This window comes from Aplidium turbinatum, chromosome 6 (genome assembly GCF_918807975.1).
Source record: "Aplidium turbinatum chromosome 6, kaAplTurb1.1, whole genome shotgun sequence".
NCBI classification, from domain to species: Eukaryota; Metazoa; Chordata; class Ascidiacea; order Aplousobranchia; family Polyclinidae; genus Aplidium; species Aplidium turbinatum.
Window position 1 is genome coordinate 22075311 of NC_137477.1, and position 121651 is coordinate 22196961.

The following is a 121651-nucleotide window of genomic DNA, read 5'->3' on the forward strand; positions in this document are numbered from 1 at the left end:
CCCATAAGCAACGTGGAATTACTTATGCCTCATGTCAGCGTATATGTAATCTGCAGGCTTTGGTATCGTGCACGTTATAACGTCCGCGTTTTGTCGCTTCTACCTTTTATAGATCTGTGCTAAGTTTGTCGTGTAGGCTATTGTTTTTTCGTTGTGATGGTCAGAAATAAAAACAAACTAAACTGATAATATTGTGAGCGTTCTCGAAACATTACCCATATAAACAAATTAAGCGAAGATTTCACGAGCGCTTGCGTGGCTGAGTGGTTAAGGCAAAGGCTATTGAATTTGGTGACACGGGTTTGATTCCCACCCTTGCCATTATTCTTTTTTTTCTTTAATTATCAAGTTTAAAGCAAGAATTAAGTCTCTAGCTGAGTGCGAGAACGATTGCTATGCTGCAGTCACCTGGTTCATAGGGAAAATTGTCCAATGTTAAGGTGTTTTATCGGACAAAACACTCCATCTGCTGCAGCAAACTGCAGGCGGGAAGGCAACGAAGCCAATCTTCGTGTCCACCTTTAGGCATGCCTTCAAGTGTCCTGCTCTTGAGCGGTGTCGAACTATATTTTGGAACGCCCAGCCCGTGCTCCTCACCACTCGGCTATGCAGCCGACTACTAGGCTTCTAGACGGCTATAGACTACACTATACAGGCTTATGGGTAATTCGACGTTACTTCTAGGTAATTCAATGCTACTTATGGTGCCTATGGGTAATTCGACGCGACTTATGGGGCTTATGGGTAATTCGACGCGACTTACGGGGCTTATGGGTAATTCGACGCGACTTATGGGGCTTATGGGTAATTCGACGCGACTTATGGGGCTTATGGGTAATTCGACGCGACTTATGGGGCTTATGGGTAATTCGACGCGACTTATGGGGCTTATGGGTACTTATGGTGCTTATGGGTAATTCGTGGGACCGTCGGGAATCAGCACTCAATCCCTTAGAGTCTTAGACCATGGTTGAGTGAGTTCGGATGCAACCTAGTTCGTACCCTGAACAGTTTGGACCGTCAGTTCGTACCTTAAAAAGATCGAGAAAAAAAATAAAAAAGCCAAAGTCGCTGATGGCAGTTTCCGCCATCATTTTAAAATTTTCCCCCTGAAAAGATCGAGAGAAAAAATAGCTCAAAACCGAAGTCCGCTGATGGCAGTTTCCGCAAACATTTTTCCGCAGTTTCCGCTAACTCTAACCATTGAGTAATCTATGCTCTAACCCTAACCCTCGCTGATCGCAGTTTCCGCAAAATTTTTTTTTGCAGTTTCCGTTAACCCTTACCCTAATTCTAACCATAGAGTAATCTATGCTCTAACCCTTACCCTCGCTGATCGCACTTTCCGCAAACATTTTTCTGCAGTTTCCACAAACATTTTTTCGCAGTTTCCGCTAACCTTTACCCTAACCATAGAGTAATCTATGCTCTAACCCTTGCTAATCGCAGTTTCCGCAAACACTTTTCCGCAGTTTCCGCTTACCCTAACTCTAACCATAGAGTAATCTATGCTCTAACCCTAACCCTTGCTGATCGCAGTTTATGCAAACATTTTTTCGCAGTTTCCGCTAACCGCAGTTTTCCTTCATCATCATTATCAGCCATTGTTGTTCCACTGCAGGATGAAGGCCTTCCCCATATCTTTATAATTTTGTCTGTCTTTGCAAGTTTGTGTCCAGTGTTTGTCGAATTGGTAGAGTTTGTCTCGCCATCTTGTTTTCTGTTTCCCTCTTTTGCGTTTATTGTCAAGCGGTATCCAGTTTTCGCTTACCCTAACTCTAACCATAGAGTAATCTATACTCTAACCATAGGCGCCTAAGCCGTGGGCCCCCACGCATATTTCATGCTGCATTGATACATAAAACATGGATGAACTAGCGATCGGCAGCAGGAAAACATTTTTAAATGCGAACCGCAACAGCTTCGCGATAAATAATCACTAGAACAAGTAGCGATGCTACAATCCCACCCCAGACAAAAAAATCTGTCATTTTTACATTGATTTAACGTCTGCAGACGGAGATGCAGACGTCTGCGTCTTAGGCAGCAATGATTTTGCTGCCTTAGACATAGCAAAAATCTACCATTTTGCGTCGATTCAATGTCATCAGATGTTGAATGCACCCAAAAACAACATAATTTGCTACGTTGACGCAGTGTGCGTTTAGCTTAATGCGCTTGCAAACAGACTCGATGTCGCTTTCGAAAGTCGAAACCTCTGCAGAGAGTTGTCGCGGCAGTGAATCGCTTGCTGTGAAAATAAACTTATCTTTTGTTTCATCTGCAACACGAAAATGGGCGTATTACAGCGAATTGAAACTTGAAAGCAGGTAAGCGATAAGTTCCGATATTGTAGTGAAAAGGGAGCAATGTCAAGTCGAAAACTTAATCAAACGTCTCTCCGTGACTATTTTTCAAGGGCTGTTTACGGATGTCAGCAACTTTTAAATTTATTCAAAGGTGACGTGCTGTCTGGTTTTTTTTTTCGCTCATTTATCGGTCATTGACCGATTTTTTAGCAAAATGTCCGAAAAAAATATAGTCAATTCGGTCAAAATGTCCGAAAAAATTGTACGCGCTCAAATCGATTTCAGTGATTGCAAAGAAGCTTCTTGCGCCACTGTACGATTTTTTGTCAATCGGAAATACAAGACGTAGACTTAGTGAACGTTGATCCAATGTCTTATTATATGTGATAACGCAAATACACAAAAGTCAGTCTTCGAAATTAGCGGGGGCAATCGGCACTTGCCGAGGGGATTGCCAACGCAGATGCGTGAATGGCGCATTAGCGTTGGCAATAAAAATGCTGAGGCCACAGGAGCGCTTGTAAGGACCAAAAGATTAAAAAAAAAAATTTTCTTGGACTACACCAGACTCTTACTATTGCTGGATGTTTTATTTGGGTTACTTCCTACTTCGCCGGCACTTAGACACGTGCCCAGCTAGGAGAATTGAATCTTTTATAAAAATATCACCCTATTTGCATTGATTCAATGATAGTAGACGCCAAATTAGTCTAAGCATCTACTTCTTATCGCGTCTCGCGACTTTGTGTTGCTCGCAGTATCCCGATTATGCCGAAATTATGTTAGTGTAAACGTAAATCAAGGCAATTTTTTCGCGGGGAGCTATTAATTTGTTACCGGTACCTGGTTGAGCAATTAACGTTATTTTATGATAATTCAACGTCACTAGATGTCGAATTAATGTAAAACAAACGTAAATTTCTTATTGGGTAGGCCTACTGTTGTTACGCAATATAACCCGCCGGGAAAATTAAATCGATTTGTGTTGCCTAGAACATTAAATCAACCCAAAATTAACTTACTGTAACAGCGTGCGTATCGCGTTGCTCGCTTTATCGCTAGTTTTGGTATTGTATTACATCACAACAAATCAAACAGTGAGGTCGTGATAGACTACTCTAGTATATTTTTCGCTTCTCGCTTTACATGTTTTGGTACAACTTTTTTATAATAAACGTTCACATGCAATTGCCGAGGCAATTTCAACTTTTACCGTTTGGCCACGACAATGTTTTTGCAAAAGTAAAAATATGCTAATTTCAAAGACTAGAAGTAACGTTTGTCTGTTCTAACTTTTCTCAGATAAAACACGACAAAGTTTCTCAGCGAAACTTAATGTTGTAGCTAGTCAGAAAGTGCAAATTTTGGTTTGTATCAGCTACTTGAAAGGAAATATTTTCATCAGAAAACATGACCGAAATAAATAAAAAATGACCGAATTTTTTCAAGTCATTTCGGACGAATGACCGAAAAGTCTCAACGAAAAAAAAAAACCCAGCGTGCTGTTGAATTGATGTAAACATGAATGATTTTGCTTTCAACAGGTATATTTTCAAGCGTATGATCAAGTTAGTATTTTCATTCCATTTACAGTATACCTTTTAGTAAACCTTTTTGTCTCTTGTTTCATGCTAATAAATCTATTTCGTTAAGTCTGGTTCGTTCGTTACTTTAATTAAATCTAGTTCGTTGCTAAACTTTATGTTGTGCTTAGTTTGAAGAGTCGCAGTCCACCAACCGCTAGCCAACGCAGACGCATAGCATGTGTTTTGGTCGAGTTTTGTTTATAATAATTAACGGTAGGTCGAACGTAGCGATAACTCCGAGTGTGGCAATAAAAGCAATCCTAGTGTGACGACATGATTACGTCATCCATCTGCGTGACATTTCGCTGAATTTACGTTGCTGCTGATGAAACACGCTTTCGCCCCCGCGGCCAAAAAAATAGTTAGGCGCCTATGGCTCTAACCCTAACCCTCGCTGATTGCAGTTTCCGCTAACACTAACCCTCGAGTTTGTTTCAAATTGTTTGGGGAAACTCCGATCAGCGACTTCGGCTTTGTGCTATTAAACTGCGATCAGCGACTTCAGCTTTTTTTAATTTTTTTCTTGATCTTTTTAGGGTACGAACTGACTTTATGAATGGTTCAAGGTTAAAACTACAGGCCTTAAAACTCGTGTTTTTTTCCGGCAGCCATCGTGGCCTACCGAGAGCTCCTTCTCGGCGGCCAAATCTGCGTGCTTGGAGGCCAAAATACAATAACGATAGCACAAGTAAATAGCATTAAACTTGCATTTAAAATGATCACTTAGCGTTGTTGAAGTCTGGGCGACGTCCTGCAATAGAATCGTTGCACCACGCATTAAATGCTTTATTGGGATTGTAATCCGGTATTGCGGGACCATCTAACGACCTTAAATTGTTTTCACTGCTCGCAGCTCAGTAAATTGTTTCAACTGCATACCGCCTTTCATAAAACCTGACCATTTATTCCGTTATGATGTCACCATTGAGGGTGTGAAGTCACTAACCCACAGCGTTCTCAGCTATGAAGACACGTGTTTTACCCACGGATGTCAACTAACCTAGTTCTCCTTTTTAACAACGATTCAATGTCCGACAACATTGAATCGATGTAAAAACGACAATATTGCCAGCCGATGTAAATTAGCACTTCGGATTAACACTTCGTTAAAATAAACATCGGGAATTGCAAACAAGACTTACAGCGCTGGTGATCGCAGCTGTATATATTCAATACAACAGTAGTGACTATGATGCGCTGACCTAATTCTGCGTCACTTTTTGATACTACATATTTTCGTCATTTAATCCACGATCATTCTATTGCGAAATTAAATAATTGGCTAGAAGAAACCGGCGGCCAAACTTGGCCGACGGAGGAGGTAGCACCGGCGTTCATTCAAGTACTACTTAGCGGCCATGGCCGCCGGCTGCTTTAAGGCTTGAAACTAGGTTGCACCCAGTGAGTTCACTAATCACTGGTTCTCTAAAAATCGAGCTGCAAATGATAAATAAAACTTATATACTGAAAATTGAATGAGGCTGTTCACTAGGCATTAAATTAAATAATATGAGATGTTCAGATTGACGAAACGTAGGAATAAAAGCAGATTGTCACTGTATACATCTTGTGATAGTTTAGCTTAAGTTGCACTAGTAGAACATCTCATATTATTTGATAAATAAAACTTACGGTAACTTTTTGCAGGCGACCGTACAGGGCTGCGATTTTTTCTTTCTTGTCAAACGACCAAAAATTCTGCGTTTGTTTGTCGAATAGTGGTGTGACGTCACAAGAGTCAGATTATAAGCGTTTGGCCGCGAATTACTGCGTGATAGAGAATTTTTCCTTTGGCATCTCTTTAACAGATCCCGCACTTCACTCGCTGTTTGCTGAACCTTAACCGCTTCTCGGTAAGACCGACCGAAGCTTTTGCCATCCATGTTGTCGGAGGATTCTTTTGTTTTTTAGTCATTATAGGATACTGAGTACTGACTAACTGAAGACTATCCTATCTGTAGTTGGACAAAGCTATGCTGTTCTTACAACTTGCCTATTGCCTTGCCTTGCCCACTCCCAGTGACTACCTACTATTCTTCTAGAAGCGAACTCTTATATATAGCGACCTTTCTTTTCTGTGTTTCTGATTCTGAACATCTGGTCGGAAACTAGGCCATTTTCTTGATGTAAAAAACTTGCGTAATAAGTAGGCTTCATTGTGTTCTTTTATTGTGTGCTTCTGCGATTATTTTCTCCTGTATCAATCATCTGCTTTAAGTTATATAACGGAAAGGAAATCTTAAATTTGTTTTCGTCATCATGCACTAGCTACATAAATCCATCATTGTTAAATCTTTCAAAGGATGGCATCTCGCCTGGTCACCTGGTGCGAGACAAATTTCCTGCAGATGTCCAGACTTTATTGTGTGCTTTTGTGAATGTGCAAAATCGCCCATTACGTAATCACAGAAACTCTTTTAGTGGAAGGAAGTCGAGTTGCAACCATGTTTATCTGTCTACTATTCTTTATTCACATTGCAAAACATTTCTGCAATCTTGGAACAACAAGTGCATAAGTCAGACATAAATACAAACTTGCAAACACGTTGACAACTAAAAGTAGCCTACTTCGGTTATTTTATCTATAAAAGAAACCCGTTGTGTCGAATAGCACGAAACGTGTGTGGCGAAATGTTTGATGGCAGGCGTTAGAACTTCGATCAAAGCATTTTCCCGCAGTGTTCAAAATGTTCTGGAAGAAAAGTCCTTTCCATAAAAATAGCGGCTTTTTTCATCTGTATTTCTGAACATCTGGTCGGAAACTATGCTGTTTTCTACATGTGAAAAATTTTATAGCAAGTATCCAACAGTCATTTTACCAGAGCAATATTGTTAATTGGCTCAAAACGGCAAAATACAAACTGGCAGTGGCATAGACGTTGACAATTCAACGTAGCCTAGGTTATTTCATCTATAAAAGAAACCCGTTGTGTCGAATAGCAGGAAACGTGTGTGGCGAAATGTTTGATGCCAGGCGTTGGAACTTCAATCAAAGCATTTTCCCGCAGTGTTCAAAATGACCTCGCTAACGCCTTGGGAGTTTCTCGTGTGAAGCGTCGCTTTTAGACCTTGCTTTGAAGTAGGCCTACCTGGCGCAAGAAAGTTTACGTAAGTCAGCACTTTTATGATTGCATCACGTGATGCCCTCCCCCCCCCCGATTGTTCCTCCACCTGACGACGTTTAGTCTTCTTAGTTTTTTTTCCTTTTTATTTTCCTTTTTTACGTTTTTTTTTTCCGTTAAGCACGGCGTTTGTCGAATAGTGATGGCGCGTGTCGAGTGACCTCGTCACCGAAAAAGGCAAAAATCGCAGCCCTGCGACCGTAGTTCCTGGGCTACGGCCGTGTGACACACAACGTAAAAGTTCTCAATGACAAGTTTTTGTGTGTGTTTAGAAAGTAAGGGATATTTTGTGTACGAAGCTGTTTTTTCCAAGAGATTTGGTCATTTGAATTGTGTTTAGAATACCTAGAGGCTTTGGCTCCTTTTTGGGCTACTTGCAAAAAAATTGGCTTGTTTTTGGGATTGGTTTGAAACATGTTTTTGGCTGGGTAATTTTGTAGAGTCTGGCAACTCTGCAAGTAGGCCTCGAAATTCATGGCGGACATGTCCGCCGTCACAGCATGTGATGTCCGCGGGAAGTACTTTCTAGATTGGTCATATTTGTCCGCCGAGAAATAGCGCAGGAACTAGCGATACAAATCGTCATTCATAGCACGAGCACCTGTTGCAAGAATATAATTTGCGCTGGAAATGCAAAATTATCGCATTTCCAGCACGCATCTAGAAAAAGATAATACGTATCCCTCAGCTTCCATTCTTTCAGAAAAACTTTCGATTTTTACGTTGCTTCTACGATTGATGACATTGAATCAGCGTAACAAAGGTGAATTCTTTGCTAAGAATTGATGGGAGTACTGGTACTTCTACACTAATCACGCCCAACTTAGTTCAAGTCTTAGTAACTCACTTAGTAATCACTTAGCTTAGTAATCACTAATGTCACAATGTCTGGCTTTGATCTCCGAGTAATATTGATAAGGCAAGGTTGGTTACAAAGTTAGATAATACGAGTACTCGAGTAGGCTACTACAGCAAGATGCAGCCAAAGTTAAGTTTTGGTATTAGAGTAAGAAAGAAAAGGCCCAGGGAAAATTTTGAAAGTGAGAATGAGGGCGATGAACCTACTGCTAAGAAATTTAGTGGTGATAGACGCATATATTAAAGGAACAACGAATGTAAGGATTAGCTCTGTCAAAGATCACAACACATCGTTACCTCCTATGGCTGCAGCTTCAGCATATCTGGCCGACAATACCCCAAGCCATCAATTTTCGATCATCAAGGCCCTCGACAACATGAGTGACAATGAAAATAATCAAAATTATGAGGTTGTTTGAAATCGCATATTTTTTCACTAAACAAGAGCGCGCATTTACGCTTTTCCATCAATTAGCCATTCTGGAGAGAAGACACGGAGTAAATCTCGGTACTGCGTATCTTAACGACAAGCAATGATCGCGTGGAGATTGGCGCACGTCTTTGAAGATCGATACTATTGAAGCTCTCATGCGCATATGCCTGGATGGCCCTGACTGCGCTGATTATAACCCCGAGCCTGCCGTGATCTCGTGGAATACATGTACTGAGTGATACTATGTTGGAGAGGCGACCGCATCACGGAGAGAGCAAAAAATAACTGAGCTTTTTCTAATGTTTTGTTTATTCTTTTCGTCACTTTCGCTCACATGACACGCAAAAATAAACCTAAAGAAAAAAGCCTAGTGAAGCTTTGCACAGCAGAAAATAGAGTTAGTGTAGAAGTTTTCCGACTCGTGCCCAGAGCATTGTGACGCAAGAAGCCATACGACCTCGGAGGTGGAAGTTAATCAGTTATGCGGTGTATTATTTTTTTATTATTTATTTGCATCAGACGCAAAGTCCATAGAATTCAAAATTTTGACAAACATCATATTATCATCATCATCATCATATTTAGCAGCTAAACGGCGCTTTGACTCTTCAAGCGCACCTCGTTGGTTTGATGAAAGCCTTTCAGAGTGACTTCGCTGAAATTTTAAAAAGCCTAAACCGTAACTATGGTTCTCAAATGGTGAAGACTTATCAAGATAAAGTGATTAAGTATGACGATCGACGTTAAAACTGGTGTGTCCGCCGTGAGACTTAATTTGTCCGTCGAGATAGCTGCTCAGACCGGACACGTTTGTCTGCCGTCAACAAAAACTAATTTCGAGGCCTGTGCAAGGCTTGCTTCTTTAAATGTAGCAACTAGTAAACCTCTCAAATCTTGAGAAAAGTTTCTACAATTTATGGGCGATGAGGTTTTCAACTTTTCATAGTTTGCATAAAATAGATAGGCCTAGACTAGCTAGTCTAAATCTATCTTCTTGAAGTAATGAAAACCTATTGTGGTAGGCTTTCAACTGCAGAAACCTTTCTCAAGCTTAGCGAGGAATGCTGAGTTTGCGACATTTAAAGGCGCCCGCTGAGAAAACCTTATACCGTAACTATCAATTGACAAATGCACAAACCTTCCTCAAAGTCATAGTCTAGCTGGTAGTTACCATCACTAGGTAATTGTACATTGTACAGGGAGCACATCTTTTAGGTGCAGACGGTTAGGCGCCGGTCAAATAGGTGCACACTGCGGCATCAGGATATTTTGGTGCGGAGTGCTGTTGGCTGTGGCGCTCAGTCATTTAGCTGCTTTTCCTAGTAAAGTCTGCAGATTAAATCAGCTTAGGGCAATGCTTTTCACACAAATGGTGTAATCTGGTGGTTATATGCACAAGAAAACGTTTGCGATAAAACGGATAACGTTCATATACACATTTTTCTGTTGGCAAAAAGATGGGTGCGTAATATAGTATATACGCACTGCTTTTAGCAATTCTTTATTATAATATTGGCAACATTATTATGTTGTGCACCGGGAAAACCACCAAGCAAAAGAACATTTCATAAACAAAATTAAAGTAGAAAGGTTGATTTTTTTCTGTAATTAATCCCAACTAGCAACCTAAATGAGGTAAAAGAAAACAAGTGGTTAAGAGTTTGCAATGACTCTGCTGAGAGGAAAGTGAAGCTTGTGACCAATTTTTTACATTCCTCCAAAATTGAAGAAAATCTTCAACATTTTGTCTAGGTTGCAAAAAGGGAGATTCTTAACACCCAAAACGTCTTATCTGATAGAGAAATCTGATAGAGAAAAGTGTATATTTTGTCTGCATGGTTGCTTAAACTGATGAAAGTAAAGTTATGTTATGGAAAAATGGTACAATCAAATACCTAAATTGATACTTCACTGCCCTTTAGTGGCAGTATTTTAATAAGTCAGTGCCAGAAACAGAACCTTATCACCGTAAAAGGGGACTCTGCCAAATTTTGTTCGAATCGGTTGAGTGGTTGAAAGAAACCACCAACTATATTTTTGCTACTATTGGCAGTAGAACAAAAAATGGTTGCCAAGCCTTAAAACTCGTGTTTTTTTTCGGCAGCCATTGTGGCCTACCGAGAGCTCCTTCTCGGCGGTTAAATCTGCGTGCTTGGAGGCCAAAATACAAATAACGATATCACAAGTAAATAGAATTAAACTTGCAACAAGGCCAAAATAATCACTTAGCGTTGTTGAAGTCTGGGCGACGTCCTGTTATTGAATCGTTGTACCACACAATAACTGCTTTATCGGGATTGTAATTTGGTATTGCGGGACCACCTAATGACACTAAATTGTTTCAACTGCTTGCTGCTCAGTAAATTGTTTCAACTGCATTCCGCCTTTCATAAAACCTGACCATTTATACCGTTATGATGTCACCATTGAGGGTGTGAAGTCACTAACCCACAGCGGGAACATTTCTCAACTATGAAGAATTGAAGATGCATGTTTTCCCTTCGGATGTTAACTAACCTACCCAGACAACAAAATCATTTTTACATTGATTCTACATTGCAGTCGTTAAAAGAGTAAAAATGACGAATTTTGTTGTCTGGGTTGTTCTCCTTTTTAACAACCATTTAATGTTGTCCGACAGCATAAAAACGACAATATTGCCAGCGGTTGTACATTAGCACTTCGGATTACTGTAACACTTTGTAATTCCCGACGCTTATTTTAACAAACAAGACTTAGAGCTGGTGATCGCAGCTGGATATTTTCCATACAATAGCAAATGTTTCTGCAATTTGCACAATACAACAGTGGTGATTATGATACTAGATACTCTTTGATACTAGAAATTTTGGACAGTTAATCCAAGATCATTCTATTGTGAAATTAAATAATTAGCTAAAAGAATCTGGCGGCCAAATTGGCCGTCTGAAGAGGTAGCACCGGCGGTCATTCAAGCACTACTTAGCGGCCATGGCCGCCGGCTGCTTCAAGGCTTGGGTTACTAATATGCCCATATCTCTGAACTCAAAAGCCTTATCAAAACAAATTTTTTTGTAAAGTGTGCAGGAAACCGTGGGGCCTGTTTGAAGGTTTCTTTAATTATGTAACTTTAAAACAGCATCATCTAGTGGAAAAAAAATTCTTTTTTACAAAATGGGTCACAAAAACATTGCTGAAATTAAACAAAAAAGTCAAGTAAGTTGAGATTAAAATTTAAGTTTCATGAGGCGTGTGCAACACTCTAGTGGACACGTATGCAGTTAGGCACATCTAGTGGTCAGGTAGATGGCCTTACTGTGATGCTAGACAATTTAGGTGCAGCCACTTAATTTTATTACGATATTTAAATTTTATTTTAAATCAATCCCATTTATTTGGTTATTACTTGTCTGTCATAGCCTATTGTAAATATACTTCTCTCCCCAAGTTACACTAATTATATTTTGCTTTTCTACTTACAACTTGTTTATGAATACATTTTTTGAGTTACAACTTTCTGCTTTCTGAATACTTGTTATCATTTTGATACAAACTTTTACATTGAAAGCATTAACCTACCAAGATGAAAAACAGACAACCCATTACAATAGTTTTAGGCATAACCATGTGATTAGACCTGAATTATATGACAATTACCAAGCACCCCATAAAACACACTTTCCCTGAAATAGCATCTAAATCACCCAACACTACAGTGAGGCAGCACCAACTCCTCCTGAAATTTACTGATTTCTATGAAATTATTTTATTGATATTAGTAGACGTAGCTACTACCACTGGCGCCGACTTACGGGGTTACGGGGTGGCCACGCCACTCCGTAACCGTTGTGGCGGGGTGGCAGCCACCCCGTTTAAGTTACATTACTTACATGTAATTTGAACGGACGTTTAAATCTTTTTTTGATCATTGGTTTTCGCATCAAGTCAACGTAAAGCAAGAGGTGAACCAATACAGTATTGCGAAGAAAATGATTGTTTTTGTCACAAGCATGATACTTGCGTAACATCAGCAAGCTACGTGAAGATTACGCAACACGTGGCTACGAGTTTTTCCCTGGTTGTTGTTGCGATCGTTTTATTTGTTACTTGTCATAAGTCATTGTTACATTTGTTAGGTTTACAATGGGATTTATTAATCAATAAAATACGATCTTTCCATTGCCTCCCTCAAAAATCTTTTTTGAAAAATTTTAAACTGCTCATAATATCGTTATAAATTATGACAGCTATAAAATACTTGGAAATAAAATTATCTCGATGATTGATAGCTTCACCCCCTAAATGAATATCTATTTTCAAATTTCATTAAAAAAATGCAATTTTCGAAACTTTTTGAATTTTATTTAAAAAGTGCACTTAGTAAAGTAACAGTTTTAACGTTCTGCAAATTTACACGTTTACATGATTCTATTCGAGGAAAGCTACATCCCCTGCCAATTCCCAATAATAAAAGCAACCTTTTTCGATTACTCAAGATTTATGAGCAGCAACAGAAAGTGAGGCATCTGCGTTGTTCGACGCATGTAAAAAATCAGGTGTTGATATGGGTTTGCAGTTGCCATCTTTGCCGCGTGGCCGTGGTAGACGTAGCCTACTGCAAGATCTTTCGATGACCAGCAACAGCAATCGTTTTTTCTACCATAGATGCTCACTACCAAAGCATTTATTTAGACATATTTAAACAGTGTTCTTCTTCACTTTTGTCACGTTATTCACAGCAGGACATGAAAACGATCAATGACATGGAAACAATTCTGCTTGCCAAGGATCAAGCATCGGAAGAGAACAGAGCTGCTTTTGAAAATGTCGCTGCCACATATAAAGATGACATAAACCCAACGCTTCTGCGTCTGGAATTGCAACAGCTGGAAAGTTTTCAACAGCTAAAACAAATTTTTGCTTCAACTATGTCGCAACTGCGTGATCTATTTGCAAGCAATGAAACAATTTCATTAATGCTTCCAAACGTGGTCTGCATTGTGAAAATATACTTATCGTTGCCTTCCACCACCTGCGAGGCGGAGCGATCGTTTAGTGCACTCAGGCGCATAAAAATCTACTTGCGATCTACCATGACGCAACAGCGATTGAACCACGTCCTAATTTTAAATGTTTATCAAGCTGAAGCTTCACGGTTACAACTTGACCAGTTGATTAACAGTTGGATTGACAGAGCTGCTGTTCGCAAAAATACTTTTGCCAAATGTTAAGTGTCAGAGCAGCAACGTAACAATAAAATTCACGACATACCTCCTGTGCTTTGTTTTAAAGTTGCTTTGTATGGAGCTACAAATCAGGTGTGAAAATAAAATTGCATCTACGAAACACGCTTAGTAAAAATCAAACAAAAACATGCAGTTTTAAAGTTTTTAGGTTGCCATATTGTGCTATCCGCCACCCCGTGCAAAAATAAAAGTCAGCGCCTATGGCTACTACCGTATTGGGAATTACATACCATATTAACAAAGCAGCAAACTATTTTTTAGAAACTTTCTGGGAATATAATCTTGTATTTTTTAATTGGTTGCAATCTCACTCCATCATGGCATTTGTAAGAAGCAGCAAGTATAGGCACGTGTTTGGAGTTGCCCATAATAAAGAAGGCAATTACACAGGAATCAAAGTAACAAGGAACAGTGGAGATTCAACTTTTTGTGCTGTCAATCCAAAGTTTGTTGCTATTGTTGTTCAAGGTGCAGGAGGAGGACCCTTTCTTGTTCTTCCTTTAGACAAAGTAAGCACAAAAGATTTTAATGTATTAATTTCTGTACATTACCAGCCAACAAAAGTGGCCTTCTGCTGGATGGATAAAGTAAAAATTTACTTGAAAAAATATGACAAACAGGAAGGTATTTTGTTGGGTTTTATTGGTAACAGTATAAAACTGTTCGATTTTATTTGCTAACAATTTTACTCATAGAAAATGAAACTAGGTTTTGAAAACTTTTAATTACATAAATCTTACCTTCCCAAGTTAAAAAATTTGTTTTAACTGTTTATTTATTGCTTAATTAGGTTAGTAGATTAAAAACAGAACAACTACTTACTGACACAGCTGTGCCTAAATGATGCAAGGTTAGAAAAATTCTTACTTGGATCTAAAATTGTATCTTCATATGAGATCAATCTTCAACTTAGTTATTTCTTGTGTTTTTTGTCGAGGTTACTCTGTTTAGAGTTATATTTGTTATAGCGCTACCATGACAAAATTTAACCTCTAACTTTTACCAAAGTTTTATTTATCGATTTGTTTTCAAACCCATTATGAGTCTCTGATCAATACCTTATACAAATCTATTTGATGAATCTATTTTCTGAAATAGAATCTTGATAATGGTGTGAGCTGGCTAGCAGGCTATTGACATTCAATACTCTAAATGTAAGTCTGGCATCTCACAATTAATCCTGTGCGTTGCTAGTCGCTACTTCATGAACAACACAGGAGAGCAGTTATGTATTGCAACAAGTAAAAATACAAATTATTATGAAGTCCAACCAAGGCAATTTATTGTTAAATTTATCTACTAGTGAACATATTAAATTTGATTTTATCCGTTTAGTATGGTTCTCTCCTCCTTTTCCCTACATAATCAACAAAAAATGCCTGGTCTTGTGTACCAAGGGTAACCAACTATCCATGCCTGTAATATATATCTTTAACAATTAAATTAACATTGTTTAATACTTCTTGAACGTTGATAGGCTATAAATAAGTTATTAATTAAGAAAGTAAGATTGAAAACTCAAGATTCATAATGCTGATTGATAAATTGGGTCTTGATAAAAGTTAATTGGATTTTGCTATCCTAACACTCCATGGAATACTACTGAACACTACAACCTCAACTTTAGAATAAAAAAAATAACCAAAAATTTTGTCATTCGTTTTTAAACAAGTGAATATAAGCTTAAGTGTGATTTGGGCATGTTGGCATACAGATCATGTCATTTAGGTTCAAGTCACTTGAACTTGCCATAAAGTTTTCATTTACAGTATTTGTTCACTTTTGAAGAAGTTTGACATAATATGTCAACGTCTCCAATTTTTAATAGGTTGGACGTCTCCACACTGATCAGCCAATGGTCAATGGACATAAACAGCCAGTTTTTGAACTAGCATGGTCACCATTCAATGACAATTTAATTGCCAGTGCTTCAGAAGATTGTACAATCAAGGTAAGATACTCAAGTATAATACCAAACAAGGTCGAATGATTTAACCCTATCTTAATACGAGCTGTTTTCGTACGCAGAAAGCACGTCACGGGCTATCTTAGCCCCGTGATACTTAATCGTTAATAACGGAAGCTATGAAAATCACAGAGCCAAAATATTTTACAAGATAATAGCCATATGGATGTGTATTGTGCTTATACAGTAGAAATTAAATTTTTACACACCAAATTTATTGGAATAAAGTGTTTGAGATGAAAAAACGTCAGAAAGTCGGTTTTTATTCTACATTCCCAAAAATAGCTTCAAAATTGAAATTTTTGAATTTTAACTTAATGTAATGCTAAACTAAACAAAAAATTACTTTTGCTCATAAATATAAGGCATTTTTGGGCGTTTTTACATTTCAAAGTAATTGCATTACATATATATACCGTAATTATAACATTTATATATATAATATCTAGCATTGCACAAAAATGTCTAGCCACCTGAGATGAAATGCCTATTGTGAAGGGCAGGAAGGTAGAAATATTACTAGTGTAGGTTTAGAAAAATCGCAAAGATCAAAAACTAAAAGTCAAGAAATTTCACATTTCTTGCATATTTCCTTGTGTGAAATATTTCACTACTAGAGTGGGGCGTCCTCATAAAGCCCCGTGTCGCTAGATAGGGTTAACCAAAATTGTTGCATAGTTTTGTTAACTTTATTTCTAGTGCGATGGACTTGTATTATAAGTTTGAAAAGGAATTCAAACCTATCCTAAACTACCGTATTTTACGGACCATACGGCGCACCGGGCTATAAGGCGCACTGTCAATAAATTGCTTTGATTAGTTTTTTGTTCATACATAAGGCGCACCGGACTATAAGGCGCACCGGACCATAAGGCGCACCGGACCATATATAATAGTATATCGGTACTGGTTTTGAGTGTAGGCAATAAAGCACTACCGCACTTGATCCATACGTAAGGCGCATCGGACCATAAGGCGCACAATCAATTTATGAGGAAAAAAAAGAATTTAAAGTGCGCCTTATGGTCCGTAAAATACGGTAGGTTTTTTTTTGAAGACTGGGATATCTGTTTTTCATATCTTTCAGTAACAGTGGTTTTATAAAATCATTTTCATCTGCATAAAACATTCTGCATAATTTTCTGCATAAAACAAACAACTGCATAAAACAATAAATGCTATTAATTCTACAAAAAGCAATGCCAAGCAAAGCGAATTACATCAAATTCAGTTGCTACTCACTAACACCTTTTAACAGCCTGTTTCACTTTATTAGGATTATCAGAAACTGCTTATTCAAACAGATTTTTGATTTTTTTTTCTATTTGAATAAGTACCTTCTGATGATCCTGATTATGTGAAACAGTCTGTTAAGGTTTTTACTGAGTATATATATAGTTACTGGATTTGATGTAATTTTAAATTTGGATAATTTGAAAAAGCTGGAGTGAATGATTTTGATAGTATAATATGTACAGTAGTTTCCATCTTTTGTAATCATGAATAAGTTTTTAAGAGGCTAAACTTGTGATGTACATATAATCATAGGCGTCGATTTTTTCTTAGAAGAGAGGAATTCTGGGTGGGCGAGAGTTTTCAAACAGATTTCATTGAATGTGTATGTTTGCAAATTCGCAATGGTTTAGTCTTTAAAATTAGCATATTTTTACTTCGGCAAAAACGTTGCCGAGGCCAAACGGCAAAAGTTGAAATTGCCTCGGCAATTGCTGTGAACATTTAGCCTAATAGGAAAAGATTGTACTAAAACATGTAAAACGAGAAGCGAAAAATATACTAGAGTAGTCTATCACGAACGCATTGTTTGATTTGTTGTGATGTAATAACACCAAAAGTAGTGATAAAGCGAGCAACGCGATACGCACGCTGTTACAGCAACTCACGTTAAAAAACTCACGGGTAGAAGGAAAGTAAGTTAATTTTGGGTTGATTCAACGTTCGAGTCAGCACAAATCGATTAGTTTTCCCGGCGGGTTATATTGTGTAACAACAATGCCCAATAAGAAATTTACGTTTGTTTTACATTAATTCGACATCTAGCGACGTTGAATTATTATAAAATAACGTTAATTGCTCAACCTGGTACAGGTAACATATCAAGATTCAAGAGCTCCCTGCGAGACGATTGCCTCGATTTACGTAAGCTTATAAGCCAACATAATTTTTGCACAATTTGTGACACTGCGAGCAACACAAAGTCTGTTTGATGAACTAGGTAGTCAGAATCGGTATCATCAGATGCTGTATCAGCTGGACGAGATAACGGAAAGCGAGGCGCAACAAGGAGTAGATGTAGATGCTTACAATAATTTGATGTCTACTGGAGTTAAATCAATGCAAATGGGGTGATATTTCTATAAAAGATTCTCCCAGCTGGGCATGTGTCCAAGCGCCGGCGAAGTAGAAAGTAACCCAAATAAAACATCCAGCAATAGTAAGATTGAATCAACATCCTAGTCTGGTGTAGTCCAAGAAAATTAGTTTTTTCTCGTAATCTTGTGGTCCTTACAATCACCTCGGCAATTGCAGACGGTAATTTCGAAGAGTGTGGTTAGTCTTTCTCACAAAGACTGCGTTTAGCGTCGCTGCAGCAATTAGGCTTTAATAGGTTGGATGTTTTCTTTCTTGCACCTTGCGATTTTATGAGTGCTGCTAAACTAAACAAACTTCTTTTATGTTTTCCTTTGTGACCTAAAAAGCGTGTGACTGGTGACCTGTTATCTTTAAAGTGGCGCCTTCGGATTTGCCGCATTTTGATTTGTAAAAGCGATTGTTTCAGTACCGTACGTCTTTAGTTTGTATCGGTTATTTTATTGTCATGTTCATTATGATGTCATATTCACATTCCCTTACGCTGACCGGGAACTGAAGTTTGATTGTGACGTAACGAAAGTGAGCCATTCGGAGAAAAGATCAAACGTGGCTTTCTCTCACCAGGAATTGCCAGCTGTGGCAGTTGCCGTAACAACAATGCATTGAGTACCCCTTTTTTCCACGCAGCGTTGTTGCGGAATTGCTTTGTTCTGTCGGATACTTAGCGAGAGACATAGCATAAATCAAGAAGTTGCGTTGCACTTAGTTGGATAATCCAGCGTTTAAGAAAAACGGAAATAATTGTAACGAACACTTCATAAGTGTCATGAAAACAGGGTGGGCGAAACATATTTTGCCCACCCTCGTTTCACGGCAGGGTGGGCGTCGCCCACCCGGCCCACCCTATTTCGACGCCTATGCATATAATATATTTTACTCAAAAGAAAACAGAAAATTTATCTGTTTTGTCCGGAGCCTAGCTACAGGGTCTTAGTGTTGGACCATGAGTGCTTGACTCGAACCCAACAATATGTCTTTATAAGCTAACTTCAAGAATTGCCTAATTATATCTGAGTCTTTGACAAATGTATGTTGTATATATGTTTTCTGTCAGATTGCCCCTTGTTAATTTGACAATACTGTGTGTTGTTAATGTCTTGCGCTATTATCATCAACCAATTTTGATTGTACACCTCAGGCCATGAATTAAATCTTCATATTGAGCTTGTGGCCTGTTCGTCGGTCAAGGGTGAAGTCTTCCTCTCCACACCTCACATTCACAATCCATTGAGTCCATGTTTAGAGCTGGGTCATTCCAGCCCAACTCAACCAGTGCTTCCATGGGTACCGTCTCAGATTTTGCTCAAAATTGCATCAAATGTACCCCTATAGGAGCAATGAAAAATCCCCAAGTTTCAGATGAAAATTCCAAGCAGCTTAGATTTTACGGCCGTTTAAACTTTAAGGGCCTCATCCCTTTTTCGTAACAGTGGACCGCGGCGTTCATTTTCAGTGGTTTTTGAAGGCACATATCTTCATTTCTATGCATGCAATATGCCTGAAAATTGGTATTATGGGTATTTCTGGGCTGCTCTTTCAGATTCTGCTGTCATAATTGGACTAGGATGTGTAGATAAAAAGTTACAAGCATCTCAAAACTGGATTTTTGTTGGTCAAAATGTAAATTTTTCACATTTTGACCATCAGCTGTGAGTCCCCCTCTTGGCCAACATCATTAAATTTGTGTAATTTAGGCAATAAGCATTGTGTAGAAGCAATAGAAGCAAAATGTCTTGATACAAACATGAAATAATGGTTTTAAAGGCTACTGAAAATGGTCACCACTTAAAAAATACTCGGGCCCCCTCGGGCCCCCTTTTCCGGGGGGGGGGGGGGGGTAGATAACCATGTAGATGGTACCCCAGAGTGATGAAACTTTCACTACTTAAAGATACATGTCTAGGCTATGCCTGATATAAATTAGAAGATCTCAACTTAACTCCTTCTTATATTACTCAGCTATTGAAAAGAAGCAGTTTTCCTGTACTCGGCCTGTACATTTTTAGGGTCATTCCATATCAAAACAGCCAATATGAAGATATCTTGTATTATGAAACCTCTCAGATTTTGCTGAAAAGTTGTCATACTATGCTTTAGGCTACCAAACGAAAGAATCCTAAGTTTTAGATCAATTTGAATTTCGAGCGCTATCCTCACTTTTGACTTGGGGGGGGGGGGGGGGCAGCAAATACCAATTTCAGCCATTTTCAGAGCCCTATAACTTTTATTGTAATTGTGGTAGAAGACTAAAAATTGCTGTGCTAGTTCATTATAAACTATACTACACAATTAAATAGTAGAAAACAACATCTCTTGATGCATAAGTGTTAGGTGGGTCATCAAAATCCTGCTTTTTTGCCTCGTTTAAGTGCTTTTTAAAATTTTCAAATGCTTGTGCTACCCAAACCAATCAAAATATTTCTCTAAAACCTAATTGTTTGTAATATTAAGAAACTTTTCTTCTGCCAACTTGAATTTGGGAGTTGTGGTGCCATTAACAGAGATGTTATGGGGGTTTGAAAACCCTATCAGGCAGAAATGGCCCTTTTTACCCCTATGTTTAGAGCCCCAAATGACCACGTGGGCATTTTATGTACATGCTGAAAGTTATACCAGACAAACACATACATTTATTCTTTCATTTCATGAAATAAAATCTTTGGTTACCAAACTCCTTCACTATAAATTTTATGTCTTTAAAATGTAACATTTTGGTAATTTTTGGCAAATAATCTCAAGTCCGTAATGTAGGTCAGAGAAAATTCAACAATAATTTATCATGAAGACAGTGAAAATAATTAGGTACTATGCTTACTGATCATAAACATTGGAATGCTGACATTGTTTACCATTAAATTATGTTCAAAATGATGCTTTCACCCCTTCTCACCCAAGAAAAAGTACCTACCTGCTATCAATAAGCTATCATGTAGAGATAAAATTTAGATAAAATTAGATTAGATAAATTTAGATAAAATTTAGAAAAATTACAATAAAAGTTATAGGGCTCTGAAAATGGCTGAAATTGGTATTTGCTGCCCCCCCCCCCCCCCCAAGTCAAAAGTGAGGATAGCGCTCGAAATTCAAATTGATCTAAAACTTAGGATTCTTTCGTTTGGTAGCCTAAAGCATAGTATGACAACTTTTCAGCAAAATCTGAGAGGTTTCATAATACAAGATATCTTCATATTGGCTGTTTTGATATGGAATGACCCTAAAAATGTACAGGCCGAGTACAGGAAAACTGCTTCTTTTCAATAGCTGAGTAATATAAGAAGGAGTTAAGTTGAGATCTTCTAATTTATATCAGGCATAGCCTAGACATGTATCTTTAAGTAGTGAAAGTTTCATCACTCTGGGGTACCATCTACATGGTTATCTACCCCCCCCCCCGGAAAAGGGGGCCCGAGTATTTTTTAAGTGGTGACCATTTTCAGTAGCCTTTAAAACCATTATTTCATGTTTGTATCAAGACATTTTGCTTCTATTGCTTCTACACAATGCTTATTGCCTAAATTACACAAATTTAATGATGTTGGCCAAGAGGGGGACTCACAGCTGATGGTCAAAATGTGAAAAATTTACATTTTGACCAACAAAAATCCAGTTTTGAGATGCCTGTAACTTTTTATCTACACATCCTAGTCCAATAATGACAGCAGATTCTGAAAGAGCAGCCCAGAAATACCCATAATACCAATTTTCAGGAATATTGCATGCACAGAAATGAAGATATGTGCCTTCAAAAACCATTGAAAATAAACGCGGCGGTCCACTGTTACGAAAAAGGGATGAGGCCCTTAAAGTTTAAACGGCCGTAAAATCTAAGCTGCTTGGAATTTTCATCTGAAACTTGGGGAGTTTTCATTGCTCCCATAGAGGTACATTTGGTGCAATTTTAAGCAAAATCTGAGACGGTGCCCATGGAACTTTTATTAATGTTGGTTGAGTTGGGCTGGAATGACCCAGCTACAAGGTCACGCTTAATAGATTCTTCCCAAGAAAGTTCCGCTGTGTTGCAACGTGGACACATCTGACTTGCGAGATCTACATGGTGCTGCACTCAATAATGTCCAAGCCATCTCATTCTACCCAATTGGAGGACCTCACCAATTTTAAACTTAGATAAAATGGTCTTCAAACTGGATGCAGGGGATGGGATGGGATGGAATAGAAAATGGAATGGAATGGCAGGCAGATTTTGGGATGGACGATGGAAAATGTCAAGGATGTAAAGGAATGGAAGATCTTGATGATGGGATGGAAGACAATCTTCCATCATTCCATCCCAATTCCATCATTAACTTTCTAACGCTTCATCTGAAAGACATGCAAAATATTACTTTGCTTGCTGAAATAATTTGAACGGTACGTTCAAACAATAATTCAAACGGTACGTAATCCTTAGGAAAATACTGCTGTTAAATTTCCAGCTTAAATTTAGCCTATGGTTTTTAGGTTTATTTGTGGCATATTCAACGCGGAGGTCACAAAATATGAAGATGGAATGGAAGAGATTTCTGAGATGGAATGGAAGAAAATCTCAGGATGGAAGATGGAGAAAACGTCTTCCATTCCATCCTTTCCGTCATGTTTATCGGCAGCAGTGGCTGAGTGGTTAGCGCGTTGGGCTCGTAGTCGAGAGCCTGCATGTTCGACTCCAGCCATCCGCACTTGCTGTTTCTCTGGGCAAGAAACTTTACGATAATTGCCTCTACCCAGTGATCGATTTCGAGTAATGGGTAGTACCAAATTTAAGTCATAAGTAGAGTAGACAACCGGAAACACACATTGCCGTCTGGTGCAGCGTGGGTCAGGTGTACGTCGGAAGGCGTACAGTACACCGATGCATAGCGCTCAAGTCCGCTTTCCCGCAATGCAGGATAAAGATATGAAAAACAAAACATCCCATACTCTGACTCGATGTTGTCTTCAGGCAGGACCATCTTACCATCGCTCTGTGATTATGTTGTAGGCACTTGATGGTGCTTACTAATGTTGCTCACATTTAGGAGCCAGGATGATACTCCTTACTCAGCTGTAGTACACTTGTCCTCCGATTGCAGCAGGAAGTTGCTTGCATGTGAGGATAGAAAAGAGTTCTCTGAACTTTTTTCAGGTTGACTTGTACTGCGTTATAGCTGTAAGCTCATACCTCCCTCCAGAAGACATGGTATCTCCAAGGGAGCAAAAGTCAGCTACCACGTTGTCGTCAAGTGTGTCACCTTTGGGTGTGCTACTATTCGGGTAGTCCGATTCGGCTAGTCCGATTCGGCTAGTTTCCTATTTGGCTACAGTCCAATTTGGCTAGTCCGATTCGGCTAGTTCCCTATTCGGCTACAGTCTTTTTCGACGGACGACCTGCGAACATATGCAAGCATTTAAATAGTCAACTTCAATGACAACTAAGACATGCAACGCCGAAACCCAGGTTTATTCTAAACTGCCACTTAGGTTTTAACTTTATCTTTTATGTCAAACGCTATTTGGCAACTGTCTTTTTTTCGTTGACACGTTTTCACTTAGACTTTATCTCATTAACCTCTATTGTTAATCGTGAAAAATGTTGTTTTGATGTAAAACACTAATTTTGAACAAACCCAGACAACAAAATTCGTCATTTGTACATTGATTCAATGTCTGCAGACGTTGAATCAATGTAAAAATGACGGATTTTGTTGTCTGGGAACTGGGAAGGCACTCAAAGGTAAACACTGGATAAAATGCAAGAATGCAAAAGAAACGATATTGTGGAATAAAATACAAAATTCTCGAAATAAACAAAAGAATCGGACATATACATGTCTCTGTTATCATTTTTAATGTAAAGATTCCTTTTGTGATCCCTTTATCTGGAACAAATCCAAACTGTGCTGTTGAAATTTCCGATTTTAGTTTTGGTCTCAATCTCATCATCATGATTCGGAGTAAGATCTTTGTTAGATGATTCACAAGGCTAATTGTTCTGTGGAGTGAGCATTCTGTTGCTCCGGTTTTCTTCGGTAAAGTTATGAATATGGAACGTACCATATCACTAGGGATGTTTCCGATGTCATAAATATGATTTAAGATCTCAGTGGTTAGGTTTAAACCCCACTCATCTAAAGCTTCGATAATTTCAACTATAAAGGAAACAATATTGTGGAATAAAATACAAAATTTTCTAAATAAACAGAAGGCGTCGTTGGATTTAGAATTTTGTAATATTTTTGAACTATTAGTTGAAGATTCTAACATATTCTAAGTTTGCATGCAGACGGCAACGCAGGATACATGTCAATTTTATCTGAGCAAACATTAATAGTTCAAAAATAAATTTAATTTGCTTTTTAGTTTTAAGATCTCAGTGGTTAGGTCTAAACCCCACTCATTTAATGCTTCGATAATTTTAACTATAAAAGAAACGATATTGTGGAATAAAATACAAAATACAATTCAAAACTGTAGCCGAATAGATAACTAGCCGAATCAGACTGTAGCCGAATAGGGAACTAGCCGAATCGGACTAGCCGAATCAGACTAGCCGAATCGGACTAGCCGAAACGGGCCATTCCGGCTACCTTCAACCTTACTTACTAGCCTTCGTTTAAGGGTCTTGCTGTGCCCTTACAGCATGGACATAAATATTGTGGGTCCGGTCTGAGCGGGCCTTTTCTTCCACTGCAATTCTTGTGAACCCAGTGAGAGCAATTGGTGCAGAAGGTATCTTCCGGTGCTCTTTGGCATATCGAGCAAGGATGCTTTCCTAATTTTTTCAGGGAGTTCATGTTGAGACCAAATATCATTTTTTGGTTTTTCTGATGTCCACTCTCAGGCCCTTTGCTTCAATTTCCTTTTTGCAGGATATGGTTTTGTCAATTAGTGTCTCTAATGAGGTGTCGGTGATGGTAAGGTCAGTGCACAACAGCTCCCAAGGGCAGACAGTGCGTTTCTAACAGGGCTTCCTGGACGATCATGAAGAGCAGCAGGTTTAATGCAGAACCTTGATGTACACTTGTCCTACTCCCTCCCTGAAAGTGTTACTGTGTCTGTCTCCATACTCCAACACGCACATGATGCCAGTAGTATTTAAGTACATTGATTTCACTATTCGTACCTGCCATTTCTCAACACTCAGCTATGCATGACCCACCAGATCAGTGATCACTTTCCTCGATACACGACAGCGAACACAACTTTACCAACAACTAAATACACTAAGAGTACCCTGTCGAAATTGTGTTTCACCCCAAATACCTTTTCCCACCAACATTCAGCCAGCATGATACTTACCCAGGGTTCCCACGCAGTCGGGAAAGTAGGGAAAAAGTAGGGAATTTGAAAACCCGTTTTCCAGACCGGGAAAAGGTCGGGAATTTTGTGAAACCTCCCTCGTGGTATTGAAAAAGTATGAAAAACCTTGATGACTAAATTGTAGATAAAAAATCCGATGTATTGGTATCGGTGATATTGGCCATTGTTTGAGTATCGGTATCGGCAAAATTTGGCCGATACTAAACGTGTAAAAAAGGCGCTTGCTGCGAATTTTCTACAGAAGCAAAGATATAGATTTTTTAAAGTAGTAACTAACGTCAGATTGATATAGAAAAATAACAACTTGTTAAATTTTTGATATCTCACACTCCCGTGACTTCTTGCGCGCGCATTTTGGCATTGGTTGCTTGCAGTGATTCTTTCACTCAAACAAAATGTTTTATTTCAGCAGTTTTGCCTTGTTTGATTCTTAAGTTGTAAAGGAGACTCAATTTCTCCAATATTTATCATTTGTGTTTCTTTTTTACTCTCAGCAGAGTATAAAACTTGTAAAAGTTTTTCATCCATACTATGTCATGAATGAAATATCTCAAATCGGCGTAATGATGTGACATCATCTAAACATTTTTTCGAATAAGGAATTAACAAATTGGATCGTCACAAATGGTTTGGTTGTGGTAAACAAATACGTTTTGACTTTGAAGTTCAGTGAAACAAAATATCCATTAATCGATATGTAATATATGTAGTCAAATTCCATATCAAGAATAAGTCCATATTTTTTCAGGTTTATGTGTGCTCCAGAGATCAGTAGGCACAACAAGACCTTTTACTGATTGGTTCAGTGAGGATTTGTAGTCCCGTTGCTTTCATATTTAGTGAATACACTCGTTTTCAATTCATTTTTATAAGACATTACGTAATGAAAAAATATGTGATAAGGATAAAAGACATTACGTCGTGTATTTTCAATACAAATTGAAGTTTAAAATTTATTCTTTTGTTCATAGTCGTAATCCTCCTTCAAAGCGGTATTACAAAGAACAATTTTCGATAAGGGGGGCATCAAGAATAAGTCGACATGACTTTTAAGGTTTACGTCAGCTCCGGAGATCAGTAACATATAGTATAAGGTTGTCCTCTTAAATACAAGAAGACCATTGGTTTAGTGAGGATTCGTACTTCGTAGTTCCATTACTTTCATTTTGAGTGATCATACTGATTTTCAATTTATTCCTACAAGACATTACGACTACGTAATGAAAAAATATATGATAACTAAGGATGGAAGACATTACGTCATTTCTTTTTAATTCAAAATGAAGTTTAAAATTTATTCTTTTGTTCATACTCGTAATCCTCCTTCAAAGCGGCATTACAAAGAACAATGTTGTGGCGCAACATGCAGCTTTTCAATAAAGTTTGGGAACTGTTTTTTTCTTGTTCATCTGCGCTTTAAATACCGGTCATTCTACTATACAGACAGTGGTGTAGCTTAACCATGGCGTGACTTATTTAATTGTGGGGCACTCCAGAAGCAGAAATGTTTAACTTGACATGAAAATTTAGCCTCGGGCGATTTTTGTTCTGTAGCCTAACATTCAAAATTTTACTTATTATCGTATATACTCGAGTGCAGTTTGAGATTTTCGCAAGTGGTTTTCACCTCAAGAAGCCAGGTTCGACTTATACACGGGACAAGCTGTTTCCAACTCGGCAGCCTTCAAAATTAACGTATATTTGCTGCGGCAAAATTATTGCCGACCAGACGCTGAGTGTGAAACAGCGTCGGCTGAAGTAAAAGTTTTGAATACGTTTATTTGCCGTGATTCAAACTTCAGTTTCAACTTCAAATTTTAATGATTTCTTGTTAATTCTAAACTTTATACACTTGTTGAGCAATACGCAAAGCTCACGAGACAAAAGAGCTGATTTAAGCACTCGATTTTTTTATTTTTGCGTGTATAATTGTTCTTATTATGTAACATTCCATGATCGTTGAAGTCGATTAGCGGCCGCATAAAACAATGATGTCAGGTTGGCTAGGTGATAATAGCGGTAAGAGACATCGTTAATGCAGGCAATATCTGTGACCAATACCTCAGTCCTCAATCACGGTGGCCATTCATTACTAAAACCTACTATCATGACACAACACAAAAGACAATATCATTCATAAATCCTATTTACTGTACAATGTCTTTGTGATTCAGTGTTCAGAATCACAAAGACAGTGTTCACTGTTCAGTGTTCTTTTCACTCACTTCAGTTTGTCAGTAGTGTGGTTTTTAATTGTTTTGGTTTGGCTTATGGCAGGTTGCCATGTCCGATGGAATGAGGCTTTGAATTGCAGTTTTAGTATTATAAATGTGACAGTTAATTCAAACTGATTTCAGTTCGGGTCTTTTGAAAAAAAAAGAGTTTTTTCTTCAAACAGGAATCTTCTACTGTACATTATTATTATTTTTCATACTGATTCGAATGTAATAGAGTCCGGATATACAATTTTAAACCTGTGCATGATCGTGTTTGGAAATAATACAGCACAGAAATTTTCATTGATTAAACACTGTTAATGCGCAATTTAGATCAAAATCAGGTTGGGAATTTTTTTAATTTAGTGTTGAAAAAGTAGGGAATTTTTAGAATTTCGTATTGAAAAAGTAAGGAATTTGTTTATAAAAAATGTGTGGGGAACCCTGCTTACCATTCATGTGCTCTTGGCATTTCCTGACCAGAGGAACTTGGCTTGAGAGTCCTTTCCATTAATTTTTCTGGTTCCAAACTTCCAACATGCCTCCTTCTGGTTTCCTGAAGGCAGAGTAGGTCTACTTCTCCTAGTCATGGTCTTTATTACTTCATTTGCCTTCCCTTGCATGGTTTCTAAATTATATAAGTCCTACAAGAAAAGGCTTGGGCTGTTCATAGAATTTGCCTCAAAGGCCGGACCCTGCAGACCCATTTACTCGGAGGTCTGCCAAGCTCGAGACATTACCAGTTACATTGTGGCTACTGGGACTGCTTTGCCTATTTCTTCTTTTTTGACTAGCATGTTTTGTTTCTGGCAATTTTACAGCCAGATGCTTTTCCTTGACTAATTTGGTACACTTTTGGCAGACCAAGATCTCTACCGTTCGCAGCTAACTAGGGCAGTGGTGAAAAAATTCCACCTGCATAATGCACTGTCCCAAAAATATATCAGTGACCCGCCAGATATGCTACTTTTAGCTGTATTCCAGAGTATGACAGGATATCTAGAGATAATAATCGCTACATAACCCTGCCGGGGATTGGATTAATTAGTGAGTGTCCGGATGTTTCCGCTTGTCAGTGGGTCCAAGACTTAGACACTGTACCTCTAGGGCTCCAACCTGCTCCAAGATTCTTAGCCAGTTAGTCTGGGACCGCATGGCACGCAGTTTTTGTAGTACACCTCCACGAGATTTGGCTAGAGTTTTGTCAGTAGAGAGGTTATGTACCAGCAGGGTTATGTACAAACATGTTTCATTTTCTAGCTGTGGGAAATTCCTGATGAAGGGATTAAAACTACTATGGAAGATCCATGGCAAACTTTACAAGGACATGAAAAAAGAGTCTCGCTGATTGAATGGCACCCAACTGCTGATAACATACTTGCCAGTGGCAGTGAGTTTTATTTATTAAATATATCAGAGGTGCCCAAAGTTAATAGACGTGCAAGCTGCATGCAGCTTTATGAGCCCCTGAATGTGACTTAATTAAAACTCTGAAATAAAGTTGCTTAGTTCATTTTGTACTTTATTACAGCTAGCGTATTTCATATGTGAAGTTAATTTACTTTACATTGTAGTTATTTTTTAAAACTTTTCCAGCATACCACATCATCATGATGTTAATGCACCACGTCATGATGTCAATGTGATGTTGGCTGCCTCTTTTTTATTTAGCTTATTTACTATTATATATATCACTATTTGTGCAAAAGAAGATTTCAACTAGACTGTTTATGCAATTTCCAATGGCTTTATCACAATACCCGTAATTTCAAATCTAATGGCGCAGTTTTGCCTAAGCAAGTGTTTCGGTACCTACCCTAATTTATATGGTACTACTCTTTCGGCCACAATGTTAGGGAGGTGATCCAGAAAGCACAAATATAACAGTTAAATTTTGCATAGAATTAGTACCTGTAAGGCTGTAAAATAGCCTAGTTTATCGTTGAAAGTGATTTAGACATGACATGACAAAGAAGCTAAGTTTATTAGTTTACGTCTGCAGACGTTGAATCAATGTAAAAATGACAGATTTTGCTGTCAGTGTAGTTTCACTTGATGTATTTGCATAGGATAGTTAGACGATCACCTTTAAGCATCAAGATGTATGAGTAAACAATTATTGTCTATTTAAGTAAGTTTTTCGCCCTCGAAAATTTGAGACTTGAAACATGCGGTTCAAATACGAACTCGAAAATTTTGTTTTGATGCTACTTCTGTTCATTCAGAGATATCGTAGGCATAGTTATGTGAGCGGGTCCCATATTTATGTTGAAACTATGTTACTGTGCGGTGAATGTAAATCAGCTGTTACCTTGCGTGTAATTCCAGCAGTTCGATTGTAGGTTTGGTGTTAGTGAGCATTTCTGTCATTCCCCATTTGTTGGACTGTTAGACCGTACTGGCGCGTTCAAAGTGAGCAACCTAATTGAATGCAGTCGGCACTTATATCATGTTGTTTCAAAGGAAAGACGCCGGATACATGTCATGCCGATTTTTGTTTGAAAGAAAGACTTGTTGCTGTGAAAACAAATGCTGAAGAACAACTGCAAAAACAACAGTTTAGGCTTTCGTTTGAAACTTGTGACAGATGTCACAAAGGAAGTTCTACATGTATATACTAAATTTAGCGTTTTTATTGAATCAAACGACAAGTTTTCTGATACGCTCATCGGCCTCCAACTGTAGGTGGTACTGACCTATGACCTTTAGAAAATAACTCCGCTGGGTGTTTGCTATTATGCTGCTACGATAAAATTTGCCTGATAGGTGTCACACAGATTTTAATTCAAAGAAAAAACGTGTAGTCTAACTTAATATATATATAAAGCTAAAACCTCAATTGCTAAGGTAACAGGGATCAGTTGTCAGTAGATGTTACAGAAAATATATTTCGCACTTATTCAGTGCATCGTCAGTTCTGATAAAGGGCAGTTAAAACCTACAAGTAATGTTTTAAACAACATTACAGTGACGCAATAATGTCAAAACATGAGCGTAAAAAATTGAAAAACCATAAGCGTAAATATTGAAAAAATGCTGAATGAAAACTAAACCAAGCCGGCAGTAAAGTAAATAAAAGGAAAAGGAAAAGTTAGCTACTCAACGATTTATCCAAATATGTTAAAACAATAAAACAAGAAAGATATGTATATTAATATATATATAATATACATATCTTTCTTGTTTTATTGTTTTAACATATTTGGATAAATCGTTGAGTAGTTAACTTTTCCAGGGTGGCAACTGATTAGTAGACCGTATGGTCGTTTCTTTATCTCCTTATAAAAACAAAATATTAAGCATTGTGTGTATTTTTGTTTTATGTCACTTTTGTTTTTTTGATAAATAGATAATTGATTTTCAACTTCTAGTCAACACTCTGTCAAATAGCGTTTTGTTGTGTTCAGAGCCGACGCATGCCGAGTGACATAATTTCTCATTAATTGCCTAAGCTATTTAAGAGTTACTCGCAAGACAACAGCTACTGTACATTCACCGCACTATAGTACGGAATGGCCCGTTTCGGCTAGTCCAATTCGGCTGGTCCGATTCGGCTAGTTTCCTATTCGGGTACAGTCTTTCTCTGCTAGTTCCCTATTTGGCAAATTTTTGAAAATCCAACCATAATCCTTCTGTAATCCAACAAAATCCTTAAGTAAATCCAAAAAAGACTGCAGCCGAATCGGACTAGCCGAATCGGACCAGCCGAATCGGATCAGCCGAATCGGACTAGCCAAATAGTAGCAGACCCCTATAGTATGTAGTATGTACTACAGTTCGAACAGTACCCTCACCTAAACGATTCCTGTGATTTCTGGAAATATACAGAAGCAACTTGAATAAACAGTCCTGAAACATCAAAGTTTTTTTGTTGCCGTCTGTGTAGTAATTCAAAAAATTACCTTAATATATTTCTTAGGTTATGACAACACTGTGATTGTATGGAATGTGCTTACTGGAGAGTCTATATGTAAAATCGAACACCCTGATGCACCTACTTGCATATCTTGGAACTACGATGGCTCCAAGATGGCTACTACTTGCAAAGACAAAATGCTTCGCGTTATGGATCCCAGAAAAGAACATTGTGTTTCCGTGACTGTTAGTTTTGAGTTATTCTTTCTTGTTATGTTTGTTGTGTGTCTAAAACTCAGCATTAGACTTCATGCAGTATCATATCACGGAAATTATGTTTTGTTTTAAAGATAAAGTTTCGGGTCTTTTGCTTTGTTAATTGTGAGGAAAGATTCATTGAAATTTGCATCATGTACATTGTACAATGCAAAAAATATATTTACATTGGACTAATGGTTGCTTCTATGTGCTGCTTATGTTTCACATGTGACCTACCTTTTACATGGGACCTACCCTAGCTTTCTTATCCATTTTCCTTGTTCTCATTTTAAAATCACTCTAGAATTGCTGAAAAGTAACAAGCATCTGTAATCCACTATACGCATTGAAACTCTGGTAAACAAGTGATTGCTACTTCACTAACTCCCATGGTTCAACATTTTCCCACCCCTAGGGATAGGCCTTGCACACCTTAATGGTGAGAGCACCCTCGTTCAAGAGCCCCTGGTTTGGAGAAAAGTATGAAGAAAAATTCTGATTTCTTGCCAGCTATCAAAAATCGTTAATTTTATCATGCATGAGCTTGAATTCAAGTGAAAAGGACAGATTTTGCTACCATGGTTTGAATTATTCAAGAATTACGAGCTTTTAAATCATCTATAAAATTTTGCGTTTAATGCTGTCAAACATAAATTTATATTCTTGGTTGCTTAGTTCTCTGTTTCAAATTCGTTTTTTTTTGCTAAAAATTTGTTAATAAAAACCTTTTTATTTTGTAGGAAAAATCCATTTTTGGTGGATCAAAACCATCGAAGTGTGTCTTCCTGAAAAACAACAAGATATTTTGTGTTGGCTTCTCCAGGATGTCTATCCGATTATACGCCGTGATTGATTCAGTAAGTTTCGTGTTGTATATTTTGTTGCAAGCATCACTTATATTCAAAAGATTTGTCGAATGCACTCACACCTTGTTGGTCTGTCCTATGTTTTATCAAATACCGTTTTGCAAGACATTTGGATAATTACATTGGCATTGAAAGCAAACGGCCAGAAATGCGTATGAATAAATCCGTTTTTGTAGATTCGTGTCGAATACTTGAGAATCTCTCTAGTTAAAATTCTCAGCACCAAATTTTGTGCTTCTTTGCATTGATTTAACGTTTGTAACCGCTAAATCATAAAAAAAAGAATTTTGGCTGCTCTGTTGCAATTTACGAAGACTTTGTGTTTTTTTCATGCTTTGTTTAGATTCTAGAAAATAGAAGCTACTAAATATCTTGTGTAAGATCACATCAACCTTTAATCTGTCTCATACAAAGAACAGGGCTGATCTAATCTCTGAGTGGTTAAAACTTAGGCGGTGTGCGTTTACGATTTGGCATTGCATGAACGTACAACATAGTTGTTAACGGGTTGATATGCCACTGCATTATGAACTCAGGATATCGTCGTTTTAGAAGATAGAAAATGTAATAGTACATTTATTATATTAATGCTGTTGTCGAAAAGCATTATAATACGCTACAGCTTTGACAAAACACCACATTTGTAAAGATAAAATGTTTCATCTTGCTTGTCGGAATGTCGGTGGTTTAAGAAAACCGGTTGTTAATATGGAAGACAGGAGTTGAAAAAACTCTTTGCGCCGTGACTTAAAGAAGTTTTTGAAAAAAAAGAATAGATTTTTTTCAAAGCCATAGCAAATATTGATTGATGCCGTACGAGTCGGTGTAACAAGGATAAGAGTTAAACTGACTGGTAAAGGCGGTGATCGAATACCCTTGTGGCATGAGTGGTGCGATACCGACGAGCCCAGCCTCATGGGTAAAACATTGTGTCTATAGCTGTCTTCTTCTTCTTGCTTATGAGGCAGCAATTCAGGCAACATCTCCCAATTGCTGCAGCCAGTGCAATGTCTTCATATCAGGGTCTATGAGATCCACATGTTCTGCAGGTCGACACACTGGACAGTGATTTATGATGTGCTGTACTGTTTGACGTTCGCCACAAACACAGGCTGATGAGTTACACAAGGTCACAAGCCCCAAGAAAACATGTGTTTGAATCGACACACATCAGTACGGAGGCAATTCAAAGGTGCTTAAATAGTGTCTGGTGTAACTTGGAACTGGTTGGGCCGTGAGATGGTTTCCCAGCAGTTTCTGCATGACTTCATAAGATCGAAGTGATTTTCATGAAGCGCCACAATGTGTCAAGAAAAAGGCCACAGGCGTTTATATGTGAGCTGTTGTGCATCAAGAACTGAAGTGTGGAGAAGATGGCGATCATTGACCTCTACCTTTAATGCGAGCCGTATGGTGGAATTCTCTTTGCGTAATTTTGGTGGGGTGATGTCTGAAAGCACAGGTACCGTAATGAGCCTGTAGGGGTTGGATGCAGGCATCCAGTGATTATGCGCATGGTGTCGTTAAGGGCGATATCTACTTTTCCTGCATGTGCGCTGCGGCACCAGACTGGAGAAGCATATTCGGCACTGTACACAAGCAATAGGGCACTGGTACGCAGTGTTGGTTGGGGTTTTGGATCCCCAAGTAGAACCAACTAGACATCTGAGAACATTATTTCTTGCTGATGCTTTGGCACGAACTGAGTCACAGTGTGGGCAGGGGTCATGTCGGATTAGGGTTCCATCTAGAGCAGTGGTTCCCAACCTGGGGTTCGCGGACCCCTTGGGGGTCCGTGAGAAAGCATTTGGGGGTCCGTGATTACCTTGATGAATTTTGGAAAAAAAAAACGAAAAGCAATCTTTTTACTTTCATTTCTCTCTTTAAATGCAAATGTGTCAAGCTCAAGCCCGCGAGAATAAACTGCAACAACACCCCTCTCATTAAATTTGCTTACGTTGAAAAAGTTTCGGCATGGCACTTAGGGTCACCTTAATATTGAAATACTGCTGACCTTTTTTGAACAATTCATTCATTTTCTTATTTGAGCAACTGTTTAACCTGATATTCGCCGCAGGAGTCATAGCGGCAATGCAATATGACACCGTACAGTAGTTGAGCAGCATAATTATTACAATACTCAATAGTATGTTAATTGAGTTCCAGGCAAAATTTAGGTAGGGGTCCGCAGAATTAATAATTTGATTAAAGGGTTTAAAGACAACAAAAAGGTTGGGAACCACTGATCTAGAGGGACTCGTAACTGATGGCCAGCTTCCTTGTTGTTGAGGTGGAAAGGTGTGATGGTGGTTTTAGCTGTGCTGAGTTTTAGTCTCCACACTCTCCAGTTTTTTAGGTGAGATCAGCTTCATATTCTCGGTGAGGACATCCTCTACCTTAGTCCAATTTTTGTTTGTATATAGTTCGGCCAAATTGTCTGCATAGCTGTACTGTGTGGAGTTTGTCTAGGCTAGGAAATGTCGTTAATATAGATAACATGGGTGCTAAGCAAGATCCTTGTGGAACGCCATTCCTTAGATGACGGGGCGGCTGGATTGTCCGTCGCTGGTTTTCAGCACAAATGTGCGGTTTGCTGTAAGGTTAGCGAGAAAGCGAACAAGTTGTTTGTTAGGAATTTTTGTAGGAGTTTAAGCCAGGGCTTTGGAGCCGGAACCGTGCATTTTCAACAGAGCTGGAGCCGGAGCTCTAGTATTGGCTGAATTCATATAACTTAACAGCAACCCTTCACAAAATTAAGAATTGTTGCCTCTTTGGCGCCACCTATTCTAACTAACCACGTTGCCGGGGATTTGACAGCAGAGCACTCACATGTTCATTGTTCATCGCTGCAACGGATGATACTGACTGACGTTCATCCTTAAACCTCATTAGCTCCGGAGCTGAAGCTAATTTATGATAAAAGGGAGCTTCGGAGCTGGAGCAATTTAACATTTACGCCTGCTCCAAAGCCCTGGTTTAAGCACTAGGCCCTGGTGCCACACTGTGTCATAAGCCGGAATGGCCCGTTTTGGTGAGTCCGATTCGGTGAGTTCGATCCCTTAACGGGGCATTTTTTCAATTTTTTTTTTAAATTATCGGGTACCGTAGCCTAATTATCATTGCCGTTTTAGGGTTTGGGGTTAGGGGTTAGAGGATAGAAACTCACCGAATCGGACTCACCGAATAGTAGCAGACCCGTCATAAGCAGTAGATAAGCATCTACTAATATGACACCAGCTTTATTGCCCCTCTCGAAACTATCCTTTATGTCATTAGTTAATTTAGTTGTTTAATCGGTTGTACAACGCCCATGGCGGAAGCCAGCTTGTTCTGCGGGAAGTTGCGGATCAATGACTGGTTCAACTGGTGTTATAATGAGCCGTTCAAGAATCTTGTAGGAAATACAAAGGAGAGAGGGACGATAACTCTTTGGGTCTTCCAACGTTTTTTTTGGTTTGGGTAGGGAATCATACTTGCCTTCCGCCATATCTTGGAAATTGTGTTGCGATTAAGACAGATTGAATAAAAGTCTAATATTAGCATTGACTTAAAATTTCAAAAATGTGATTCAAGTAGGTTTTTAGCTAAGGTTTTCAATTGTAAGCTCACGCAGAGAAAAATTAAAACAACCTTTTGTGCATCACAGAAAGATCTAAATACAGTATTGGTCACTGAGGAAATCGACAATGCCAATGGGACCATTTATCTCCATTACGACCCAGATAACAACATCGTTTTTACGTACGGAAAGGTAAAAAATGCGTTGTAAATTATCGTTTGTTTGTTTTTTCAATAAAGTGACGTGAACAAGTTTAGCAATGTGGAGCAGTTGTTTGTTTATTATTTCTTACGTTAAGGTGCGTACCTTACTCTCAAAGTATTTGACTGCTGATTTTTTTAAATTTTGCATGATATGAAACTCTTGAAGCAACTAATTGTTTTTGGAAATTTTTGACTTATATTGTGTCAAAACCTGAAGAATTCACACAGTGGAAGTAACCCATTTTAGTTAATATTTTAACGATTCATCCTCATGGTTCAACTTTTTGTAATTGTGTTTACCTGCTAATTATAATTTGCTGTCTGTATGTATTATGCATTGTGCATTTGTTTTCTAAGTGTATATATATTATATGTTAACTGTGGCTAAAATTCAAATTATACCAATTTTTTTAGAAAAAACAAGGAACATGGATTTGTCCTGATTGCAAACATTATATAAAGATTGTGTATCTATCACTTAGAAAATTAGATCCAATACAAGACTTTTTGACGTGTACAGATAGGGCTCAGATGAACCGGTGTCACTAATTCTCATAGACACTGTAAACAACTTTAAAACTGTCAGTACCGATATTAGTTTGTTGTCACGTCATTTACAGATTCGCTGGTGATTAAAAAGTCCAATATGGGACTAGCAGCCAGGGCCACAGTAGTAACAAGTAAATAGTAAAGCTTACTCTTGATGCTGACGCATCATTTTAATGCACCTTTCTTTTACGTTGCTCTTATTGGCTGCTTACTGAATTCCACATAATGGGAGACCGTTTCGTGTACTGTACAGTGTATTTTTGACTTTTTTCTATTCACTACAAGAGTTTCCGCTAAAGTCGAGTGTAAGATTGTGACAGGCACCAACCGATTTTGAGCGCATTTTACAATGCTTCCTTCGGTGGCTCTTAAAGCGACATTGCGGTGGTTGCTGAGAAGTTTGGGAAATCTTTGTCCATTCTAGAGACATGATTTATTCCACACATATATCTTTCTTTCAGTGGTGCTTCCATGCTGGTGACGAATGTTTGTTCAAGAACATTTGTGTCTGGGCCATGATTTATCCAATGAATGTTTAGGAAGGATTTGAGGCAACTCTGGTCGAATCGTTCCTATAGCTGCACAGAATACTGTCATAATAGCCCACACTAAGAAGTGTTGTTAATAGAGCTATTTAATCTGTCGATGAGGAGGCAGGGCCAGGGTGTGAAGGCAATTGGTGAAGGTGAATACATGAAGGTGAATCCGGCCAATCTCGGTAACAGGAACATCACCGGATTACAACTGGACAACTACTATATGTCATGATCTTTTGTTTCTCTTTGCAAGTGGTGTTTGTTTTGTGTATGACATTCTCACCTCGCAGTCACAAAAATGGATTGATTGCATACTCGGTGTAAAAAATACGAAGGTTATCCATTACTTTTGAATCCCTGTTTTGACCGTGCGAGTCATTTCCATAAGAATGGATAATTGGATATCTCAGATGACTTAGGATTTTGATAGATGTTAGTTTCTTATGAATATCTTGTTAATGAAATGTAATTTGATCTTGCTGCAAGAAAAACTTTTCATGCAAAAAAAAGGCATTTTAGAAGTCTTAAAAAGTGTATTTTGGTTTTTGAAAAGGATTATTTGAATGGACATTTCCTGTGGAAACATTTCGCTTTAAACTGTCCTAACATGCATCAATGCTAAAATATGGTAAAAACCAAAACCTTCAACACAATTTTTGCACTGTGATCAAGAAATTTAAAGAATACCGTAAAAAAGAATTCGCGTCAAATTGTCTCGCGGTTAGATGTCCCTGCTCGACCGCGGTCAGTTGTCGCGCGTCAGGTCGGCCGCGACAGAACGTTCTGAATCCTTATCCCCTTTCTTTACCTCTTCCATATGACGTTTGTTGTCAACCTATATTCAGTCGCCACCTCTGCTTGGAGCAGATTGCGCATCAACGTGGGTTATCTGTTTCCATAAATCATGGTTAAAAATTTAGCTAGCCCGCCCAGCATCATCAACTTGAGTTCGGTCCATGCCAGATGTTGTCTTGTCAGGTTGTGAACCTACAAAACGCAATATGGCGGTCCTGGCAACCTACCTCCTCAAGGTGTCATATTATATTTTAACATTCTCTGAAGATAAGTAATAATCCTACGTTAAATAAGTTCCTAAGAAAATCATTAATGAAAATTAAGTTTAGTTTTCAATGCAATTTCAATGCAATGCAGAACAATCCTCCAATACAGGCTGGTAAGTCAATTGAGATTTCATAGTCACCTTTATTGCCAAATAGTGAAAAGGTTTGTTTGCGTTGCAAATATTTGCCGGCGTCCAGTTAACATGGAAGCACTGAATTGTGCAAGCACAGCAGTGCTGTTGTGCTAACCTACGCAGCTTGTGTGCCTGTTAGCGCAAATCGCATATCTTGAACATACGGAACTTTTAATTTCTTGTTTTCTGTTTTTCGGCGAGTGTTGCCGTTGGGTTCACTTAATAGCATTTTTGATTTCGAGGTACCGTATTAACTTTTCAGATGACTGGGCTTAGTTAATATTTTTGCATTGAGGTTTGCTTGTGCGTCAAGTTATTTACTCCCGAATACAATTGGCTCGTTTTAAATGGAATCATTAATAAGCTACAATTTTCATATGGTAAGGTTACACACAGTGTATAATTTTGTTACACACACTGCTGAGTTTTATTAGGCTACTAGGTTTCTGTCATCGTATCTTCGGTTTTGTTCCCACGTAGTGGGGCTGGCCATTTTTTTTTTGCAGCGATTGACTTCACTTCTATTATCTCAAATGCATGCTAACCCTAACCCAAACTAACGTGCGAGGTGTGGACTGGAAACCAAAGAAGCATATTCTTGTAGCTCAATCATTCAAATGCATGGTATGACATATTGACATAGGGTGATACTTTTCGACTACTCAATTGGAAGAACTGGTGCAGTGTGGTGTGTCACAATCTTCAGTCATGGCCCCTTTGCAGCTCTTGGCCACTAGCACAATATATCTACTGCACACACTCTGGTGCTGTCTCCATGAGTTGGGGCTTCCATGCTCATCTTGGCCTGTTTCTTGAATCTCATGCTATGCTGTTGTTGAGAAGTGAAAACTTTTACAGGCAGCCACTCTCAAAGCAATGTCAGTCAAAAGAGGCCAACTACTCCCACCCATTATCTTATTAAAGCTCTTGAATTGACTTACAACATAATATTATAAGGTTGAGAAAAGTTAAACGGCATTTTAAAAGTCTGAATTTGATAAATGCACCTGTGAACTGAAACTGTTTCAAACTTAACCAAAAAAGAGCTTTAGCATTTAGATTTAGACCATGTTTTCGTGTCTTATAAATTGTGCTTTTTGCTTTATGCGAATTTCTCTTTATGCGAATTTCTCTGTCATTTCTTGTAATGTTTACAAGTAAAGAAACTATTGCTAGGGATCCGTTCTGTTTGCAATACGAAAAAAGAAGTCTTTGAAAAACATGTCAAGAAGTTGTTCATATGCTGTATTTTTTAAATGCTAAGGGATTGAGCTGCAGCATTCATTAAAAAAGTCTTTCAGGAAAAATAGAATCAAGAAAGTGCTGTTGTTTGCTAAGCCTTACAATTGCGCAAAAACCCAAAATTGACTCATGTTGGTGTTAAAAAGAAATTTTGCGGTAGTTAATTGTTTTTTCTTTTGCTTTCTTGTGCAGGGAGACGCTCAGATCAAATATTATGAGATGACTGACGCCGAACCATATGTGCACTTTCTCAGTGTTTACCAAAGTACGTCCAGTCATCGTGGTGGAGCGTGGATGCCCAAGCGCGGCCTTGACTTCACAACCTGTGAAATAGCAAAGTAAGGTGGTAGTTCTATGTCTGTTTGTATTAAGCTTCCTTGTAGCGTTAGGTTCGTTGCCGTTGGAAATGCAACTTCATTTTAGCACAGTTTGAAACTAAGAAGAGTTTTTGTGTCAGAAGCACCTTCATGAAACGTTTAATGACAAATCTCATCTTTGAATCGGTTTCAGTTCATGTGGTCGTTCTCGTAGAGCATCTTGCGCAGAGTAGCCTAACTTAGTTTAAGTAGAAGTTGCACTTGACCCCGTTGGCGCGGTGTGTACACCTCAGTGTTGTGACCTGCGCAGGTCAATTGCCTACACAGCACTAAGAAGTTCAATAAAAGCAAATTCTAACCGCTTTCAGCGGTGCTAAATTATAGAATAGTTTTTGGCTTAGCTGCTTGATATCTGGTGGTAGTTTTCCAAAGAAGCGCGGTGCTTGCGCGCCAATAGCAAAATCAAATTTTAAAGCGTTTTTTTTTTCTAATGGCAGATATCCCATACAGCAAAATTTGTCATTTTAACATTGACTCAACGTCTGCAGACGTTGAATTTTTACAAATCAATGTAAAAATGAGGAATTTTGTAGTCTGGTAACAAGCAAGGTATGAAACAGTTTGCTCTGCATTGTATAAGTAACGCTGCAACCAACCATTGTCTACCGATAGCTCAAAGTTTTAACAAAAATTCGATTGTTCCCAACGTCTTGTAGGCAGGGTGGTGTAAAGCAACCAACTCGCTGCATTCCTTATATAGACAAACGTCAAAATGCCTACAGGAAATAGTCAGCTGCGGAAGTGACTCAGTTAACGAGAATGTACACAAGTCTTCACTGTAATGCTTCGCTCAGACACTCTCAGCTTAATGTTTTTTGTTTTAACGTCACTTAGGGCTTTTCGAATGTAAAATTGGGTGTGGTGGTGACAATTTGGGTTGTTTGATTGAATTGAAACCAGTGATGTTCACCCTCTTTTACTACATGTCAAGGATTTTAGACTGTTGTGAGCTAGGAAATAGGGAAACTTGTTTCATACTCGTCTTTTTACTCGATGTAAAATACCATGCCAATGTCATGCAGCTCATTAATGATGCTTTTGAGGACAAAACGGGTTAAAGGAATCAGCAAAAAAACAATCATCTCAAAGGAATTAGTTTCATTAATTGGAGGAACGAATCAAACAACATTTCCCGAAAGTAATTAGTGAAGGAAACAACACAACAAGAAACCAACCAAATCGTGCTTGCAAAACTGTAAATGACAAAAGCACAGCTAGTGACTTTGCGATAGGGTAACACCTGTTGGATAGCCAAGAATGTGTTTTGAACTTTAAACTAGAACTTAGAAGTGTTTTCAATTCTTGCTTATAGCCGTTCCTGGTTCCACCTCGCAGAACTGGAAGCAATCTTCATAAAGACTCTCAATCCAATCTTATGCCGCCAAAAAGAATTCTTTAATGCCTTGATGCTTTTTTGTTAATTTTCTGTTCCAAATTTACATTTCTTTTTTTCTGCTATAAATACTTTACCACTTTTAGGCTTATTTTATTTTGATGATAGCTCCTGAAGAGAGTCAAGACGAAAACCTGCAGCTTCGAGCTACCATGAGCAATATTCTACTCGCAATTTTCAAGTTTTGCACCACCAATCAAAGCTTCAAGTTTCATTAATTCTTCAAAGGCCTCACTTGCGTAACTTCTGTCAATTAATTGCAAAAATTTCTAATTTTTTCAGAACATAAGTTGCTTGACATGTGAAGTACCTGGTTTTCATTTGTCACTTATTTTGAGATTGGGAGTTAAAAATCTATGCCTATTTTTTGAATATTTTTCATAGTACTTCACCACGTGCAGACTGGTTTCAAGCCGTCTAAACAACCTAAAACTTTAGAAGGCTGCTGTATTCCGACAATTTAATTATGCAACTCAGCTATGCTTACAGTTTTGCGAATTAGGAACATTTTCAAGTAATAAAAAACGATTCTTAAAAATGATAATTTGTTCTTTTAACATAGTGTCATACATTGAACTTGTGCATGTAATGGCGTTCCATTATTTTGAGTATTTCATGCACTCTGCCATCATCATCGCAATGCGGTTCATCTCATCTCCATGCTTTGAGGTGCTAAAATTGGAAAGAAAATATTAACGTTAATTTAAAAAATAAATATTGATATATGAATCAAATATTAACGTACTTTGCCAAAGTGGTGGCGTCAGTACTGACAAACTTCAAACTTCTCTTACATGCTAATGGTTGATGCAGATGCGGTAATTAAACCATAACATACACCGTGCTTTACTACTGCCGATAGATCAAGTGATCTGTGCTGAGGCATGCATTGCGGATTTACACCTGAACGTTTTATTGATGGTGCTTTATAACGAGGGAAAACTGGTTGAAAAAGTCACAGCTGTCATGTAGCACAAATCATATCTAGTTGTTTTAACCACTGATAGACGATCAAACAATCGTCTAATGTCTTACAGTACGTTTTCAATATAATTTGCTCTGACTTTGAAAATCTGAACTTGTTGTTTTAGCTTTACTTTAGGCGTACTTTGCGAATCTATTGAAAGAAATTATTATAAACCCGTTTTTTCTGATTGGTTTCATCCGATTTAGATGCTACAAACTTATTGAAAATGCATGCGAGCCAGTCAGCTTGATTGTACCGAGGAAGGTGAGTGGGAATCTTTGTTACTTTTATGTCATAACTTTGATTCATATCTTTTTCCACATGATCGGAAAAGCTGTGATTCGCATTTCGCTATCAGGAATTAATTGTGTTGTGTATATAATTTAATTAACCTAATTTAATTGTGTATATAATGATTGTGCAGGCATGCATTTTTATTTCCTGTTCAATTATACTCTTGTATTGTGATCGATATTGCATTTACTTTCACTGAAGTTGGAATTGGAAAACTTACCTACATTTCGAACAGTGCCCAATATTTAATACTTCCAGCTGATCAAAAATCGCATGTAATGAGAAATTAGCTTTTCAACTATGACATATACAGTAGCCTAATTACTCAAAAGCGCCTTGAGAAACCAAACCCAACGTTACTATGTGCTTGATCAATGATCATATTGCAAAACCTTGAAAACTACTTTATAACCGCATTGCAACGTATTCTTAGATTTCGTAAAATTGTATTTAAATTTGCGCAAACGTCACAGTGTAGCATCACTGGAAACCCTTGGCCTGCTGCCAAATCCTAAATACATTCAGGTTGTCTTGGATGTCTCGCTCGAGCACTTGATATAAAGCTATAATAAAAGACCAGTTTAAACGCTGCTTGCTTGAGCGTACGACCAGTAGGTCACAGAGTGGAAGAAGAAAACAAGGCTTGCAAGTTTCATTTCTAACGTTTTGTCTCCGCTCTATTGGATTGCCTCTGCTAAGGCGTGGCTGCGACTCGTCCATCTTCGCACTGCTGTCAGTATATGACGCTCAGCTGTAGGCTACGATGACACCTTTATCGTCTGTGGGTATGGCTTGAAGAAACAGTCGCAGGTCACATTGTAAACGACGCATGTGCACAACTCCTCACGCCTCAAACCGAAATGCGTGATGTGCACGTTTTGGGCGATAAAACAATTTCAGATTTTCAGTAACTTTTGTTTTGAGTAAAAGACAGAGCCATATATTCCTGGACTGGCCATATATTACAAGGCTTCATGAGAAGAAGCATGGAGGTGTTTGGCCTTTAACATAATGTTACAACACTAATTAAATCACAGTGTTAGTTGTGAAAGCAAACAGATTTAAAGCATTTTGAAATACTTCTGTTGGTTTTTAATCAAGCGCTTAACCAAAAGGTTTCTGATGCGTTCCTGTATATTTTAAATAATAATAATAATAATGTTAGTTTTTATAGAGCGCTGTATCCATCGCAGAATGCGTTGCTCCACAGCGCTTTACATAACAGACAGTGTCAAATAGTAAATGTCGTTTTTTATCATCTATCACAACATCTTAACCTTTAAAATAAGTTGTGGTAACATTGTCACTGCTTGCCTGTTCAGACAAGAGGTTTTTAATAAGATCTCAAACAAATAATTTTGTTTATTTACAAACAGTCTGATCTCTTCCAAGACGACATTTATCCAGATTGCTCCAGCTACGAACCATCGCTTACAGCTGAGGAATATAAGGCAGGCAAGAATGCGCCGCCAAAGACGATGGACATTAGACCATGTGAGTGGCCTCAGCATCAATAAAGTGACACCAAGTCAATAGCAGTGCATGAAGATATATCAGTTTACACGACTACTTGACAAAACAGAACTTGTTCTGCATGCATTGTCATTGATCAATTTTTCAAAGTTCCGCTCGATGGGAACACGAAGCAAAGTTCAAAAATCGCTGCTTTAAAATGACTTTTAAATTATCGAACTTGGGTGTGTCTTGTGTTCAAACAGTGTTCCCTCTGAGATTCGCAATTGCGCAGTAACAGTTGGTCGTTCTTGTGCACTTGCAACGCTATAAATTTAAAACAAAACAAAATCATTTGTCACTCTGCAAACGCTGCCTAATGTGCACAAAAAATTGTTTGCGAAATGTAAATTTTCTTAGTAGGGACACTGATTTTCCAAAATGTTTGTTTTTTTCTCTGCAGATTTCGACGAGCTTAAAGCCAGCAAAGGCGGCAAAGGTACAGCCGCAACCAAATCCAACAAACCAGTGCGTTCACTGTCCCAGAGGCCAGCTAAGACCTTGTCTGTTGTCTCTCCCGCGCAAAATGGAGCAAGTAATACGCCTGTAAGTATCGTTATACCCCTCAGAGTGTTTGCAATGTTGGGATTGTTTCACTATTTCATGTATTTTGATGTCATCGTTACTTAAGTTGTGAGCAGTTTTGATGGAATGATGACAAAAGTTTCATTATCTCGGCTGAAACCTACCAGATGTAGGTCTTACCCAGATCTGCACTGAAAGGTACCAGAGAGCAGAATATCTTTGGTCTTGTCATCTACGACCCTCAGACGTTTTGCACCATTTCGTGAACGAAAGATTTTGCATGTTTCCTGGCAGCTGATTGTAGCAACAATTGACAGCAACAGACACCGTGTTTTGCCCATGAGGTTGAGCTCATCAGTATTGCACCACTAATTCATTTTTTTCTTCGCGCAACACTCAGAGTTCAAGGTGGATACATCTACACCTTGCCAGTTTACAGTTTTTCCATGTAAAAAGGAATTTTTACTTAACATCATTAGTGCGTTCGCTCCGGGAGCCGTCCACACACCGAAACACTCAACAGGCACACCATACTTACATGGAAAATACCCACCAGGAAAGCGAGAGACTTTCTCTGACCAAAGGGACCCCACCACGGTCCACGGTAGCCTAGATAGTAATCTGTGGGTATATAAAAAAGGTTATTGGCTGCCCAAAGCTTATCTATTTCAACTTTCCTCTTGCTGATGTTGGAGCAGACTAGGAAGTGGCGGGTCAAGGTAGAGAACTAGCACGATTTGGTAAAAGTTTAATTTTAGATGATTTGTGTGTGTGTGAGCTTCTTCTTGGTGCTCGTTTGAAGAAGGGCACTGGCGTGTGGAAAAAGGGCCACTGCAGTCTGACATCTCATTTGGCGTAGATGCCACAGAGAGGGGCAGCCAGATAGAGAGTAGCTTTTGCTGACCCCAAAGTTTTTTTGTGGTGGGCTGCTGTAATCCTGTCTTCCCAGAGGGAGTGGGACGAGGGAGAGTGATGGTTAAAGATTTCCCGCTGCAATTTCTGACTGTTGTCCGCTTGTTTGGGGGCTCTTTTGGAGTAGATGCGTTAAGTCTCCAGTGTGTTGGAAAGGTAAACATCCAACTTCTCAGCGGCTGCAGAAAGGCTGTTTCGCACAGGGGGTTTGGGTTGTCTTTTCCCCCGCGGCCCATGATCTTAAAGCCATCATCGCCTGATCGCTCGTGGTGGGGTTCTTACGCTTCTTTGCCCTCTTCTTCTGTTGGAACTTTGGTCATGCAGCTCCACAACCAGGCTTGTGAAAACCTGATGACTGGCAAGTAGAACAGGTGATCTGTTGCCTTTATTTTCTTGATTTATTTTGAAAAATATGAAGATTGGACTGACGAAGAAAATCAGCTTCAACCGACGAAGATAAATTATTCAAACGAGCATGGCGTTTGATATGCTTTTTCATTATATTTCAAACGCTTTCACTCGTAAAACTTGCCTCTAAGACGGTGCTGATTATCCAAGTATCACTGTTCGGTTCCAACACCGGTTGAACATGATTTTGTCTCGCCTTGTTTCGGTTTTGCAACACTTTTTGTTATGAAGTAAGCTGGCAAAGTGTACTGAAAAGATCGACAAAGACCACGCACTAATGCAAAAGATACACAGGAAAGTATCATTCTATATAATAATTTTGGTTTTGTTGGAGTCTTCGCCACACATGTATGGCTAGAGCCTAGACAACTGCTATTTCTCATCCAAATATAGTAGGTTTAAAACAGAATCGTTCAATGTAAATTTTCTCTATCCATGCAAAAGTAACATGCGACCATGATAAGGCAAAGTTAATCTGCTTTTATACGTTATTTTAAAGTGTAAAGGACTTGATCATGATTGGTGAGAATTAACTTCTCGCTGCCTTGTGCCTTAGTATTGAAGTAGCAAGAATTCAACTTCTCTTTATCCAGCAATTCCCGAAACCACGCTACACAATCGACATATCCTACTTTTTGATGAAAACTTGACTGATTGCGAATATTTGTTTTTGCTGTTATGGTCTGCTGCGTTAGTTCTGATGTATTTTCGACCACTATTTAAACAGACACTAAATCTAAAAGATGACATGTTTAAATTGCACTAAAAGTTAATTTAAATCGCTCAGGCAGAATTGGGGTTTTTATTTTGTACCCAACGGCTTAAGTCCACAGGTGCAATGTAAGTTGCTATTGTGCATTTGCTCAACTGACGTCTCCGCGGTGCTGCCCCGTTGATGCGTTGTGGTATGATTGTTATTGTGCTAATTTCCGGTGTTAGACAATTTTAACAAGCTTAATAGAAAAATCACCATTTTGTGATATAAACAACAACAATCTGGTACTCTTTTGTGAGTGTTGTGGTAGCTCTTGATAGATTAGGTTTTTTGAAAAAACTGCTATCAATATTGTAAACCAGATGTTTTCACATGGGACGTTTACAATTTCCCAGAGTTCGCTGCGCCAAGTTCATGTGTTTACCGCAATTTACATTAATTTTTTAATAACTTGTAGAAATCCAATGTGTTCCCGTTCAAATTCCACGAATATGCCACAGCACTATCTGACACCATTTGTTAATGCAGAAAGTACATCTAAATTGTACCGACTTCATGTTTGCGCTACATTTGGCGACGTCTAATCCACGCAAACGAATATTTTTTTGGTCGCTAAAAGCTCGGTATGTTTTCAGAACGTCGATTTGGACGAACTGGTGGAAGAAGTCAAGAAGTTGAAAGCAACAGTCAGGAAAGTTTGCCGTCGCCTCACCGTTCTCGAAAAGCAGGTTGGCGAAGTGGTCGCCGATGACGATCATGAGGAAGAGTAATAAAAGAAACAAGCCAGGAGTAAGAAAAAAAAGGAGCAATGTTTTCCATGTGTAATATTTTTCTGCCATAGCTCGTTTCTGACTGAGGAATTGCACCATTTGCAAAGAGATCGTAATTTCAGCAGGATGCGTCACCATTTAGAAAAAGCGGTGATGGTTTTTTTCATTATCATCAAGTCATTTTTTAACAAACGCCACCACTGTTTGATAGATTTTTACATCACTGATATAAAATCTTCCGACAACAAGACTTGATTTATTTAAATTTTGATTCTTAAACTGTATTCCACCCAAAACCTGCCGTGGAATTCTCGACCTTGGCTCGAAAGGCGATTCCGTGCCACAAGCTCCACAAAAAACAAAGAGTAGGTTTTCTATGTAGATGATGTAGCGGTTCACACTAAACAGAATTTACTTATACCACATAGCCGCTAGTGGTCTATGCTATCGTCGTATCCGCTGTTACTTGAATGGTCGCTACTTTTAATCGCTCATTCAGCATTTTCTAACCTGGCCACCCTTCCCTTCAAAAATAAGATGGAGTTCGTTTGGCAGTCTGACGTATTGCGTTGGGACAGAATTCATGCCAAAAAGCGCAATTAAATGCTCTTGCTGAAGTAACGCTTGTTGATCTTCACCTCCCTCGTGGACTAAAGAGAACGCAAGCATCACTTGAGAATTGCATTTTGGTCTCTTGGACTTCTCAAGGTCTTTAATCTACTCCTATCCCAGACAGCAAAATTTGTCATTTTTACATTGATTCAACGTCTGCAGACGTTGAATCAATGTAAAAATGACGGATTTTACTCTCTGGGTATTTGTCTCTGAGCTGCTTCTGCAAGTAAATGAAGATAATCTGCGAGTGCCTATTGTACCTTTGTACGCCATTGGTTTGTGACTGAATATCAAATGTAATCTCTTTCATCAAATAACAGCCATCAGTAAAATCTGATCATTTCACCGTTGATTGTACATATTCTAAAGCCGAATCAACGCGTAAATGTCAGATTTTGTGTTTGGTCCACTGTTTGTGTTGGCACAACTCTTTCAGTTTTTTACCATGTAATGACGTGTTTTGCCGATGTTGTATTTGAACAAATCTGTTGAAAACTTGGATGATAACTTACTTCGCTATGGATTTCAATTTTGTATGTGCTATGCTTTTTGGTAGTTATAAAAATCGCTCTGTCGTCTATTTTTCTTGTGTATCAGACTATTTACTCTAGAAATTTATGTGTTTTTAATCTAATATTATCCCAGACAGCAAAATTTTCCGTTTTTACATTGATTTAACGTCTGCAGAGGTTAAATCAATGTAAAAATGGCACATTTCGTTGTCTGGGATCAGGGCATGTAAAACAAAAACTAAAACACTTGTTTGAATGTTTCTCTCTAATTTATTGAAGCAAATTGGCCACACTCGCACATTTTTATTATGCTTCTAGATCTATAAAAGCCAGGATTTTCCAAAATTAATTTTCAACTGCACAACCAAGTCACGTGATCGATGTTGGGAGGATCGTGCATTTTTTTTCTTCCAGTTTATCGCACAACTTCCTTTTGTTGCTGGTAGATATAAAATCGCATGGATTGCTGTGTAAGTTTTGAGCTTGCACTCACTTTTTAAATATTTTGTATATACGATAATTTTTATCTAGAAGCTAATTCGCAATACAAGAATGCACACCCCACTCGTGGCTCAACAAATATTTTGAAAGCTAAACCGCTTTCATCTTTTAAGTTTAAACAAACCATTCACCGCTGTGGATAAAAGTAGTTTAGTCTTCAAAGCGTTTGCTCAGCCATGAGTCTTCATTCTGGTCTCTGCTCTCACTCAATTTAACCAACCCAGACGGCAAATTAAATGTTTTTTTTACATTGATTCAACGTCTGCCGGCGAATGTGTAAAAATGATGAATTTGTTGGCTAGGATTCACTGCAAGCATTTTGCTCAAAACTAACTTTAGCATTTATACTTGTAACCAATACTGACGTTTTGTTTTACAATTTACATAAACGTGGGCAAGTTTTCTTAATACGTTTTCACCACTCTGTCTTTGTTACGGTAGTTTTGATTGAGACGTTTTCTTTCGATAGTTTGGTTTATTCCGTTTGGTTCGGTTGAAAATTGTTTTGAAACCTTACGTCTGTTACTGTTTTAGCTATTTTTCATCAATCGAGTATTCACACCGACACGATCAGGATGTTCCTGAATCTGGACTTTACGTGAAAATAACAGGATTTGCAACAGGAACATCTTGGCCCTTGCAGCATACGTCACAAACGCGTTGGAGAATGTTAATTTTGCTCATATCAAGCGTTTGGTATGTCTAAAATCAGCTCGCCGTAAACACCTTTATGAAAAAAAAACAAAAAACTACTTTGTCCGCAAAAAAAATACGTCGGTCCGTAAGTGATGATGAATTTGCATGTTCCTTCCTCAGGATCAATCCGCATGACCGTTTAGCGTTTTTTTAGTTCTATTGCTTCAGCTTTGTTGAGCAAAAATAGCCAGCACCACTCCCCAGACAGCAAAATCCGTCATTCTTACATTTCAGTCAGATTACCGTCTGCAGACGTAGAATCAATGTAAAAATGACAAATTTTGCTGTCACGGTTGCTGAATGTTGAGAGTGACCGAGCTCTTTCATGCAATACCGTTGATGCTCTTGAAATAAAACAAACTTTTCTTCGAAAAAATTAAGTTCCATGACTGAAAAGATTTGAAACTCTTCAAAGAAAAGTGCAGTTGTTGATTTCATCATTACACATTGTTTTGACTGATTTACTTTGGTTTGTTATTACAAAATTGGACCCAAAAGATCCGCTCGCAAGAGGCGTTTATTTTTACGGTTTCACAACTGAGTAAAATTCTTACTATACTTTCAGTACTTTTTGATTTGGTGGACCAATGTTGTTTATCAGATGGATGCCTGAGCGATTTGCAATAGTAATAATCATCGTTTTTTGTATGTTAATTTAACGTAATCGATCCATAAATGAACTTAATATGAACGTCTAATTTGATCTTCTGTTTTGGGTTGCCGTGTTCAACTTCAGTGAGCAAATGTCGGAAAAGCTAAAAAGATGACGTAATTGCACAGAACATTCCACTTAGCCCAGAATGTTCTCCGTCGTCATAGAAAAGATTGTTGTTTTTTCATCAGCGCTTTCTCATATTATTCAAGGCTGCAAATGTATGTGTGACTTGCATTAGACTAAATCATGTAAAAAGTGGTGAATTGAATAAATAATGTATCCCACATAGCCTTGCGTGTTTTTGAAATGCTTTAAAGGAGACAAGTCCCAGTGCAACAGTGTTTTGCTTCATTTTGAGTCGTGTACATGCGTAGTCTACTTTTATTCCATGATGCTAGACTACAGTAGTCTTTAGTACAGGTCTCCGAACTATTTTGAGCCAAGATCTATTTTTTTCAAGTAACCAATCTCAAGAACTGCTAACCCCACGTAAATATCACAAATCCACTCGCACCTTCAGCAGACTTATAAGTAGACTAAAACCCGTTAAGCCCAGCTATGCAGTGCAGAAGAGCAAAACGAATAACTGCCATACAAAGCATTACCGGTTGCAGTCATGTCATATATCCATTATTTGTGCATGTGAATTACAACGAAACGTAATCTTTTTCGAAAATCGCTTGTGCCAATGCAGAAGTAGAAATATAAAGCAGCCACAAAACTGATCTTTGAATTTGAAAAAGGAAATTGATTGAATGTTATCGGAGTGAAAATTTCGCACAGTAGACTACTTGTGGAATGTAGACGCTTTGAACTACTGACGCAGGCCGGTCATCGAGATTGATAAAGGTTCTAATAGTTTAAGTGTTGTCTGATTATTATTGGTCCATCCACGGTGTGCCCGCTGGCTAAATGGATAGCATTCCTTGAAATGCGTTGCTCAAGTGCACATCGTCGAACCAGCATCGCTTGATCTGCAAATCTCTTCCTACCTGATTGGGTGATCAATGACAAAAAGACCCATTTATTCTTGACAAGGGTCTTGTAGTATTGTATTGGGGAGATTTGTAGCCTACTAATTTAACAGCCTTGTCGAATTGTGTTATATCACAAAGAGAAGGGGTTAATTAACAATGTCATTGGCTGGCTGGCAAGGCCTGGCTCCCTCACCGGGATGCGAGTGTGGCGCCACAGACCAGACAGTAGATCATGTCGTCCATGACTGCCCAATCCATCAACCACCACATGGAGCGCTTGGACTGAAGGCCCTGGATGACGAGACTGTCGAGTGGCTGATGACATCATGCCCAAACATATAGTCCAGAAGAACAGCTCATACGACGAAGAAGAACAATGTCATTGACATCTTATGATCGGCAAGATACTGGCTGACATAATTAGAAGTAGTAGCCTATAGTTGCGGTCTTCTAGTTCTGCAAGCTGTGTCTTTAAATCGGGCACTTTAGTTCTCGCTACTCACACGGTCGACTTGGGATCAATCTGCGATCGACTGTTCAACAGCCACAGTCTAGCAGCCCTATGTTGGCTATTTCTCTGAGGCAAAGGGGGTTGCTAGAGATGCTCTAAAGTTCTAATTAAACTTTTTTTATGTGATACTTCATACGAAAAATATTACAATAGCCGGAATAGGATACTTAAATAAAGAAAGTTAATGTTGAAACAAAGTTTATCTTTGAAATATTTTTCGTAAGCCTGAATCAGTACCCGTCTAGGGTAGACTATTTCGGGCCCTGTGCGGAATATGCTTTGCGGGCCCCAATGACAATGATCCAATTCAGTAGCGTAGCTAGTGATTTTGAAAGGGGAAGGGAGTTTTGACGGCCGGCGGGCGAAGCCTGCTGACGGCGTGTTTGCCGAAAGGGACACCCAGGGGCTGGGAGGCATCCCCCAGAAAAATTACTTTGAATTTGGTGCATTCTGAGAGCATGTTCAACAAAAATACCGGTACTTGCTTGTGAATCGAATTGAAGTTTTTCCATTGGAAATGACAAAAATTACTGCATTTTCTGATAGGGACAGTATACACTACAGTATCATCTACAATCCCTAATTTTCTGAGTAAACTGCGGGCCCCCTAATTTACGAACCCTGTGCGATCGCACGGTTTGCACACCCCAAAGACCGGCACTGCCTGAATAATAATTTGGTGATACAAAGAGACAATGCTGATATTTAATCGGTTCAATACCCAAATAGCTGAGTCGAATAAGTGCCCAACTCTTTAAAGTTTAAACAAAGAAACAACAAAATGACGCAGCGCTGATATAACTCTCCGAATGTGCGCTCAAGCAACACATATCAAGAACAGCTCTCAGTTCAGTGCGATCTTGAGGAAGAATAATTTTGCAGATCTCAATGACTGGGTCTGCATGTATGCTAAGGGTAAAACTGCAAACAGCCAGGATTAGGCTTTCAAAGAAGCTACCACTTTAAGAATAAAGAGTTTCACATCTACAATTAGTAGACTAGGTTGTCTTACAGTTTTAAAAATTATAAGATTATGTTTTAGCAATCCAGCTTATGATTTTAATGATTGCACATTCAACAGCCACAATCTCTATGTGCAATGCTAAACAAAACATTTTTTATATTGTAAGTTAGTTCACTTAGTATAATTCAATTTATTTTTCTTTGTCAGAATGCAAAAGAAATAATATCGTGAAAAAGAAATACAGTAACAAAACCAACAAAAGGAAAAGGTGGCAAAACCTTAATGATTCAAGACGTGCATGAAAAGATCTAATATTGCAGTATATGCATCGATAAATATAGTTAAGCACTGCCACCAAACCTAAAAAATAGATTACGGAAGCATTTAGGCCTAAGCCTACATTGTTATTAGGCTACTTCCTGTAGCCTAATAGGCTAACTGTAGTCTATTAGCTACAGTAGTTAATGTTGTAGGCTGCTTAGTCTTTGCTGAAAGCCAAGTTTCCACTATCAGAATTTTGCTTTGGCTTAAGCGAATTGTTTTGCTTCAAAAAATTGGAAGACTTCGAGTGCTCACTTTTAATAAAGATGATCAACTCAACCCCATGTGATATGTGTAGTATTAATAAGACCCAGTCATCGGTCCAAACAAGAAACAACTACCATCGCTTATCATTGTTGATTACCGATGCCGCCGTATGTTTGTCAAATTGTTGTTTCAAATTAAGTTTTTATAAAACAGCATGTTCATGCTCCAGTCTGCAAAACCATTTTTAATTTTGGCATTAAATTGAGGTACAAAGGTTACAAACCACTCGATGAGTTTATGATCAAAGTCAAGCAGTAAACAATAACATCTCAATAGCGTCAACAGTGCTGTTCTTAAATTGATTGAAGCAAGTGAGAGAATATTAAGATCATGTTTCGATTTGAGCAGCAATAGGAAGTTTTTTGAGTTCTTCAGCTCTCTCTGCAATTTCTTCATTTTCTAATAAATTCGTAAGGTCGAAATCCACTTCAGGCCATCTGCAGTTGGGGCGGCCTTGCAAGCGTCTATCCCAATCTTTCCAAGCTTTTGGCAAAAGCTTGGCAATATCTTTTTTCACTCCGTAGTCTCCCCATAAATGTATCCACATATTTTTTTTATCTGCAGGATGAGTGTTCCGAGGCCAATCCGCTTTTTGGACATTATCATCTCCACGTCCAAGCTTTTGCCGCAAAATACCTGTTATCCAAACATCGTCCATCGCTAAAAGTTTGGTTCTTCTTGAAACTTGAAATAAGTCTCTTGTCATAGCAACAGGCATTAAATAAAATCCTCCCCCACAGTAAGGTGGATAGCGCTCCAATGAATATTCTTCTTTGTTTATAAACCACTTGCTAGCATTATCTCTGTTCGGGCCTTTGACTTTGTCTAAGTAATAGACACAATAGATCGGCATGTTCATACGGATACTTTGAGGAGATTTATGAACTCCGGTTTTTTTTCTTTCCTTGTAACGTTGAAGCTTGACCTCATATTCTAGGAAGTCAACAATTCCAACAAAATCTACGACAAAGTCATCATCGGAAGAAGCGTACATGTTGTCGACAGCCATGTGTTCCGCAGCCCACTGCATTGCACTCGTTACCTTTATCGGCATGTTTCTGAAGATGTAGATGACAAGGATTAAATTTGATTGCAAAGTGTAGTATAGCCTACACCTGAAGGATCTTAACAAAAATGATCCAATCTGCATGTAAGTCGCTCAATGCCCAAAACTAACCACCGCTGTCCGTAAACCCACCTGACATCTTCATCAACATGATGAACACTGCGATGATAACATGACACAGCTTCACGGGCACCCAAAACAGGTTTCGTATGTGTTTATAGCTTTGACGATCCTGTTCTACACTATTTTCGTTCTGCGTTTCTAACGTGCGTATTTGTGTAAATGCAGTAAAGGTTTGAAATTTTGTTAAATTTTGCAGCCGTGTGTTGCCGCCGTGTGTTGCCGAAGATGTTGCCATTTACTGTATTTAATTCTACCGTAAATGGGTTGTGGATACGAGAAAACACTCAATCGCCCATATCGATAAAAATCTTCACAAATTTATCGTTTTATTTTTCTAAAAATGGATGTTATCGGTAGGTTATATCAACACCAGTTAAATATAAAATTCCTGCTGTTTGGTAGTTCAAAAAGACCTCAACATACAGTTATGTATTCAACGACAAAAGCTTGAATATTTTTAAATCTTCGAAAAGACATATCCTCTATAGAATATAAACAATGGCTTCAAAATGTGATGCATTGTCCAGCATTACGATCTAGTACAGGTATAGCCTACAAATTGAGTTTCATGTTATTAAAGGCACAACTAGGTATCAAACACAGAAATGTACGTATACGCCGCTAATTCTACGTCGTAGGCTTGCAGCGTAAACTTTTTGTTTGCGCTAACGCTTACGGTCACTTTTTTTTTGGGTAGTTGTTGCTTGAGGCTACCGGTAAAGTTTTCGCGGTTTTTTAGCGCATAGCGTCAACGCATACTTTTTAATGTCTTTTTTTCGCTACAACACGCCAATACCTTCCAGCGCTGCAGTTGAAAGAATGTTTTCAATGAGCAGAGACATGTTGAAACCAAAACGCAGCAAAATGTCAGATGAACACTTTCAGATGCTTGTGTTTCTTCGTGGAAATTCAAAATAAAACTTGTTTGTTTCGAGTGGTTTATACCTTGTAAATGTTTGGCACCTAGCAAACAAAATGAGTTTACGCTAGTGTATACGCTGACGCCGCCAACTTTTTTACAAGTTACCTAGACGCATACGGCGTATGGTTTTTCGAACGTTTGCGTTTACGCTGACGGCGTCAATATTTTTTGTATGCACGTACATCACTGATCAAACACCTTGGCTTACGTTACGATGTCGGTACGAGCCTTTTTATGAAGGTAATAATAAAAGTAGGCTACAACTCTTGATAAATTCTTCACGCTTTTGTTTTCGTGCATGCAAACATGCTGTAAAGAATCGAAATGGTGTGCAGTTTGCAAGACATTGTGATCTTACTTATAATCATCTGGTCCTTCAAATTGTAAAATATCTCCAAATATGTCGTTCTCAGCCTGCAGTTCCGCTTGAATGGCTGGATCATCCACGCGACCAATCACAAAAACTTTTTCGATTCGTATTTGGTTGAGAAAGTACACTCGCCCCCAAGTCGACCTCACTGCAGTTCTTCGTTCAAAATTGGAGGATTTAGACTTAACAAAGATCACCAATGACCACTTTGGGGCTGCAAAGACAAGATAGATAAAAAAATATTGACCATGCTAGCAGAGAGAGAGAGAGAAACCTTTTATTTTGTCTGCTGCAAAAAATAGTATACGGTACAAATATATTCAACAACAGACAGGAAGCAGCGAAAGACCATATTAGTCATCGAGTCAGCTGCTTCCCGTGTTTTTAACGTGACAAATGTAAAGCATCGGCATTACGTTGCAACTTGCAAGCAAGATTAGCATAAGTTCCGCAAAAATGTAAACAAAAAAGTGGATTCCTGTGGTTTCATTGTAACATCAAAAAATATCATGTCCTACAAAAGTAAGTTAGTATGAGAAAAAAAACACCTATGCAAAAACAACAACTGTTAACTGCTAGCATAAAGGACAAAGCAAAAACACTAAAAGTAGACCTATCGTTGTTTATAAATTCATACTTTAACAAAATCAGTCAGTTTATAGCAATGACGACATATCACGAAATTTACCGAAATTAGGCATAGTGCTCATATCAAAAACACCAAATATTTAATACTTTATAACAAATCACAGTAGAGGGACTGTAGGTCCCATTAGCTTCGCCACAGAACTAAGTAGGCTACGGTAACCTTCACACAATAAAACAAAGTAAAGTATTGAAGCCGGCGTAGTCCTATTATCATTTTCCATAAAAATAACACCGTTTTTCAGGTCCAACAAAGCATCAGCCAATTATACTCATTTAACAATTCACCATAGGAAAAAATTACTAATGCATTGCTCATATGCTGAGAATGAAAACTACTGCAGTTGTACAAAGTATAAGAAGCTCATGTTATTTTATATTAGCGTAAGCATTTGGACTCTGTTTTTGTATCAGTAGAGTTGCACAAAGCTTGCATCAGCAATCTTGAAGTAAACCTCGAAACGAATCCAACCACCATTTTGTTAACCCTGGTAACTGTTAGACGGAAGTAAATGCCTCGGCCGTTACACCGGGCCATAAATGCATAAACTTCGTAAATTGTCTCTTCAAACGATTTCTTATTTGATATTCACTTGCTTAAGTCTTACCATATTTTTTGGAAGGATTCATATGAAAACAATCCTTCCCGTCAACTAGCTGAGAAAAGCTTTCTAATACTTTCCATGGAGTGAGGCTGAATTCAGCTAGTGGTCTTAGCTGTGTTAAGTTTTTCACATACAGTTGATCTGGACTGGTAGGTGGGGGTCCAACTGTGGTCTTATCACTTTCTCTGAAAGTTTAAAAAAAAATAAGAAAAATAATGTAGGCAAGCTTGACTTTGTGTCAAAACGTAATCAACTTGTTTTTAGACGTTTACGAAAACTTGCTTTGTTGTTGCAAAGCACATTTAAAAAAAAGTTTAATTCTCTGCTGAGATAGTTCATTCGAAACGAAACAGGGCAAAGAACTTTTGTATCCAAACAACTAAATTTTTTTTCGAAATAGGCCTATAGGTGCAAAAAAGTGCTTTTCTTTTTCGTTTCGAGGGTAAAAAAGTGGAAGTGTTTGGATTTCGAAATGAAAGAAACTCTTTAGAATTATATAGTCTAATTAGAACAAAAACAAAACGAAACGATCAAAGGAAACGAAGTAAAATATTTTGAAAATAGGAAATCTCTTTATTTAGAACAGCCGTAGGCCTATTTGAAACATTCTTAGATTGTTCATTTGACAACTGTTGCCAGGATGAAAGAGAAATTTGCTCACTCTTCATGCACAATCTCAGCTTCGTAGTCGAGCTGTATATCCGGCTGCATCTCATTGTCTTCTTGTCCACATGGCGGACACTTCACGCACCTAAAGCAATTGTTTGTTTGTTTTAAAATCACTACAGTTTATTGTTTCTAAATGTCTACTCTGCAGTTAAAGATGGGTACCACTAAACGGCGGAAATGCAAAAATTTTCCCAACGTTTGTTGGCACATTGTCCGCAGACGTAAAGAATTAATGCCGATGTAGAAAAGGCGAAAATCCGATCTTGGCGTCTACGCTAGATTGTACAACAGAAAGCAATGAAGGCGGGTAAGTAACAATAAGCAATTCAAAATGATTTATCAAGGCAAAAAAAAAAATCAAACAGAAAATACGAAAAAGGAAAGTACGGTTTTTGTTGTCTTGAAATTAAAATTCTGGTTCTGCCCGTGATTCACGACGATAAAAAAGTCATAGATCTCTGAAGTCAGGAAACGATGTTTAATTTTTTTCAACATGACTTCATTGTTGTGTTGTACATTTGTACAATATAGATGACTAGACGCCAATACCAGATTTCGCCTTTTCTGCAGTGGCTACATCGGATTTCCACCTTTTCTACATCGCCATTAATTTTTCACTTCTCAGGACAATACGCCATTTTTCGCCTTTTAGTGGTGCCCGTTAAAGATTAAACTTTGGTAAAAGGAAACTTAGCAAGTCACTCTTTATGTCCATTTTGTAAGAAAATTACTAAGTGTCTTGCGAAAACAGAGCTGTGTAACGTAATCTGAATCGATGTCCAACTCCAAATGACATCTTTACGAGAGTCGTGCAAGCCTTTTCACCACACTTATAAGCAAAGAAAAGAATTTAAGTCTATAGGCTATGTTAAAATTAAAGCTGAAAGTTTTACCAGTTAAATTTCCATTTTCTCAGCTTTCATTATTGATACTGTAGTTTAGTTTTTATGGCCAGAGAGATATTATGGACTAATGTTAGCGCTGCGGTGGCCTGAAGTGTATTATAAATGGCCCCATGATGAAGCTACCATAAGTTAAGTTGGTTATGTTCGATGCTCTTATCATAATAATGATTCGATTCTGAATATTCGATGAGCAAGTAAAACTTTCAGAACAGCATCAATGTAAACTCTTCCATAGCTTTCTATGCAATTTCATCAACGGTTAGGTCTCGCCTTGCGATTGCACGATGGAACTTTGTTGCCTACCTCTGATCTTTTGCATGCATATTTCATAGGTTTACGCATAATCAATTATTAGAAGTATTAAGTGTATTTACTTTTGTTAAGGGCGGGACATGTGGGCTTAGCCTATCACGAAAGCTCAAAGGTTACGAGCAAAGCAAAAGATCAAGAACTTACTAATCTAGGGGAAGGAGTCCATCAAATTTCCTAAAGTTTTATATTGACGTAGGCAAGGCAACTTACTGTAGATTGATGTGAGCTACGTTTGTTTCGGGTACTTTAACTTTGCCACTATATGCTACTATACGCCCTAATAAAAACAATGACTATTGACTTGACCAGACCATTAATAGCCTACTTACGATGGTCGTTGTAGGAAAGCGGTTTCAGAAGCAAGTCGAAATACCACAGGGGTGTTCTTCCATAGGAACATGAACAACATTATCACTAAAACCAATCCAAACACTTTGGTCCATTTCAGCTTCACCGAGGTTCTTTGGTGACAACAGCAGTTCCCACCATAGTGTTCGTAAGTGTGATCTATCCGTTGAAAGAATTCATAAGTTTGTGATTTTCCTGACCATTTTGAAGAGCTGACTTCTTGCTTCGCGCTAAATAGCATTTGCCTTTTGTTTTACAGTACAAATAACTGTCAGCCTAAACCTTGATATTTACCATACGCCTATAATATAAGTGCATTGAATTAGGTTACACTATGTTTAGATCTAGAAAACTTAGTACTGTTGTCACAACAGCACAAAAAATATACGTAACCAATTATTGTTTTCTGCCCTACAAAAAAGTATTCTTATCTGTATTTATCTCGTGTCGAGTGTAGCAAGAATTGACAACGATAGACACCGTGTTTCGCCCATGAGGCTGGGCTCATCAGTATCGCATCACTAATTTATGCCACCCAGTTCGCAACCGCTGCTTTCGTCAGTCAATTGAATTCTAGTAACTATCTCATCAAAAATAATAGGCTAATGCAAAATCGCCAGTAGCTCGCTGACGTTTTGAATTGAAGACTGCTACAACCTCAAATGCAAAAAAAGACATTCTCATTACAGTCATTTCACTGCTTTGTAATCAACAAAATACTTCATTTATTTTCCTTGCTGACGTACCCAAAGAGCCAGCTAGAACCCTAATCACTCATACAATGTAAAACATCTTCTTTCAAAAAAACCAGAATGGATCAAGTTTCTCTATTTGAAACGGTTGCTTTTCTAAGACATTGCTACAAGACGTGTTTTAGAAATTACTCGTGTTGAGCACATTTGTTTTCGTATAGTTTCCCTTTTGTGTGAACTGTAGTGTTACCTTTTCTTGGAGTCGTATTTGATCAGCCGCAAGACAACACCTGTGTGATCTCAAAATGTTTTGCTTAATTTGCTGTGGAACAACAAATATCATAAGTTTTTTAACCGTGATGCCAAACACGAGCGTGGGAAGCAACCGAAGCAACACATTATTGAAAAAACTTTCAAACTGATAGAAACGATCCATCCAGACGGAAAAATCTGTCATACATTGATTCAACCTCTGGAGACGTTAAATTAATGTGAAAATGATGAGTTTGCTGTTTGGGCAGATTTAAGTTCTTTAATCTTAAACTTTTAAACAAAGGCCATCAACGACATTCCTAAACTACAAAAATTTTGCATTTTTTTTATTCTTGTAAACATAAAAAAAACTTTAAACTACGCTAAACTTAACCTTTAGATGTCAGGCAAGAACCAGGCTTTCCACCCATACGCTATGACAGTGGTGTTTTTGTCAAGGCAAGAAAAAAAAAACGAATAAGCTTCATTTTGAGAAAGAAAAGTTTTTTTCTCTCTGAAAAATGAAAAGTTACTGAAAAACTTCAAATAAACTTACAAAATTAGTATTTTTTCTCATTTTTCAGAAAGTACAAGTTTTCCTCTTTCTAGAAAAGTAATACCCCTGAGTTTTGTCAAAGAACGAGTTATGGCAACTGGGAACTATTTTGGAAAAAACGGCACAGGAAAAAATGACACAAAAAAGTGACACATGAAAAAATGACACAGAAAAGTGGCACAGGAAAAAACGTCAGAGGAAAAAGTGGCACAAAAACAAAAAAGGAAAAAAATACACAATGACATTTTCTTTTTTTTGCTGAATTTGGAAATCAAGGAGACAATTTTTGATTTGATGTAACCACAGTGCTCGCTTGTTCAAGATTTCAATTTGCAACTAACGTTTAATTAACGGACAAAATCCATTTTTCTCATTGTTATAGTTCAGGGCTACTCAACTAATGTTAGCAAAGGTTCATTTTGACAAGTTGAATATTTTTGCGGTCCGATCAATATTTCACATGCAACCACGAAAATTAAACAACCTGTAGCCTACGAGCACCGAAACACTTTTCAGGTAGTATGTAACTCGACTTGGATTTTTGTCTGACGCAAACAAAGAAATAAAAAAAGGAAAAGATGTATTGTGTTTCTTTGTAGTGTACTGTAGCTGTGTGGATCGCACATCAGAGAAGACGGCAAAGCGTTGTGGGGTCTGAGAACAAAGCTCCCAGCTCCTTGGATAATCACAAAAAAATTCTTTTCTCTAATAGAAATCTGTTTAAATAGGCCCTAAAATGTGGCAAGAAGTTATTCTTCTAGAACAGCGGTTCTCAACCAGTGGCCATGGCTCACTGGTGGGTCATAGAAGCATTTTGAGGTGGGCCACAGACATATATAAAAAATTGAAAGATTTATTGAAACATTTTGTTTCGTTTTTGTCACTATAGTCAATTTTACACTTGTGTGTTTGTTCGGTTACAATGAATGATGCTGCTGTTTTTAGCTACAAAGTGGCAATTATCATTCTAATTATTGCAACATACAATTTTACATCAACTCAGTTTTTACAACACATTATGATGTAATAGAGTAGTTTGTGGTTACAATTAAGCCATCTATATAAGCGGTAGCCTTGTTGAACTTCTGCAGATCCGCTTTTGAGTACGTGCAGCATTTTATTTTGTGGATTATTTTGGGGAGGAATTGACAATACTTGAAGCTTTAAGTTTGATGAAAATTACATTCAATATGTACAACAGTTAGTCATCATTCATTGAAGCCATCAAAACTGAAACGTCACCTGGAAAAAGTTCATCCAAATTACAAGAATGAAGATGTGAATTTTATTAACGAAAATAAGACAATGTGAAGCGTCAGCGCCTGGATTCAACAAGGGAATTCCTGCAACTTTCCAAAGGCAATGTTCTGCTGCTTTTTGTTTATAAACCTTTTTTGTATTTTTTTTTCTTACATAAAAATTGAATAGGCCACAGAACTTTTATGCAAACAAAAATGGGCCACAAAAGAAAAAAGGTTGAGAACCACTGTTATAGAAGCTCGAGGTGCACCTTCAACACCCAGAAGGTCCGGATTCGGATCGCGGTCCGCCAGTTGAGTAGCCCTGTTATAGTTTAAAAAATTCATTGATGTTTGTTGGTGATGATCGTTGCGCGACAGAAATCTGATGACAGTCAATCTAAGGTTTTTCTTTTGTATAGGCCTTAACCCCAGATGGCTTTGTTGTTCAGACAACACAAATTTGCAGACTTGTTTATTGCCTTTGTCTTGTTTTTATTCATCGCCTTCGGCTACGGTCCATTCTTTGAGTTTACAACGAATATTTTGTAAATGAGCTAACCGATTAAGACCCCACAGATCGACAAATCATAAGCTTCTGGTAAAATGAAAGCGCTACAAGTTAACTATTGTTTCAGCTGATTGCTTTGATAAGAAATAAACTTTCTCATATAGTTTTTCTTTCTTTGACCAAAACAAACAATGCAGCAGAAAACAAAAAGATCCTTTTCCGCATTTGTTTACGGCCTAACAAAGTCGTGTTGATGCTCTGCAAGTCCGCAGCTGCAAATTTTTCTGCAGGCGCTGCACAGGGCAACATTGCAGTGAAAGTTCGTTTTTGCTTCAAGACCAATCTCAGTAAATTAAAAATGTCTGGCTTGAAACAATTGTAAAATAACATGCATTTTAATTTACCAGCATAAACAAACTCAATGTATTGACTGAACTTTCACAAGTAGAAACTGTTTGCATCTAGGGTAAGTCTCAAAATGGTTATAGTAAAGCTCTTAGAACAGGCTTTAATCATATTCTTCTTCTTGATTCCTTTTTGAAATTTATTTAAACAGTGAAGCAACAACACTTTTATCATTTGTTGTTTGTCGTGTTCAGGCTAATGCCTGGTGGTTAAAAATTTAAACTAATTAGACGAGAAAGCAAGAAAGTCAATGTTTGTGTCCTCCTTCAAGCATCTTCCTCCTCCTCTTTCTGTCCTCCTTCATCAAGTGTATTGCTAAATACATACGCACGTGCTCCTGGGCAGTGTCCGACCGGCGCCATGTTGAGGGTAGCACAAGGGCTCTTATCACTCGATTACGCAGCTGACACGTTAACTTCTGGTGCTATTTTGGATCCGTGATGTATAAATATTGTATTTACATACAACCTTTATTGATAAAGAAATGATAAATAGGGTAAACGCAAGAATCTGAAATGTACATCTTTGTGCTAGCTAGCTTTTTCCTTTTGTCATTATCTACAAAACATTAGGCTCTAATGATAATGGACCATGACTACCATAAAATAATTCAACCAACTTCTATATAAAAATCTAGAAAAGAGGTTTGATTTATGAGTCACTTATGAGTCAAAGGTGTAATACGGGCCTTTAACATTCTTAAAAAAAATGTCTATTTACGGCAGATCTATCTACCCGATATATTAAACTGGGAGCTTTTCTTGATGCATCGTAATGAAAGGGTCGGTTTCCTTGACATAAGCAATTAGCTATCATGGTTTCAATCTCATGGTCTAAAGACTTCCTGAATGGCACACAAAGAGAACATTTACGTTTTTCCTAATGTGGAAATGTTTCGATAGTTCAATTTTTTGTCCAGTATCTAGTAGACTATCTCCCAGCACTGTTTTGAGAAAACAAGAGCAAACTATACACAACACAGCGAGACTTCCCTGTAACAGACACGACTACCTTCCGTTGAAAACCGCGTTTGATTGTTGCACTGCCATTTGTTATTATGCAAACGTTTTATCACACGCACCTTGCGTTATATTTTTAGATGATCTCGTCACTGAAGTTCTTTATTGAATGATTTCATCATGATCTAAAAATAGCAAATTGTCTTGTACCTCCAAGTCCACTGTTACACATAAAATGGCGGAGCAATCAACGTGACGGTGTGCGTACGACCCCAACACAGACATGAAAAGTCGACATTGTTTTTCTTAAAACCAGCACAATATCGCACGACGCGATGGTTTCTGTGTTGGTTTCTGTGTTGTTGAGCTTTTAATTTCTTTGTGTGAGTTACGAAAGAAAACGAAATGTTTTTCACCACTAGAGTTCGATCGCTAGCTTACACAACAGGTTACCCTGAATTATTTAAGTTAAGTTTCATCGGCTCCAGCTCGTGTTCACGCATTGGTTTCGTCTTCAAGTCGGATGTGGCTTGGGATAGGTCTAGTGATGTCGGATGTGACTTTGGAAGCCCAGTCTATAGTGGAAAAGACGTGAGCAAAATTCACATTGTATTGAGGGTGGAGAACATGTTTTTTCATCTTTTTTTTTTTTAATTTCAATTTTCCTGAGCCTTTTGTTTCCTGTTTTCTTCAAAAATTTTCGTGCCCTTCTTAGTTATCAATCACTTTAAGCTAAGTATGCACTTTACCTAAAATGCATTTGCAAATATTCGGAATCGTTTGCCTGCCATCTATAGCCTACGCCTACTTTAAAGTATTATAAGTTTAATATCTCATTTTACTCTGCTATCAAATAGTGTGTTTAAAAAAAAACACTGGTATAGTTGGCTTAATATAATCTTCAGCAAAAAATACTGTGACCTCGGGTAGCCTACTTGCTACAAATAGTAGGCTATGTAGCTCGGGCAATTTGCAAAATAAATTTAATTTGACATTATGATTTTTTTTAAATGCAATTACTAACAAACAATAGTCTGAAGTTTGAACCATATTGTTTATTTAATCTTGATGGAACTTCTAACGCTTTTTCACAGCGACTTTTATTTTTTTGCGTAGACACAAAATTAATGTATACTCTTATGCCACAATTTTCAAAAAACAACATTTTCAATTTGCCATGTTTTCTAAGTTCTGCAGTAATGCAAGTTTTTTGCTGTTGTCATCTTAGAGTTGCCTTTGATGGGACTGCGTCCGACGATAACGGCACATTAATGAAAGAGAAACGGTCTTCGTTCTGTTATCATACTTCGACTAATCCATATTTATTTATCGTTTTTGGCAAATTTTTTGTGGATGTAGCCTGTCCAGAATTTTAATTTTTTTGATATTGTGGCTTAAAAATTTATAGGCTGTAACTTAGATAAGACTACTTTGATTTTGAAATATACGTGTTTCTCCAAAACATCTGTAAACAAAACTTAGCGTATCATTTTATTGTGATAGCCTATAACCATGCATTTAAATCTGATTTTATCTGAATGATAGGTTAAGAAATTTCAAGGCCTTGCACGTGCTCTTACATAAGGTTACAGTGTTCCGCTCTATTTTCAAAATGAAATAGTTGAATGTAAACGAGAAAGTATGAAACAAAAAAATCAAATTGTAGCTTGGATACGATCAAGGGTATATAAGAGTTTCCAAGCAAATGTGAAATCATTATGGTTACAGGCCAGCGAAACGTGTAGACGACTACCAACTGCAATCAGCGATACAATATTTCACTTTGAATTTGCTTATATAACTGTAGTTTCTTTTACTTCAATACTTCCTTTGGTGTTTGTATTGAAATTTATATCAGTTTCATTTAATGACTGAAATATCAGAAGGGATCATGGAAAATCAGATGCCGTTATTGCACTTTCTGGTGCTTTGTTTCATTAGTTTAGCTGCGCAATTGGAATGTGGCTCTTCGGTCGTTCTGCAAAGAAAACCTTCTTTCGTATCCAAAGACTCTGATGACTTTCAATTTATTCAGGAATATCCCAACATTCATTTCAGAGACTCAAATAAACTAATGACAGAAGACAAAATGCAATGGTTATCCAATGAGAAAGGAAACTATAATAACCTAAAAAATAAGAACGATTTATCAATGCCGACAATTTTAAATGAGAAATTCAACAGAGTTCCATTTGGATACAGCCAGGTGCTTCAACGTAAAAAACGTTCAACTTCTAGACGACATTTAACACAGAGGAATTCCAAGAAAAGCAGTTTCAACCAAAGGCAGACGCTCAGCAACTTCACCCGACCTTTTAAATATCCATTCAAAAATCCAGTATTTTCGATTTCAGTTGGTCCCAAGGAAAACGTCTTGATTAGCCCCTTGCTCAATTTCGGAAAAGGTGCGTAGGATTTCATCATTGGCGCTTTGTAACCACAATGATATTGAATTTACAAACACTAGGCTACTGTTTTTCATACAGCAGGAAAACTTTTCTGGTGTGCAAAAGTGGATTTTTTTTAGAAGTTACCTGAACTGTCTGAACCAAAATTTTAACACTCTGTTGTTTCTCCTCTCCGCAGGTTACACTTCATTATAACTGTTTATTTCAAATATATTAAAAGTTATTCTTTTTCTTTTAGGTTTGCATACAAAAGGACTGATAAACGTCAATACACAAACAATCAGCAACTCGAATCCTTTCGTGAGATTGAAGAAAGCCTACCTCGAAGTGTTCTTCCGTTCCGAACGACGTCATCAGCTTCAAAACATGGTGCTCCAGCTTGTTCAAAGAAAAAATGGAAGAAACGTTATTGCTGCCAGAGGAAAGCTCCGGGAAACCTGGCGACTGAAAAGCGAAGAGTATCGCTCCAATCGCTACGGTTGGATGCGCATGAGTGCGGGCAGATTCCAGTTTCAAATAACTAACTTGGTGCAAAAAGTCAGCACTAAGACGGAAAATTCAACAGAACTTAAAGGGCCAAGACGAACATTGAGTTGGAGAATTCCAAACCTTAAAATATCTTTATTCTGTTTCAATCAGCGACGACAATTAATATCTTGCGCACGACAAGGGATCACCATGTTTCAATCGCCTAGACTGCTTTTGAGAACGTACAATATAAACAAAAAAAGATACGGAGTAAAATTAAGATAAACTTTGGTTTTTCTTTTCATTTACTTGTGCCTATAGTGTCTTGCCAGTAGGCGCATTAAATTTTCCAAGTCGCTTTGACTATTGTCATAAAACGAAGGCATACCCACTGCGCAAAGGCTAGCTACACAAATAGTGAATTTGAGCTTTTAAAGAAATGATTTATTAATTTATTTCGATGGAGACCAGAAACGATTGTCAGTAAGTACCTTGCAGACCTTGAACCACTATAAAATAGATAGATGAAACTAGCTTGGAGAAAATCTTAAACCAAATTTATTTTCGAACCTTTACTTTACATAGCCTATGCAAAAGATTTCGCTTCTTGTATGTCCATTTGCAACAAAACTAAAACTATTATGGTTAAGTTGTAGCTGAAAGAATGAGTTTGATTTCAAAACAAAGTTATTTCTTGTACGAGTTCATGCATTTTTATTGCTTTTAGCATTACTGTCAACGTTTCGTGCATGTTCGAACTTTATCGAATGTTTTATAGCTTACAGCTCCTGTTGCGTTTTATATATCATCCTTTTTATTTTTATTTTTTATCTTGTGCTTTGTAATAAATATTTAAACTTCAACTTGCAGTCCTCGATGGACTATAAAAACTATTGCAGTTTTTGTTGAAGAATTATTTTCCTATAACTAGAGAAGACAGAATTTTGCCTGACACGAATAGTTAGTTGCAGCTGGCGAGTTATTGCAACACAAATTTTGCGAGTGTTTCTAAACTTTTAAGGATATTAATCCAATGTTGGGAAAATTACTTTGCTTAATTTTGAACTGGAAAATATGGCACATCTTCCAAATAATCTTCTTGATTGCCGGAAGCTTGGTCCTCGGTATGCAAAAGAATGTTTGAAAGCTTAAATTCGGGCGGTTTCTCATACTTGTAGAAGTTTTAAATCACTGACACTGGCCCGGTTGCAACTTTGTAAAAGATATAATAAAAAAATGGCTGGCACGCTGGCCCGGTTACGAGATCGAGAGAGTAAAGTTTCCGCTTGTTGAAATGTTGTTTTCTGTGACTTGCCTGACCCACTGCTGGGTGTCGCTGAATGTAGAACTGCCTTTAAAGTGTGTTTATCCAACTAAGCCGACCTTGCGGCCTAATCACCCCTCCAGAGATTTATTGTATCTAGGTGAAGGCATTAGGCTTAGCATTCAAAAAATTGTTTAAATTAAGCTATTACGTATGTTTGGAAAATAACAGTCTGATCTGCTAAACTAGTTTACCTGTAAAACAGACAAGTTTTAAAGATGCAGTAAACCACCCATCAATTGAAAAATAAATAATATTTTAGTCAAGAAAAAATGCTTGTTCATCGCTAGGTATGAAAATTAAAAATGAAGTAGCAAGTAATCTTATGGTTGTTTAACTGCTTTAACTTTTCATTTATTGCAAAAAATTTGAAATGTGCAAACAGACATTTTTCAAAATACAATATGTAATTCTTTGTTCACGAGTAAGCCTGTTAAACATAATTTTGCAGTATGAAACATCAATTGTAGGAATATTAGGCTATAAACTTTTTTTTCTGAAAATTGTATTTCTTGTAGTTTTGTACCATGTCTTTTTATTTTTTGCAATTGTTGCAATCAATCTAATGTATAAAACCTATTTTGATTGATAAAATGTGTCAATCAAATCTCCCATTAAGTAAGAAAACTTTTGTACCCGACGTTTTGTTCAAAAAGTTTGGTGGAAGCCGAGCGCTGTTGTACCAGCAACAAAAAACCGCAACAGGCCAATGTCAAACCTTTTAATTAATCCTATTATGAGTCTGAGATTTTATCGTCTGTATTACAAGAGTGCTGTTCCTCTATTGAAGTTTTCTCATGGATCAAAGATCACTGCAAGGTGTATGCTAAGACAGGCAACTAGGCCTACAGATTTAAACATTAGTTTTTGATAATCGATCTTTGCCAGCAGGAAACAGGTTGATGTGATTACCAATGTGATAAAAAGCAATCGGCTATCAACAAAGTTTTCAATACAAACAATTCTCTATTTATTTCTTGAAAATCCATTAACATCGCAATGACCTTTAAAAAGAACTGGCGAAGAGTCCACATTGAACGACAGTTAGGACGACGTTAAAACTATATTTTTTAAACTCAAAACCAGCCGAATCAATTTAAATTGAAAAGCCAAAAACTTTCAAAATTTTTAATTCTGTAAACGTGCAACAATTTTAGATCATCTTTTGAACTTTGTTGTAGGCTATTTCATTTTGATTTTGAAAGTTTGAAAGTTTGTTTGTTTATTGGTTTGTTTATTGGAAAGTTATTTTGCTTATTTGTAAATAAATTAGAAATGTAACCTACACAATACACGATTTTCATTGGTATCCTCTTTATTGTGTTCCGTTCAATTAAAAACATCCACAAGATTGCATTAACCTTGCAATTCGCAATAAACCATTGAGTAAGGTAACTAAGTCGATTATTAGATAGCTTACTGAATAAATTCTTTTGAAATATTTTGATAGTAAAGCAAAAATAAAAGCTGGTGATACCAAAATAACTACAAAACACAAAAGTCTGTAAACAGAAGACATGTAGCCTAAGGAGCACGAAGTTGTAGTTGCCAAAAGCTTGAATTTGTTACGCTTGTCTTAAATATTCGTTTTAAAGTAATGTAACTACATAAAGAGGACATTGTTTGGTTAGCCTAACGCCTAACCTCATGTAGGCTACTGTATGTTTTGATCATTTTCATGATCCACTGTGGTGGGTGAGTGGGAATGCTTCCAGAAGTTTTTAATGTCCTCAAGCGTGCATACCCTGGATGCTATCTAATGCTAGTCTGTTGAGAAGTAGACCACTTTGTTACTGAAATTCATTTTAAAAAGGACTATGGTGGGTTTGTCGAAAATATCAATTTGTCTTCAGACTAAATTCTATTGACTGCTACATCTAAGGTTGCCAGATTTTTTTCCTCAAAATAGTGAACATTTTGAAAGCGCGCGACGGCATCCTCAAAGTTCTCAAAGCAGTGGCGTAGCTAGCCAGGAATTGTGAAAGGGGAGGGGGTTGACGGCCGGCGGGCGAAGCCCGACGGCGTCTTCGCCAAAGGCGACACCCAATGGCGGGGGGTCTGGGGGGCCTCCCCCAGAAAATTTTGAAAAATGACTTTGAATTTGGTGCATTCTAAGAGCATTTTCAACAAAAATGTGGGTATAGATATTCCTGTAAAATGGTGCTGTCCGTTGGCATATCAAAAGGATAAGATCACGTTTTATTGGGCATTTTTCGGTAATAAAGCTAAGTCTCTATGTTTTCTTGTTGCTAATTTCCAGCTGAGATATTTGAATGTTTGGTATTGGCAAAACTCGCTCTTTTAATGCAGTTTCGTTTAAAATTAGGCAAACTTTGTTTTGAGGCATAGAGACTGAAAGCATCATTCTCAATACCATGACGTCACACGTGTGACAAAGGGGGGGGGTTGTAACCTCCATAACTCCCCTTTGGCTACGCCACTGCGCTCATCTGTCCATATGTTACCCATAACAGTGAAAATTCTCTCAACATTGGCATTACATACAGGGATAGACATTGCATACTGGACAAATTTGAACAATTTAGTTGCAGTTTCTTTCTGAAACAAGTTAGTCCACTTTTCCAGCGATGATCTTAACTTATTAGCCACATCACACATGATTGAGTAGCTGGCCTACACAGTCTATAAACAAACAGTTAAATGGCCAAACTTCTAGGCTGTTAGTTGCTCAGGCTAGTGGCTTTCAGTTTGTCAGCTACCTAGGCTGTACAGTGTACACTCCACTGTTGGACTTCGTGCTGGCCAAGCGTGGCTTTGGCGAAATTACACTGTGGTAGCATATTAGGGGTTTTTCCTCAAAGCACCAGACTCATGTGCTTTTACTCTCTAAGCAGCAGAAGTGTATAATCACTGGTTAATCCATGGCTATTGGCTAAAATATATTGACAGAATTGTAGACAAAAATCAATTGTCAAAATAGTGAACATGTTCACTATCACTATTAGCAAAATAGTTTACAGTGAACATTTTCTTAAAATAGTGATTTGTTCACTAAAATAGTGAACATCTGGCAACCCTAGCTACATCATTTAAATTTTATTTTTGTGTCGTTACTATTTGATACAAGGGATTCAATGTTACCATAAAAAGCGTCAAAGTGTAGCATCTGTTTTTTTTCGCTTCACCATTTGTTGAAAATTAATTTTGTTTTGTCCGTTGCAGAATTATTGTTTTTTTTTCTTTTCTTAAATAGAAATTTGACATCTTAAAAAGCTCGAAAACTGACATAGGTTAGGCAAAAAAGTTTGAAATGCGTTTAGATATTATTATTTAAAAAATTTAGGGCAAGATCAAACAATATTCATCTTTTATAGTGACATTGCCTTGCCACAGGATGCTTCAGACTTGGTCAAGATATGACGTTTGGTGTCAGATAGCGTCACGCCAAATGACTGCTGTAGAATTCAAGGTCAAGTTAGCGATGATCCAAGTATCTTTCTTCACTCATATCAGGAAGCCGTTCTCCTTCTTATGGCTATGTGTTTTTATCTTATAACAAAATCGGAATTCCATTATTTTGTTTCATGAAAATAGCTTTCGTGATTTTTGTCACATTTCTGAGCAAAATCAAACAACTGTATCGAAACGGAAAGGCAATCATTCCGTATAAGTAGCTTGTTTCTGCACTTAATAGTCTTAACCGTATTAGCCAATCATTTTAACAAACACAAAAATCACGTTGTTGAAGTCTACGACCGCGTGTCTGTTACGTCTCGTACACTTGGAATTTTAGTTAAGTTTTAATTTCTTCGAAAGCGATGATTCGAATGGGCACATCTGTTCACGATAAATCATTAAGCAACCCATGTAACATTTTTCCAGTCTACAAACGTTTTCTTTTACACACTGCCTCGACATTTTACGATGTTGAAGCAACGTAAAAAGGGCAACTAATTGTTGGCAGAAAGAATTATTATTATTTTTTTGCATGAATGATGGTAAACTTAAATGAGTAAATTGCCTATTTCAAAATTACAATTTTTAGCCTGCACAAGCAAATGTCGAGGAGATACATGTCACACATGATAAGCCATAGTACTTGCAGCGGCTTTGTATCTTTGTCAGGCAAATTTCCATGACGCAGTATAGGCCTACTATCATTTTGGCGTTTACGTATTTGATCAAGTAGATGGAGTAGTAGCCTATTGTAAAGAAGGAGTATGTTTTCACGAGGTACTCTTGATAGAATGCATCCCATAATACTGACATCAAATACTAATCAAATCAGTTGAAAAACCTTTTGTTGCAATTTTTTGGGGTAAGGGTACCATATGACATAAATGCCCCTATACCTGTAAAGTGTACAGACGGCATCAGTGGCGTACGCAAAAAAAAAATTATAACGGGGGTTTCAAAAAAAAGGAATTTGCATTAGGTTACGAGCTGTAATAACCCACCTTTAGGCCTACTCCACCGCAAAAACAAACTTAGCCTGTAGTTATACATACTATTGACCAAACCTACAAGATGGTCGAATAAGCTTTACCGACATTACATATTTTGATGAAAAAGATTCGTAAAGTTGGTAGTTAAGTCATTAGAGTAGGCAATGCAAGCTGTGAATGCAAACCACCGACCACGAATATTGCACGCGGTATTTGGTCGTTCTTTCTTGTGAAGGACGAAGACATTTTTATATCCGTTGCGATAACTCGACTTTCTGCACACAGAAAAAGCAAGATCAAGCAGCGTTGGTTGGGCTTTCAGGGTTTGAGCAGGAGCTTGAGAAATGCATTTTAACCCGTTAAGTGCGTAATTAAATTTTCGAAACTCTCCTTACTGTGCGTATTTAATTTGATCACTCGCAGTATTTTTCGTCGCAGTATTGCTTGCTAGGATATTGGGGAATCCCCATGACGCAGCACAATACGCTTTTGTTCGATTTCCTTTTGTGCCCATTGCTTTTGTGTCCAGTCTCCGGCTGGACTATTGCTTTCTGGTGTAATCGCATTACTCTCAAGTGATTATACCTTTCACCATTGTGAAATTATTCAACTAGTTGTTTATTATGAAGAAAAAAATACATCAATTCACAGAACAGAATAATTTCTATGCATTTATAGGGTACTAAACAAAGTACACGTAAGTTTAGTTTGGAAATATTCAAACTGTAGCCTACCATTTTCTGACGCTTGTTCTAACATTAGCAGCAACACAAAACCCTATTGTTTTGTTGACTATATGTTACAAAATATGTTTTCGAACACAATAAAATATTTCTGAAACTGCTTGCAACATTACATCAAAATGAATTCACACTGACTGAACGTGCATGATGTGGTTCGAATTTTATACACTGGAAGGAAGCCATTTCAGAAAAAAAAACACATTTAGGACGAAATCTTCTTATTCTTGCAATTGTGGTTATATTGTAGGTGAGTGCAGAAGCTACCTAATATTGTAATAGAGTGATTTAGGGATTAATGAATTCCATCAAGCTGCAATCGTTATTGTAGTGTAAACAATGCATCTATGTTTCTTCACACGTCATAATTGCGCCTTCCAGGCATTGCTTCCAGACAAAGCGACCAGAGGAAAGCGAAATTAAAAGTGCCATGAATAGCTGCGATCACGAAAACGACAATTGTCGTCTTACGCACAGCAAGAGCGACTGTCTCGGACGACAATTGTCGTTATACGCACTTAACAGGTTAAGAACTGCTCTCCATTCAGTGGTACTAAATGAATTTGTACAAATATGCAAAACTGCCAGGATTAAGCTTCCTCAGTTTAAGAAAGGATAAAACTTCCCACATCAAGCAAAAAATGCAGAATTAAGGACCTTGACAACAATGGCAGTGTTCTTGTCAGCAATTTGTTAATCAACTTCAACCTTGACTTAACGTTGACTTAATACATCGTCGCCAAAAGTAATAATTTTCGGTGCAAATAATGTTGTGTTGAAAGGTTGTAATTTTTTTATCTTTTTTCACATAGTCAATGTTGTGAAACATTTTGTCACATGAATCCAACACACTTTTCCCACTGAGCAATGCCCACAGCTGCTTGCCTAACATTCATATATGTTAGCTTACTAGACGAGAGAGCCAGCTCAGAAAACAAAACTTGTCACTTTTACATTGAGTCAACACCTGCAGACGTTCAATCAATGTAAAAATGACAAATTTTGCTGCCTGGGTAGGGATAACGGAATCAAACACCAGGGAACGAGAAATGGATTCCGACAAGTTGCAAGAACAAAACCTTTCGCATTTTATTAATTATTATTTCGTGAATTTAAATGAAGAACTTTAAAGATGAAAAATCACAAAGAAAAGTAAAGCATAAGAAAAATTAGGTAGGCCTACACAGGAAACGATTGAGCTAAATGCTAAGAAGATGCAAAAAAAAGAAACAAACTTAGCTTGTGTTTCACATCTCATGCTGCTTTAACATAACTTATTTCTGGCACAAGATAAAAACAGCAAAATCTTCGCCGTTTTTGTGGAAACTTTTCTTTTTTATTAAATTTTGGACTGTATTCTATTCATTTAGATTTTAGAAACAAACCGTCAGATTGTTTTTCAAAACGTAACTAATTTTAGAGGTCAGCGAAGTAACTTATCTTTTGTGATATGGAGATTAAATTTAACTAAACGAGGCGTCAAAGCGCTGCAAAATTTATCGACTAACCATAAATTTATCTTATATAGAGATAACAACCACTAGACCTCAACGTCAAGTTAAATTGATAAACCAATAAATGGAGCTAAAGGTTCTTTGACAGGAAGAAACTGTGTTTATATCTTAAACAGCTAAAGGAAGTATTAACTTAGATTATGAATGATAATCGTGTACAGATGACAGTAATAGACAAAGTACACTTATGATGATCATCATATACTGTAAAATATAATCAAAATGGCTATGCTAACATTGATTCAATGTACACATAGCTTCATGAGATAAAATTTGATAAAATCCCTTTTTTGATGGTTTAGGTTCATCAGAATTAGTAGAGATGCATTTATGCTAATAAGTTTTTTCTTGGATTCAGAATACTTCAAGAACGTTAACCCAGGTTAAGTTGTATCGTTTTTGTATGCATTTATTTTATTTAAGACTGTGTTAAAAATGAATTGAAGAAACATTTTGTTGCATCCAGAGATGATTGTTATGAAGATATAGGCTATCACATTGGTGAAAACGTAAAGTGTAAATTTTCGCAACTATTTTCAAACTTGCGGCATTTTTTCTCAAGATGTAATCATCCTCAGCTAGTGAACATTGTTTTTTTGTTTTTTTAAACATGAAAAGATTAAAAATTCTAATTTTGTTGAAAAAGAATGGGGACGATCATCCGTACCCACGTGTGCCTCATGATTAACCATGAGGCACACGAGGCACAGGCAGGCCTCAGGCCCCCTGGTTTTGGGGGCCCCCAATTTTTTTTTACATTAGTAGCCTACCGTAGGCGTAGGTAGTGAAAATTGTTGTGTCAGTGTGTGCACAGTTGCTATTTTGGAGTAACGATTTCAAATTGTGTAACAATTTTGCAGTAACCGTTGAGCACTCCTGCTCTGCATCGAAAGCGATTGCCAATAGGGAGGGGCCCCTAAACTTAGCTGTGCCTCGGGCCTCCGTGAGCCTTAATCAGGCCCTGTCCGTGCCTCATAAAGCAACGCCGCGAACAGAAACGGGTTGCTTATCGAGCGCTCTACATTTCGCAGTGACTGCGAATTTAGCTGGTTTTGTTACTCTCCGTTTCTCTAGCGTCACAATGCGTTGAATGGGTCTGATGGTATTTTTCTTTTTGCAAAGGTCAATAGGTTGCTTGACTTGCTTTGTTGTATCGATGTGAAGATTATTTACGGTTTCTTTCTTTCGTGTTGGGGCTTCTTTGCGATTCTTTGATTCTAATGAAGGAAGAACAAATGAAGATGGAAAAGTACTTTTTTGCAATTGCTTTCCAGTTAAAAAACTTGCATCATTTGACTCAAGAATTTGTTTCTCGTTATCAGGAATATACAGTTCTTCTATAAACTTTCTCATCGAAGACTTGCGACTTAGTTTCTGATATGTTTTTAAAGAAACCAGTTGTTTCACCTGGTCACTCACAGTTTGGTCATGCATACTTTTCGAAAGGTTTTCTGTTCTCTTTTGAACGTCGTGAAATCTTTTTCCATTTCTACTAAACGGATGTAAATCCTTAATGTGAGTTCTTAGCTTTTTTCTGGTGTTTCTAGTTAGATTTGAATAACTACTGCAGGAACTATCCAAGTAAGAACCGGCATTGCTTGACAACACTGATGACTGAGAACTAAAATTTGCAGTTTCGACAAGCTCAAGAGCATCATCTTGTGATTCAAAGGCACCACGCTTTTGTTCACTTGTAAAAGTCGAGACGGAAGAAAAACAGCTTTCTGATGACTGCGTTCCAGTGTCTAAATCGTGTTCAACAATTTCACAAGCACCAACTATTTTGTGGTTATCTTGTATGTTGTAAATATTGTTGTCAATCATAAGGCAACCTTCAGGCAAGGAAAACGCAATCATTCGTTTTTTTTGAAGATGCATTGCTTTGGTTTGGGGCCGTTTGTTTGACAAAAAAAGGTGACTACTCTTTGGTTTTGCTGCGGTTGAATCTGTAAGAACAAGGATTTTAAACGGATTTTTAAGACATCAATTTTGTGGTAATGCACTTTTAATTTACTTAATGTACTTAATGAGCAACGTGTAAAATGTTCTATTGACAAACAAACCTCTAGGCCGGACAGTAGAAAATTTAGAAACAATGTTTGTACAATGCAAAAGTTGACGTGAAGCAAACAGGCTCGTACCGTAAGTACATTATATACAAGCTATTACCTAATGTGTGCAAGCCAACAAATGTAAACGTTAAAATGGTATCAAAACAATTTTCATTTGGCTTGTAATTTGAAAGTTAGAATTTGAAGCGTGATACGACCTCGTCAGCCAACACGCGCTTGATCATGATTTTTGGAAGGGGTTAAAATTTATTTCTTGCGGCCATCATATACTAAATCTATAAACCTAAAATAAAACATATTTGGACACTTTTACGAACAAAATTTAACGTTTACTTACCCCGACCCTTTTCTATCTTTGGAAAATCCTCTCTAGTTGCTGACGTACTTAAACGTAGCTGTCCTAAATCAGATGTATCTTGCAATGCATATAGGCTCACTGTCGGAAGTTTCTCTTGATCATCAGGAAGGGTATCATCAAGAGTTTCTATTTCTTCTCCTGCAGCGTGGTTTAGTGAGTGATCATGTTTTTGGTCATGAGCAGACTCTTCTGGTGACATTTCTGAATTGACGTCATAAGGCTTGGAAGAAAGTTGACATCTGCATGAAAGCAAAAACAAATTCTTCAAAACTATATTTGAATGCAGATAAATACACATATTTAAAACAAGAAACGAGCAAAAATGCACCTACATTTCTGACGCTGCTTTGACTGGAGGTAAGACTGTTTTCGAATAAGAAAAAACGCTTCTGCAATAAAATAAAAATTAATGATGAGATTATAAAAATTACATAAAATAAAATAACTCTTGAAATAACTCTTAATTTATTGAGGAAAAAAATTACCTTTTTCTTTTTGCAAAGTTGGGAATATCTAAGTTTTCATAGGCTTTGTCAATGTCAATATCTTCATTTCCGTAAACACCTCGATAGGACGAATCATTGTGCTCTGTTGGTGTCATGTTTTTTGACTTCCGGTAATCCCTCATGTATTCGCTTACATCGGAATGATGTCGGAAGGTATTTGCTGCAATACATTGAAACATTCAATTTAAAAGTCTTCTTGAAGAAGAAAAAAATGTTAAAAAAACGACGGAGCTTGGTTCTTATTACTATTAGCATCAGCTTTTTATTACTATTAGAACCAAAAAGTGGAGTATTCGCTCACATTCACATACAATAGCTTAAAAATAATTCCATGTTGTTTGGCAGTCTCACCATAAAATTCAATGATAGCTTTACACTTAAAAGATTAGTTTTTGCTGATAAGCAAACTCAAAGCAACACCATCCTTATAAAATATCAACGAAGGCGGGAAAGAGAGTCCGAAAGGTGTTCAATATAAATATTCATAACACTGTTACAAATTTAATGGTATGGGTCTCACGTTTTAGGATTGTTTTTTGATGCTTAACCGTTACGAACTACATTATATCAACATTCAACAAAAATGGGATGTCTTGCTTCCTGGTTTAAGTAACACATTTTAACTTTAGCCATAAAACCTAAACTAAATGCAACAAAAATGGCAACACACAGGAAAGGGAAGACGGTTTTTTTTTTGCAACAAACAAGATCAAAATTTAATTGAGCAAGGTGACCTTTCGTAAAATCAATGTGTGGCAACAACACGCAACAAAATCTAATTGTGGTCTGAGGCCAGAATACTCACAATGCTCCTTTGTTTTGTTTGCATTGGTTTTGGCAGAAATTGCAGAGAGTCCAACCCTTTTTTTTAAATCCTTTTTATTTTTCTTTCGGGAATCTTTTGTGTTGTTTTTTGAATTCTTTGCATTCCGAATGGAAGCTTTCGTTGACAACTTTCGTTTTTGATTTAGATTCGTGTCGTTTTCCCATGGTGTGACAGGGCTACTAGCCCAGAGAAAACTGTGAAGCCGATTGCTGCCTTTTGAGCGACTTCCATGAGTAGGAATTTCTTTGAAACTCTCTGAGGTGCTCAACTCGTGAAGCAGATCTGCATGGCTTGCTTGCACACCTAAACTGCCTATATCAAACGGTGGCATAGTGCATTACCAAAAAAGTTTTTGGCTTTTGGTAACTTTAGTAATAATGATACGTTATTCAATTGGTAACACTGATGCAAGGTTTGTCATCCAAAAGCGAACGAATAAATTGCCAAACGTACTGCTGTAAATCAGTTGATAATATTTTCAACAACTTGAAGCAGCTGTCAATGCAAAAGTTTGTCACTTTGCAATTACATTCATTCACATGCTTTACATCGTCATTTTCCACTGGACTACATAGCCTACGTCGTTAAACTGTTCGTCTCATTCACCCTACCTTATAGACAGACCAAAAATGTTTGCAATTGTCAAAATTTTGTAAGCAATTATTAGGGATATCTTAGTACCTAACTGTTAACATTTCTTCTTTTTTTACCTCTGCCTAATGGCTCTAAAAACATTATGTTCTTGTCTCTTCACTCTACGACAGTGCCAAATTTATGAATACGGCTACAAAAGTAATGACACTGAAAGCATAGCCTACAATCGCCAAAAGTATTGTTGTTGTAGAAGGTAAACACATCGAAATATCATAATTTGCTTATGTAGGCCTATTTCTATTGTAACCTATATTTTACACAACGGATTCCGGCATTTTTTCCTGCCTGTTTCCTGCCAAAGTTTTCCCATGTTCTGTTTTAGATAATTTTAAACAAGAAGTATCTTCAAAGTATCTTTCTTGGCCTCACATACAAAAGTTTAAATGCGTATTGTTATATTTGAACCCAATCGTGCCATGTCATTGTCGATGCATCAAAAGGTCGCGTTGTGGATTCCTACTCGTTGAAAAGTGAAACATAATCTGATTTGGCTCAAGACATGCGATATTTGTAAACAGCCAGCTTTAAAGCAAGTAATTTTCCGAAGAACAACAAATATTATTATACAGTACAGTATATTCGATGTTATTAAATGAGATCTTCTTCAACGCTTGAAGTACACAAATAAAACATCCCGATTAAACAAAACGGTTGAACTGTAGAGTGTAGAACTGTAGATGATAACAACAAAATTAGAGAAAAAAGTAAATTTAGCGTTTTCATGGACATTCCTGATTGTTTCGATCGGTGGTGAGATTACATTTTTATTGAACACTGTAGTCCCCGCTGATTAAGCTCAATCTAGTCTAGTGCGGAATTAGCCTACTAAATGTATAGAAGTGGCATAGAATCGTCGACAGCTTAATAAGCCTAAACGACCGCAAACGTTGAATTACAGTAATGTAAAAATGACACATTTTGCTGTCTGGGAAAGTCGTCCGATTCCGAGGTGGACTTAATAATCTGAACGGTTAATTTTAATGCATCGTTTTGTGGCTTACTCTTCTGCAAATTTACATTATCTTTTTATAGCCTTGCCCTTAGCGACAACTAAGCCAGCAACTGTTATTACTTTTACATTGTTTACACGTCTCCAAGCATCAAAGCAACATAAAGTGACAACTTTTCTTAGATAGAAAGTTGTGATTGGTCAACTTTTTGTACATAAGTACAAAAGCTGTAGCTGAAAACTTACTTTCTTTTCGTATTAAAAATTGACCAGATTTTCTGAAATAAAATATATTGGGGGGGCTATAGGCCTAGTAACCACATCAATTTTCTTAATTTTTATTTTTTAGTAGCCTTCGCCATCACTTTTGTGTTTTGTACCTTTTACCATTTTTCTTGCTATTGTATTTCTTTTCATTGTATTGAATAATAAATTTTCCTCACCAAGAAAGCTGCTCTGTATGCATTGTAGGTCTAACAGTTTTGATGATGACAAATAAAATGTAACTGGACTAATTTATTAGTCGGGCAAAATCATTTTCCTATTACACTTCTTTTAGCAGTCACTGGTCCATTGACAAAATAGACAATTCTTCGCCATGACAATTTTTTTTGCATTAACACAACATTGATGGACAAGATATTGATCGAAAATTTTTAAAGCGTTGTTTGTTTGAAAGAGCCTGTTGACGACAGCGATTCTTCTCTATTTACTTGGTTACGTCAGCATACAAGTGTTGAACATCGATATTAACACGCCTACAAGAGCCACTCACGTTGAATCATAGACTTGAACATAAAAAACAAGGAATTACGCACAAAACATGTCCTATCCTGTTGTGCTTCTTAGTCTAACTATTCAAGGGCTTAATCAAAAACAGATTAGATGAGTTGGCATTTACGTTTTGTCGCCGATACTCTCCCCTGAGTTCTGCTATGTTAATGCATAAATTGCTTTCACTGTGATAGTTGGCAACAAAATCAAACAATAAACTGAAATAAACTGCTGAACTGAACCACGCAGAAGTTGCAAGTTTGCCATCGACAGAAGGCCACCTGGAACCTTTTGTAAAACGAAAAACAAAATTGTCAATCTTCTTTCCAACTGGGCATTCGGGCGACAAAGTTAGCCTACTAGATGAACCTCGAACAAACGACAACCCAATTTCCGAATGTTGAACAATTCTTTTGACATCAATTCCCTTTTTTTAATGTATTTTTACCTTAGGGCACGATTTTAACTAAATATCACTTGTCTTACATGGCAGATTCAGCATAGTTTTCATTCACCAATAAGCTAATACTATTGTTAATTTGAGTGAAGATTTATTGTTAAAAAACTATTGTTAATTGTTTGCATTAAATGTGTCGAAACAGTCGCAACACTTGTTGTAACGGCAAGTAATGGTGTTTGATACGAACTTTTCGGCAGAAAAGAAATATATATACGTGAAAAGCGTTTCGAAACAAAACAAAGCCAAATTGTTCACTGTGAAACAAAATTTGACAAAAAACAAAATCAAGATAAAAATAATTTTGTTTCGAACGGAATTAAACTTTCGTTTGGAAAAAAATATTTTAAACATTTTCGTTTCATATTCATAACAAAAAAAATTAACTTTGATTTCTAAACGAAACACAATAAAAAAAATTTGTATTGAAATAGCCTGCTTGGTGATAGTTTTTATTTCGCACAAACCTCACAGTACTTTACAATCCAATAAATGTAATAAATTGAGGCTAAATAACATAAAATCAATGGTAGCACAAATTTAATTCCAGAGGAGCAATCGAGCAGCCGGAACAGGTAGGCTACAAATTTAGAAGCTCTTGTCGCGATATTTCACTAAGCCTGCTGTATTAGAATTTTGAGTCCCCAGGTTTGTAAAATTACGATAGCCTACTATAGTAGCGCTGTTCAAGTAAGACAATCTTAACGTCTTGGCTTTAACTTCCAGCTGCAAAATTTGCCCTTTTGAAATCTTTTTAACCGTTTGACGTTCAAACGACGAAAAAAAGACAATTTTTGCCTAGAAAAAAGAGATAAGACGCGTGACGTGGAGCGGTTTGACGATGACTCTTGCCTTGTTCATAACAACCGCTTACACTTACTTACAGGCTATTTCAGCAAAACTTCGGTACTGATGAGTGAACGGTTGGTGTTCTGCGTTCACCAAAAGCTTAACTTTCAAACAAACGTTGAACTCCTATAATCTAAACCTTGTAGACTAAGTTTGTCAGCTAGTACTCAACACCGCTCCGATATAATTAACTCGGGATGACAGCTTCATTACCGGTACTAAAATACTCGAACGCTTTCCAAGCCCAAACCAATATTTGTTGTTTTGTCAGCACACAAACTTCTCCGATTGAGCTATCTCTTTCACATTCGTCTCATGTAGGCTAATTTAAGTCTGAAGTAATGCGCAGAATATCCAGAGGTGCAGAACAGCCTATCTTTTTAGTGCACATCTCAACATCTGTCGTAACTTGGTGTTCATTGTTTGATCGCGTCGTTGTTTGTTTTCTAGTCTGCGAGTAGGCTAGTTTAGTTTTGGCTGACTGGCTACAAACAACTTCATTAAATGCATAGGTGTACGGGAAGCATATTTTTTGGGGGTGCAAAAGAATTCTTGCCCAAATATAATCAACTGGCCTAAACAAAAGTACTACACATGTAAGAAAAAGCAATAATATAGCCTTAAAAAAACAGCATTAAGCATCAACTGACAGGGCTCCCAGAAAACCACTGGTATGATAGGCTAAGTACGTTACGGCAGTGGCGTAGCCAGAAAAAAAATTTGGGGGGGGGCCAAATATTTAATGAAATGATGAGAACAACAAAGTGTTTGATTAAGCCATCGCCACCTGATGTGCGGTGGTGTATCCTGGTGGGTTGAGCAAGGGAAGCAATAAAAGTGGGGGGGGGGGGGGGGGTTAGAGCGTGTCGAAGGCACGCGTTTTTTCAACTTCTAGGGGAGTCCGGGAGCGGTGCACGGTCGTTTGGTCGACAGACATTTGGTCGACAGGACGTTTGGTCGACAGGACGTTTGGTCGACAGGACGTTAGGTCGACAGAACGATTTATTTAGGGTTAGGGTTAGAGTCAGGGTTAGATTAGGGTTATGGTTAGTTAACTAACCCTAACCCTAAAATAAATCGTTCTGTCGACCTAACGTCCTGTCGACCAAACGTCCTGTCGACCAAATGTCTGTCGACCAAACGTCCTGTCGACCAAATGACCGGGTACCGATCTCGACATACTTCCTATCAGTAATTTGCATAAACTAGAAGTTTCTAAATTTGTCTTTAAATTTAAAAATATGCTATTACCTGGCTACTTTGAACCTTACTTTCAGGAAATTACTGAGGTGCATTGCCATGGCACGAGAGCTTCTCAAAAAAATAACTTTCACTTACGTAGTGTCAGCTCAAGAAAGGGTCAAGGCAGTTTGAAATTCTTAGGCCCAAAAATATGGAATGATTTACCTTCAGAAATAACTGGGGCTACGAGTATTAAAACTTTTATAAAAAAACTAAAAATTTATGATATGAATGAACTTGGTCCGTGACTGTTTTTATTGTCACAACATTGACGATTATTTCGGATTGAACATTGTTAGTAGCCTACTATACGTATAGGCTTACTACTCACGAACTTGTGCTACGTAATACTTATTAACAACTGCAATCTTATTAACCGTACTCAAGTCGGCCTATAAACTGACTGATTTTGTTAAAGTATGAATTTATAAAAATAGGCCTACTTTTAGTGTTTTTGCTTCGTCCTTTATGTTAGCAGTTAACAGTTGTTGTTTTTGCATAGGTGTTTTTTTTTCTCATACTAACTTACTTTTGTAAGGCATGATATTCGGCAGCAGTGGCCGAGTGGTTAGCGCGTTGGGCTCGCAGTCGAGAGCCTGTATGTTCGACTCCATCCACCCGCACTTGCTGTTGTTTCTCTGGGCAAGAAACTTTACGATAATTGCCTCTACCCAGTGATCGATTTCGAGTAATGAATAGTACTAAATTTAAGTCATAAATAGAGTAGACAACCAGAAACAAACATTGCAGTCGGCTGCAGCGTGGGTCAGGTGTACGTCGGAAGGCGTACACCGATGCATAGCGCTCAAGTCCGCTTTCCCGCAATGCAGGGTAAAGATATGACAAACAAAACAAACTAAATTTTTTGATGTTACAATGAAACCACAGGAATCCACTTTTTTGTTTACATTTTTGCGAAAGTTATGCTTATCTTGTTTGCAACGTAATGCCGATGCTTTACATTTGTCACATTAAAAACATGGGAAGCAGCTGACTCGATGACTAATATAGTCTTTCGCTGCTTCCTATCTGTTGTTGAATATATTTGTACCGTATACTATTTCGCAGCAGACAAAATAAAAGGTTTCTCTCTCTCTTTCGCCTTAGTTGTGTGATGTTCTAGTTGTTACCGTGTAAACCCTGCAATTCCTTTAGAGAAGTGTTGCCAACCTTGCGGTTTTCCGCCAGTTTGTGCTTGTTTTTTTTCGAGTTTGCGTATTTTTTTAGTTTGCAAGTTGCTTGTTTTTGGGCTTGTTTTTTGGCCAGTAAAACTTTTTTAACTTGTTTTTTACACTGATATGGAAGGTTTTTATTGTAGTCAATATTGTATTTCTTCTTTTCAAGATAATTATTGCTTGGAATGGCATCAACAAATGTCATTCTTGAAATAAACATGATGTATGGACTGCAAAGGTTGTATTGAAAAGTTTGAACTGCTAAACTGCGTGCTTTGTGCTAATTTGTATTGTTTGCAAATTATTGGGCTTTTTTTTGTGTTGATTTGCCTGCTATTGGGTTTGTTTTTAGATTCACTTGCTTGTTTTCAAAAAAACAACCTGGCATCACTGCTTCAGAATGTCAATGGCACTGTGCCATTGGTTTTTACCAAAATAGTACCGTAATTAACTAATTGAGTCTTCTACTCTTCTTTTCTGTACTCTGTAGCGAAACTATCGCAAGGTTTTTCAATTGGTAATGGGTAATTCCATTTATAATCAAACACCCATTGTAACCACTAGTCACAGATTTTGCTTATTTTAACATATTTTATACATACTAAAAAATGATGAATATAGCAAAAAAAATTTTTGAAATATTGTTTGTTTGTTTGTTTGTTTTTCATATCTTTACCCTGCATTGCGGGAAAGCGGACTTGAGCGCTATGCATCGGTGTACGCCTTCCGACGTACACCTAACCCACGCTGCAGCCGACTGCAATGTCTGTTTCCGGTTGTCTACTCTATTTATGATTTAAATTTGGTACTACCCATTACTCGAAATCGATCACTGGGTAGAGGCAATTATCGTAAAGTTTCTTGCTCAGAGAAACAACAGCAAGTGCGGGTGGCTGGAGTCGAACATGCAGGCTCTCGACTGCGAGCCCAACGCGCTAACCACTCGGCCACAGCTATCTTCATTGGGGGCCGAGATAGAGCACTTTGAATTTTCGGCCACTAGTAGGATTATGGGAGCTGAGCACAGCCATTTTTTTATTTTGCGCCTTCAGTTTTTGGCAATAACTCTTTACCTTGAACGATTTTCGTAATGAAAACATGCATTTTACTAATTTAAGACCCAAGGAATTCATTTTTGCACTTTAAATTATGCTAAGATGAACATTTCAAATGGTAATTTAGGTTTAAAGTTTTTCTTATTTTATTTTTGATACGGTAACTTTGGGGGAATATTTTGGAGCGTTGGGAAAAAGATGCAAACAAATTTTTTTTTCTTTGAACAAAGCAATTGAAGTATAATACTTTTACCAAATTTGGTTGATGTAAGTTTTGCATAAACCAAAATAATCAACTTAGAAAACACCAGTATTTTAACTAAAATTGTTATGAAGAAATGGCTATAAAGTTAAAACATAGGACTTAGAGCACATCAAATGCTCTTTGAACATCTTTTGCAAGTGTATTTGAGGACAGTGTATCCCTATTGCCTTAGTTCTGCTCTGTTTTATTCCTTTGTCTTAAACTACAACAGAATGACAAACTCAGTAAATTTATATATACCATAAACATTGTAAGAGATCTCAATACAAACAACACAAACAGAAATCACTTTGTTCATCAACTTCTGAGGTTGGATGCATCAATAGCAGTTTTTTAAGTGGTTGATTAAGCCAATTTTCTGATTGGGTAATTAAGAATCAGTTTTCACAGTACACAAGTATCTACATTCTACAAAAGGTCATTGAAAGTTTGTTCAATTTTCTTCAAGTCTTCTTTTTTGATTACATAGTTGCGTCCAGATATTGTTACAGGGCTAGGAGATGAAACAACACATAAAATATGCTCAGAAGGAACACAGCAGAAATCATCCCTCGGCCAATAGAAATATTGCAATGGTCCATGAGGTGCCATGAACTTGATGTTGACATTTCCTTCGTCCCTAAAAACTTCTTGCACCATGCCAAGCCACCAATATAAATCGTATGTGAATGCAACATAGCCAAAGAGAGGCAGTAGTTTCAAAGAATTTGTGTATTCCAGTAAATTCTTTATCATCACTAATCCTTTTACATGTAATACTGTGAGAAGATTTTGGTTCAAAATAATGAAAAGATTGTGTGCCGTGCTGAGATTTTTTTTTTCGGTCATTTATCGGTCATTGACCGATTTTTTAGCAAAATGTCCGAAACAAATATAGTCAATTCGGTCAAAATGTCCAAAAAATATATAGTCAATTGACTATATATGACCAAAAATGACTAAAAATGACCAAAATAAATAAAAAACGACCGAATTTTTTCAAGTCATTTCGGACAAATGACCGAAAAGTCTCAGCGAATAAAAAAACCCAGGACTGCCATGTACAGTGGAGCCTTGAACATACCTTTCTATTGTGTCGAATTCTTTCAAGTTCATTGCTTTGAATGTCAAAAAACTGTATGCCTTATATGTACTCTTTACAGAATTTCATTAATGCATCAAAATCGAGAATTTGGTTTGTGTAAGGTCTTTGAAAACTTGCTCTAGTGGCCAATCATTTCACTGTGCCTCCTATTCCATCACAAGGAGACTTACCATGACTGGTGGCAAAAAAAGTCCAGGAGCAATCCATTCCAAAATCAGTTTTATGATACCGTAACAGAGGTTAAGCAGGTTTTTGTAGTTTTTGTACTGAGCTGCACATCCATCAGAAAAATATTCGATTTTCTTTATTTTTTCGTTTAGTTGAAGGCGTACAAAAGTTGTAATTTGTTGAAAAATTTTGTAGACAAATCATGCTGTATCATGGCACATATCATCTGAAATAAAACACATGGATTGTTGGATCCGGCCACCCTCGGTAATGGGGACATCACTGGATTAAAACTGGACTACTACTACTACTACTACTGTTGGACAAATTTATCTTTAGAATTCTTGTAATAAAATGCCACTGGATGTATTGAGCATTGACTTTCCAGTGGAATGATTGCACTTCATCTTGAACAACAAACTTGTAATTTTCTGCAATATCTCAAATTGATTGATTGTTATGGTTTGTTTTATGTCGCTTTACAACATCTAAAGCCCAGCCAGCAAATCAATCACCTTCCACACCGAATCAATGTCTGTAGACGTTGAATCAATGCAAAAGGCGATCGATTTCTGGCTGGGAGCAGACAAGACACGGGTGCACTACAGTATAATATGGTTGATTACAGTGATTAGAATAATAATTTAAATGAGCTTATTGCAGGAGTTTATAAAAGTCAGCAGATGTTTAATAGTTGGACGATTTGCAGCAAAATTTTTCAACGATATATTTATTCCATACATGCTAAGATTTTGTTCAAGACACTTTTATATAGAATAGCAACACAGCTTTCAAAGTTTAGTGTTTGTTTGCGTTCTGACAGATACCATACTTAGCTTGGCACTTAGCTATGAAAGAGTGTGCTGTAAGCTTGTCCACTGCTTGTGTTAGAATGTCTGTGAAAGATGATGAACAAGAAACTAAGGTTTTTAGAGTTGATCGATCAGTGGACTGCCATTGTGTATAAACAATGTCATCTTCAGATTAACCTGCTAGCTTTTCTGTTAAAAATTGGTGTAAAACTTCTCTTCCAGGACAACTTTCACATCTATGCACCATGCACATTGCACATCTTATTTTCTGTGTTACATACAATCATGGACATAAAATCTTTGTAATTTTGAGTCATATTAGTAGCATTACATAGTAAGATAGTGTTCTGGTGTTGTGTACACACACAGACTGAGTGTGTACCACTATGTGAGACGTTAATACACCATTTAGGGCACAAATGTCACAAAATTTTGATCAGACTAGCTGTGTGATATCAGTTGAATAATAAAACATTGGTAATTTGACACATCAAAAATTCATAAAGAAACGCACGATAATATGGCGGAACCCTACAAACATTGTGACAAAGCATCAGCTATGTTTCAATAATATTCATTTTTTGATCATATGGGTTGATATTTTCTAAGTTGAATATTTTAGTTTATGCAAAACTTACATCAACCAAATTTAGTAAAAGTATTATACTTCAATTGCTTTGTTTAAAGAAAAAAAAATTTTTTTTGTACCTATTTCCCAACGCTCAGAAATATTCCCCCAAAGTTAGCGTATCAAAAATAAAATAAGAAAAACTTTAAACCTAAATTACCATTTGAAATGTTCATCTTAGCATAATTTAAAGTGCAAAAATGAATTCCTTGGGTCTTAAATTGGTAAAATGCATGTTTTCATTATGAAAATCGTTCAAGGTAAAGAGTTATTGCCAAAAAATAAAGTCGCAAAATGAAAAAAATGGCTGTGCTCAGCTCCCAAAGTCCTACTAGTGGCCGAAAATTCAAAGTGCTCTATCTCGGCCCCCAATAAAGATATTTCTAAATTTTTTTGCTATATTCATCATTTTTTAGTATGTATAAAATATGCCAAAATAAGCGAAATCTGTGACTAGTGGTTAGAAAATTTGAAAAAATCTGATGATTATAAATGGAATGCCCCTAATAGAAAACCGGTATTTGCTCAGACTTTTCTTTAGTTAGACACGACTGACTTCTTTAAAAGGTTAGATTAAGTATAAACGATAATTACTGCGATGGCACCTGCTTAAAATGAATGTTTTCTGAAAGTTGGTCTATCAATCGAAAGCCTCATGTCATGAATTGAAGTGATAGCATTCTGCTTTTATAAAAAACTAATGTAAAATCTTGTTCAGCGTATTTAAATTGGTTTTATAATAATATATGAGATGTTGTAAAGCAGAGTGCTTATTCATCTTTCAATCACGTACAGTAAATGCAGATTGTAAACTGTGCAGTGGTACAAGAATTAGACTTATATGACTCATAGTGGTCACTTTCCCTCATTTTAAGTTTCTTTTTGATTAATAACATTTAAAAGCCTTTTTTGCATGCAACAATTTTGTTTCGAATTTGAATTTCATTTTGTATCTTCAGCCTAGTTGTTTCAGGGTGCAACCTAGTTCGTACCCTGAAAAGATCGAGAAAAAAAATTAAAAAAGCCGAAGTCGCTGATCGCAGTTTAATAGCACAAAGCCGAACTCGTTAATCGGAGTTTCCGCAAACAAACTCAAGGGTTAGGGTTAGCGGAAACTGCGGAAAAATAAAACTGCGGAAAAATGTTTGCGGAAACTGCGATCAGCGAGGGTTAGGGTTAAAGCATAGATTACTCTATGGTTAGGGTAAAGGTTAGCGAAAACTGCGGAAAAATGTTTGCAGAAACTGCGATCAGTTAGGGTTAGAGCATAGATTACTCTATGGTTAGGGTAAAGGTTAGCGGAAACTGCGGAAAAATGTTTGCGGAAACTGCGATCAGCGAAGGTTAGGGTTAGAGCATAGATTAGTCTATGGTTAGGGTTAGCGGAAACTGCGGAAAAATGTTTGCAGAAACTGCGATGAGCGAGGGTTAGCGTTAGGGTAAGGGTTATGGTTAGCGGAAATTGTGATCAGCGACTTCGGCTTTGTGCTATTTTTCTCTCGATTTTTTCAGGGAGAAAATTTTTAAATGTTTGCGGAAACTGCGATCAGCGTCTCCCGCTTTTTTTAATTTTTTTTCTTGATCTTTTTAGGGTACGAACTGTTCAGGGTATGAACTAGGTTGCATTCGTTGTTTCACAGCAACATGTTTCTGTTTTCTACTATGCTAGACAAGTGGTGATTATCTGATCTACAGTAGAAAGAGCCCCATAAGGAAGTCTTGTCTGATTGACGAAATGTCAGAATTAATGCGGCTTTCACCTGAAACACCTTGTGATAGTTTAACTTATTGTACACCAGAAGAGTGTATAATGTTATTGAATTAACTGACTTGATGAACAGTCTCATTCAAGTTTTAGCAGTACCGTATCTGAGTCCTGATTTTTTTGCACTTCAGCTGTTGTTTCAGCGACATTGAGGAGATGTGAGTGATGTGACACGTTTGCCGACCAAACTTGTATGTAGTCTTTGTTTTGACACATTACATTTTTGCTGTTCTGTGTTAACAAGTTAGTTTAGTGGCTGTAAAAAGTACCGTAACAATATGGTTTAAACAAAAATAATTTCGTTTTGTTATGTTTTTTCTGACCATCACAACGAAAAGCAATAGCCTATATGCCCATTGCCCAGGGCCATTAAGAGGACAATTTGGGCCCATTACCAATGAGATCCATGGGTCCCAATTCAAGACACTTAAAAAATGCACTGTATCTAAGGTGGTTTTTTCAAGTTCCCGGGCCCCTAGAAAATGTTATGGGCCTCTAAAATTGTGCCAGGTCCGGGTCCAAAAGTATCTCTTGGACCCCCTATTAATGCTAACTGTATAATACGGTGGGTCTGCTACTATTCGGTGAGTCCGATTCGGTGAGTCCGATTCGGTGAGTCTGATTCGGTGAGTTCCTAACCTCTAACCCCTAACCCTAAAACGGCAAATGATAATTAGGCTACAGTACCCAATAATTAAAAAAAAAAATTGAAAAAATCCCCCGTTAAGGGATCGGACTCACCGAATCGGACTCACCGAAACGGGCCATTCCGTAATACGGTATATGCCAAACATAGCAAAGGTCTAGAAAAGGGAAGAAGCAACAAAATGAAGATGTTCTAACGTGCTTAATACCAAAATAGGACAATCGGGTGTATATATGGCACGGTCGCAACATTTAATGTATTATATAATTTGAGTGTTTTAGTTTTCCAATTTGTGTTGTTTTATTACTGCCGCCTTCATATGTTTATTATGAATGCACGAGGGTGACTTGATGTTTTGCAAAAAGATACGGAGCTAACGTATAGGCCTACAGAACGCCTGAGTGCATATTGAGTTCAAACAAACATCATGCTCCACTGAACGTGTGCAACTGTGCATATAATATAGTCTCAGAGACTATATTTACAACATATGGTTATTTGGTTACCATATATTGTAATTATAGCCTGTATCTTGTTAAAAAAGGGTTTGAGTTAGATTAAGGGTTTTCAGTTGCTCCTAATAATTCAATGGTTGATTTCCAACAAAGTCTGACTCCAATCAGCAGCTTCAGCATGCCCAACTCTTGTTGACATAATTGAATTTTTTTTATGGAAGCTTCAAGCAGCGACTTCGGTATTGAAATTATCAGGGAACGAATTAGTTGTCATCTGTCAGCATTATTGTATTGAATATATCTTTAATAGTCTACTGCATAGCTGCAGGTAAAAGCAAGCCTTAACAACAAGGAAGTCTATTGACTTGATATTAATTATGGTTTTAGTACTGTGAGACAGTTTCTGTCTGGCTAATCACATCACATTAGTTCCCCATAGAGATTAGTACATATTCATAGCCTAACCAATTCATCAACAGTATTAGCTTACAACAAATGATTTTTTTTAAAGCAATATGTTGTGACACTTTGCTGTGAGATGAATTATTTGGAGTTTGAAATGCAAGCCAGAGTAAAATTTATCCATATGTAGGCAATATCGGTTATTGAACATAGCCTAATATTGTAGCCTAGCTTTTATTTTCTTTGCAAAAAGAACTGTGTTAAAGCAGCATTTGCCCAAAATTTGGACAAATGGTTTTGCTGCATAACCTCACTACATGCCGAATATAACTAATACAATTGTCCCCCCGCTTATTAAGCCCACCTCGGGACCAGGCGATTTTGGGCTTATTAATTAGGGAGGACTTTCTGCCACTCTTATGAATGGGAGAATTCTAGACCGAACCAAATTGGGCTTAGTAAGCAGGGACTACTGCCGTTTGATCTTTTTGCTCAATTTTTTTTTCTTGTGTAAAACAAAAAGGCTTTTTCATTTTATGAAAAATAAGCAATAAGCATTCTACTGCAGCACTACCGCATAGTTTTTTTTGCATTGTGAGAATTGGATGCCGGGAATTGTTAATTTGGCTTGATCTATTTTTTTCTAGTTTTGCCTAAAGTCCAGTTTGAACCCCTTGAGAAGTATTATGCTTCATACAACTGTAAGCTCCTGGCTGATACTTTGATCAAATATCAAATTAAAGAATTTACAAGTATTTTGTAATTTAGGTATATAAGCAGTCTGACATCTTTTTGTATCTTTACTAAATAGTAGTAATGTTGGTATAACAGTTTAAGTGGTATTCATCTCTTTAGTTATGGGCAAAAAAGCAAACACAACAAAGTCCATTGAAGCATTGTCATGGCAGTGGACTGAAAAAGCAAGCTCAGATATTTCTGATGAGAACATCAGAACTTCGTATAGACTGTGCTTGCCGAAATGCAATGCCTGTCGGAAAAATTGTTCAGGAAACCCAACTTGTTTGCATGGCCTTGGAGAAGCTCAGTGGTTAAACATTGCAAATGTGTCACAAGAGACTGATGTTATGCAAAAAGTTCAAGAAAAAATGGATTCTCTTCGTCGAGATGAAGGAGATATGGTCGGGTTGCACAATCTCGGTGCAACTTGTTATGTTAATACTTATCTTCAACTTTGGTTTCATAATATTCAGTTTAGGAATGCAATTTATGCTTTACAAGAAGAAAACGTTTCAACTGCGGAAAATTCCTGCCAAACTTTATGTGGCCAGCTTCAACTGATGTTTGGACTTCTGCAAAACAGCTTATCGAAATTTGTTGATCCAGCATCTTTCATTAATTGTCTTGGACTTCCCACCGATCTTCAGCAAGATGCCCAGGAGTTTTCAAAGTTGTTTATGTGTTTATTGGAAACGACACCAGGACTTTCTGAGATTATTCAAAATCAGTTTAGTGGAAAATACGCTTACGTTACCAAATGTCTGAGCTGCAATGTAGCTAAAGAAACACCTGCTAAATTTTATGAGTTAGATTTAAATATTCAAGGCCACAAACACCTAAAAAGTTGTGTTTTAGAATTCCTCAAAGAAGAGCAATTACTTGGTGATAACCAATACTTTTGCGATACCTGCTCCTCAAAGCAGGATGCCATTCGCAAAATTGTTTTGAAAGAACTTCCACAGACTTTAAGCATACAACTTCTCAGATTTGTATATGATCGAGCATCACAAACCAAGCGGAAAATCACTACTAATATTTCATTTCCAGACAAATTAGACTTTGCATCCATGCTAAATTCAGGAGACATAAATGAAATAAAGGGAGACCTAACATATCGTTTAACTGCAGTTTTACTGCACAGGGGACCTAGTGCTTCTTCAGGGCATTTTGTAACCAACATTTTGGATTCAACTACTGGTTGTTGGTATACATTCAATGATGAGGTTGTTCATAAAATGAAGAGTGGTAAGAAGTTAGATCTAGATATTGGAAAGGGTGAGGACGATATTTGGTTGAATTTGCAAAAAGAACCTGCTCTTAAAAAGCCAAAGCTTGCCAAAGGTGAACATTGTTCTAAAGATGTTTATATGTTGGTCTATTCTAAAGCGTCATTCAATTCCACTTTAATTCGTGACATCCCTCCACATATTCAAAGATTGGTTGAGGAAAGAAACAACAATTTTGAAAATGAGCTCATGGACATGCATTTGTCCGCTCAAGAGGAACTAAAGAAACAACAGCAACTGGAAAGGTCAATGACAGAGTTTGTGAAGTTGTTAAATGCTGATAGTGATTCTTACGAATGGGTTCGCACTAGTGTTTTAAAGCAGTTTCTGAACCCTAACAAGGTCGAAAAAAACAAGAATCCAGCTGATCTTTTATGCGTGCACGGAAATATTAACCTCACAAAATTGTCGATGCTGAAACGAATCCCAAAACCTGCAGCTGACAGAATATACGACAAACATATCGCAGAATCTGTTTCTTGCCTTGGCAGTGTTCGATTTACTGATGAAATGTTATGTCGCCAGTGTGTTTTTAATCGTTGTATGCTATTACAAGGCAAACGTAAACTCAACGAAGATTATTTGCTTGTCAATGAAGCTATGAAATTGTATGAAAATAATACCCCATCCACGACTGATAGTGTATATTTTGTTGGACGACAATCAATGCGTAAATGGAAATCGTTAGCTCTTCAAAAGTTGCTGAAAACCTGTCAGACGAAGCCTGTGAAACCAGACAGTGCTTCAATCAATGAAGACGCAGATGCTAGCACGATAACCGACAATTCCGACACTGAAGATCCTTTTATTTTCAACTCTGACGTACTCTGCTTTCACAATCAACTCACCGAGGATGCAACAACTATGCAAGTTGTACCAGAATGTGTTTGGCAGATTCTGTTTAACTATTTTCCAGAAAGTGATGTTTTTGAGCTTGGCAAATGCGTCACTTGTCCGCAATGCTTGTCGGATGCTCAGAAACAGAGACAAGATTTACAACTTCGCAAATCAGTTGCACTGAAGCAGAAAGCAGGTCTAAGTCAGCTTTATGCCAATAGAAACAGGCCATCGTATCTTTCACTATTTGTTAACAGTCCTAACAAAGCATTTTTGAACACTCCATTTTATGTTGTGTCTAATCAGTTTGTGACTGAATGGATCGAATTTATGAAACATCCTGATAAAAATGACTCTGTCAAAAATGTAAACAACTCCATTTTTCTTTGTCAACACCAAAAACTACTGTATGATCCTTTATCTGAAGATTTCTCTCCATATGATTTTGTTGACCAAAATTCATCTTATCCTTTATATGTTTTTTTGTGGGAGAAAGAGTGGTCTTTCATCAAAGAAAATTTTACAATTGATTGGGAAATCTGTTTTCAAAAACAATTTGTCAAATCAATTTCTAACGCGACAACAAAAGCAGAGAATCGCCCTTCATCTAACGAGGAACAAAGTGTTAAAAACGGATTGGATTCTTCAACTTCTTCAAAGTGTGAGGGAGGCGGCGTTTCTGCTTTAATTCGTTCAAATAAGTGTTCTCTAAAAGATTGCCAGGATAATATACAAATTACTTCAAGACCTGACATGTGTGAAGAATGCATAAAGTGCTTGGCCAGAGAAGAAAAACGAAAGCTATGCAACTACGAGGAAGCAGAAATATTTGTTGTTAAATCAACCAAAACCGCAGAAGAAATCATGGAAGAGACAAGTTTTGAAGTATCAGTATATGCAAGCAAAATTAATCCTGAGACTCGCAGAACAGCGAGAGCGAGGCGCTGTGCTCGAGGAGAAAAGAAAATAGGCCCCGTCTCTTCATGGATGACATTAAAGGAATTAAAAGTAAAAATTATGACCCTTTTCTCAGTTCCGCCTTTTGATCAAAATCTGTATATGAACGGCACCGCGCTCATGGGTGACGACACAAGTTTGGGAAACTTGTCCGTTTTACCCGGAAGTACCATCACTCTTGTTGAAGATCTTCCTAACCCAAATGATGCCCCTATAATTTTCGACATTGCAAAAACCAACGAAGTCGAAGTTGGATTTCAAGGCACTAGTTTACTAGGGCATGGATAACTATTTACGCTGTTATCATGTGAAGTTATAAACTTATGAGCAAGCTAAACACCTGTAAAATAGCTGTCAAGAAGCTGTGTGTTGCTGAGCTTCTATTCAAACGGATGTCTTGGATCAAGTTCCTTATTTTGGTCATGCAGTCATTCTGATATCAATAATTAATGAATGGAATAAATGTCGTTGAACTTTAAATCCTGTTGTCATTAAGTTCGAAGTTACCTCATGTGCACACTTTGTCCAACTTCAGTCAATGACATTGCAGGCTATTTGTTCTTTACCATTTTGTACTTTAATTTGTGTTTTATGGAGCACTGTATGGTTGGTGCTGCGCCGTGTATTTTTGCGTCTCTATTGATATATTTATTAACGTTTTATCATTTATGTGATAGGCTAGCTGCGTTTTGAGTTGGTATTGTTAGAAAAAAGTAGTAGAAAAGAACTATGTATTGTAACCAGTGGCGTAGCCAGAAAAAATTTTTGGGGGGGGCCAAATATTTGATGAATTGAAGAGAATGACAAAATGTTTGATTTAAGACATCGCCACCTGACGTGCAGTGGCGCATCCTGGTGGGTTAAGCAAGGGAAGAAATAAAGCTGGTGGGGGTTAGAGCGTGCCGAAGGCACGCGTATTCTAGGGGGGTCCGGGGGCATGCTCCCCCGGAAAATTTTTGCAAAATTACACTTAAATAATGGATTATAGCGCTTTCTGGAAACACTTTCAGGGTAATATTTGTATGAAACTTATTAGCAGATAAACAGCTATTAACTTATTAAAGGTAGCTCTTGTCTACACACAAACGGGCAAAAACTGCGGCTAAAATTAAAGAACACAAAAAACTCAGCTACACAAAAACCCTACAGAGTAAGCGATTCTGAAATTGCTTCCACAGATTAGTTAAAAGAAGCGTAAATCGCGTAAACTTTGCGCGATTTACGATTTGTAAAATTTATTGGTGTCTTTCTGTGTGTTTAAAACAAGTCCTGGGGGGTGTTAGTAGCCAGATGTCTTGGAAAACAATATAAATTTATACAAATTATATTATATTTTCAACAAAGGGTTCAACTTCGGAATCAAAACTTTGAAAATTTGGGGGGGGGCCATGGCCCGTTCGCCCCCCTGGCTACGCCTATGATTGTAACGTCTTTTAATATCAACTATTTATTTTCATCGGACTTTGTAGCACACTGTATGAGTAATTGAGTATCGTATTATTAAAATTGGCCTGACAGTTTCTGTCAATGAAGAGTTGACGCGGAGCGAAGTCTCTGCGCTTAGTACTTTTTAGACAAAGTACTCCGTGTTAAGGCAATTAGAGTTGGGCTAGGAATGGAAATCTTTCCCGTCATCCTTCTGAATCCTCTCTCGCATTGCTCAGAAGAGTCGAAAATCCACTCTCACATTTTATAAGCAACCTAAGTCGACACTAATAGCCAAAGCCATCTCACTGCATAGCCTAGCCCTACAGGGAAGAATTGTAGTAACTGTTACTTGTTTTTTATTCGTTTGGTTTTTTGTCAATTGATCACAGTAAAATCGATTTGTCTAAAACTGAACCTCATTGCTTTTTCGTCAATCGACAGAGAAGTATTACTGATAGAAATTTTGTGGTTTTTCCCGACGATTTACAGTGGAGCCATAGGGGTTCAAAGACCCCTATTCGAGACTAGTTTTATTGCCTCGTGGACTTGTCCTATTTCATAAGATACCGTTATGAGTAACCAGGTTCCGCATTTTTTGAAAACGTATGTTGGAAGTTATAGTTTTAAACAGAGGCAGCTGATTTCCGTCGTCCGGTACCGTAGCGTAAGCAAAGATATGCAGATACAGTTTATTAATATTTCGATTGTTTCATCATCATAATCCATCGTCGGTTTGTTCCCCACTAGTGGGGGTGGCCGATTGTTTTCGCGCAGCAATTGTCTTAATCCCTTTTCTCCATTTCACCCTGTCCCTTGCATCTTCCTCCTTCAGTCCGACTTTTTTAAACTCATCCTTCACTTGTTGTTTCCACGTTCTTCATGGACGACCGCGTTTCCTCTTCCCATCCACCTTTAGATCTAGTGCCTTTCTAAGAAAACTTCCTTCCTCCCTCCTTATCACATGTCCATACCATCTTATTCCATTTGGGTAAGGTGTTTAAGTTATTTAACTCGACATGGAGGATGCTAAGTTTAGCTGACAGCTAAAAAATACGAGCATACCGACTTTCATTGCAAAAAAATTAATATATACTATAGTCTACATATCGATTGTAACATCACGTATTGTGCATTATTTTAAACTTTCCAACGTATTTCATCAAGTTTCCAGTTGTATTATTTCAAGATTCCATAACAATAATGGGCCTATTGAGTTGACTACTGTAGCTGATGTCAATTTCTTTCCGTTCAGCATCAGTGTTGAAAAATATTAATTCAACTAAAATCATCAGACAAGACTATTTATTTTAAATCCAAACGATCATAAACTGTCAAATACAGATAAAAAAAACATGTGGCACCAACATAGGCCAAAAACTTTATAGAATGAAAATCTTTAAACTTTCAGTACGAAAACCAGAAGCGATATCAATCACACGTGCAACTGCATTCAACAAACATACCACCTCTCAACTTTATAATAACTTTCCTTGCGCAGTTGCTTGAAAAATTTAAATTAACCTGGATAGAATGTGGAACGAGAACAAAAACTTTCCAAGAACCAGTGAGTGTTGTCAATCTTCGAGGAAAAAAGCAAGTTGGAGCAATTGCTTCAGCTGAACGAGGAGAATTGGTGACCACATTGTGCGTGATCAACGCTGCAGGAAAACATTTTCCTCCATTTTTTTATTTTTCCCAGAAAGAGATTCAACCAGCAATTTCTTCGAGGTGCCCCGTCTGGTATTGCAGTCGTGGGAACTTAAAAAGTGGTGTTTGTGGGAAAATTTTTTTATCAAGCTGATACTTTTCCCAGACCTTCCCCATATTATGCAGATGGCTCAGAAAAAAATCCCCATCAATCGGATCATGGGAAACCCCCTTTTGGACCCATTTTCCAAATGACGTCACAATCCCTTTATGAAAATTTCAAGTTTTTCAAAATAGGACATATTATACATCATTTTTTAGCTTTTTTCAAGGGCAACAACTTTTTCTATTAACAAAAACCCTGAAAATGTACTAGTACAGAAAAAGAGTTATTACCGATTAAGCAAAAGGATAAATCTGAATTTCAGGCAAATTTGAAATTATTCGTCACTGTTGGACTTATTCTTCTAATCTATATTCTATAACAAAAATTAAACAAAGTAAGCGAAACGTAAATTGAAGCTATCATCAAAAACGACAAAGATGTTGCTTTCCTCCTCGTCTTGTCCCGTTTTATATCTTCATTGTACGAGAATTCCTTTTCTTCGGTACCAATATCGACGTTATGCAGAAGTGAAAAAAAGTCTTCATTCTTAAGTTTTTCGTCTAGTCTCTGGAATGTGTCGTTCATACAAATTATTACTTAGATACGAAAAAGATATGAAACTATCTTTGTATTTCAAGCATACTTAGGCTACTATACTATTACATTCAACACCATGACATTCACCACACGAAGAAACACATGCCATTCCATAATTGCGACAGGTGCAACTTTTCGTTCCACATGGATTTTTTGTTGATTTCTTACATCTGCATCTAATTACTTTGGTCAATGCTTCTGGTGCTATAGGCATATCCGTCATTATTGGGACAAGTTCGTTGTTGCTATTGTTTCTCCATCTCCATTCACAAACATTGAATTTAAATTCTAAAGACGTAACCCATGGAAGTAGGCTGCTCTTTGGCTCGGTGGTAGCTTTTCCGGTGCAATTATCTCTTCGCATGCCATATACAGTACATGTATTTGTCATGTTTAAAAGTAAACAAAGATAAATATTACATACAGGGTATCTAGAATTGGACAATATCTTAAAAGTGTAAACATTATTATATAATCCCTATGTAAAAATACACACCTGAGTTTAGTAAGCGTTGAATCTTCATTGATACAATACCAGATCTTGAATGCAGTTATAGAGGCTTCTCCGATCTCGTTTTGGGAACTCCAGACATTGCTGATAATTGTAGAATTCTCTTCCAGCGTTTCTGATTTTCGCAAACTTCTTTTCCCTTTTCCAAATATCGATGACGTTGTGTCGCATCCTGACCATGCATGGAGGAAAAGAAGATCTTGTTTAATACTTGGGTTGGCTTCTTTGATTCTCCAGGCTTTGTTGAAGCGCTCCTTGGTCAAAGTAAATATCATCATAAGTGTCAGTCTTCCAATGATGCAGTAACATAGTAACTACATCACTATCATCAGCAATGACATTTAGTGGACCTTTTCGAAGAGAAGCATAATCAAGGGATTTCGCTACAATGGAACCGTCAGCATCATCAGAGCATTTTGCCTCGCGTAGGCCTATTTAATCGCCATGTGATGTGCCTTTCTCCTCTGCTTTGCAGTTTCAGTCTTGTGCATTTCGTTTTTCAATATTCATTGTGTAGATCAGTTATTTTCAATGTAGATGTTATTGTAAAATCATCAGAGCAGTTGTGAACTTCAACTTCGGATTGTCTCAGAAGGGTAGAAACAAACTTGATGAAATCAGTTTTGGTTTGATGCAGCTGAGGTAGCGATCTTGAGTAAAAGGAAGTGAATTGCTCGGATCAATTTTCACAAACGTGCTCTGTGGAACGGAATTTAACACAACAACAGCATGGGTATAATGGTTTTGGATATATTTCACATACGAATTTCAAACTTCCGAAAACTTCATTCCTTTTTTCCAGCGAACTTTATGTAGTAGGCCTAATGCACCACCGTCGATAATAGAAGGTGGTTGTTGATTTCCTCTAAGGCATGCAACGAAGAACCAGGCAAAAGAATTTTTCGAAGAGAGGGTTTGTCAGGCTTTCTCATCATGCCTTCCTTGAACATCGACATTGGCTCTGAAGTCAACTCGAATTCGAAAAATTGCTCAAGGCTTTCCTCGCTTTCAGCAACAGCAAACATCCTGTTGAACATGACTTTCGGACCAATACCACTTGCACCACTTTTTGTTTTGTTTACTTCCATTAAAGGCTTACTAAATGAAATTTTCAAACGGCAATTAAGCATTAAAATGCGTAAACTGAACATTCAAGAATACATTTCAAAAAAAATTACCGAAAAAAAATTGTTTTTAATGGCGCTGGCAAGGCCCAAAGTCCAAGGTTTCGTTTATTTTCTTTTTTTTTTCAAAATGACCAAAAAGTGCAAACACAGCTCGAGAATACGTCACAAAAGACAGCAATAACAAAAGCCACGTTACAACATCTGTTGTTTTAACATCAGATCTGAGGTTTTGAGCAAACTGTCTGATGTTTTGACGTTGAAATCTGATGTTTTGATGTACATAGCCTACATACATAGCCTACAGTTAAATCGCCGGCAGTAACAACTGTTGCGTGATCAGCTGATTGCTCATCTTTTATTACGTAGACTGTACAGTCGCACGCTTCGCTGCTCAGGCCCATTCTGGTTTTGAAAGCTCTGACAAAAGCACGCGCGCAATGATGGTCAGACCGCAAAGGGGCGAAATTTTATTGAAAATCGTTTTATGGTAGCAAGTTAAACACAAAGAACGTGGAAAATCGCCAAGTCAGGTTTTTCCTTTAGTTCTAATGGTTTGATCAATTGATTGATGCGATAGTAATTGCTACCCCATCTAAACCTTTGTGGATATTTTGACCAATTTGCTCCGCTTGTTCACAATTGACGTCCCCAGCCAGCAAGCCTATATGGGCCCCACATGGGCTGATGTACGGGCCCCATGTGAGATGCCCATATGGGGCCCATACACATTGTGTCCGCGGGCATCACATTGCCCCCATATAGGCTGCCCATATTCATTTATGGGTTGCTCACACTCAACCCACAAATATATAGGCTGCCCATATGTAACCCATAAATCAAATACAGGCTGCCCATATGTATATCAGGTATATAACTGCAGACAGATGCCAAAGTGCCAAACTGCAAGCAGTGAACTTTGCGCAATGCATGGCAAGGTGCCCCCAGTAAAGCGCTCAATCGGCGTAAGCCAAGAGCGTCAACTGCAGACAGTGCACACGATGATGAACTGTTTGCAGACAGTGCACACGATGATGAACTGTTTTATTTTGATCAACAACGCACGAGTAGGTATATAGCTCCATGTGACATTTTCCTATTTGTGGTACGTAAGCACAAAAAATAGTACTACTGCTAACCTTGCCAAAGTGCTCCAACTGCAAGCAGTGAGCTTTGCGCAATGCATAGCAAGGTGCCTCCAGTAATTTTGCTTGTTCAATTTCATTTTGTGTTTGTTTAAAAGATCAACAAAAGTCGTTTGAGACAACTAAAAAATCTCAAAGTCTAGACAAATGCTGATCGAGGTGTATATCATATTAGTATGGGTTGCCCACAAACCTTTGAATCACTGTGTGGGTAGCCCATGGTCTGCCCATAAAAAATGTGGGCAGTCCATGGTCTGCGCATAAAAAATGTGAGCAGCCCATGGCCTGCCCATGAAAAATGTGGGTAGCCCATGGTCTGCCCATAAAAAATGTGGGCAGCCCATGGGCTGCCCATGAAAAATGTGGGTAGCCCATGATCTGCCCATAAAAAATGTGGGCTGCCCATGTTCTGCCCATAAAAAATGTGGGCAGCCCATGGTCTGCCCATAAACAAAGTAAGATCAATAATTTTATGTGGCTAAATTTCTTAAAATGCATTTATATGATCACGCATTTGAAGATTGGAAGTTTTATATTCCACCTTGTCATTTAGCAACACATTCTGCAAGAAAGCCCATATTGGGCGCATATGGCAAAAACAAAAAAACCCACATAAAACCCACATGCCCACAAGCCCATTAAAATAGTATATGGGGCCCATATGGGCTTGCTGGCTGGGTCATCTTTTCCAGCGATGGACACTAGACCGTTAGAAAGAGAAGATAGGTTTACATCTGGTACCAAGGATGGGTTTTTCGTTGTTAACCAGGGCAGAAGCTTTTACAATTTTCGTAAACCCTCTTTTTTCTTGAAGCACCCAACTCTTCATGCTGGTTAGCCTACTTCATAGAAACTGAGCCTTGTTTAGTTGCGTCATTGCTTCATGAATAGCCTACTTGCCGAGTGACTCACACTAAAAACCCAAAGATGTCGAACACTTTCTGTCATACTTTTCCTTCCGTCAATCCTCCACGCGACTGAATTGAGCGCATAAGAGCTTGCTCGATCGCAAGATCTTTCCAAATTCCGGTGAAGCTTTTTGCTGTCCTCTTTACTGTGTGCTGCTCGGTTAGGAGTTGATCGTAGGCCTACAACCATAGATGAAAAGAGAATTCTGCAATTATCAGCAATATCTGGAGTCATGGTGTTAAATGTAATAGTATAGTAGCCTAAGTATGCTTCAAATACAAAAATAGTTTCACATCTTTTTCGTATCTAAGTATAATTAGTATGAACGACATACTCCAGAGACTAGACGAAAAACTTAAGAATGAAGGTTTTTTTTCCCTTTTGCATAACGTCGATGTTGGTACCGAAGAGGAGTGCTCTTACAATGATGATGAAACGGGACAAGACGAGGAGGAAAGCAACATCTTTGACGTTTTTGATGATGATGATAGCTTCAATTTTTGTTTCGCTTACTTTGTTTAATTCTTGTTAAAGAATGAAGAAGAATAAGTCCAACAGTGACGAATAATTTCAAATTTGCCTGAAATTCATAGATTTATCCTTTTGCTTAATCGGTAATAACTCTTTTTCTGTACATTTTCAGGGTTGTTGTTAATAGAAAAAGTTGTTGCCCTTGAAAAAAGCTAAAAAATGATGTATGATATGTCCTATTTTGAAAAACTTAAAATTTTCATAAAGGGTTTGTGACGTCATTTGGAAAAAGGGGGATTTTTTTCTGAGCCATTTGCATAGTATGGGGAAGGTCTGAGAAAAGCATCAGCTTGATAAAAAAAATTTTCCACAAAAAACCTCCCACGACTGCACTATAGTCCGGGGCTGGTGAGGTTGACCTGTACTGAAATACTGAGTGGAACTTTTTTGTAGAAATAGTTAGAGGGGTCCTGTAGGAACAATTTTAGAAATGTTGCCACCTTCCAAACCCTGGGCAACATCCCGATTTCGTTCGGTTTCCAAAGTCCGGAAAATCCGGAAAATTTTCCATGGCAAAATTTGGAAAAAATCTCAATTGCTCCAAACATAGGCATGTTATATATTATTTTAAAGGATTTTTTGTCCAGATCAATAATATTGAGGTCTTAAAAGTTCTTTTCACTTTGATTTGAAGTTATTCACAAAAAACTCTGATCAGTTTATCACATTTTCTCCGATTAGTATTTGTTCATTTTGTTGGCAAATTGTGTAAAAATAGAACATGAAGACATGGTATTGCATTGTGAAGTTCATTTTAAACTGCTATGGCATGTCCATCACCCTTGTTTGGAATATTTGCATTGAGTTTGTTTTCTCATTTTATTTCTTTTCGTTTTTTTCAGAAAATAAAAAGTAATTTGTCTAAATAATAATATGCAGAGTATGGAATCCCTTTGTATGTTTCGAAGTATATTAGATTGTTCTGATACGCATAAGCTAGTGGAGGCACAATTGACATTGACACGTAAAGAAAAAGTAAAACAACGCAGCGAAAGAAGAGGTGACCACTTTCATGAAACATTGGATTCAAGCAATGCCTTATATTACCATCAAAACTGTTATCTTACTTGTACGTCAAACAATCATATTGGGAGATATCTGAAAAGGAAGAACAAAATTCAAGAAACGTCATATGTGAAACGTAGCAAACGATCTTCAAGTACAGTTTTTGATTTCAAGAAAAATTGTCTAATATGTGGGGAAGCATGTAACATTGAGAAGGATAAAAAGCATCCAGGAAGATGGGAAAAGAACAAAAGCTTCTTGTGCAGAATTGCCGATCGTGGAAAGGGAAAGCTATCATTTAAAGACGTAGGCCTACTTCTTCAAGTATGCTTACTTGCATTTGAATTTTGTGTTGTCTGGAAAAAGTTTTGTCGAGTTACAAAACAAATCTGGCTTTATACCAAGCCCATGAATTCCGAGTGTCCTTTTTTTAATTCTTTGGGATTTGGCCATGGTTCAATTAGAGCAGTGGTTCTTAACCTTTTTTCCCTTATTACCCATTTCTGTCCAGATCAAAGTCTCATTACCCAAAATCTAATTTTATCTATCTTGGTATTTTGCCATATTAAAAATATAGAAGAGCGTTATTCAACAAAAACAGCATTTAATGCAAAGAATGACATCAATAGTGTCAGTGAGACATTTGCTCTTGTTTTTTGTGTACAATCGATGCAATATTGGGTGTGATTTTGGATACTGCACAACGCAAATCTGACTCCAGATCTAAAAGCTTGTTTCCGGATTTTTATTTCAAAGCAACAACACTTGAAAATGCTGATTCACAGAGATAAGTGGAAGGGAACATAGTCAACAATGTTAGTGGTTTTTTGCGCAACTTTTAGATATACTTTCCCCATCATTCCCCAGGATTTTCCCAAGCTTTTATCTTCAGAAGAAGCCTTGACAGATGACTCATAAATCATGTCTAAAAACCCTTCTTGGATATCTTCATCTTCTTCACTGGGAAAATTTTCATATTAAAATAAAATATCACTGGTTGTTTTGAACGGACTCAAAACATCAAAAAAAGTGTAAGTAATAAAACAACTTTACCACTTACAGCTGTGACATTGTTTGTTACATCTATAATTCTAAATATTTTGGTTCAGCTGATTACCCACCTGCTATCCTGAAATTACCCACATGTGGGTAATTACCCATAGGTTAAGAACCACTGAATTAGAGATTAAAGAGTAGTATTTAGAGATTAGTATTAGATATTTGCATATTTAAAATTGGATAATGTTTCTTTTAGCAATGTTTGGAACGTGGTGATGCAACTGGAAATTTAGTTAGAATTAGAATAGAAGGTGCATGTAGCGACTTGCATGCAGCAGAGGCGAGGTCTCAGTGGTTACTATTATTAATGAATCATTATAGTTTTTGAAATATAGTGATATCTACCAACGTACAGCCTTTTTTGGTAGGTAGCATAGTGATCTTCTCTGAACTTTGTTTTTGTCTGTGTGGTGCAACATTCCTTCTTTATAACATGAAGCAACTGTCTTTAATTGCCCATTGTTTTGTTTATGTCATTTATACAGGTACCCTGAAAAATGTTTAAAGTTATTCCAGAACCCCAAAGAGATCGCATCAGCAAAGCGTGATAATTCTATCAATTCACCAGAGATCTCTGCTTTCAAGTACGTTTCGAGGTCAATTAGAAACCTTCCAGGCAAATTATGGTCATCTTTGGAGCTTCACGAGATGTATAGGGCCCAAGGAGGGATAGAAGGAAACCGATCAAGATTTATCACTAAATTGAAGGGTCACATGAAAGAAGAAATCTATGTCTTTTCTTGTCCAGGAGTAGCAAGCATTATGATGTTGAAGCGAAAAGCGTCCCATTTGGTAAAGGCTGTTTCTGAAACCGACAACGATGACGCTGATTCGTCAACGAGTGTTCTTTCAAAGAAAATAAAGGAAGAGATTCGTAAGCTGTCACATTCCAAAAATGAATACAGTGTTATTGAACCCGAAAATCTCATGAATGAATGCTGCGAGACTCTGATGACTTTCTTGTCAAAGATATCTCCGACTTTCGAAAGAAGTTTACTTGCTGCTATGATTGGGCATATATTGACCGCTGTGGTAACGAAACGTTTCACGAAATTACAATTGGCACCTTCACTTCTAGCAAATGACAGGAAATTGAATGAACACTTGCATGAGTATGGGATCACGGGATCAAGAATCAAGAAGTAACGGGATCAAGAATTCCGAAGATTCAAAATATCGGCAGCAGCATCAAGTGACAACAACGATAATGAAGTTAGGTCGAGAGATGGTCTTATCCAAATAATTGCAGACCACTTCGATGCACATATATTCATTACCAAAATGGCTTAAAACAAACGCACAATATGGCAACAATCGTTGCCCAACCAACACCAAAATCTGAACAGTCGAAGACACCCATTCCGAGACTGAAACAAGAGAACTTAAAAAGTGTTGAACTGAAAGAAACTTAAATGAAGTATTTCAAGGGGCAAAAGAACCTCCGTATGCCAGAATCATTTTGCAAATACCAAATACTGCCGCTGAAGATATTGTGTCATCAAGCTTTGAGTTTGAATAGAAGTAGATGCGACGATCTTTCATTTATTAAGAAGTATCATGCTTCAGAGTTATCTCCTGACTTCAATGGATAATTGCAGGCAGCTGCGAGAATCTGGTATCTCGTTGAAACCAAAATCCAAGGTAACTTTCTAACCACTCATCGATAAAACACCATCTGATCCCTCAACAATTCTGACTGTGATGCATGAGGCTGAAAGAATCCCTGTTCAATCAGGGCAAGGATTTACTGTTTTCACATCGGATCAGCAACTTTACAAAGTAGCTTTAGATGTTATCTGGTCTGATGCTTTACGATGAAACCACATAATTCCAAGACTTGGTGGTATGCACTGGTTAATGAGTTTCATAGGATGTGTTGGAGCTCTAATGGAAAACAGTGGTCTTGTCCCTTGGTTACAACCTGCTTTTGCAAGTGTACCGAAAATGATGACTGGTAAAAAGTTCCCTATGAACATGCGCGCACTACGTTTTGCTGTCATGGAATTGCTTAAGAGTTTCATAGACGGTGTATATTCCTTTGAAGATCTGGAGAAAAGAATGACATTTTTAGCACAGAAGAGTATGATTGCTGAGCATTGGATTAACTATCTGATACGGCCAGTTCTGCTTATGATGTTGTTTTTACGAGCAGAACGAGAAGGAGAATTTCCCCTACATCTTTAATGCATGTCACCAAATCATTCTTTACTTCTTCGCTGCTGGACATATCAATTATGCAAGGTTTGGGTTATGTTATCTGCTGACAATGTCAAGGTAACCACCAACAATCCTCGACCAGTTTTTGAAAGGAGAACATGTTCTGCGCCAAAGAGAAGGCATATGGAATGGTATTTGGTCTGACATGATGATTAAAACCTCTTACATGAAGTTCGGCAAAGGTCCTAATGGAATCATCGGAAAGACAACAAAGCCAAGAACCTTGCAAATCTGGGCCAAAAATCAACACTCATGCAATAAAGTACTCCAATCTTTGGATGCCATCAGAGAGAATCAAGAATGTACAATGCCAACCCACAAGGAAGAAAAAGAAGGAATGATGAAAGCAGATCTTACAGACAAGGTAAAGCTCCAAAACTTTCTTGAAACATGTCTCCATCCTCTCGATTTTTCAAACCATCCAGAAAGTGCTCTTTGCAACATTTATACTGGTCAGCTGTCTGGTACTAAAGTAAATGTCAATAAATCGGTGGAGATTGGTAAAAAACAAATGGCTTCATTCCAGAAATCATTACCTGATGGTTTTCGATCGGCAATAAAGAAGTAAGTTGTTACAATGAAAGAAACAGGCAAGTCTGGAACAAAGAACAAAACAGCAGAGGTATACAACACAGATATAATTTTCTCAAGCGTCATGTATTTGTTGTCTGCTGGTCGTATCCGGTTGGAGGATCTTTTCAAGTATGAACTTGCACCCGATTTTTGTACATGCAACGATTGCGAAAATGAATGGAATGTTGGCAATAGTCCGAGTGAGAGTGACAGTGACAGCGACGAAGAACTTTTATCTGCTAAAAACTGGCTATGTATTTTGTTAAATAAAAAGAAGAGTTCAGTAATTTTTCAAAATAATGCTTCGCCTAATCCCTCTTTTTCTTACGATTTTTTATAAAAAAAATCGAGAATTGTTAATTTAAATAACTTAAATTCAAAGTGATTAGAACTTTTAAGACCTCAATATTATTAATCTGGACAAAAAATCCTTTAAAATGATATATAACATGCCTATGTTTGGAGCAATTGAGATTTTTTCCAAATTTTGTCTTGGCAGATTTTCCCGATTTTACGGACTTTGGAAACCGAACGAAATCGGGATGTTGCCCAGGGTTTGGAAGGTGGCAACATCTCTAAAATTGTTCCTACAGGACCCCTCTAACTATTTCTACAAAAAAGTTCCACTCAGTATTCCAGTATAGGTTGACTTTAAAAACCCACTTTCAGCCCCGGACTACTATGGTATTATTGGCGACGTGAGTGATTCTGGTGGATGAATGAGGATTTGTGGACTACATTTTTGAAACGTTTTGTTAAAGGGTTTGGTTGATCCAAAGCTAAATCTCATATTTTGATCATAGACAACCACGGGTCTCATCTATTAATTGAGGCTCAGCAAATTTGCAATGAGAATGGGCTCACAATTTTAACATTTTGGCTGCATACAAGTTTTTTTTTTTTTTTGTTTGTTTGTGTTTATCCTGCATTGCGGGAAAGCGGACTTGAGCGCTATGCATCGGTGTACGCCTTCCGACATACACCTGACCCACGCTGCAGCCGACGGCAATGTCTGTTTTCCGGTTGTCTACTTTACTTATGACTTAAATTTGGTACTACCCATTACTCGAAATCGATCACTAGGTAGAGGCAATTATCGTTAAGTTTCTTGCCCAGAGAAACAACAACAAGTGCGGGTGGCCGGAGTCGAACATGCAGGCTCTCGACTGCGAGCCCAACGCGCTAACCACTCGGCCACGGCCAACGCGCTAACCAGTTACGGGATGCTAGCGTTAGATGTCACTATCTACGCTCCGTTTAATTCGCTCAACATTGCAGCTGGCTTCCGTAAACCTGGAGTTTTTCCATTCAATCGAGAAGTCTTCACTCATGGCTGCCTAAAGTGGGTCTGCCTAAAGTAAGTCATCTCCAGGTGGGTGGTGACCATGCTTCATCGATGGCGTATTTTTAGCTGCAGAGCCACCGATTTGCCACAAGATGGGTAAAAATCTATCCGGTGATGAGCAGCCACTGCGTTGCAGGACGGTTCAGGAACAGGAGACCACCATTGAGCAACCGAGCAGAGAACTCGTGGACAATTTTAATGAATGGTTGTACTCCACAGATAATACAGACACTCTTCCATCCCGTGAGCATCCGAATCTTGGGTCCATCGTCGCATTCACGTCCGTGGAGTTGCAACATGAAACAAGTTGTGTTGTTTCTACTTCGCCGAATCCGAGAAGTAATGAGAACCTCCTTTCCACAAGCACCGCTTCTGACGTCTATGTGTCGCCTGCGTATATTTTTCCCTTGCCAAAAGCAAAAAGAAGATCAAGAAACGCTCAACCAAAAAGGCTACAACCGGATAATTAGTGGCACCTCAAAAAAAAAGCACCAATGAAATAGCCAAACAAAAATCTGAGTTACAAAAAAATCGTCGTAAAACAACAGAAAAGGTAAGAAAAAATAATTCAAACTCTGCACAAAGATGAGACCGATAGTTCAGCCGATGATGACGACATTACTTTGAAGCAATGATGCTAAATGAGTTCAAACAGCACACGTCTTTCGAGGGTGAAGAGTTTAGTTCCAGCGATGACGAGCCGTTGTGTAAACGCAATTACGCAACCTACCAACACTTTCATGGGAGTGCGATTCCTACAACAGTCGTATCCGTGAACGTTAGATTAACCATAAACAGATAAAACCAAGCAACCACACGGCATTTAACATAATATATTAAACTGAACATAAACTACGAACGTTTTCGGCCATACACAATTACACATGTTAGCCCTTTTCAAGTAACGAAAAAATAACTGATTTTACATCTACATTGAAATAAATAACTGATTTAGGGGAGAGTGGGGCACAGTTGGACATGGGGTACAATTGGACATCGCATTTTATAAAAAAAATTGGAAACTCTGGAAGTCCCTGCCTTGGCAAAAAATTAGTTTCACATTAGTCGTTGTACTATGAAAATTCTAAGAGTTTGTGTTGGTCGTGTATTGAGTTTGGCGGTGGGAAGTCTTTTAGCACCTGTAGCCTATAGTATTTTTAGCGGATTTTGTTTTAATCGTAATTTTTTTATGTAAAGTAAAGATTTTTAGATTTTTTCTTTTTCTGTTAAAGCCATATACAGTAAAGTATCTTTTCATTACCTTTGCTTTGACCTGACTTTTAGAGCAGGTTGTCCCTGCCCAACTTTAAATCGATGTTGGTGTGTGGGGCACAATTGGACACAAATTTTGGGGTACAATTGGACAACAACACACATGGTAGATCATACTGTAAAAGTAGTTCTTTTAATATTGCATGGTCTCATGCAACGCAATGTCATTTTAACGTTGTAATAACATTAAAAATAAAAATTTTGGGAGACAAGATAAAATTTTAGGGGGGGGGTAAAATTGCTTTTCCAAGACTCCCCTCCCCCGTGGCAACGTCCCTGATTTTACTGCAATAAACAAGTAAAATCTATTTATTAGAGTCCTTGTCAGTTTCTTGATTACTTTTGTGTTGGTTTAAACTGTTGTTTCTAAACCATTGATAATATTTGCAAATGTCCAATAGTGTCCCATTACCGGGACACAATTGGACAAAAACAATATTTTTTTCAATTGACTGTAGTATTTAATATGCATTACCTAAGTGTTGTTTCACTGTCTCATTTTGTTAACAGTGTGATACTTTGTTGTTGTGCAAAAGTTGGATTTTGTTAGACTTTTAATATAGACGAGATTTCTATTTTACTATTTTTTGTCCAATTGTGCCCCACTCTCCCCTACACAATAAAATAGAAAACGAAATGCATAAGAATGAAACGGCAAAGCAGAGGAGAAAGGCAACGTTGGATTAAATGTGCAAACGCAGACTGCGGCGAATGGGCACATAAATTATGTTTCGACGACACACGAGCATTCGTACGGTATGTGTTGTTTGTGAGTAAGCTACTTTACTCCCCAGCTATTGAGTACCCTTTGCTCATGCATATGTGCATGCACATTACATTACAGATCCTGTAAGATAACAGCACTGCGTTTTGATAGTTTTACGATTTTGGGCGTACCGCGTACACCTTCTCCTGTCATTAGTATATTCATCGTGCATGCTATCTGCACGATGAATATCGTTGCAGATGATGCACGATGAATGTTCGTTACTCTTGGAGTGTTCTTTAACTTCTTTTACAATAAACTTTGTGAAAATTTTTATCTGCTTGGTCATACTTGTAGCATTACGGCAACAAGGTCCTACACCCATTAGTAGGCTATCAAGGTGACCAGATCGTTAGGAATAACAGCATGCCGTTCCAACTACATCATATTTGATACAGCCGTCGTTGTTATCGAAAGTTTATTTGATGTACTGAGGTAAAAAACTGCATTATCATAGTAGATTATATTATAAACCACGTATGAACGTATACATAGAATAAATTATGTAGCCTATGTATAAATTACATGCCTGTATAAAACCAAGCAATAATTACATAGAAAGCAAAATTGAGGAAAAAAGGAGCTTTTCCACTGTTTAGTATACCGAGAGATGGGCTGCTGTGTAAGTTGCCCACGTGGCCAACTTACCTTCCATTACCTGCACAGGTGAACAAGACGGCCCATTTTAATTTTTTCGGAAAACTTGAAAAATTACATAGGAAGTCAAAGTATTAACACACAAAATGCAACATTTATTTAATGTTCTTTTTCTATGTCACTTGTCTTGTCCAAAAACGCAAATGCAAACCGTTTTATGGTCTGCTCCCTTTTTCGTATTTAGACTATCTAGGGATCTGGTTGCATGGAAACTTATAGAATTTTTAGGAAATTGCACATGGATTAAACTGGTTCACTAGTTAAAGAAAGGAAAACTTATTTTACGTAATATTGGATCGCTGCAATGACATCTGCAGAAACAGGGTGCCAACAACTGACGAGGGGGTTGCTGAACGCCCAGTAAGGTTGTTAATATTGCTTGTTAGTTTGTTGAACAGTTTGGTCTTTCCAGGAAGTAACGTTGAGAGCGTATTGAATCGCAATGAAAGGACTCTTCTTCTTTGGCCAAACACAGTTTGTTTAACCCGCAGAAGAACAGGTTTAGGCTACCTCCGCCACAGAGAACGTTGACGAACAACGTCGGGAAAGGAAGTTAGAACTCTAAACTCACTCCTTTGTTGAGTTCCAAGCAGGAGTGAAATTTAGTAAGTAGCCTATCATTTTAAAGGTCTTTGGTACGACCAGATGGAGAATCAAACCCTCATCTTTCAACGCAGAGGCGGACACTGAAACCACTAGACTAGAGAGTACTAATTGTGCAGGTTTTCTGAACGATTTGTTGGGTTTGCTGAACGTCTAGTGAAGTTGTTGATGGTGCTCCATGCTTTACTGGATGAGTGTGGCATTGATTGAGACGCTCCGGATGTAGTATTCCGGTAAGAGCAATAGAGAGTCTCAGCATGGTGTGTAGCTGGTTCGACGACCATATGATAGGCTACTGTGGCCTAGATCTTCGCATCAGTTACAATGTTGCAGATTGATCTACAAAGATCCACTTTGGCCTCTCATGCACAAACATGCCAATGCCGTGCTTCCTGCTTGAATTAGAGCGGCTAGTGTGTAATGTGTGAGTGGGATAACTAACCTACTTGTAGGCCTATCTACAGAGGTGTAACCTAGAGCCTAGTGGATCTCCTAGAGAGGGATGACGAGTGCTGCCTGGTTGATCGTTGATGTGGGCAAGCTGCTCCACAGCTCTGTTCTTGCTTGTGTAGATTTATGTGTTGAGTTGCAGAATTGTAACCTCTGTCTTTTGCAGCTATGCCGTCCGGGGTAAAGGCTCTTTGTAGATAGCTTTCGTTTGGCATCTGCTCGTGCATGTATTAATCATAGGAAGGGGCACGAGAAGCCATTATCTCGGCACAGATCAAACGAAGAAAATTTCAAACACATGACTTCAACCTTTTTGTCACTTTTTCATAAAACTATTTCCGCTTGCTATTTTTCAGAATATTTCGGCAATAAGCCTTTTCTAAGCAAAAACTTTTGTCTGTGCTTTTCGTGATTTCCACATGGGCTAGCAGCAGCGGCGTAGCCAGCATAAAATGTTTTTTGGGGGGAGCAAATGAGTATAATAGCGCTTGTCAATGGGCGAAGCACAGCGTCTTGATTGCTGCTGGAGATGATTATTTCGAGCGATAAACATTTAAAAAAAAGTGATAAAAGTGCTTGTATTTTTGTCAGTTTTCGCAGGCACGGGACCAAGTGAATCTGCTACTGAAACTGAATCTAAGTGTGGGAGGTAAATGATTATTTCTGATAAGTGATAACTTACATTTTACAGTCTATTCCCTGCCATATGAAAATTGAAAAATGTTTTGAGAAGGTATACAAACAAAAAAATAAGCTTAGAACAAATCATTAATCGTATTCCCCGGCTACGGCAGTGCTTTTCAAACTTTTTTAGTTTTGTTCACCCCTAGCATCTATCTCCAGATTTTATTCACCCTAGTCTCATGATATGATAAAACTATCTCGTCTATATATAACAACACAAAATGAGTTAGGTTGTTTCGATTTTTGTTAAGATCAACTCAAGCTAAGTTTTACCATTGCAAATATACAATTTCTCGAGTCCAGAGATATAAAGCTACAAAACACAGTCACCAAATTTTTGTACTGATACACTCAGTGCAAACCAACTCCACTATTACAATAAGCAAAAAACAACAGTTCAGTAGTCGATTTAGGCCTACTGTAGAAAATTGTTTACTATAGTGACTAGGATGCTCCTGAACTTTCGCAACTAGTTTTTCAAATCGCGGATGAATCAGTCCTTCTAATGCCACTCTCATCGATGAGTTCACACTTTTCAGTGCATTTCTCTTTTTAGTTAGTTTTTTGAAATTTATAAAAGAATCAAACAATAAAAACTATTGAAATTTATAAAAAACGATTAGTTTTGATTAAAAAATGAAAAACTTAGAATTGATTTTGTTTTTGGAAATTCTCACCTGTTCACTGAACAGGTGGAACACGCGGAATATCCGCCCTGCTGGCAAGCTATCGTCCATTTCTGACGGTTTACCCTTATTCACCCCTTTTGGTTGGTTCACCCCTGCAAAAATTTTATTCACCCTGGGGTGAACCATTCACCTGTTTAAGAAACACTGGGCTACGGAATACGAGTAGCCTATAACTTATAGTTTTGTAGCCTCCTGTCAGACATCTCGTCAGGGAATTGATGCCACACATGTCTGTTGTCTGGTGGTGTGTAAAATTTCAACACCGGAATCTTATCGAGCGAATAAAATATGCCACCACTCTTGAAGTAACATTTCAACTTTCCGTGTCAGTCATCAGACATCAGTTCGGCTATCAACAATCAACATACCGTACTGTTCCGTCGACGCTATCTTAGTCTAATGCAAAAACATGCATCGAATTTCGCAGTTGTAGGGGAAGGTGGGGTTAGTTGAGTCATGTTTCAGATTTTTCCTTATATTTTTTTACCTATTGTAGATACACCTATGAAACTCTATGTAAAACAAAGGTAATGAAGTATGCTTGCTACTACCCGTTTATCAAAATGCTATCTCATGTTTAATTGCCATTTTTGTTACCTCAAACATAGAGCACCGTTTGACTCAACCAACCCCGCATGCAGGGTTAGTTGAGTCAGTGGGTGGGGTTAGTTGAGGCGCAATGGCATTCATGAGATGCATAACTTTTTGGGTCTATATTGGGCACCGCCCTCATCTAGCACCTCTGATCTATACCATCAATGAACGTTTATTGTATTCAGGAGTGTGGAATAACCTACTTTGTACTGTGGGCCACAAAATTTATTAACAATACCAGGCGGGCCACATGGCCCCAAATTCGCCCGTTTTCACAGTCATTCCCTGAAAAAAGAGTCTTCACTGCAACCAGACCCAAATTTTCCTCGGTTATTTTACCCGACTTTATGTCGTTTCTCTAAGAAAATAAAAATAAGTCTTTACCGCAACCAGGCCCTAATTTCTCTCGATTTCGCCCTACTTCATGCCATTTCTCTAAAAAAAGTCTTCATACCGCCTAGACCCAACTTTCACACATTCTATCGAAATTAGTGACGTGAAATCTAATACTTTTAATGCTTTTCCCGCTGGCCACATTGTATTGCTTCGCGAACCAAATTTGGTAAAATTGGAAGTATTTCCATTGGAAACACATAAGTGGTCTCTGAACTAGCTGAATTCCGAGTAGAAGTTATGCTGGAACAATCTTGATGTGCAGCACTAATGTTTGGTGTTTCGAAGGTTGCGGACCACTGATCCGTGTGTTCATTGATTTCTGAAGCACAGTTTTTAGCTTGAATCCCAACACGTAACTCTAAAGGTCGGTTGGTCATTTCTGATGGAGCAAAATCTATGTCAGTGAAAATGTCTCTGTACACAGGATACATCCCTGTTGTCTCAAAACCGGCAGCAATATTTTTGCGGGAAAAAGCATTTTCGTAGGCTTGGTTTGTAATGCCAGCCACATCATATATAGCCTACTACAAGCCTTTCCAGGATTATTTATTTGCCAGGAACTCAATGCTCTGTTGTAGTAGGCCTTAAACGGGCCATACACAGCCCTGTCCAAAGGCTGTAATTAATGAGATGTGTAAGGGTGTAAAACTAAACAGAAAAGTAGGCCTAATAGATAATTTTAATCAAATAATAGCTCATTTTGTTCAAGTAACTGATTTAATAACGCACGTTTAGCAATTTAAATTTAGAAGTAAGATTTCAGCAGCCTGCAACTTGAGGCAGGGTTAGTTGAGTCACTGCCTCAACTAACCCTGCAGCTATTGACTCAACCAACCCCAAACCTTCCTCATGACAATTATTGAACATATTATTTATACGTAAAGCTTTATCGATCTTACACAAATCTACTGTGCTTAAGATAGCTATAAACTATATGAAACTTTGACGCTATCTTCGCTTACGCCTAGCATAGCTTCAGCATCCCAATCAACTTTGAGCTGAAAATATTTACTTTTTAGTCCAAAAAATGCCATTTTGCTGACTGTATAACCTGTATAACTTGCACGGTTGCTAAAACAAGATGAACGCAGTTACCCATAATGCTTATTGTTTCTAGCAATTAATCTTCACGAAGTCATGCTTGGTTAGTCAGAAAACAATGGTGACTCAACTAACCCACTGACTCAACTAACCCCACCTTCCCCCTAAACACATGAAATGGAATGCAGGAGGGTTATTGAAGAAGCCTAGTGAACAACAGGAAATTGGTGACAATTAATCGCAAACGCTTTGACGAAGCAGGGTTATGCGAAAGAACAGCAGTTACAGTAGCTTGCCATAGCGGTTTACCAAGTTGATAAATTTGTTGCGCACAGCTACTAGCCGTAGGCTACATGGTGGGTTAGGTCCAGTCGACTCGGATAAGGGCACCAATTGCACACAGTTATTGACTATTGTTATTGATTTTTGACTATTTGGGTGGTTTCTCACGCAAGATGCTAAAGCCAAAGCAGTAAAGGCGCTGTAAGTGTACCGTAGCCCATCAAGTAGTTTTGGTGATCGACGAGTTGATTTGTGCAAAGGTAGGATTTTAGTGTCCAGGTAGTCTAATCCTCAGTTTGCAGTTACAGCTCGTGTTCAGTGGAACATAGTCTGTAATCTTACCAAACTTGTGCAATTGTACAGGCAAAGAATCAGACAAATCAAGCTTGTGAAAAGTAACATCATAACATTAGACGTTCAATAGATATGAAAGTTAGTTAAATGACGGCAAAACTGAGATTGATTAATCAGCAGAGACTTCCCGTAACAAGCAATTCAGCTGCAAAGCTAGTAAACTTTATATCATATTCTGCTGATCATTTTCGCAGCTGACTAACGAGGGAAATCATTTGCATTTCAGCACTCGACCTTTTGTTTCTGTTTCACTAGTTCAAATTGCTTTAAATTACTCAAACCTTTTCTGTCAGTGAAAGAAAAGTACGTAAACAATTGAAACTTAGTCAGAGGGAATCTGATTTTTCAGTTGTATTTTTTATTAATAAAAGAAGACTCAAACAAAGAGGAAATTACTATTCAAATTATATTGAATCAAGCAAAAGGATCAAATAAATCGACCGGACTGGAATTGTTGGTCTTGCCTGTGGCAAAACCAGCAGGCAAGACCAACAATATTATCTGGGAAAGTGAGAAATGCTTGTAGAAAGATTAGCTCGGCCAAGATAGCGAAACTATTTTCACACCGGTCTCCCATTTCATGCAGTAGGTCCTGCTAGGTTTGTTAGTGGCTTGAACTAGTCACAGCTTAGCCAGCAAAGCAGACCTATTTTACATTGATTCAACGTCTGCCAATGTTGAATAAAAAAAATTGAGTTTAGTTCTGCTGTCTGGGAATGATTTACTGAGTTGGTTCCACGCTGTGCAATTAATTATCACGTTGTCAAAGGTGGATTTATTCAGTTGTTTTGAAAACGTCTCATTTATGAGAACTGCGGGAGACTAAGTATAAACCTTTACCTCAATGGGGATTATTCATTGCAATTTCTTAACTTCAGTTGTTTTGATGCTGTCTTCAATGAATTGAAGCTGTCACATTAATTGCGTGAAATGTTCTTTGTTTTAGTATGAGTAAGTAAACTGGGTAGAATGAAAACAGTCAGACCAAAGTTTTTGTATTTGAGGATGTTCATCACATTCAGTCATAGACTATTGAGTGGCAAGCCACAACTACAGTTAGTGGTTAGAACGGTAATTTAGGTAATTTATTGCAGTCTTCGTGCGTTTCAGTACGAGATGTGCATTAGACTATCTAAAGTCTCGCTCAATATATTCCTGGATTCAGTAAGTTTGGTGGCAATGTATTTGAATTTGCACATAAGTAATTTAGATTGAGGGTTTGTTTAGATTGGTTCATATTTTGCGTCAGCTAGAAATAATCTTCAGGGCCGTTTGTAGTCTCCGCTTTTCAGCCTGGCAGTTCATGTACTAAATCCGTCGTAATTTTGTCTATTTACTATTAGTTTATTACTTTCCAGGATTTATGCTTCATGGATTGTTAAATTGTCTTTGAGTAGCCCGTAGACTCAGGGCCGGATTTAGCTGATGGGGGGCCCGGGGCACTTTTAGATCGGGGGGCCCCCCTGTAAAAAAATTTTCGCGCCTACGGCGCGAAAAGCCACCTCCACGTCTACAATAGCATTACTCCAGCACTACACACCAATTTGCAGAGTCTTTAAAGGCTGAAAAGAAAAGAATGTCCGAGATAAAACTTTTTACAACAACGTCTCTGCTGTTTCTGCACTTCTAAAATTGGTATTGGTCTTTGAAAAAGTGATTAAAGAGCGGATCAAACTTGAGTTATAATTAGGTAGCTGCACGGTATGCGAGAAAAACCATACAGTCATGCGTATTCTCCATACCAGGGCCATAACTACCGCCGGAGCAATGCACGCATTGCTATAATTTATTGTAAAATATTTAAGTTAAAATTAAAGTAACTTGTTGTCACTTTGTTACAGATCTACACGTAGCCTATAACTTGTTTCGTGCAGGATTTCCTTTTATTACTTCAGGCTACTTGGGGCCCCCACCCCAACCACTTAATGTTTGTGTTTGGTTCTGCTCATTTTACTGTTAGCGAACTGATATGTTGATGCGGTGTTTTAAACATCATTTTCATTCTTTGTAATTATTATTTTGTGACGCAACAGTTTAAATTCTTGCAAACATTCATGCTAGAACTACTCAGCAAAAGTGAATACAGCAGCGGATCCAGGGGAAGACGCACATGATCACGTGCCTCACTCCAAAACGGAGAAAAACAGTCAAATTTTCTCTGTTTTCACACAAAATTTGTTTACTCGCTTTGCTTACTCAAGCGCATTTCATTGCTGATTGCTCTAATCAGGCGCACAGGAAAAGTGTGCTGTTCGTTCGACGTGGTTTTTCGCCAGGGAGCGCACGACATTCAAATGCATTTTTTGGTGATTGACTTTGATTTTGGTTCTGTTGTTGTATTGCAATTTGTGATTTTTTTTCTCACTCTTGACAAGCAGCAAAATGACATAATTTATAAAAAAAAAATATTGGAGAGCGCGTTTATGGTCCTCTGCATTCATCTTGGATTGCATCGATTTCGGCGCTTTACAAGTAGTTCATTCATGGTGACACGAGATTGGTTAGCTGTTCAAGAAGTTCAAACAATATCTTTGTATGTTTTGCTTAGGTATAATTTGTAATTTAGATTAAGGTTGATGGGATTGAGTGACTCGTTCGTGATATTAAATGCTTGTCTATTTGAGAAGACAACGAGTTTTAAGCTAGTGGTTGAAGACATTTGGTTAGATTTTTTTGTAATTCTTGTGTAGAAAAAACTCATAAAAAATACTAAAGAAAAATAAACCCCTTGTGTTAATTTACAAAATATGTCTTGTCCTGCCGTAGTACGAATGTAAGCTTTCAATACACACAAAAGCGAAGGTAGGATTGTTGAGTCAACTTAACTCTTGCTGTGCACGCACTCACCCAGTAATTAGCAGAAATAACTTGGACATCGCAAGCTGTGTACAAGCCAGCGGCAGTGTTTATGGTCATAAAATCGCCGACATGTTTGTTTCCACCTAATACCATTTGTGATGTTAAAATGTTGATTTGTTAAATGGAGTTGTTTCCTGTTTAAACATCACATTGTTATTATGGAAGCAGAAAGGTAGACTACATGTGCATAAATTTATACATAAAAATATTTTGTTGTAGTTGTAGCCTATGTTTAAAGCGTTCTTGAATGACGTATAATCTTTTCTAAATTTAATAACCAAGTCAGAGTAGTTAGACAACAAGATTGGAATTGACTTGAGCAACAGGCGAACTTTTCAGAAACAAGGCTCTGAAAGCATGCGATTCTATCAGCAATAAACTGGGGAGATTGAAGAAATCATCTCAAAATTGTTTGCTAAGAATTGATTGGAAAACTATATTAAGATTTCCAAAACGCAAACAATGCAAAGTTCTAGAAAAAGTAGAAACAGGAGCAAAATTGTATATTTAAAGAAAACAGTTCTTTCGGATTAAAAAAGATAATCTTTTCAAAGGCTGTCCCAGCGCTTCGCACTTGTTTTCATTAGCAGCGGTGGTTAAAACCGTAGTCACAAATTTGCATTGCCAAGGCCATTATAAAGTCTAGGCCAATGCTAAAAAGCACCAGATGTGGCAATTAGCAGTCAAACTTAGTGAAAATGACAAGTAGCCTCAACACTTCCAATAGTGTCCAAGGATGACGTGATATAGGAAGGTGACAGTGAGGTGTAGCAACAAAGTAGCATGTTGTTACAAAGGTGGATGTTTCATTTTTAGATTGGTAAAAGTTGCGACGGAGGTGCGACATAGCCTGCG

The 121651-nt window shown here is 37.7% G+C and overlaps 4 protein-coding genes across 4 annotated transcripts; 2 read left to right on the forward strand and 2 right to left on the reverse strand.

Moving 5' to 3' along the window:
* Window positions 1-13799: 13799 nt before the first annotated feature.
* LOC145771649 (coronin-1C-A-like) lies at window positions 13800-50802 on the forward strand. The gene is made up of 11 exons (XM_082583376.1): window positions 13800-14042; window positions 15362-15484; window positions 28660-28789; window positions 31319-31500; window positions 32253-32369; window positions 36025-36129; window positions 39855-40000; window positions 42606-42663; window positions 44070-44187; window positions 44609-44751; window positions 47401-50802. The coding sequence occupies exons 1-11, from the start codon at window positions 13851-13853 to the stop codon at window positions 47533-47535; spliced, it is 1449 nt and encodes a 482-aa protein (XP_082439502.1). The 5' UTR covers window positions 13800-13850; the 3' UTR covers window positions 47536-50802.
* A 2058-nt stretch (window positions 50803-52860) lies between these two features.
* LOC145772337 (uncharacterized) lies at window positions 52861-59808 on the reverse strand. The gene is made up of 5 exons (XM_082584211.1): window positions 59501-59808; window positions 57947-58036; window positions 57289-57470; window positions 56024-56249; window positions 52861-54612 (listed from the first exon to the last, which is right to left on the reverse strand). Exons 1-5 carry the CDS (start codon window positions 59758-59760, stop codon window positions 53883-53885), a joined length of 1488 nt encoding a protein of 495 aa, XP_082440337.1. The 5' UTR covers window positions 59761-59808; the 3' UTR covers window positions 52861-53882.
* Window positions 59809-73340: 13532 nt separating this feature from the next.
* Window positions 73341-79379, reverse strand: LOC145772780 (uncharacterized). The gene is made up of 5 exons (XM_082584654.1): window positions 78734-79379; window positions 77908-78088; window positions 77755-77811; window positions 77402-77661; window positions 73341-76938 (listed from the first exon to the last, which is right to left on the reverse strand). Exons 1-5 carry the CDS (start codon window positions 79083-79085, stop codon window positions 75965-75967), a joined length of 1824 nt encoding a protein of 607 aa, XP_082440780.1. The 5' UTR covers window positions 79086-79379; the 3' UTR covers window positions 73341-75964.
* A 13535-nt stretch (window positions 79380-92914) lies between these two features.
* Window positions 92915-97783, forward strand: LOC145771836 (ubiquitin carboxyl-terminal hydrolase 48-like). The gene has a single exon (XM_082583568.1). The coding sequence runs from the start codon at window positions 92992-92994 to the stop codon at window positions 96238-96240; it is 3249 nt and encodes a 1082-aa protein (XP_082439694.1). The 5' UTR covers window positions 92915-92991; the 3' UTR covers window positions 96241-97783.
* The last annotated feature ends 23868 nt before the right edge of the window (window positions 97784-121651 follow it).

What these genes read in the sequence shown, in the direction of transcription:
- LOC145772337 (XM_082584211.1), bottom strand. Translation starts at nt 59,760, where the DNA reads ATGCTATTTAGCGCGAAGCAAGAAGTCAGCTCTTCAAAATGGTCAGGA. An exon ending in GCTGAGATTGTGCATGAAGA is followed by an intron (nt 57,471 to 57,946) that starts GTGAGCAAATTT and finishes TTAAACTTTCAG; the next exon opens with AGAAAGTGATAAGACCACAG. An exon ending in GAAGGACCAGATGATTATAA is followed by an intron (nt 54,613 to 56,023) that starts GTAAGATCACAA and finishes CTACATCTTCAG; the next exon opens with AAACATGCCGATAAAGGTAA.
- LOC145771649 (XM_082583376.1), top strand. Translation starts at nt 13,851, where the DNA reads ATGGCATTTGTAAGAAGCAGCAAGTATAGGCACGTGTTTGGAGTTGCC. An exon ending in TCGTTTTTACGTACGGAAAG is followed by an intron (nt 36,130 to 39,854) that starts GTAAAAAATGCG and finishes TTTCTTGTGCAG; the next exon opens with GGAGACGCTCAGATCAAATA. An exon ending in ATGGAGCAAGTAATACGCCT is followed by an intron (nt 44,752 to 47,400) that starts GTAAGTATCGTT and finishes GTATGTTTTCAG; the next exon opens with AACGTCGATTTGGACGAACT.
- LOC145772780 (XM_082584654.1), bottom strand. Translation starts at nt 79,085, where the DNA reads ATGCCACCGTTTGATATAGGCAGTTTAGGTGTGCAAGCAAGCCATGCA. An exon ending in AACTTTGCAAAAAGAAAAAG is followed by an intron (nt 77,812 to 77,907) that starts GTAATTTTTTTC and finishes ATTTTATTGCAG; the next exon opens with AAGCGTTTTTTCTTATTCGA. An exon ending in GTCAAAGCAGCGTCAGAAAT is followed by an intron (nt 77,662 to 77,754) that starts GTAGGTGCATTT and finishes GCTTTCATGCAG; the next exon opens with ATGTCAACTTTCTTCCAAGC.
- LOC145771836 (XM_082583568.1), top strand. Translation starts at nt 92,992, where the DNA reads ATGGGCAAAAAAGCAAACACAACAAAGTCCATTGAAGCATTGTCATGG.